The sequence below is a fragment of the Prinia subflava genome, chromosome 18 (assembly GCF_021018805.1).
Source record: "Prinia subflava isolate CZ2003 ecotype Zambia chromosome 18, Cam_Psub_1.2, whole genome shotgun sequence".
Lineage (NCBI taxonomy): Eukaryota > Metazoa > Chordata > Aves > Passeriformes > Cisticolidae > Prinia > Prinia subflava.
The window spans coordinates 6883131-7027309 of record NC_086264.1 but is presented as its reverse complement, the minus strand read 5'-3'; the positions used below and the strand labels follow the sequence as shown (position 1 = coordinate 7027309).

Sequence of the window (144179 nt, the reverse complement as noted above, 5' to 3'; positions counted from 1 at the left end):
AGGAAGTAGGGAAGTAGCACACTTTCAACTCTAACCTTTACAAAGACAGTGTTTTCTTTCTTTCAAGTCAAGGGAACCCAATCTAGGTGTATAATTTCACTTTATTTTTTTTTTAAGTATCCATTTCTTTCAAAGAGGTTTGAGGGGGATTTTTTAGCTCTCTCTTCTTGGGAAGAGACCCATAATCAGGATATTTTAAAAAAACAAATGTTTTTACACAAGGTAAGGCTCTCAACAAAATCATCACCTTGCACTCTGAAATCCTATCATAATAGAATTTAGATTATAAAAATTGTTATCTGTGATTAATATGCTATGATGTAGATGCAAGAGTATCAATTTAAAATTTATAATGCAAGAGTATCAAAATAAAATTTATAAAAGGTGCATCATTCTTATTTTATCATTCTATTTTTTGTATTTGCTGGGTTTTTTTCCTGAAACTACAACAGTTCTCAGAAATTATAGATATTACCTAAAGAAACAAAAAAGATTTTACAACCTATTATCATAGGTACAAATTATTCCCAATTTGGATAAAGATAATGTGGATACATATAAATAAAACCTCAAATTTTGCTGACATGATATCTCATATATTTACAGACAATCTTTGTTTGCTTGCAGGAGCTTGTCCTGGTTTAGGGCAAATTTTGGGAGGAAACTTCTGAGGTGTCTTTCCTAGAAAGGAAATTCAAGTGGCCCCTCTCCCAGCCTGTTCAGGAGACAAAAACCTCCTTGGAGAAAAGTAGAAAAAAACCTTTTTATTTAACAAGCAAAGTATTCACAAGCATAAAAATGAACAATATTAAACAATAAAACGTCTCGCTGTTCTCATCCCCTTCGCTCTCGGAATCAGTCTTAAAGGCGCTGAACTTAATATCCAGCATAAACAGAACAGACAATTGGGGATACAAGCATCATAAAGTCACCCAAGGACAAAAATGTTAATCTTTGGGTTGTTACCTGCGGCCAAAATAAATTTCATTTTCCCTTATTTTACTTTGAAAGCATGCATAAATGCAAGAAAACCCACCATTTTTTTCAAAAGATGGAATGATTGTGCTCTGTTTTGATTTGTTTTACAGTGTGGAGACCTGTCACATTCATGGTTTCTTCTGTGAGAGGCTGGCAGACCATTTATTTCCATCTGTATTTTTATTTTTTAAGATAACTTTCTTTATGCAGCTAGCAAGTATAATAGTATTTCTAACAGTATTTCATTTTAGAGGGTTGCTTGTACTTACAGTTAGTCTTTGCAGCATGAAACAATATAATATAACCATATAATCTTTACATATATATTGAACAACTTGAGAATTTTTTTTAAAACTCACACTGTTATTGCAGACTTTTTATTTGCCTTAATAACAGTAATAGGTGTGTACACAACATGCTTTCCTGATAAAGGAAGGGGTGCTGCTCCAGAATTTTGTCTTCTTTTTTTTCATCATTTATAATTAAATGAAATACTTCGGTGGAGCTCAGTCTATAATCATAAGGTATGTTTAACCTAAGGGTTACTCATACTTGAGGCTCAGCAAACTGTGAGATCGCAGGATTTACACACAGGGTATAGTGAAAACCAGTTCGGGTAAAGGAGACAAAAATCTGATCTTCATAAACCTGTAACAAAAGTTCTTTGAGCCTTTTGAGTCCTCAGGATTTAATCAGATCCACGGACACTCAGTCACTGAAGCCCTTGTTGGTGCAGCCCACAACTGAACAGTCATCCTGAGAATATGTCTGTTTCTGCCCCTCCATAAATGTAAATTTACTTTAGACAGGGCCCAAGTAACCCACTCATTCATCCCTGGCTACAGTCAGACAAAAATTCACGTGCTGAGCCAACCAGCCATGTGGTACTTTTTGTTACAGGTCCGCTCTACAAATATTTCTCTCCCTGTCCAGAAGAGGGACAAGACAAGGTGATGAAACTGTCAATATAAATCTCAGGATTACAGTCAGGAAACATATCTTTATTATTAAAAATCCTCTAGAAAGCCCTCTAAACTGTTAGCATCCCATGGTCTCTAAACCACATTATTGTTGTTCATTTTTTAAAACTGCCACTTGAAAATCTGGGTTACCTTGCAATTTCTGGCTGATCTCCTGCCTTTCTCAAATAAACAGAAGAAACTGAGTGTGTGACCTAGAAGAGAAAGGAATTCTTGCATCTCCAGCCCCCAGGCTAGGAGAGACTGTGCTTCTCTTAACATGAGCATTCACTTTTCTTGCAAAAGTTTCTGTAATTTGCTTATCTCTATAAAGAAGTAGCAAAATAATACCAAAGGATAGTTCTGCAATAAAAATAAATACATAATAAAGTAAGTATAAGTAAGTAAAAATAAGTAAGTAAAAATAAGTAAGTAAAAATAAGTAAGTAAAAATAAGTAAGAGGTTTTTTCACGTGTATCTAAAGACAAAGACAAAAAAATTGAGTGTTCAAAACCAGCTTCAGAAAAGACAACGCAGCATTGGTTTATCCATATCAAAAGGAAAATGTCCTTGACCTGACAGCACCCTGTTTTTAGAATTCATGCAATCTTTTTTATCTTCTTATATCATGCCTTAACTTTTATTGACAAAGTGTTCACCCCCTAGAAATTACATCTTGTATCACCTAGCAATGATTCCTTTAAAAAAATAAGTGATCCTACCAGATGTAGAAGAAATCTATTCTGCCCTTTGAATATCAACAAAAGCCCAGCATTATGTACAAATTTGAGAGAGGAAAATATACAGGGTCCTTGAAAAAAGAAAAAAAGCAGAAAAAGCCCATTAATCATCAACATATGAGTAATAAACATTGCTATATAGTCTCAAAAAATGATGATTCCCAAATTATGTCTATACAGGATGAAGCTCTCCTAAATGCATGCAAAACCTCTAATCTAATGAGCAAAAGGTTTTAAATAATAAAATCAATCAGACATCTTATGTCTTCTCTAAAATGAATTTTATTCATTAAAAAGAAAACCCCATGAATATCATCAATCCAAAATCCTCCTTTGTACTTGTTAAAGTCTTAGAAAATAAGAGGTTTTTCTCTGGGAAATGGGAGTATTTCTGCATGGCCTGTTTGTGTTTCAGTACCTCTTACCACCACTGTAAGCAGCACCTTTAATCTCCCGCAGAAGTAACCTTATCATCCCACTGGCATTCCTAGGAATAAAAAGAATATCACAGCACGAGTTTGTTAATCACTTTCCAGGCAAACAAAAGCCCATTTTCCTGTCTTTGTATTCTGTTGAAGTTTGTCAATGTCAAGTCAAGCCTCTAAGGCAACACATCTTCAATTAGAGATGTAAAATCCAGTTTGCATGCAATTTAAATCCTGCAAACTGGCAATCCTCTCATAGAAATCACAATTATTTCCATTCTTATGTATCAGTATTTCTGATCTACCATCATTTTTCTCTTACATGAAGTGATGCTTAATTTCCAACACTGAGCATTTTTGACAGGGGTTTCTGATTTGCCGTTCAGTTACCACGTTACACTCAGGCTTACACTGACAGATGTTTAAGCTAGAGGAACAAATTATGTTCTTCTCTGCCATACCTCAGAGATTCTCACTCCACCCTCATCAAGAACAGTTAGTCTTTTCCCATCCTCTCCACTAAAACAATATAGAACAGGTTTAAAAACAATTTAAGTTTGAAGCCTTCCTCATGCTGAACACCAAGACAAAACGTGGCCATGTAACCGTGGCTGGAGTTATATCTCTAAAACCATCAGAATCCCACAAGAGACACTGAATTTCTATTTAAATAGGTGTGGTTGTGTGCATGTGAGGCCAGATCTTCAGCTGATTAAATCAATATATTCCCTTTGCTTTCAGGGAAATTGTGATTTAGACCCCAAAGCAGCTCAGCACTGCAATCCCACTGAAGTCAGCGGGTCTGTAAGAGAATTTCAACAGCAGAATTCTATTGCTAATAACACTGGATTCCTGGATCACACACTTACTGTGATCAAGGATATGAAACTTTTCTTTTAGTTTTCTGAAACAGAGCTCAGACACACACCCAGCTCTAAATAAAAGAGGAAATGTCACAATTCAAGAAAACCTGACACCTGTTAATGTTCTTTAAAGCAGAAATGTTCTATATCGCAAAAATGATAGAATTCTCCTGTGTTCTGATGAGTACTCATTCAAAATTAGTGCTCTATTCATTAAAGCATCTCTTGGCTTTTTTTCCCCCCTTTTTTGGTGGCAGAAAATCAGGACTTCTTTTCATTTTAAAAAATATGGCCAAAACAGTCAAAAAAGGTAGAATTTTGAAATTTACTGTATCTTTGTTTTCAGTTCTTAGAATCTTTAATTTCCCTTTTTCACTATTTGCACTACTGAATTTATTTTAATTTGATTGATTTTATTCACCCTTTTATAAGGCCTCTTTTAAAAAAATCCTTCTAATTTCTCACTCTTCTTTCCTGCAAAATTCTGTCATACTTGAATCTCCAGAAGACATGGAAGAGTGTAAAATTCGCTAGAGGACATTGAAAAAGCAGAGCTCTTCTTGGGAGATAACTCTGCAAGGAAAATTTTCAGAACCTGATATACGTCCTTGTGCAGGGGGTAGAAAAATAAAGAAGCAGAGATGAGCTGGGGAGATATGGGAGGACAGGTATTGTGGTAATATTTGTCCTTTTTTTCTAACGACTATTTAAATTGGCAATAAAATAGGAATTCTAGAAATGCATGTGTTAAGGTCTCTTTTCCTTGCAGTACTAACTCCTAAGTGGTCTCCCTGTCTTTAGCTTGACCATCCTTTTTTAGCTTTGTCATCCTTTTTTTTATTTTTCTTCCTGCCCTGCTGAGGAAGTGAAGTGAGGGAGAGGCTGGGTGGGTATTTGCCCTTCGCCAAGGTTTCCTCACCCCTCTGCATTGCACTAGATCACACAGAGGGGACAAGGAGCTCACAACTGCATTGAAAATGTTCAAAAATCCTGAAAAATAGCCCTGAGTCTGCAGTTCTTTGTATCCAAGAAAAGACACGGGGCTGTGCAGAGCCCTCTTGATTTCAACATACCTGCTTGCTGTAACTTTATTTACTATTACAATACCATACCTTTATTTACTATTAGATATTTATCTGTTGTTAGAGCTTTATTATTTTTAGATGTTTATTATTGTTAGTTGCTTACTATTGTTAGATACTAATCTATTATTGAATAAGTATTATTAGTAGATATTTAGAATAGAGACTCAACAAGGAAAAGTCCTTGTCAAGACTCTAAAGGGGGGAAATGATGCCTTAAGTCTTAATTTTCATGTTTTCCAGATTCTGTGCTGCCTAGGGGTGTAGTTCTGAGCCTTATATTAAATGTCAGTCAGCTCTTCACAGAGTAGGGAGACAAAACAAATCCATTTCCCTCTGGTCACCAAGGACAAGGGTTACAAGTTTTCAGGCCCAAAAGCATAAATGGTGGGCTGAAGAGAGAAACAAGAAGGATGGGACTTCACAACCCACAGCTGTAATTGGACAATTAAACCACAATATACAAATGGACCAAAACTTATCAAAGTGTGAGACCTCATCACCTGTTGTCCATTTTGTGACCAGTTTGGGTCCACCTTGGGTGTAGTCCTGGCCAGGCTCTTGTCCTGCCCAAGGTGTACCTTAAAGGCCTTTTAATAAATATCTACTTTATTCTCTAGCTCTGTCCAGTCTCTGTTCCAGGTCAGCCTTCCCAAGGCATCAAAGGAGGGATATTTAAGTCAAAAACCCCGTGCTTCTATACACAGAAAACCTGGCTGGAGCCAGGAGGCTCCACCTGCCTCAAAACACTTGTGGGATCAGGACCATAAAATCTGCAAAATAAACTGAAGCCAATATTTCTGTCAAAGTCATAGGAACCAAAACAAAACAAAAAATACACTCTTCACAATTAGCCCACAACCACTTAGCTATATGGTCATCAAAACACTAGATAGAAAACTTGTTGCCAATATAGTCAAGAGCTCTCTTAATTTCATGCACTGTGACTTCAACAATTTATTCATGTCTCATTTTATTTTGCTAAAATTGGCCTCATTTAAAAGAAGGGAAACCACATTTCATGCTCTTCAGTTTCATTAGAGAGATACAAATCCCTTACCAAAAGAAGACTCCTCTGAATTAAACCGTTGTAGCAGAAGAAAATATTGAAATTTTGAATCTGAAAGGTCTCTGACACAATCTATATTCACTTGCACATCATTCTTTATGGTATTATAAAAAAAACTGAAGAAAAAACCTCCTCCCTTAAAAAGTTGTTTTTAAACACATGATGGAGGATGTAACACTCAGCAAAGAGAAACACAAATGAACTAACTACTGCCTAAGATTTTTTTAAGTTTGTCAAGAGAGAAGGCCGTTGATCTCTTCTTCAACAGTGTGGAAATACAATATTGCACCCCCTAAAACTAACTTGTATCTGCTTGACAAGGAAGGTATGGTTAACTCTCTTGCTTAATGCTCATTCCATAGAGAATGGGATATAAACCCTATATGAATTCCATAAGATAAATCCAACATCATTCAATATGTGGCTCACAGTGAACTCAATTTTATGAGTAAATAATGAACTGCTCCAAATTCCAATAGTATTTTATATTCTCTTGACCACAGGACACAAATACATCAAGAGTTTTTTTCACACAGGTTAAAAAAACATCTCTTGGGCTGGCTTGAACAAAAAATGAAGCTCATTTTTTATTTAAATCTTACTTTATAGCAGATGAGGGTCTTCAGTTCCCCTTTACATTCAGTCTCATTACAGAAAAGAACAGTCTACTGGCACTTGCATCATGTCACGATGACAAAATATTTCCATGAAACTCCCCATTGAAATTTCCTCCCTTCACTTTTTCAGGTTTGTCTGAAAAACAACAAGGGGGGAAAAAGTCTCCCCTTTCTGTCTTTTACATCAAGAAAAAGAACTACCAGAAACCTCCTCCATAAACACTTTCCATAACATGTTCAGTCCTTGATGTTCTCTACCTCAATCCTCAAAGGTGCACTGCTTCAGCCTCCTGTAGGTACAGCTTCCTGAAGAACGACCCTTCAGGCTCCTTCTTCATGGCAAAAAGAAAAAGAAAAGATGTAAGCTCTGTGTGCTTTCTTGGTCCCTACTGACCTTACCACAGTAGCCCAATATCCACCAAAACACACAGACAATAATTTCCCATAATCCATGGGTAACCTTTTCCAACAATTATATTTATAAGAGGCCAGAGAGACTAGGGAGCATATTCCAAGGAACACGAATGCTGTTTCTTTCATAGTCTGAATAAAAATGGAAGACATTTTTTCCAACTATAGGAGCACATTAATTAGTGAGCCTTGTCAAGCTCAAAAAGCCCCCTCTATCAAATTAAGAGAAATGAAATATTAATTTTGTTATTTAAAACTCATTTTCCATACAGCCCACTGTAAATACTGAAATATAAGAAATATCCCGTGAGCACACATTCATAGCTCAGGTCTATTTCCTTGTTTCCAGGGATCGAGGAGACAAGGAGTGCAAACACTACTTACTGACTTTTTGCAGGTTTTTTTTTTATCATAAATCACTCCTTTACATCTACATGATTGTTTGGATTTCAGAATAAAATGCACATTTTCTGAAAGATTCTGATCTGAGGGGGTCACAAGAAGGGCTGTGCAGAGTCATAAAATGGTAATGGCCATAAACCATCCTGGGTTTTGTGCTTCTGTTGAGGTGGATTGCCTGAAGCACATCATGGCATCAGCTTGTAAAGAAAGATTTCATCTTTTAATTCTTGCTATACATCAATACCAATAATTTAAAAGCTTGTAGTTTATCTATGTCTCCTTGCTTACTCTATGTAAAACAGTGGATTTCACCTTTTATATGCTGGGTGGGAGAGTGAGTTCCCTAAAACATTTCACACTGGGAAACTGTGGGCTAACACACCTTGCCAATTTTGCCTGAAGCTGTTTCTGTCGACAATAGAGAAAAGGAGCTATCATTTATTTCAATGGATGCTGGCTCAGATGGAAAGACATTATGCACAAAGCTTTAGGGACTGTTTTTGATCACCCAGGGCTTGTTTTGTTTTGTTTTTTTATTGTTGCTCATCTCTGCGTTTCCTGATTTTGCTGAAGTAAAGAACAGCTGTTCTCACAAGCTTACCAATTCAAAGCTCCGAATACAGAAGTTGTATCCAAATTTCCATTTTCTTTATTAGTGCAGGATGGATGCTGTCTCATTCAAAGGAGAACAAAAGTAAGTTCATAAAAGGGAGGAAGGGGAGTCAGTCTCACAATTCTCCTAACTGTGGGGGTGAGTATATCCCTGTATGTGTATCTGCAGAGACACTGCTGGAATTTCTTGCTCCCCAGTAGAACACATACTGTGGTAAAATGGTTCACACATGGGAGGCTGCTCCCAGAATTGTTCTAGGCTCATTACAGTGACAACCCTGAGGCCACCTCAGCAAAGCTGGAGTTCTTCCAGGACAATAAGACAAATGTGATCTCTTCACAATGCGTGTCCCTTGCACTGTGTTCTGTTACATTTGCAGATCAGTTGTAGACACAGTACGACTGACCTGAATGTGCTCAGTGAACCTGCCCTGGTTCAGCAGTCCAAAAATATCCTGCTGTCTGCCCCAAATAAACCTTTTGCAAGATAAGTAAATAGGACAAGAGAAACATGAAATCGAGTAAGACATACCACAGAAGCACTTAGATTACATGTGCTATAAAACCTGCCCAGAAATTTGGTCAAGTGTCTGCTACGTGCAGACACGTTGCCAAAACAGCCCTACAGTTCCACAGACACAGTCAGTACCTACCTGCCAACTTTCAACAGCATGTCTGTCCAGGGAAAACACTGCACCCAGGCAGCAGGATGCATATTGGCCAGGAAAACATTTCTCTTTGAACTGGACTGTGCACAGCAAACCAATGTGCAGCCCCTGTGCTCTCTAGCTAGCTCAGGCATCAACAAAATAGCAACCAGTGCCATGACAAAACTTGACATGTATTTCAAGTGGGATGGAGTTTGTGACTGTAGGAAGAAGAGATCCCCATGTGATCCTGCCTTGGTAAACTGAAGGAAACACGTTTGGCACTGTGCCTGTGGCTCCAGAGCAGAGCTGCTGAGCTGTGAGAACAAAAGGATCAAACTTGCTGGCTGCAGGTAGTGAGGGCAGGCAGTGCACTACACACTCCAACTCGTTGCTGGGGAGGGGTTTGCCCCTCTGACACACCAGAAAACAAGGGAGCACGACTTCTATGTCCAGCACTTTGTATTACTTCTCCTGCTGTCTCAGACACTGAAATGAACACAGCTGACAATTAGCAGGTAAGTCGCTACCTACATGCAAGTCAAGTGCAACACAGTGTATTTTCCCACACAAGTTAAAGACCCATTCAGAATCCCAAATAATAATTTATCACAAAAGAATTTGCTCATTATGTGCTTTGCCTGGCCCTCATGGTCTTGCAAAGCCCTCTGAATAGTCAGGTCTGAAATAATCTCCTGCTGCCTGTAACACTAGTCTTTTTTCTTTTCATGTAACTGCAAACAGAAACTCCTTATTCACAAAGGAAAAGGTTATTAAACTCAGCAGAGTTATTCTAAAAAAGATAGAAATGAACTTTGACTGCAATCTTAAGCATGAGTCTTGCCTGGAAAGCTGTTTGACACACAGAAGGAAAGCAGAGAGCACAGATTCAAGGCTGGCCATTTTCACACGTAGTTACCATTAAGCTGACAAGGGAATAATCTGCTACCTCACTTTGTTATGAATGGTCCTTAAAATCTGGGGTCACTGTTACTTTTATAGAGGGATCCTTTAAGCTGCATGCTCTCTTGACATGAACTTCCCTTTTCTGAACATGGCATACATCTCAAAATGATTTAGATGTTTGTGGCTTACACTACTCAGTTGCATCATTTATGCCAGAGTGACTCGGATGAGCAACATGAAGACAGATAAACCTAAGCAGCTGGAGTCCTGTCTGATTAAATCTTTAAATCCATAGTGGTTCACCTGTAAAACAGCATCACAGTCATGACATGAAAACTAAGCTGGTGGTTAGCCAATGAAAGTGCACCACAGACCTCCAAAGGCCAAGTTTTAACTCACCTGCTTGTTTTAAACAGGATGATGAATGACAGTGGGAAAGGCACTCAGTCTCCCTTCCTTTAATGCCTTTCTTTGTTTAATAGCTGGACTGCCCAGCTACAATATTTCTTTTACACACAGCTTTACAAAGCTTACTAACTCCACTCCAGACCTGGAGTATTAAAGCTATTCTCTCTGCTAACCTTTGCCTGGTGCACAAATTGCCACAACAACCTCGCAGCTACTGTGATGGAGGTACAGTGCCTTGAAAAAACATGGTCTGGAGCTGGTCAGAATGATTATTAGAACCAGTCACACTTGATAGTAATAAAAGAGATAAGCTGTATTTAACTATCTTGCTGGTAACCATCAAGAAATCAAATGAGCTAATTACTATTTCTTTTCTTTCCCCACTGATCTGCAATCCCTGGATGAATGTTGTGTAAACCAGAAAAATTTTTGTGGCCATCCTTTAGTAATTGACCTTTAGCTCTCCCCATTTCATTTGCCCTAAGTGTTAATTGACTTTGAAAAAGCAGTATATTATCCTTTTAGAAAAGAAAGTCTGATTTGTGCCCGCCAACATCTCACAGCATCAAAGCCCTGTTAAATCATAGAGCAATACAGCTGAAAATGAGTCTCCAGAAGAAATGGAAAGAGGGTGGGGGAAGGAAGTAGAATCATTATTGAAAGAGCTCCACTGCCATCTAGAGAGAATCTGCACCAGACAATTTTCTTAAAGAGAGGTTGTTAGTCAAAATATTTCCATTCTTATGTTGGGGGAGGTAGGAGCTCCACTCAGATTCACTGTATCTATTAAATTTTTACCCAATTTCTAGTAATCTGCAAAAAAAAATAACATATCTTCAAATATAAACTACCACTAATTCTGTGGAAAACATGGGAGAAAGCTTTAAAGGTTCACCTACAAGCTCCCCTGAAATGATGTACTGTATCTGCACAGTTTTGTTTCAAAGAAGCTTTTTGAAGAGGTGTCTTTGTAGAAAGGTGCTTCATTCCTAAACAATTTACATTTTAAAGGACATGTTAAGTCTTTGGCAGCTGCATTTATGATATTACTTGTTAGTAAGAAAGAAAGAATGTGCTATACAGGGTAAGACTTTTTTACTCCCTCAAGTATGTAAAATTTTATTTTCTTCATTTTTTATATGAGATCAGGAGGCACCCACAGAACACTTTACTAGTAAGAGTCTACTTTAATGTGACTGATTTAATTTTCTGTGTCTCTGATCAAAAAGCCACAGAACTCCATTTAGTGTATGAGACAGGTCAGCTGCTATTAAAAACAGAAGTGTCCCTCCCTGGGAGCAGCTAATCCAATTACAATCTCAAAGCAGCTGACACAACCTGGCTAAGTGCATCTGGAACAAAAGGAATCATTTGAAGGTACAGCGGGCAACAAATGCAACTGTGTCATTAATGAACCTCCAAATGGAGAGTTCATTACTGCTGTGTCACAGAAACACTCGAGAGTGACTCGTGGTGCCCTTGGTCTCCATCACTCATGGAATTACCTTCTGATTAAAGAGCAGTGTGGGACTTTAAACAGCAATCATCTCTCTACTGACTCTGAAAATTTCAAAACCAAGACCTGTTTGAGAACTGCTGGTCTCTGCTGGTCTGCCACTGTTAAAAAGGCAGCCAGGATGTTTCTCATATTACAGCTTAGTTTGTGTTTGCTTCCTTTGTGAAATTCCATTGGACTGAAATACGTTAAGATACACAATGTAGTAAATCAGTTTGTGGTTATTTCCTTTAGCTAGCTGGTTAGGTGCTCTGTGCAAGGTATTTGCCCACTTTGGCAGCAATAGTGACTTAATAGTGCATAGAAAATTATAATGGTAACTAAACTTTGGTTATATGTTAAACATGATGCCTTATGCAATTATGAGAGGAAATATCTAAATTATTTTTAATCTTATTTTCTGGTTAAATATGGCACCTAAAAACTGGTTTATTGGGGAAATTATATTCATGTTCACTGAAATACACTGACTACACTTAGGATTGCTAAGCCAAGAACTGCGTTCAGTGAGGTGGCTGTCAGTCTTCTTGCTCCTATCGATGCTGACACTGATGATTCCTGGATGGAAGAACACAGTAGTTGTGAGTGAAGGATTTATGAAGAGAGGGAATCCAACATTTCAATTGAATATTAGGAAACAGAGGACAGCATACTGAATCAGATGCCTGACTGGATGGTTCTCCCAGTCCAAATCTGATGCAAAATGCAGGAGGCATTTCTGCCAGTGAGTACAGCCAAGAGGTTTGTCCTGAGGAAAAACCCAAATGCCCCTTTAAAAAACAATTTTTCTTTTTGGCTGACAAACACAATTAAGCTGTGCAGTTCAGGGAGAGAACAGTAGCCATAAGAACAGTAACTGTGAAAGTGCAAACACACAAGGCTAGACTGGGCTTTTTGCTGTTGCTCCATTTCTTACCTTGTCCAGAGACCTTGAAGAGAGTCCTGAAATAATAACAAAGAATAACAGCTCACCCTATAGCAATAATTCATTAAAACTAAATTGAATAAACATCAAAAACAAGATGGTTTCAGACAGAGAACTGCATCTAGTGAAGCATAAATTCAGGGTTTCTTCACTTTCTTCTTTCATTAGAGGCAAATAAATTCAGCCCATAATGTTTGCAACAGGAAAACCAGCACCTCATCCAGTATATTTTACACTAGAAGTTATTTTAGGGATTATTTCCAATAGACAGGCTTGTTTCTATCAGACAAAAAGTACATCACCTTGTTATAGATGGGAAGAGAACATCCATATTGTGAAAATTAAAAGATAGCATCTCTTCTGTGTCTAGAATTTATTATAGAGTTCAAAGGGCATTGTAGAAATTCTGTTTGATTTGTACTTGTAACTGGATATAATAGGATAGGCTTCATGTAGATATGGATCTCTCAGCCTTTTCTGAAGGCTGTCTTAAAATATTATATTTCAAGGGACATAAATAGAACTCCCTTACGGTGTGACTGTAATCAGTTTATGTCAAATCTTGATGCTTCCTTCTCCTGGCTTCCAGACTTTCTCTTCTTTACTGAAACTCTTTATTTCTAAGGGTTGAATCTGCCCCACTATGATATATATTTTATTTGTTTGTTTATTTATTTATTTTCTTTGTCAAAGGACTGGTACAATAAGACCAAGCACCCTCCTTAAAGGTAACTGTCATGTCAGGGTCCAGTCCTTGCTGAAAATGAAATTCCTAGAACATGCTCATTCATGCTATATGTTTTTATTCATTTTAACAAAAAGAAAGGTATACACAAATCCTTCTCCTGCTTTCACAAGCTCTTTACTCACAGATTCATTGACTGAGAATTCTTATTTGAGCTGGAGCTTGAATTAAGCAGCGTTCTTATTAAATGCCAGATAAAACATGATTGTTGCAACATAATATTTTATGATTTTTAAGACGTTTATTTTTGTACTGATTTTAAATAATTGTCTGGGTCTGCTCTGGAGAAAGCAGAAGCAGCAGTTTGATGTTGTTCACCTAAGTTTCTTCAGTGATCAATGCAAGGACTAACCACAAGTCTGGAACTTACTCGAAGTTAAAAGTTGCTACTCTCACACAAATGTCAGGAGCCTGCCTTCTTAATACAGAGTACCTTGAGCTTGATCTTGACAGAATATCATCATGGAGGCATGTAACCATGAGAATTGATATTAAAATCCAACAGTCATACTCAGGAATAGCCAATATCATTATATATATAGATATAGATATGTGCTATACAGGGAACAGGTACACTCTTCTGTTCTTTACAAGTAAACTCTAGGGATAACCTCTCTAAATTTCTCTGTTTTTTAAAGAGCTGCCACAACCTTTCGTTCAGCATTTTGGAGACCTGACTCTAAGCAGCATCCAGCTTCTCATGATTGCTGCAAATTATTGCCCTACATTCACTTTATTATGTGAGACATAAGAGATGTGCTTGGGAGCATAAAAAGCAGCGAGCACACGAGAGGCAGAATGTACTTATTGACTACAGGCAGACCCAAGTGGAGGAAGCTGACTTGTGGAGTATTGTAATATTAGTATTGATTTTGTTTACTTTATCAACATGAAAGGGGAAAATGCAGCGAAGCCATGAAATGTGCTGATCACACGGAATGGGCGAGTCAACAAAGACACAACAGGGAAGCAATAAAATTCTCATGGATTTGGCTAAACTAAAATCACGGGCAGATAAGTGGCTTATGAAATTCAGTTTGAAAAAAGGGTAAGATACTGAATCTATGGATAAAATAAGAGGAAAAGGGAACTCTATTTTCAATGGACAGGGAAGTGACTACTGAAAAGCTCTGCTTTTTAACATTTCAATGGAGAGAACTGTATGCAGTAAACTCAAGTTTCTCTAAAAAAAAAGCTGCCTTCCTGCCCACACTTCTTTTTCAGCAGTTGCTGCTGTATGTAAGACACTAGCCAGAAGAGAGGACTAAAAAGAATATGTGAATTTCTTCAACTTTTGCCCAATGGGGTCTTTTTCACATTAAAAAAAGGAAGGAAGAAAAAATATTTAAGAACATAAAAATTAAAGGAGATTATGCTAATACCACACTAGATTAGGTACTATAAAAGCGATATTCATAATACATGTATCACTGTGATTACAAAAGTGAAACAGAGTTGGGAAAGTAGGATGCAAAGAAGACAACAAGGGGATGTATATTGGTTAATACCAAATACTTACTCAGGCAGTCTGAGGAACAGGGCACATGTTTGGAACGCACAAAGGAGATTAACCACATCACTCTTACTGGCTTTACAAGAAGAACAAATCCTGAGATATTGTTGGGAATCCTGTAAACACACTCTTAAGAGGAAAAGGGAAAAATAAAAATCCAAACCCTGACATCTGAGACAGGATTTACTAAGGAATGCAAAATCCCAGAGCTGTCAGGATTATATCAGCAACTTTTGTACTACTGAGAGCTTCCAAGCACTTTGACCCCAAACTTTCTGTGCCATGCCAGTAACAGTGAGAACCTGTTATTTTTGAATATTTTACCATCATCAGTAGCACAGTTAAAGCTGTCACGAGACTGATTTCTGATTAACTTTCCATTGTAGCCTGTCTGCCTCTCCAGTTTTCCCCTCCTTCATCTAATTCAGAAAGGTTAAAAAGGAAAAAGACCTTCCAGAATTCACTGAGAAAAAAAGAACTAACATTTCTCTGGCTGTCAAACCAATAGCAGCAGAGTTCCCACAGAATGCAGCAATACTTGAACACATTTCCTCTCTGATACTGAAACAGGCACCAGAGAAGATCACATCCTGAAAACTCAACAGTGCAACTAAACTGGCTTTCAATAGAAATCAAAAAATTATTAACAAATAAAAGACCCCAGTAAAGTACCAAACATGGAAATATTTGGGGAAGAAAGAGCTAATGAAGGCTTTGCTCTGCTCTTCAGTTATTTTGGGGAAAAGCAGAGCATTTTGCTCTCCAATGACTTCTAGATCACATGCACACAATTTTAATGCAAAGGCAGGTTCTGTTTTTACTTCAAAGAATCTAAAGCTTGTTTGGAGTAAAAAAACTCCATGAGAACTTTCTATTTAGTGGCTAGATATTACTATCTAGTAGTAATAAACCATTACTATTAATGGTTTGTTGTGGGTTTCTTTGGTTTCTATAACAGTCGAACTGATTGCCTTTGTAATGTCTTCAGCATCACCTGACAGAAAGAACCAGTGAAACTTGGCCAAAAAGGCTGCTCCATTTTTTTTACACATCCAGAAGATCTTGGCAGTGCATACACATGGAGTATTGCAAGTTTCTTTAAAATTTTGTGGATAATAAGACTACTGCTAGAGGCTGAATACTAATTGCCTGAAATCAAAGTAAAATAAAAAGCAACTCTCATCACTGGTAATTTGACAGCTGGTCATTTCCTCAAACCTGAAAAAGAATCCTTGGGCCGAGAGAGCTTTTAGAAACATTAAAAAAAAGCACATTCCTGTAGGAGGCAACACAGCAGCAGGGCTTTGAGGATGGCACTTGGTCTTTATTTAATAGACTGGCAGCTCTAGAAGAGAAATCCAGCACATGAGCAAACATGCCTGCAGCTAATGAGTGAGTGCAGCTCAGAAGGGCTACAGATCCCACATCAAACTCTGACCTAAAGCTAACACTCAGTTTAGAATCCAATTGAGGGGGGCAGGGTAATAATATGTAAATAATTCAAAAGAATCTTAATTGGTATTTCTTTTGTGTGGCAAGAGGCCATTATCATTATGGGTGGTCACCTGTTTTTTAATCACCTTTTTTGTTATAGTTGTGCATGATATCAACTGCCCAGACCTGACATGCTACAACAATCCAGAGACTGATTCTCCAACAGCACTTGCAGCCACACAAATAGTACAAATATTTCCTCCAGTTACACCAGTAAAGGCATCTCACCAGTGAGAATATGTTGCACAATGCCTTAAATCTGAGATAAAATATTTTCTAATATTTTAACTTATTTTGCACTCTGAGATCCATTTGATTTCCAAACCACTAACTGCAGGGTTAGATATAATATAATTCAGGGGCAGTTGATCTTACTGCTTTTTCAGATTAAGATGCTTTCACAGCAACAGTGAAGGAATGGTACAGCAGAGTACATCCATGCACATTCTCACCCACCCCAACATTAAATAGAGAATTTACTGCTGTTATGAAGCCTACTCTCTAAGCATCAGTCTGTGGATATATTGTAACCTGTCAGGGTCTTTTTAAAGCCCATATTTAGCTTTTTCTTAACCTTTCAGAAAGCACAGAAGTGGTAGTTTATTGTCAACTAACGTTACAATCTTAAAGCAGCTCAGGGAGAGCTAAAGCCATAAAAGCAGCCAAACCTGGACCTTGATTCTATCAGTTCATCAGGTAAGTCTATTCACTGGTCTCTGGTATTGACCATCTGGTTTCAGAAGCAGCACTTCTGTGTAAATAAAATTTCACTCAGAGTGTATAACTAATACACATCACCAGCTTTGCCTCCAGTCTGAAGTCACGTCTGGACAGAATGGGAAGTGGTATTCGAAAAATATTTCAGAGATGAATATATTCTTCCCCCAAATGCAATTGTATGTGTTAATATACTAACTCACCCACAGTGATTGAAGTATGCTGGAGGGTTCTACAGACAATTTACAAACTGCCCCAATCCTGCTCAAGGAGCCCGTGAGTCCATGGGTAACTCAACCCATGAGTGTCTCCAGCCCACCTGCCTGAAGTTGTGCGTGTGCCCAGCTTGTAAGAGTTGGGCCTCACCAACAAATCCCATTCCTTGTGCTTCTGTGATTGAGCACGGAACTGTTTCATCCTCAGACATCCACACACGGCAGCCACTCAGGCGAGAGAGTGCCTGACCCTGTGATACTACAGGGAGAGCTGCAGGTAGGGTGATTAAAATTACTCAGACGGAATGAGTTTTAAAATATGAAGCTTATAAATTATGTAGCTTTGCCAGTGCCATGGGGACGGGCTACACAGCAACTTTCATCCACTTGCTCCCGGTTTCACACAGACATGGTTGGAAGGTAAAAGTTGGAATCTTGGCATCAGGCAGAGGAGAAAGCAGGGGGGTGGAGTTCCTGCCAGCACCTTGATAACGAGGGCACAGAGGAACCGAAACTGTGGGAATTATCAAGCTAAAAGCATTTATTTTAGCTACAGTATTCATCGCATTAAAATTCAAAGGCTAATTTCGTCATCTGACTGCCGGTAGATGAGCAGCAAAGTGCGGGACTGCCATCTACTGGCATCACTCGTATCCCAGCCGTGAGGAAACAGCAGGGAAATAAATGTATTTTTGGTACTTCTGCAGGACCTGGCTCTTGGCGGACCTGCCCGTACCACGCCAAAAAACCCGCGCTGGGCTGCACCACCAAGGCACGTTCTGCCCACGATATTAAAATACCAAAAACCAAGAAGTACAAAGAGCCTGATCCTTCCTGGCAGTGCTGCAAACAGCAGGCACAAGCTGCAGTTCTGACAGAACACCAAAAGCGGCTGCAAACTGCAGACCAATGCCTGCTGCATCTGCAAAACTCGGGGCAGTTCTACCACAGGCAGCCAGCACACAAACCCAGCAGAAGAAAAATGTATTAAACAGCCTGAAGAGTTTTTCTCTCAGGAAAACCAGCACCTTTTAATATATACTCTGTGTATTCTTATGACATGCATCTCTACATAAGTTACTGAAGCCTTCAACTCACTATTTTCTTCTGAAATTATGAATAAATTAAAGGCATGATAACTTAAAGATACTATAAATTCACTGGATATTTTGGCCCCAAAAAATTTCATGCCAAGAAAATCAAGTGCATACATTTTCTTCTGGTATTCCCTAGGTCTTCTCTTAACTATAAAATCATTTGTGGCTAAAATTGGGCTGTCCCACTGTTCTATTAATTCCTCATCCTCATTACATACTAAAACATCCATTCAGCATTTTTTTTCCTCTACTAATGTAACAAAGTCATCTGCCCAATGAAATTTACTGCTTGCTTTTTTTTCCCTGTGTATAGAAGAAATTGTTGTGCATTTTGTATTAGGTCTTTATTACCTAGTAATGATGGCTTGCTAATTAAATTTGGGTTTAATGGCATAGTTAAATTCTAATTTATGTTTTGGAGCTTTGTTTAATTCATTTAGTTAAAATGTAATCACTTTCTCACTATTATCTGATATTACATAGGAGTTAAAAAAGAATATCAACTCCTCATATTCAGCTGATTTTCCTTTATTAAATCTTGTTAATTGTTGCATTTCCCTGAGAAACTTTTTTAACCACTCTAAGCTGATTTGAGGGGAGGAGGCAGGAGGACAAGCTGTGTAATTTCGTTGGATTCAGCTCCTTGAGCAGAGTGCTTCCTGCAGCTCGCTGGGATCCCACTGCACAAATTGCCTGTACACACAGCATCCTTAGAGGTGTGACTCACAACTGACTGACTGATATTTTTTTGTAACAGCTATCCATGAAAACAGACTAATAAAAAACCAGAACAGTTCTTTACCCTTTCCTTTTTGGGCTGTAAAAACTGCCCTCAGGTGAGTCTGTTTCTAGCAACTTCCACAGGAGCCACTTTGGGACTGAAATGAGACTTTGGGAGTGATTGCAGCTCCAGGTCTGCCTCAGAGTGATGCTCCCTCCTAAATTCTCACCAGAGCGTGTTCTGCCCTTAAATCTTTGCTTTGTGATGACAGCTTTTCACAGGCAGGAGGGGAAAAGGAAAGTACTCATCCCATGCATTGTGTAAGACACAGTCAAACTACAAGGACTCTGGAGAAAGCTGAGTTCTACACAAGATTTCATCCAGTAATTCATGTAGTCCTACAGCATATCTTGAGAAAGACATTTTATTGGGTTACCCAGAAAAACCCTGAGGCAAAAAAAAACACCCTTTTGAAAGTTATACACTAAATATCTGGTAAAAAATGGATCCTACACTTCCAACATTTGAATTTTGAGTCAGCAAGGTTGTCTGTAGCGTGGTCACACCAACTTTTACTCTTTGGTCTCTTCAGAAAGATGGCTCATTTTTTTTGCAACCCACTTATTAAATACATGTAAGCCAAATGAAAACACACACAGATATTTAAAATACTACTACCACAAAATGAGAACTATTGCAAATAAATAATCCTGCTCCACTACAAAAAGAGTCAAAACTTTTTTGATTTCCAAATTTTGATATCGTTTCATTTCAGCTTCAATGTCTTCATTTTTAGAAGCGACCCTGGAGAATCCATCAAAGTGGATTAACCCTCTGCAATCTGCCGCTCTCAGAAGTCAATAAAAGCTCTTTCTGGAGGCATGAGATATAAGAAAAGGCCCTGAAATTAATTACAGGCCTATATCCAGTCCAAGGACAGCTGCAACATGTGCACTGTTTGCTGATGTTACAAGGACAGCTTCTGTGGTTTAGGACTCATAAGTGTAAATTCAGTTTTGTACGATACTAAAAAAAAGCCAAATTATAAGTTTTGTCACAGACATGCAGTACAGAGGACTTAAGGTGTTTTTAGCCTACTCTTGAGTTATTATTAAAGCTGTTAACATGGAAAGAATTTGCATTTTTTTAAAACTGCATGTCATTCATCTCTAAAATTATCCAAATCCCTGTCTCAGTGACTGCCTTTAACAATACTATGAATAGATGAAAGCTTATCAATGATCCTTTGGTAGCATCATTTCAAAAGTTAAAATTCTCACAGGAGCAGGAAAATAGGATGTAATTCTGTGAATATATTTTCAGTATAAGATTAAAATACCTTTTCCTAATATATTTTTATTTTTTTTAATTTAATTTTAAAATGAAGTAAATTATATATATTTCATTTTATATTTCAATATACACCAAATGCATTTTTAAGATGTAGCAGGCAACATTAATTTGTTTAGTTTTGACACTCTAAATTTACTTCTAATAGGCACTGTCATTTTCCAGTTGCACACTATGCAGAGAGATGCAGCACCACAAACTCTTCATTTACCTTTGTGATAGATGCCAAGGTGACTTGGAATTAAATAAGCTCAAATTTCTTCTGGTGCATGAAGGAGAGTTAAACCCAGAACCACAACTGAAGTCCTTAAATGAAAATTTTAGAAAAGGGGAAAATACTTTCAGTGTTTTAAATACATAGATTTATCTTAGGTTTTCTAATAAGAATTTCTTCCCTCCCAAATTCTCATGGTTCAGTTTTGTTCCTGGAAGCAGCACAGTGTTAAGGTCTTGTGCTGCTGCATCCAAACAGAAATGCCATTATTTTAATCTTAGTCCCATCTACTCTGTAGCTGAAGTGGTTTTCTTATTCTGGACTTCAACCTATGCCTTTTAAATATGAATGGTTTGCTCAAAAATGTTGAAACTAAATCTAAAAATGTGGATTTTTTAAAATAAGATCTTCCAGACTACTGCAGTGATGTGGGCTGAAATTATCATACCATTAATGTCTGAATACCTTCATTTTCTCAGCTCTTCCTGTAAATCACTCCTTTTGAGAGAAGAGATATATTGTCATGCAATAAATGTGTACTACATATAATAAATGTGTACTACACACAATAAATGTGTATTACTTTTGCACTACAAAGGCTGGATTTACGAGAAAACTTGATTAAAAGGAACAAATAACTTTTCTAGACTTCAGAAGAGCATGTTTCAATATCACATATTATGGCTGGTATCCTGGATTCTACACTTTTTGTACTTCAGAAGGGAAATTTACAGGGGGATTTCTCCATTGGGCACTGTTGGAACTCAGCCTTTACACATTCCCCAACCTCATGCAGGTACTCAGTGCACTGCAGCATGGACTTCTCCAGCCAGGGAGTATGTCTGGCAAAATAAGAAGCTCTGTCAGGGCAGAATATGGGGGGGAAAAAAAGGACCATAAAAGAGAGTTTCTTCTGATTCCTTTTTTTTCTTTTTTTTTAATGGCAGGTGTTCACAATGCTTATGGAACTGAAAAGCCACTGTAAATCCTGGAGAGAGAGATTAAAAGGCAGGTGAAGCAGTCAGGGGCACAGACAAAGATACCAAATCCATTTCAGCTCCACATGCATGGCATGGAAACAGATAAGGGCTTATATGGCAGGTATGTTCACACACTGAAAATTTAGGGGTTTATAAATTAACTGCGATTTGAAGCCAGAACAATCAGACATACCAACGTAACAAAATCCAGAAAACTGAATCCAAGTAAGCAAACAGAAAAATAAAAGTAATAAGACCAGATTAAGAAGAATTAAACGGGAAAGTAACTCTTAAATGTAATTCAGAGTCGTTACAAAGATGTCCTTTTCTACAGTCACCTGTTCTTTTGAGCAATGAGGGAAAGCAAAATGCTGCATTTTCCGTTAAAAATGTTCACAAAGCTGATTACAAATTAATATCAGAAGCTCCAGTTTCCATTCATGGACAAGAATGTGATTATTTTAATTTGTGGTGTTCATGTGTTATTGGCTGCCCTACCAATATATCACATCTTTCACATCTTGCAGAAATCCTACAGAATCAGACCTAGAACTAAGCACTTATGGGAAGGGAGGTCATTTCCACCACAAGCTGAGTCTACAAGGCACAAAAAAATACATGGTAGAGGAAACACAATATGTGAATCAGAAGCAGAAAAAAGAATAATTTATACTGAAATCAGTTCCAGGCTCTACTTGCAATTTTTTTTTCAGCTACAAGGGACACGTACCTTGGCTTCTGTCAAAGAGTCATAAATAGCACATGTGTTATCTCAAGCGAAAAAACACACAAACATGACAGCAGCAAATGACATCACCAAATCCAATGCAAGGCTGGTCACTTCATCATTTTCAGGCTGGCCTAGAAAAAGAATCAGAATTTTAAGAACCAAATCTTCCTCAAGTCCCTCTCTCTCATTTTCCTCCAAAATCAAAACCCAGGGGAAATCTGCTCCTGTTCTAAGTTCTTTGACAACACCAAACATTATTATATGAAATTATTATATGGTTTTAAGTAATGTTGAGGATAGTTTCTAAGCCTCTGCATATAATATAATAACACATAACAAGTCACTGCCTTTTTTATTCATTCTATGCTCTGTTATAGAAACTAAAACTTTTTCCACACACACGAGCTCAAAACAAATGCAATCAGACACTCAAGGATTTTTCAAAAACTGAATTACCATAGTAAAAAATAAGGAATTATTTTGAAAATGGATGGTACTGCTCTTCTAAATCACATTAACAACTAATAAGTGTCAAGGCCCTGCTATAACTTGGTACCAAAAGAGCGTTATATACAATTTCCTTTGACTAATGGATATTTTACGCTAAAGGATAACTTCTAATTCTGCTGCAAGAAGTATATACTTGCCATGCACTGCAGATATTAGGAGGATTGGTTAAGATGTATGAATGGAAACCATCCAGGGGAAAAAACCTCATTTAAACTTAAGTGAATCCACACTGGACATTGGAAGAAAAACTGTGAAGTTCCAGGAATAACCAGTAGAACTCAGAGCTAAAGGAAAATAAATTTTCACTATTATCAGAAATTTTGGGTCTCAGTAAGAGATAGTATTTACAGGGACATGTCAATTCAATCTATCACTACATAAAACAAATCCTAGGAGGGAGTCAGGGAGAATTTTGTCAGAATAGCATCCTAGTTTGTTAAACACAGTATGGCATGACCCCATTCCTATGTAGCCCAGTAAAAACAGATTCTAGTAGCAGTGGGAGGTATATTGAGTATGAGATTTCCAGTCTTTCTATGACACTCAATATAAAAAAAAATTGGCATTTGATACACTCTAAAAGGGCAAAGCCCATCTTCTTTATTTCCACGCTCCCCCAGCCTCTGCAGTTTTCAAGTCTTACAAACAATATCTAAAAAGACAGTACTTCCCTTGTGAAATATGGGAAACACAGAAGCTTTTTCTTCACCCCAAGCACGGTCAATGGGATTCAACAGGACAAGTCCTGAAAACATGGCTTTGAATAAAACATTACAAGTGAATAAGGGTGCAGAGGCTGTGTCTATTAAAAGTATAGAGCTAGGGACCTGCCATCCCAGTAGCACCCAGGATAAAATGTGCCTCTGCACCATCCCTTTTGCATTCGCTGTTCCTCATATTTCCATCCCCTATTCCTCCTTAGGAATTTCCTCCCTCATTGTTTGGAATTTAAACATTATTTCTGGGCATGCCTGCTTTTACCTGCAGCTTGTTGTGGTGCTGTCCTTGTAGGGCTCCAAGTTCTGCAGGAGGGAATTTTGAGTACTTTGCCCTGCACAGTGGCAAGAGGCAGATGTGGTCAGGGTCAGGGAGCTGGGCCAAGTCTGGGCTGCTCTTCCTGAGACTAGGAGTGCCAGGAGCTCTGAAAGAGAAGCACAAATTTTATTTAAAAAAAAAAAAAATACACCAGGCTTTCAAAGTGGCAAAAGGCTCCCCCTGTATTAGGATGGACAGACACGGGGTGGGCTGTAAATCCTTTCCCAGCCTTAGCTCTGCCCTCAGCCCCATGGTCAGGCCAAAAAAGGCAGGAAATCTCTGGTGACTCTGATTCCAGTCATCCCTCTGAGCCCTCAGGGAAAACACCTTTCTTTGCATCTCTTCATCCCAGGCTGCCCACCAGCCTCCGCATATAAACCCTCAACATTTTATCCTCTTTCAGTAACTTGTATTCTGCTTCATATTTATCAATAATCAATCCCTCAAGGAAGGAACTTTACCATTTTTCCTCCTTTGTCTATAAGGGACAACACGATTGCTGGTGTTACAAAAACAATAGTAATGTCCTGATTGCATTCGCTTGCCACTATTTGCCTAAAATAGAATCAGCCCCTCAAAAAAATGTTATTTTTTGAGGATGGAAGGAACAGAGTGAGTTTTAACCGTATTTGATATTGGCCTGCATCACTCATAAAATCATTTCAGAAAACCCTGGATTCAATCTGGGCTACAGCAATGCTCCCACAGTTGAAGTTTCTCTTGCATAATTCAAAATTTCCTGGGTATAAGATTTACAGATATAAAGTTTCTTCATGCATATATACTACAGCAATCACTGCTGCCTCAGTGTCTGTTTTTCCACTTTCCTTTTTTTCCTCACTCAGGCCTGGATAGGTGAAAGAGACCACATTATTGTAATTTTCATCAAAGATGCAAAAATATTCTACAGAGCTAAAATTCCTCTTCTGTCTGCTGAGTTCCACATTTGCTAATGACTGATACAGGAGCAGGGGCTGTTCCAAAGCCACGGGAAGCACCGAGTTTGCCATATGACAATAATGCAAAGGCCATAATGCAAAGCTGCTAATGAGAGGGGAAGATGGGAAATTAAACACCTGTAATTAATTTCCTTCTCAGAACATCCTCTGGTGACATCTGCACAAACCTCCCTGAGTCAGAAATCCATTTGTGATGTTTTGCACTTGGTCCAAAAGCCAGTTTTGCTCTGCAGAATGACACCAGCAGCAGCGATTAAATGAAGATGGAATGCAAGGTCTTGCTGAGCATCCTCTGCTGGGGGTCAGCCCAGCCACTGGATTTGGGAACTTCAGGGAGCTTTTGCATTTTTTTTTTTCTTCTTTTCCTTGCCAATTTGTAAATTGTTCTGTTTGACTTGCTTCCCCTTTCCTTAAGACTGACGCTATCTGTATCAAAATAATAATAATATATTCATTTATTCATTTCTGAATGCTTCTAGAGCCATATCCCAGAATGTCAAATAATGTTGTAATAGAGATGAGGACAAAACAGAGGGTGCTTGACATCTAATACAGTAAAAGCTGCCAGCCTGAAATAAGTGAAGTACCATGCATGTATTTTTCAAGTATCTAATGTAACTGCATAACAGAGAATTAGAATTAGGTGTTTTTCTGTCTCTCTTATCTATACACATTTACAGAGGAGGAATGCAGTTTTGAACATTCATTTCTTCTGCAGCTATTATCCTGCAGAGATTTTCCAGAAGTGGAACTAAGCACAAGTGACCAGGTAGGACCAATTAACCAGACCCATTCATGGAAAAACACTGAAATTACACTTTCAGGGTACACCTAATTTGGCACCCAGGTTAAAATGCAGACTAATTTAATAACTAAAAATCAAAATCAACAACATCTTTGAAATCTTTATTTATACAACTATGGGTGGAAAACAGCAACAAGCCTGATGTATTTTCCTGCAGCACAAATCACTGGAAGAACAAATCCCCAGTTGGATGACAAAAGAAATTAAACTGACAGACTAACCAAAAGAGGTTTCAACAATCTGCTCAGCCACCTCATTAGATGTATTTCACTGTCACAAGGAGGTTTTCTAATAGAAGTGTTCAGCAACATTGGTAGCTTATATTAAGTGGTCACAGCAACCTTCCTTGATCTTCTGCCTTCTCATTTTTCTAATACAACCTAACATATAATTTCCCTGTTTTACTGAAACTGAGTTCAATAAGATCGTTTTTTCAACATTTTTTTCCCCATGATAATCCCTAAGCCTTTTTCTTGATCAGTGTGCTGGATGATTGTTCCACTTAGCAGGTATTCCCCAGATTATTTCATTTCTTCTACTTTTAATAAGCTTACATTTCTGTAGATTGAACTCTGTCTGCTGCTGGCCCAGTCTCAAGAGAAACATTTCCTTCTAATATTGATTGCACTATGCATTATTTGTTTTGCCTTTAATCCTGGCACATGGAATCCTGGAGGTTTTCTTTTCAATATTCTATTTCAAGTCAGATTAAGTGATGTCAAGAGAACTGGCTCATCCAGTTCAGAGAAGAAATATATGCTTTTGGAAAAAAATCTTTGCTTCTATATGAATTTAAATGTCCCTCAGTAACTAAAAAAAAAAGTAGTTCATGTTTCATATAATGTAAGAGCTATAAATTACATATTGCCATAAATAACCTGCATGATTATAACACCAACAGTCAGAAAAGCATTACCTTGAATCCAGCTCTCACTTAGGAAGGGAGGAAGGTGGTTTAGACAGACCTGCTGAGGTCCTTTCCCATCTGTGTTCTGACATGCCAAAGCCTTGGAGACACATGCACTTACATATGCCAGCAGCCCTCCAAAAGAAAAATGCAAAAAGATCCTGGAGGTGACTGGTACCTGAGACATTTTTATGTCTGAAATCTAGAAGACTTATTTTTCATTCACATAACTTGCTAAAGACACTGTAAGCACTTGAAAACTCTATGAATTCCAAAGGTTTGTAGAACACATCTGTAATTGTGGTGGTGCATCACAGGTACCTTGCAGTGACTCTGTGTGCACACAGATGTGCATTTGCTATGGCAAACATGGGAGAAATGCTGCTCTCTTAGATGTTTAAGTTCTTGAGAGATCTAAGGAAGTTAGGCCTGTAAGTAAGTTAAATTTAAGTTATATATATATTTGAGCTAAACGCTGTTAAATGCTGTTCCTTTACTAAATTGTTAAGTTACAACTCGAGTACTGTTGAGTGCTGTTAAGCTGCTGTCAGGCCATACTCCTTTTTATCCTTGCCCTTTCCCTCCTTTTGTCTCATGCACCTAAACACACACACACAGACAGTTTTCTGTTTATTTCTGCTTGGATTGACTGACTGGGTTTTATTTCTTGCTCTTTGCCTTGGCGTGCCTTAACCCTCCAGCAAGCAGCAGAGTGAGCACTGCCAACGAGCTTTCTCGTGCTGTCGCTTAATCTTAAATCCCTTTTTTTTGCTCAGACCCTTGCCAGTCATCCTTTAAGCAAACTCAAGCACTCCTCAACAATTATATTTAAGGAAAATTTGTTAATTTAAACAGAGCAGTTTGCTTTCAAAACCAAGCTTCTTAACACACTCACAATAGTGAGTGACACAGCTCCATCTGGGTGGTTAGGTTTCAAATGCATCTACATATGTGGCCTAATAGAACATTCTATTGAAAATCACAGCCTCCTTTGCCACTCATATTTCAGCAATATTTCCTGATATGATGAAGCAGTAGCTCACCTAATTTCTGAAGGGCTTTGTTTAGATCAGTGACAGCACTGATTATGTGCAAAATTATCAGTTATCTGGCATTATTATCAACATATTTATATATTCATGCATATTTACAGAAAACTCCCTCTCCCTGGCTGTTCTACTTGTTTCCACAGAATGAGTATGTTTACTTGAACACTGCCTTTTGAAAAACATCAGAGGAATCAGCTCTATGCAGAATCGTTGTGACTAAGCCCTGTGAAAGCTACAGAGGGGTTTATGCTCCAGCAGCCACCTTAGCAGGGCTTGAATTATGAACAGCTCTGCCCTCGTGGCAACAAAGGAGCTGGCACAGAGGCATGCCAGTCTCCCACTGCTCCCCCTCAGCCCTCAGCCCCACTGGCGTGGTTTTCCAGGAAAGGAGGGCAAGTGAGGGCAGGCAGTGCTGTTCCAAAAGCAGCTTTAGTTGTCCATTAACTTCCTGCCAAAAAATCTGCAGGGTCAACAGGGAATTTTGTTAGGAAGGCACAATGCTTGGTGCTTGGGGTTTAAGCTTTATTGCAGTGTGAGCTTTGTTAAACATTTAGAATACCTTAAGAAATACACTAAGCACAGAAAAGAGATCTCTCCACTGAATATTCCTCTCACTCCTTTAATAATGGACCAAGTCTGTGTAACTTTACTTTCCTCCTCAAGAAACTCCCTATCTTTCTATTTCCACATTATTATCTGCTTCAGTTGTGAAATTTTATTTCATCATTGCTCTCATTCTGGTACCAGCTCTCTACAAACTGAGTTCTATTAGAGAAATTAAGGGATTCTTTCCCTTTCAGTGACCTGTACATCAGTTTATACTCATAAATGTATAAATAAAAGAAGCAATGTCCTTGTTACAGTCTGAGACTCTAAGAAGCCAATTCCTTCAAGGAACGTGCACTGTCTCAGCTGCAAGGTCCATAATGGCTTCCTGGAAATGCTTCAGGGTACAGTCTTTACTGGAATGGTGTGGAGCCTTTACTAGATTAACTGAAAAATTAAGTCTCAAATTAAAGCTACTTTGCAAACTCTGCCAGCATCTTCATCAAGCTCTGGGAAACCCTGTGCATTTCCAGGGATTCTCATGGTACATTTAGAGAGAAGATATCACTCTGAGCAAATCCTGCAGTGTTGAGGTTGAGATTAATCACACTCAAGCAAGGTATCAAAGGCAGGTGTGCAGTAACCATAAGCTCCCTCTGTAATCCTTAGGGGTCACTGGCAGAAAGCAATTCAGGTTTTCAAAGGGATGAATGACTTTTGGAGTGTGCTCACCTCCTCTGAGTGACTACAGAGAGATGCTGACCAAACAACATTCTCATGTTGGGCATATCAGCACAGCACTGAAATTTAGGTAGCAGGAAGATCCAAGCTCTTCCTGAATATTAAATACTGCTCCACTAGATAAAAATAACATGGGTACAATACATTTTTCTCTCAGCATCAAACATATCAGGGGATCTAATATGAGAACCTTATCCAGCTGACACCATTTGTATGGTGTCAATTATGAACTGTACAACAGCCAACAATTGTTTATCCTAACCTCATCTGGAGCTCCCGTTCCCTTTGCAGAGCTCATCATAACAGTTCTACATTTGCTATATTATACAATTGTTCCTAACTTCATTTAAATACCTGAATATAAAGGCCCAGCAGTGAAAAGGCCCCTTAAGTTTCCCTTAAAACCTTTGGCTGTAGCACTTGCACAGAAAAGGAGGAATCACTTTGCGCAAGTGTTTATTCAGGTACCTGCTGAACAAGATCAAATGCAGTTAATTGTAATAAAATCATGACCATCATTATTGCCACTTGATGTTCATAGTGAAGGGGGCTCATTAGGAAGAAAAAGTGGTGGTGTGGCCACACCCTTGTAAGGAAACAGAAGGATTATTGTAAATCAACCAAGATTCATTAGCAAAACAGCAGCATCAGTGACTCAGAGCTGCTCCACCAGACTGCAGGCTGGTTTATGTGATCCCGTTTTAAAATCCCTTTCTTTAAAACTTCAACTAAACTTCCAACACTACAAGGTTTAAACTGCTTACTGTAACACAAAATCACCTTCCTCCATGCATAATTGAAACATTCAATAAATGAGGCAAGTAATGGAAAACTGGGTGCTATATACAACAGTAAATATTTGACTGCTTCTTCAAAAGCAAATTGCAGCATTTCAATATTTACTTGCACTCAGCACTGCTGATGGTTTCCCTGCTGCGCAGTAAAAGAGAAAAATTATAAGTGCATTCATAATCACTTGACCTTCCTTCTAAAAAATTATATTTGCCAAAATATTCTCTGTATTCCCATTGTTTGTGAAATAGAAAATGTAAATTGCAAACACATTTGCAAGTGCCACAGGTTTGAAACAGCGTCTCCAAGTTTGATTTTCCTATCTTCCTCCTGCCCTAGAGCCAACAGCAATTTCTCACTGTGACAAGACAGATCTGGCCTACTCAGAGTGTAGCAGCAGGAGCTATCACCAGCACTTGCTGGGCATCCATCTCACATAGACACAGCTCCCAGCACCCTCATGCTGCAGTGGCAATCCTAAGAGTAACACGGGCTCTCTAACTCCTACCAACATCCCCTTGTTTCTTACTTCCACTGCTGTAAAATCCATGGAAGACTGATAACAGGGATCTTATCTCTTCAACTCTTGATAGCAAACCATCACCATACACACAGTGATAAGGAGACTGCAAAGTATCATTCCATTTTTATCATTGAAAATATCTGGAAGAAATCTCATCTAAAATGAAAAGGATAGCCTGCCTGGCCAAACCTTTACTCAGAATTAAATATCTTTTTTAACAAATAGCAAGTGACACAAAAATTCACCTTATTTTCTGCTCCCCACCTGTCAGGCATGCAACTGGTACCAAATTATAAATCTCATCTTCATCTCCACCAGGGAAACAACTGAACTAGGCAATGTACTCCTCCTAGGATGGGTAGTATGATATAGTTTATTTTCTTGTAAAGTTTCAATCTGACCCTTGTTCGGAAATACTTACTCCATAAATGAGGGGCTAAATCCTTGGTTATGGCTGAAAGCATCTCTTTGGCATTATCTGCATTTTTCCACATCAAACACTGAGTTTTTCATGGTACAAAGAGAAAAGAGAGGGCTGTTTTTTCTCACTTTGACTGCCAGAAGTTAGACCAAGTGGCTAAGAAAGACCTCCAGGCTGTTCTTGGAGCCAGCACTGAGAACCATCCATGTCCAGAGGGCACTTCATCCCATTCCACAACACAGAATTGCAGTTACCTCTGTTCCTCACTGAATAAATGAAATAGATGCTTTTTGTCAGGTAACTAAAGATGAGGAAGTCATCTCAGAGTGTCCAAAGCAAACCACATCAATAAAAGCAAATCTCAACCTGCATTTGTGGAATGGTGGCTACAGCAAAACAGTAATTCCTGGCCTAATTGTACATCAACAGCTAGAGTATTTTAGAGAAAAATAGAAAATGTTAAGTATAACTATGCTACAGATATTTATGTTCTGCTAAAGATAAAATGCTATACAAACATAACAGTATTTTTTCTCTACTATCAGAACACTCTTTCACAAGCTTTATGAAGGAAAATGTGTTCTTCTTCAAAAACTTGGCTGAAACCCTTGGCTGAAAAGCATTAGCTCATCATTTACCTGAGAGACTGGGTTTTATGGACGACTATAAAAGAAAAAAAATTTTGTCAAGCCTAATTTTATATTTTCTACCTTTGTCAGCTTGCGTGAGTAACTTCCATCCCCTTTTGCATGGCTTTTAATTGATGAAAAATAATGAACAAAGGAGGCTCTAACGGGAGAAGTCCAATATGACAAAATAATTAAATTACTAAGCATCCAGAAATCTCTTGCTTTCCAGATCTATGAGTTAAATATATGGCAATTCAATTTCCTTAAACACTTGACAGGGCCTATTTTGTATGAGATTTCCTTGCTAACAGGCTTTCAGTCACATTAAGTGCTCACAAAGTGCACAGAAGCCGTATTTTACTGCACAGCCCTAATTGAGCTGTCTGGGCTAAAGTAGCTGAATGTTACAGAAATGTTTATTATACAAATCCATTTACTCTCAAACTAGGAAAGGACATCCCTGTACATCTGAGTGCAGTTTATCCTAGAAAAAAGAAAGCAAAAGGTCTTTTATCACTCTCTCAGATCAGTGAATTATGCTTATGGACTTCTTTTACAACTCAAAATCTGATTTCGCTCCAAGCTGCAAAAGAGCAAAGTCTCAAATGCCTCTCAGTTATTTTTCAATTACATTTAATATCTCTTTCTCAACAAGAAGTATAGCTTAGTTAATTGCAGCATTCCATAGCTACCTCAGCAGCACCCTATGAATGGAGAAATGATTTATTTTTGTTTTCAGTAAACATCTTCTTGTCTATTTTTGCTGTTTTCCTATAACTTCTTAGGATTTATTTTTCCAATTCTTTTGAGCATCTAACTATCCAATTCAAGTTAAATGTTTAGACACGCAGAAGTTACACAGAAAACAAGAAGTAAAAAATCCTAAAGCCTGCATGTGAAACACAACTGTGGCTGAAATGTCACATATTTACAGAGTCCCCATCTATCTATCCCACAGGTTTTCCTCGTGGCAGCAAAGGAGGTAGATGATGGAAATCAACTTCTCTTACACAGGAGATTAAAATCCTGCTCTGTTACAAAGCAGGGATGTGTTGCAGGACCCAACTCAAGGGGTAAAAGCTGTAGCAAAGATATTTTAGATGTAAGAACCTTAAACACAAACTTGATCTGTTTTCCTCATTTCCAAATATGTCTGTAATTTCTAATAAGATAAAAAACAGGGCTAAAAAAAAAAAAAAAAAAAAAAAAAAAAAAAAAAAAAAAACACCTCACAAGACATGAAAATTATATTTTGGTTTAAACCCAGCTTTTGCCTCAATCTGGTCCTACTTAGGCAACCCAAGGTACTTCAACCTGAAAAGACAAAAGGGCAAAGAACACTAATGAAAAGCAGAGTCTGAGAACTGTTCATTTATAACCACAAGGCTCCAAAATAAAGTAATCTGAAAAATATATTTTTAGCAGGCCTCCTTCCTGACACACCAACAGTGGAATTACAAGCATGGATATTAGACCACAAGGTGGGAAGGAGCTTGCACACAGGACCATAAAGCAGTCTCCGCTCTCCTCTCAAATCTTCTTTCCCACCTCTGTTTTTCTAACTAACTAATTTTATTTTATTTAGTTTATTTTTCTCAAATGTCCTCTGATTACAGTTCAGTATCTACACCAGAGCTGCACCTTGGCTGACGAATTTTTCCCCCTATGTCCATGCTTGGCAAGCATTTAACAGCAATTAAAATTGTCTTTAGTCTATTCAGAGGGTGCACAGATAATCAAGAGGGGGTGACTTTGATTGATAGTCACTGTCATGGAAACTGGAGGATGAAATTTTTTGAGTGAATTTAATTTCCTCGAAGGAAAGCTGGGTAGATAATACGTTCCAAACTATCACTGAGACATATTTTTGCCACATGCCATGTTGTTTAAAAAGATGGTACAAAGACCAGTGATTGGCACAATGAAAGTGATTTGCTGCAGCCATCTGAATTCCTTGTGCATCTCATTTGCTCTGGAGCACATCATCTGCTCAATATTCCTTGACTCTCCTTAGTGGCACGACATATCAACAGAATGAGCAGTAAAACTACAGTGAAGCATCCTTCATGGCCGAGAAATTAAGAGAGGAACTGAATAAATAAATAAAAAAAATAATGATGAGATATATCAGCAAGGAGTAGTGTCACAGGGTCCTCTCAGTATGCAGATGTACGTGAAACAGAATAACTTCATGGGCTGCATCTCAAATTCTAGAGTGGACATCATAGAGGTAATTCTGACACATGCTGGAGCCAGCAAAAGTTTCAAAAGGGAGAAAACACAAAAGCTGTCTTGCTCAAGTATTAGGAGGTGTGAGTTAACTCAGTGGATTTGAAAGCATTGGAAGCTGAAATCTACCAATAAGTAAACCTTTAAACAAATGGGGGGAAAAAAACCCTGAATACAAGAATAGCCTCTAGTAACAAAGAGAAATCCTGCACAAAAAATTCTAGTTTGTTGAACATATTTCTCAGTTCTGCTTCTTAATAATGTTAAACAGCATGACTTTACATCTGAGACTAATTTGGTAATTTTCTTCTTCCTTCTTTTTCAAGGCTGGACAGGAAATACCTTTTAATCTTCAGTAAAATATTGCCTGGGATTAATGTGAATCTTACTTCCAAGTGGGTTTAGCAAAAGTGATATGAACCACTTAATATAAAAGCTCTAGGTGATCCTAAACTTCATGTAAGCTACAAGGTAATTATAAATATCACTTTTAAGAACTTCAGGACAGGTCTCCCTGAGATGAACAATTTAGTTGAAATACATATTTCAGGAAAAATTGTGGTGTTGGTTTGGTTTTTTAAACACAGATTAACAGTTAATTATGAAGAAACATAGCATAATCAAGATGTGTTCCATGAAATAGAGTGTGGTGATATATATCAAAACCTCTACTCAGTGTTTCTTTTGCTAACTTTAATATATTCTTGCTTTAAGGTTATTGCTTTAATAAAGTACCTTCTGCCATTTTATGTTACAGTGGCTTTAGCTTCTATACTGTGTAGTAAGTAATTCTGATTAAGATCTTGTGTCTGTTCACTTGCCATAATAAGTAATTCATCTTTTATAAATATATCTTCTGACTTGCCATCACTAAAACTTGAGGGACAAAGCTGAAAACTTTGGATGTGTTCAGATGGACACTGGAACACTGCACTGCAGGGGATGGGCTCTGCTTTCAGGCTTCCCTCCCAATTTCCACAGAAGCTCCAGCACAGATGCCACAGTGGCAGGGCACACCCCTGTCCCTGTCACACACCCTGTGCTGGCTCCACTCTCACTGCTTCCATGCAGTTTTGATTCCAGCACTCTCATCACTGAAATGAAAGAGGGAAGCAAGGCCTCAAACCTTGTTTTTTTCATGTTAGGCAGATGCATTTCTCCTTCCCTCCTCCCAGAAAGCACTCAGTACAAAGCTATAGTATGCTTACTGTTTCACAGAGACCAAACATCAAATTTCTCCTGAATGTGACATCTTCTGATCACAGAAGCTGGAATTTAGACACACAGGTGAAGTGGGAACTGAGAAGTTGCTCCATCTCTGCCTATGTTGTGTCTGTGAATAAATGGTTCTATGCTGCCAGGCCTTTTACTCAAAAAGCAAAACAAAGTCGGCTGTACATTTGGAAATTTGGAAAAAATTACACTATTTTCTTTACCAAAAAAAAAAAAAAAAAAACCCACCCTAAACCTTTAGACAGATCTAAAATGAACTTTCCTGCTTTGGGCTGCTACCCTGTAGAACATTCTGGCCGTGGCTTTTATCAATTCCACAAAACAGTATTTTGACAAACAAGTTTAACATTGAAACCAACAGCTGCAATTTGGCAGCCACAGGTTTTCTGCCTTTCATTTTAATAATGTTTCTGCCCAGCACTCACAGTTCTTGTTATTCCAGCTGCAGCAGCCATAACTCATGTCTCTGGGGCGTTATTGTGTGTATGCTTTGGAGTAAAGAGACCTCGTAGGATGTCTAATATGATGTCCTTTGCAATCCATTATTAGAGTATGAATCACCTTGCCAGTTAATCACACCATTATGAATGCTGAAGGCATAAAAAACCAGGAGGGATTGAAATACCTATATTTCCAGATTAAGGAAAGCTCTTGGAAAAAAAAATGCAGGCAGACTAATGAATATAGGTTTTGAACAGTGCCAGACTGGCACACAAAACTGAAAAAATTTAATCAAAAGGGCTTTTTGTCTTAGTTGCTTGTAATGATACTGGAAAAGAAAGGGAAAAATACACAAACTTCCATCTTCTGCTAAAAATGGGTATGCTGAAGTGGGAATTCAGTGCACTTGGAGTAAACCCAATATAATTTTAAAAAGAACAGATAAATACCCTCTATTTACCTGCACTGTCATTTGAAGCTAGAAGAGGCTGATGCAGTTAGTCAAAGTCATCAGCAGCACTGCAGAGCAACATTAATCTCTCACTTGTTTATGCATTAGTGCTCTCCATTCCTCCCTTGCACGTACTTTGCTGCCACCTCCAGGATACACTGGATTTTAGCCTAGAAGTTTAAAAAAGCCTGCCACCAACCAAAAGTTATTTTGCTCTGAGGTGCAATATTTCAAACTCTAACCATGGGTTCGGTTTCATTTTAAAAGGAAACCCCTAAAACACTGTTTGCAGCCACCATTCACAGGCACGGGTGTCAGGATAGCTTACAGATGCTTCTTCCTTAGAAAAGTAAAATGGTGCTTTAAAATAACAGCCTGTTTAGCATCATGCTAAATTACAGAGGAAATCCTCTAAAAAGAAATTTATTGCATACACTCATTCCAGAGTCTTTTGTGATTATTATTGGCCCTGATTCCAGAACAAGAAAAAGTAAACAGCCAGTTCTTAGCTGGAAGTATTTTATAAAGTTGGGATTTTTTTTCTGTGTTAGGCCATTCAAGGAATACTCCTACACCCTCAGAAGCAGGCAATAATTGCAATTTTAAGAAGGTTCAAAATCCTCTACAATGAGAAGGTACTAACCCTACCTTTCTCCTCTTTTATTAATGAGAGGATCAGGTTCAAGTGGATGGAGTATCAGGCATCATTAAGAAATTCATTCCTCCAAAAGCCCTAATGAGGTGTCACAGTGCAGAGCTGTACACAATGGACTATGGAAAATTTGTCCTAAAATTAAGACTAACATGAGACAAGAGGAAATACTTTTAAGACACTATACAATTAGTAATATCTGCTTTGTATAAGCAATGTAAAAAGATTCAGAAGCTGCTTAGGCTAACAATACAGACTGATTCCAGAAATAATATCTACTTTATCTTTTGGTATCTTCAAAAACATAAGACTTTGAAATAATCATTTACTGTCCTGAAGGAAAGTTTACCAAAGTGATTAATTAATTTTGTTCAAAAATAAAATTCAGTGAAAGCTAGGTCATACCCTACTAGGGCTTTCATTATTAAGAGCGTTTCCATATCAGAAGTATAGGGTGAATTCCACTGTCTAACATCTATATGCCAGGTTTTTCTGTGCCTGATTAAAGGCAGAGAGGGGAAAATGAACATCCCACACACCTTGGCAGAAATGGGCTGATTGGGCATCGCCACATTCCTCCTCTGCAGAGGAGATCAGCACAGGTAACTTTACACCACAGAAGCTACAAAACAAGGTTAGTGACATTAAAGCAGGGTCTGGAATTCATTAGACTTTTGCAGGATTTACCTTACTAGCACAAACCACGTTTTGCCTGGCTTTTGCCAAAGCACGTGGAGATGTCGAGCTGCAATGCAAACACAAATTTCTTTCCATGGTGTAGCTCAAGTTCTTTGCCAAGCATCATTAAAAATTATGTATTTGGGGTAAGCTGTCTCCATTTTTACTGTATTCTTACATTTATTAAATAAAGACTTCTGTTGCTTAAGATGAAGCATGTGTTCACTGGGTTCTTTTAAAATTGCTTTGCAATAATCCTGCCAGAAAAAGTATTTAATATGACTTCCATCGATTTCCTGTACCAATCATCACAAATTTATCAGAGCCATAAAAATGCATAGAATAGGTTCTCACTGGGTTTACAACAATGCTGAACTACACTTACCTTTTGGAAGTCAAAGAGCTCAATTACTTTTCCTCTATTTTAGACAGAATTCATTTGCTTTCCAATGCTACCAGAATTTGAAGTAGTTATGAATTTGTACACAGTAAATGTAATATTCCTTTATGGTTGAGGAGAGTAGTGTGAGAGGAAGAAAAGATAAAAAGTGGAATATTTGTATATAACCTGATGAAATTTGACCCTCCATTGAGAAAATAGTCCATTCTATGTCAATATTACAGAACTACTACAGAAATTATAACAAATTAAAAGAACTGTACTCATAGTAAGGACTCAACTGCCTGGAAAATCAATCCACAGTAGCCTATATTGAAATACTGCTCTGGGACCTTGGACTAACAGGATCATTTCCTGAAAATCCCTTTAAAAAGACTGGCACTTTGAAGATACTAAAATTTAGCATGTATTAGTTTTATTCAAAAAGGAAAACCTGTGCTAATTCACAGCATATCAGCACCTCATCAACACGGCACACTGGGAAAAGGGTGTGTCTGCTAAAAGAAGTTCAAGACATGAAATAATAAGGATTTTTGGGAGGGTTTTCCTCTGGCTTTTTTTCTTCTGTTTGCCTTTTACATGACCTGTAAATGTAAGAATTTACACTGAAAAAACCCCTGTATATCAAGAAAAGGTAGAACGTAGAACAAAAACAGTAAATAAGCTGAGACTTCCCAAGAAAAGACAATTTTCTGTTATTCACATCAACTACTTTTGCGTATATAGAATAGAAATACAAGCCTCATGTAGCCTGTTGAGTTTTAAAACAGGTGTCTAAAACACACTATTAAATCCATTGCTGTTACAACACTTTATCTTTTTTTTTCACAGCAGCAAGCTGGATCACTTTTTTCCTCCCTACTGTAGAGCTGCTGTGGTTTCCCAGTTCAACACAATCCCAATTAGACGTTCATCACAGACACACTCCTGTTGTCAATGCTCCTCACCAGAAGCCATCAGTGTGACCTGCACACTCTCACTGACAGGCCATGCAGCAGCCACACACTGTTTATTTGTTAGCTTCACTGATTCCTTGTGCTTCCACCTGTACTCCAGGAGGGAGAGGATGTTTCAGAGCCCTCACAACACAGATGCAATGAGCTGCTCAAAGCAGGCAGCAGGAGATGAGTGTCCATGGCTGGAAGAGCAAAAGGCAATTTCATCCTCTAAGGATAGCAAGATGCTCTTGCCATCCTGATTAAAGGGTAACAGGCTTTCTGGAATATATGGCCCTCACAGACTTTATACACTCCATTACCAGGTAATCTGGGTCTAACATTAGTCTAAATTTAGGCTTCAGGCTCTGCCAGTGTCTGTGTGAAAGGCAAGAGAGCAACTTGCTCGTGTTAGCCTGAGAAATCTAAAGGAGAAATTCAAACAAACCTTGGGAAGTGAGAAACCACCCGCAAGTGATGTTTTTTCCAACATGTTTACTGGAAAGAAATGTTTACAAAAGGGTGTAAACACTGAATAACCAATCATGTTCTTTGTACCAAGCCACTCTATAAAAGTAGAATTTAGAAGAATAAAGTTGGCTCTCATCTTTACCATCATAGAGAGTCATGTTGTTATTTCTGTGCCATCCAAAAACCATAACAACAATGTAGTATCACCAGTGTCCTCTTGTTCAGGTAAGCCTTGTCTCACTGGGCAAAATACAAAAACTCAACCTTTTTTTCAAGGTTTACACTGCTGTTGTGATGGGACTGCTAATTACACTGCTCATGCAGATAGGAGAAAGAGTTCCAGTCTCCTGTGTGGAGAATTAATCCCAGTTTCTGACACATTTAAACCTTGTCCTCATCACCTGAGGTCGAGTGGAAACAGTATTTTGCGTTGTGCTAAAAGGAGGAGTTAATCCTTCCTTAGCTTTGTTTTATAGATGATGTTCATGAGAGTACAGCAACTCCAAAAACCCAAGGGGGTATAATTTATAATTTCACACCATTGCAGTAAGAGGTGGTCAGAGTCTCTAAATTCTCTGAACACAGGCATAAATTTCATGGTGTCAAAGAACATGGGAAAAAAATCCAGATCAAGATAAGTCACAAAGGAAAAAATTAAATTAGTGACCACTGTGGGAATAGTGTGACTCCTATTTCAGGCTAAATCTCACTGAAATGAGAGTCCCAAGACAGTCCTATTTTAACTAATTTAGCATAAAACACCACTCAATACAATGGTGGCAATATCTAGTCTCAACTGTCTCCTGCAATTTACTTTTAATCTGTAACGTTCCCCACCTTCTGTGCAATTTCACGGCAGAAAAAATAATAGTTATAAGGGCTCCTTTAAAATAGCATTTTCAGTTACAGACAATTAGTTGTAAAGACACTGAGGTACCTTAGTGCTTCTATTGAAATGTAAATATTTGTGGTTTTAACAGCTTACTATTCAAAGCAAGACATGCAATTCATTTGCCACACTTCCTTTATTCAGAACACTTTGAATAGTATTTGCAGTAGAACACTTGGAATAATATTTACAGTCAACATTTTAGTTTTTTCAAGTAATTTTTTCCATTAGTTCAAAATTCATTGTCTTTCAAATGTTCTTATCATTACTGCTACTAAATAATACAGCATCTTTTTCAGAAATTATAACAATTGCAGGAAAAGGAAAAAATATTTCAATCTCAAAAGCACGCTGTAAACAATAAATTGGTCAATTCATAACTGCTGTGCCTGAAATAATTGTAATAATTTCCTTGCTATATTTTTGTCTCAAGACCTTTATCAGTAACAGGTTCTTCCCATTTGCCACCCCTTACTCATGCCCACCCTACCCAGTAGGAGTTAGAAAGGCCAGCAGAGCAAAAGTTAAATTTTAAGTGTCATTACCCACTTCTCCCAACTCATCCAGCAGATGCAATAGACACAAGAGACAGCAGGAACAGGCAGCTGAGAGAAAAAATCCCCCAGGAGAGTGCACTGAAGATCCCTCACTCCCTGAAATTCTGCCCCCCAGCAACCATGGATGTCAATGCTGAATATTCCACTCAGATCACACTGTTTGAGAAAGCAGTTTTTGTAGAACCTGTACTTTAGCTGAGAGAAAATGATGCAGTATTCTATTGTTTACAATGACAAGTGATTTATAGGTATGCTTTTCATTCCCCAGAACTTGTTTAGGTGTTACACTTCTCCTCAACTGAGTTTCTAATTCTGTGCAATTGTTTGAACACTAGTGCTAGATACCCTTTTTTGTTAGTGTTATAATAGAACAGTCCATTTTCTTCCCAGTATGTGCTTCCTTAGGAATATTTTCACAGCTGCTCTCCATGTTTTGAATTTCATTTTTCATAGTAGATGTTGTGCTTGTGTCTTGTTCCCTCAAGATTACAAACAATCAAATGAGGCTGGAATATTTCTCTATCAATATTTTGAAGTTTAGCATATAAAACAGACCAGAACATTTCAGATGGCCTCTAGGACACTATAGCTGAATATAAGTAAACAAGTCTAGAGATTCAAGATTATTCCAACATATTTCCCAGTCATTTTTAAAACTATCAACAGTTTTTCAAAAGTTCTTAGCATTTTTCATCCCATGGTAGTCCAGAAATTCTAAGGATTTGCACAGAAATAATTGGTAATGCTGCAAATGTTTTGCATCCAGGTATTGTTAATGCACTGGGCAAGCTGCACTGCCTGGAATAGCTCTGTTCTCACAGATACTGGAAAGGCATTTTTATTACCTTAACAACAATTAAATAATAATCTGATGTGTAATTTAAACAATCTCAATTTATTACAAAAGAGAATTCAAGAACTGAATGGCTTTAATGGGAAGGGAGAGGAAAGGGAAGTTAAAACGTTCCCCAAAATTCCCAGGTTTCATAGTTACTCCTTATGCCTCTGCCTAATAATTCTTTTCTGATCTTTTCCTTATTAAAACTACAGACTTTGGACAACCCGTTTTTCAGTCCAGAGTGCTACATACCAGCCATTCAAGCCAGATTGCTCCCAGAAACAGGAACGGGCAGTAAACAGCATTCTGGTTTCAAAGTTGCTGATTATTATTCAAAGATAAGAAGATGCTAAATAACACCAAAAAGTTAAATAACCATCCAGCACAACTCCCTTTTCATGGAAAAAAAAAAAAAAACAAAAAAACAAAAAAACAAAAAAAACACCCAGGTAATTTCTGGAAAGCTTCTAAATGCAAGTTTTGGTATTCCAGAATATTTCAGCTCCTAAGGGCTGCTATTAAAGGAAACTGAAGTTTCATATTTAAGTAAGCTTTCAAATTTCTGAAACATGCATCAACCTATAAAAAAGTGAAGCTTTCAAAGCTCCAGTTCACCACAAATACCAAAACATTGTGCAGTTGTGAGAAGCATGTTCTCCACTAAGTAAAAATCCCATTTTCCTTTTTCTTTTGTTTGGTGATTCCATATGAGCTCTGTTTTACTGCCCTTCAAGAAGGAGTTGGTGTCACAAGCCCTGAGCCTTAGCTGACTGCAGCTGCAGGAATCTATTTCCCCTTATAAAACCCAAATAAAGCCTGTGGAACATTTTAACACAGCTTCTGACCAAATTTTTCCTTGGCCTGGATAATTCTCACGTTTGCATCTGTGAAGAACAAGTTCTAAGTGCTGAGTTCATAACATCATATTCTCCATTCACTCAGCTTAATTTAAGACTGTTAATCCTGTCCTCTTGCTGGATGTGGGAATGTGTACATCCACAAACATATAACCTAACTGGAGAGAGTAAATACCTCAGAAGAGTCTTGTTTTCTTTTTCTAATGTATTCTGCCTTTAATTTCAAATTAAAGGGATATTCATAGAATGACAAATTTTCATAGAAGCAGCAAGACCAAAATTTGTTGATGGTATGGTCATAGCCATGTATGAATGGGTTTTCAGCCCAGAAATTAGTCATGGGGGCATCTACACTTTAAAACAACGCAGCAAATGAATTTTGGGTAATTGTTCTCACAAGTTTCACAAAACCACATTGTTTCAAACTTAGTGGGAAGGTAATAAGATCTCCCTTCTGTTCTAATTTAACAGAAGGGAAAGAGATGAAATTACGAGATGCATGATGATATCCAAAGTCTCCCTAAGGAAACACAAGTTATTTTGTTGCTGGGGCCACAGCAGCATGCCAAACAGCATCTGTGAACTTGGATACCCTTCTTAAAATTGCAGCAGTGCACTTAATGAGCCATACTTCAGAGGTGCATAAAATTAGTCCTGAGGTAGACTGCAGACCTAATAAATCTTTCATTAGAACTTTCAGGTATCACTTTTCCCAATGTCATAATGAAACTAAGACTGGGGGATCACCCACTGATTTCAAGGAAGAGTCCTGCTCCATTCCAGTGACTCTGCTGTTTGAGAGATGCTACCAAAGGCTTAGCTTGACAACAGCCTGTTCAAGCATTGATACAGAATCACTGATTCCCCCTCCGCAGCCAGGGATTCAATGTGTTCCTCAGGAACCCACAGGAACTAGCACTAGACATGTTTGCCAGGAATTTTCAAGGGTATTACGTTAGCATTTTTCACAAGCACTAAATTCAGTGAAATGCAACGGGGTTTACTAAAAGAATTGGCAATTATGAAATTAGCAATGTAGGATCTGAGAGTCCAGATCCTATCTAAGCAGCAACAAAGAGTTTAACTAAAATCTAGTTCAGTGTGAACTTGCAAACAAAGTTTATTGATAATAGAACAAGCCCAAGACCACTCAAGACTGCTTCCACCTGCTGTCTCATTGACCTTTTTCACCAGTATAGGAATAATTGGTAGGTAGCAGAAACCTGCCAAGGAACTATGGAGCTGGTGTAGGAGTTTAAGATGTACAACCATATCTTATTTTCTCACTTGAGAATGACCAACCAGGAATCAAAGTTCCATAATTTTGAGTCATTACAAAGACATTACCTTGCATCATCATTATTCACTGTGACTTGACAAATATGGTGAACTGCTAAGAATAATGGCATCTATTTTCTTCTAATTTTTTCTGGGGAAGATGGAAGGAATGCACATCCCTGCTAAAGGGCACATGTCATATAAAGGTATAAGCTCCACATGAAAACTCAGAAAAAGACAAATCATTTCAAAGTGAGCATTTTGGAAGACTTTAAAGGCCTTATTTTAGTATCTTCTATGCCACTCAGGTTCAAGTAATTTAATAAATTCAACAGCTTAAAGCTTAAATCATTGAAGTAAGGACACATAGTAGGAAAAGACACATTAAAAGTAAAAGCAGCCATAGTCAGATGTTAAAAAATAGAGAAATTGCAATGAGCCCTATGCTTAGGAGAGAGTATTGTGCAGTTAATGTAAGTAATGAACCTTTCATGTGAAATGATGTAGTGTCACAACTCATTTGCATCCCACTTAAAGTGTAATTAAGTTTCCCTGACAGCATGGCTTATGGCTGAAAGAACAGACCTGGCTGCTAAATTAATCCAGAATCCCTCTAGTTAAATAACACTCTGCAAAGAAAACTTAACACACTTCCACTTAAAGTTGCTGAACTTACATTTAAAGTGGCACTATATAGAATTGCAGAGAATGTTTTCAAAGACTTCAGGATACCCTGAGTCACACAGCTGACTCAAAAACAGCCATCCTGAACCCACACCAAGGCCTGGCCCAAACCACAGTGCACAACACAACACAGTAACGTGTCTAAATCTTACCATTTTGGGGTTTTCTTGGAAGTGACCTACAACATGGCAGGAACTCCATCACCAGGACAGGGTTCTCAAATGCAGCAAAAGATCAAAAACACAGTGAAAAGGTGCCACTAACCTAACTACAGCAAAACAGATGACCAGCAGTTGGGTCATTACCTGTAATGATACCAATGTCTGATTTTTTGATAGAGTAACATCCAGCAATAATGAGCTTGACATTAAACAGGTTTTTTGGTTCTAATTGAAAGAAGCCTGACTATTAACCACTCTTTTCAGCCACCTACAAAAATCATTCCCTAAAACCAAGTTACTAAAAACATGATAGAAGTGAGTGGCTTGTGGTCTGGAGAGTCTCAGAGGGAGCACTTGCTATTCGTAAACCACAACAGGGAGTAATATTTTATGGTTTATGAATCAGTTTATTCTTTACCGATTTTCACCCTAAAGGTTCTATTTAGAGCAAAGAAAGTTGAAACACTCCAGAATATATAATCCTGTAAAATCCATGTGGATCTCAGAAAAGTTAGCTTATTACCATGAACCATAAGTCCAAAATAAACACTGTCATCCTATTTTCCATTATATTCCTACCTGCATGTTACAAACAGTGAGGAATCTGTGCAGTCTCTCCATGGTTCTGAAAATCTCATTAGAGAGAATTCCATTTCGGCCACTGCAAATAATCCAATTTTAGCAGCACCGCAAGATCACTCCCAAGAGCCACCCTGGAACACACTGCATGAAAATCTGCAAAGTCAAAATCTATTGGAAAGGAACAGGTACACCGTGGTTATAATTAAACTGTAGCTGTTGCAAAGGTCTGAGTCCTTTCCTACAAGGGGAGAAGATGTAGCAGCTTTTTTCATTACTGAAAAAACCAAAAATCCAGTTTGGCAAATGATCTGATGTTCTGGAAAATGCTTTTACTCCAAAGTTGAAGAAAGGGTAAGCTGGCAGCAGTTACTTTATACATAAAGAAATGTTCAAAATAGACACAAAAATCATGGGTTTAGGGACAGTAGTAACATAATACGAACAATCTCATCTCTGAATATGAGAGATCAAGCTATAGCTTCTTAATACTAGTACCATCACTACTTAGAAGATTGGGAAAAATAATTTCAAATATTTTCCATTAAGAGAATGCTTCAGGAAAGCTCTGTGCCCAAGAAGGGAAGTTTAAAGCCCCACTTATCTCTCCACAGTCTGGATTTATAACAATCAGTGCAAAACACAAGAAGTATTCAAGTGCAGCCCCTTAGAACTTGAACATTTGCCTGACTGTCAATTTTCAGCATGAGACAACACAATTTAACAAGCTGGACCAGTCATTTATTTTCATGTAGTTTCAGTCATTACCTGACAATAGGAACTGATCTCTCTACATCCACAATAAGAAGGCAGTTGGGTCCCAGATCTCTCCAAGATTCCATTTTTGATGAAACATTTTCAAATACACCAAATGGTAACTGATGATGAAAATAAGGAACAGGAAAATGCTCTGCTATGGAAATGCTGAGTTCCACTAACAATTTCCATTAAAAAATTAAATTCTCTTAGATGTGATGAAACCAGAATTCAGTCTCTGGCTTTCATATGAAGCCACTTAGAAGTCTACCACAGTACTCCAAGCCTCATATGTATCTTGTCAAATATTGCTGTGTATTGGACACACATTTCAGGGCAGCAAAATTCAATTTTGCTTTAAATGCAATGAGGTTCCAAGCTAGTGTGGCAAGTAATTATAAGGAGCTTATTAGCAATAACCAAACCAGTATTGTAGAACAACAACTGTATATTAATAATGTGTAACAATACAAATGTAAATGCTATTATATTCCCACCCATCTGGTAGCTACATATCAAAATACTAATTTTTTAAACAACATAAATATGTTTGTTTGACTGGGACTGAGTAGGAGATGGTAAAGTTAACCAGACCACCTAAGGTCCTTCAGGCAGCCAGAAAATTCTGAGGAACTACAGAATCACCAAGTCTAAAATGAAGGAAAAGCTCCCACAGTAGTTTTTTCTCTAACAGCATTCTGCTCACCTTCTGAAATCAGTGCCACTGCACCCTATAAATCAGCCCTGGACCTCTGAAGTCAGTGTAAGGAATACAGTGATATATATACTCTGCCAGCTCTTTGTATATACCTTCTGTATTTCCTCTAAAACATTCATTCCTTGTGATTGTATACAAATAATCAACTTGCAAAGGATGCTCTGTATTCTTATTAGATTAAATGAGATGCAGATGACAAATGTTGCAGATGACATTCCATTCTGAATTTAACCTGAAACACATTCAAGTCAAAAGGAAAAAAAACTTACATTGGCCTTAAAGCTCAATCTTGCTTTACTGACAAAAAGAAACTATTTCTACTCCAAATGAGGTCCTTGAATCAATTTAATCTCTATTTTAAGTATTGGATAAGATGGTTATATATACTTCCACAAATATTAAATAGTGTAGAATTCATTCTTCTTAGGTGGCAAATGCTTTCAACAAACAAATAAAAATATAATCACAGTAAAATGGGTTGTGAGGGATCTTAACACATTCCAACACCTCCGTCACAGACAGGTTGCTCAAAGCCCAACCCCACACAGCCTTGAACATTTCCAGGGCTGGGGCACCCAGAACTTGCCTGGGTAACCTATTCCAGTGCCCCACCACTTCTCAGTGAAAAATTTCTTCCTTCCATTTAATCTAAATCTGCCCTGTCTAAATATAAACTGAGAAGTGCAGCCCTTCTATCAAAGCACTAAGTGGTACCATCAGCTTTTCCATTTTTAATTTCCATTTGGACTTTTCAAAGTGAAAACCACTGATTTTTCAATCAAACACTGATGCAAAGGTATAAATTAGTATCTAAACTATTTCTTACAAAATAGTGTGTATGGACATTCTGGGTCAAGATAGCCATGTCTAAACCACTACCACCCTGAAAAAGAACTGCTTTTAAATGTTTAATTCACTCTTACTGTGGACACTGCTGATAAAGGACACTACAGCTCTCCCAAAGTCTCACTAAAATCAAAGGGCAATTATGAAGTTGCCCAGCCATGTTCTCTAACCACAGACAAATATAAAACATTAAGATAAATCAGGAAAATGACTCTCTTATTTATCCTCGCTTACTGCATGGTTAGGTGTTACAATACCTGCCACAACCTAAGTGCAACCCATTAGGCAGAAAGTGGTGGATGACAAAGAACATTTGTGCTTATGACAGCAGTGGGCTTCACTTTTATTCACTTCCTGTGCTTGCACAGACACAAAATGCAGCAGACACACATAAAAGCATCTCCACATAAATCCAGGGTCAAAGGATACAAAAAGCCCCTTTGGACGAGATCAAGTACTGTCTTGGAAAAGACATTTATTACTCTAAAAACATCAACTTAAGTGTGCAGTTAACTGAAAAGTCTGAGCCACTGAAACAACACGTTTGTATTCTGCACGCTGTGCCACAGTGAGGTTGGACTTCTGACAATAGAGGAAAATCAGCTCTGGATTTCATAGAGCTTAAGTGTAAACTTGAACATAAAGAGATACTCACAGAACAGTTTTCTGGTTTACTGGATAACCCTGAGTCAATTTACAAGGGTAAAGATGTATCCTGTTATTACTTGAAGAGCATCATTTCAGTGCTTAATTTTAGCACAGGAAAAAAAAAAATCAAATGAAATTTACAGGTTTTACAAACCAGAAGGAAATAAAGATCACAGGGGGAAGATGGTGAAAAGAACAACGACCAGTTGGAAAACCTCTCTGCACATGACAAACTAGGAAACACATTAAAAGAAGAAATATTGGAGAAATTAATTTTACCACTATGGTTCTCATCCATTTTTACATAATTTAAAAATCCACAATTATGAGAATATTAGATTCCACTTCTTATTAATCACAAGATGATACAGATGATGCCCAGCAAGTCTCAGAATTTGGCCCAAACTTGATTCAGTCTAAATGCTTGTAGACTTTAAATCCAATTAATATGCAAATCATTCTAGCAAAGTAACTCTACCAGAGTTTCTTGGAAACAGCAGAATTGATTTAATGAAGCCAGAATGGACATTTGAAATTACAATCTCATCATCTATGAGAGATTTCCTCCCTTGCCCCTTGCAAAATTTGGTTTGACTTTTGTGGTCTCAGTTTTCAAATTCAACTCGACTCCAAAGGGCTGTGCTGTACAGGGGGCTCGCTGCAGCTGAGGGTCTGACATGGCCAGTCACAGGTATCAGCATTCCAGATTGGCTAACAGGTGGCATCACTTGTTTTCCAAAATTAGTGCTCTTCCAGTGTGCAATGGCTGTGAACACCCAGCCTCTCAGATCCACACATCACTTGAGACTCTGCCAACCTTTCACCAGCAGGTATGAAAACAGCCTTCAATACCAGTGCTAATGGAGCTTCAGCCAATGTAAAAACCTTCAGACTGTGTCTGCCTCAGAAAAGCTGCTAAGGTAGCAAATGCAAGCACGTAGAGTGTACTGAAAGGTGACAGCAGGCACAAAGTTATTAAAGCAAAGAAAGTTATTCTTAAAAAAAGATCTCAAGGTACTCCAGTTGTCTCCATTTGTGTGAAGCTGGTGATGGAAACCCAGCAAAATCAGACTGTGACAGCAATTACAAACTCTTCTAACAAGACCTGAGATTCTTAGGTGATTTCTATGCAGTAGAAGGGCTCGGGGAACATGGAACACAAATCCAGTGGAAACCAGGCTTCACAAAACAGCTTTTAATTAGGATGGTCTAATTAGATGCTGAAGAGACACAATCATCCACAATTAATTCTACTCTTGATATGGCTTAGGGAACATCAGAGCTAAGTCAGAAAAGACAGGCAGTTTAACACTTTACTATTCAAACCTTAATCTTCAAAGAGGCAATGGAAAAACATTTCTTACTTTTCCTCATTCAATAAAGCATCTCCCGCTACTGAAAACTGAAAAACTCATCTTGCATAATACCTGCATTTTAAACAATCCAGTCTTTATGACCATAATTAGATTCATTACATCTCCTGAACAACTAGGCAATTAGTAGTTCTAATAAACTAGCCATTAACTTGTACTTAGAAATGACTGATTTTAATAGCAGTATATTTAATAGTTTAAAGGAATCATCACATTTGTCAATTAGCACTATCAATTTTTAATTAAATTATCTTTCCACAGGTAGAGAAAAAAAACCCCCACAGATGTTTCATTACGTTTATGGAGCAGAGAATTCTTCTGACTAAAATGCAATTTTTAAGGGTGTACTGGCTAAACCAGCATTTTGAGGTGTAAATGTTGATATGCAAGCTACAGACAGAAAAAAAGTTGCACAGAGCTTCAGACAAAGATCTTCTCTGAGGAGGTTTTAGTGGTCTTGCTAATCAGGAAAAATTAATTTCATCGGAAAAAAAACCAGACATTGTTGAAAACTACAGAGGACTTTGAGAATTGTAGAGGGAGAAGGTGTTAATAACCAAAGAGGTTATTTACTCAGCATTACAGTGAACACAAAGCAGTCAGTCAGTGCATGTGACACAGAATCTGCAATAGCCCTCACTTTAACAGATAAATTGCACATCTTACAAGCAAGGCCATCAGGATTTGAAGCACTTCAGGCATTGGAGACTCAGGAGGATGAAAGTAAAGACTTGGCACTCTGAAGCTAACACATGCACAATGTGATTAGTCTTTCCTGTATCATTTACTAAACCTGCTAATTAATCTGTAGGGCCTCACACAGACATCAAATACACAGACTAACTGATATGGAAAGCAGTCCATTTACTTCTCCATTATACCTAAACAGGTGCAGAAATAAAAAGGAAAAAAAAAATCCACTTCTCATTAGATCAGACATTCTTTTTCAATACTGAATGTTAAATCTCAGTAAGTCTTGGCACTTCAGAGGTGCACCATGTGGAAATAGACCCAGGTCTGAAGGATATTTCAGTACATAAAAAAAAATTCTCTTTGTCTATAACTACTCACTTTGTGACTTGAAAAATTCCCCTGTGAGCTCAAAAAGACATGTCAAGCCAAAAGCACTGGCAAGATAAAGATGTCTCCTTTTAGGCAGCAGCCTGCACTTAAAATCCAAAACCATCTTTCATGCTAAGGACTTTGCTAATGACCACCTCATCAATAATATCTGAACAGATAAAATATAGTCCCCACTTCCTACTCAAAGAACAACATTACAATAACCTGACAGAGCTTGATATATGAGATCCCTTCAAGGAAGACTTGACTCTCTTCTTCTGTACACAGATTTTATCAACTATTTTAAAACACAAAGATAGTCAGACCTATTTAAGAATACAAGGAAGTAAGAGTGACATCAGTTTGAAGAGTGATTTGTGGTATATGCTGGTAGCACCTCACCTGTTGTCTTCAGGACAAAAGAGGCTGCAGAGGTGACTGAAGGGATCCATCCAAGAATATAAAGGAGCATAGGAAGGCATTGTTCCATCAACTACTCAAGAGTTCAGAGGTGATCACGTACATCTCTTGGAGTGTTCAAAAAATGTGTGAGTGTGGCACCTGGGGACACGGGTTAGGTTAACAGCTGGACTCAGGTCTTTGCCAGCCTTAACAACTCAATGATTTATGCTGCACTCTTACTTCACCTTATAGAGAGCATAAAGAGAATCAATTGCTACCAGCAAGACTTGTGGAGATTTCTCATTCCCTCTACATTTATGGTCTGCACTTAGCCCACAACAGCAAAGTTTGAGCTTCCCAGTTTCCTGAATTCTGGCAGCTTTCTTCTTCCACTTCTCACTACCTTTGCTCAGCAAGAGATTTTTGAGAACATCAGCAAGGAGCTCTGCTTTGCCCCTAGCTATTAACACAGTTCCAGTATAGCTTGTAAGTAATGAGAAACCACTGCAGGGAAGTACAAAAAAATTCCTTCAATTGGGTTTCCAGCTACAAGAATAGCTGCAGTGTTTCCAGCCAACAATCCATCCAGAACAGTGATCTGTTTACATAGGTAGATGCCTAAAAAAGAGTAAGAAATGGAAGGATATGCTTATCTTATCACATTCCCAAACTCAAATTATTTTATGCTGAGAGGATTTCTTTACTTGATTTTATATACTTTAAACCCATCATTTCATCTTTCTTCCAAGCACCTTTCCCAGTCAGTCTCCCACTGAGTCCACAGGACCTTCTCAAGCCCACAGTGGCAAAAGAGTATAAAGGGAAATGTCAGCTTTCACTGTCCCAAGCACAGCTGAAGACAGTCCCAGCTTTAACAGCAGTGCTCAAAATCAAAGGGTGTTCCCCATCACACAACCTGTCCCTGCCAGGCAGCAGGAACAGTCAAACCCTGGCAATTCTACCTGCCAGCAGTGGATTTCCACTCCCAGCAGGATCTGCAGGGAATTCACCTCTCAAGCTGTGCTTTTCTGAAGCTTCTGAAAAGCTGTTCCACAGAAATTACAAAAGACTCCTGACAACAGGGACCTCTCACCGAGTCTCGACATTTCATCCTAGAAGCCGTAAGAATTTAAGGATCTACAAGACCACAGTTTTGTCTTCTGACATCATGAACTATCCTTCCTCTGAAACCACTAAATATTTTGCCAAAATTAAAAAGATTTAAAGCAGATAACTGGCATAAGAGGTTACAGCCCGCCCTGTTAACATTTAGGAAAGTAATATGCAATTTTAAAACAAGAACCAGTTCTTTAAAGTGCCAGACACAATTAAATATAAATACCATGGCTTGTATAGGCTATAAAGCACTGAGAAAGTACCAGTTTCCAAACTGCTTCATTTGCTGAAGGAAGCAAACTCAGCAGTAAGAAGTGAACCAATTACATTGCCTAGAATTAGAGATGAATAATGACAGCTACTACTGGCACCAAGATACAAATTTCATTGCCTGCAGAGACTGAGTTCAAGAGAACGAACTCATGAAATTAAATAAAATGAAAGACAAGATTAAATTGGCAACAAATGTACTCTACAGAGGGAATTTCTGTATTTTAAAAAGGTTACATCTGAAAACTCCTTTTCTTTTTCTACCACAAGAATTTGTTCCATATTCCAAAAAAGCCACTGGACTAGCCTGGCTGGGTTGGTCTTAAAACAGCAGTGAGGACATGGTAGTTTATAATTTTACTTCAGAAATGTTTACTTCAGCTATTTTCACACTATTTAGTCAGTTCTGGTCTATCACATTTAAAAATACATTTGTATTTGCAAATACACTACATAACTGGCAGAGAATATTTACACACATACTTTGTGATAGTCTACAGCATAATGCCTGAAAATGAAACAGGAACATATTTGGGTATGTTTGTAGCCAGTGCAGATACAAACACTCCTGATCCACCACTGGAAACCTCCCACAGACCCCTGCAGCCAAGGGCGGGTCTGGATTTGTTTCATTTTTTTCTTTTACTTGTTTAGAAACAGAATAATGAAAACAAGCAGTGCCGAGCTTGGATAGACCTGAACTCCCCTGACAACCCTTGTTCTGACAGACAGACAAGGAGATGGCAAAAGGCATAACTGCAATTTGTTTATGCTAAGTGCTGTATTGATCTCACTGAGGCTGTCTGTATGTTGTATATCTTTATGCAACCTGTGCAAAGAAATCAGCCTTAAAGCACTTCCCTGTACTTCTGCTGAAGCACTGCTCAGAGACACTGCAGCAAACTAAAGCACTCACTGAAAACAAAAAGAATCATCAACTAAGTAAATGCAGGTTAACTATCAAATTTCAGCAGCATTATTCTAAATGTACCATAATTAAATGCAATGAATTCTACTTTAGAGATTGCCCTGGTACCAGGAAAGAATACCTTTAAATTTTATGTGCAGCAAATGATGCACTGTGCCATTCACATTTCAAAAGGATTTTCACATGGTCAGAATTTAAAACACAACACATTCTGTGCTGTGCCTCTGAGGCACAAAACAGCCTGGAAAAAAAAAAAAACCTGCAAGCAACATAGTACTTAAAATCACATTGAGCAGTAACTTATCATGGTGCTGGGCAGTACAAATATTAACTCACTCAGGTATCCAGTAACTGGAACAGATAATGCAGTAGCTCTATCAGCCATAGCAGTCAAAATGTATATAATCCTGAATTAAATTAGAGCTTCCTAGCTCTAACATCTGACCTGGCATATCAGAAAAAAATATTTTAAAGTATACAAAGACATGAGCAAAATTTTACTCCTGTTGAGAGCTTTGGCATCCAAAAAAACCTCAGTGTGCAGGATCATTACACAAAATACCAGATGTTACCTGATAGCCTAAGTTGCTCCAGCTTTGCATTTAAGGTACAAATCACTTCTATCAGTAGCACACATTACCATTCAAGTTTTCTTTACATAATTTTTTTTTTTTTGTATTGAAGAAAAAGTTTTCTGTCCCCTCTTAAGCCACACTTTTCACACTGTTTCACCAAGCTTCACTGCAGGTTGTTTGAACCACTGAAGCCTCACCCTTGGGGAAGGGGTGCACCACCTCTCACAAATCAGGCTGTATTAAAAGAAATAAATTCCCTCAGAATTCAAAATGGCCTTTTTGGAAAGTTTGCCAGAGACTAAATCCAAAGAATCCAGAATAACATTTAAATCATTTGAACATCACAAAAATACTTTTATACTGCAGATTGACTGACACCTTGTGGAATTTATCTTCTTTTGATTTTATCTCAAAAATTGGTTTTGAAAACCGCCCTGCAGGAAAGCAAACACAGAACTGTAGCTACACAGCATGACAAGTGTTTCTTACGACAAAGATGTCTCAGATAAACCAAAATAAGCCAACATCAGCTTGACTGAAATATCCTTTTTCTAAAATCAAGGATACAGCAAGAAGGAATGGATCTGGTTAAGGATAACTAGGCTGGCAGCACCAAGGCACAGTTTGACAACCTTCTCCTCCCACCTAGTGGCAAGAAGCACAAAGAACAAGGTCTTGGGGAGTGCAAACATGAAGATGTTTTCAAACACCAACTCTAAAGAGATTCACTGATATCATAGGGAGGACTGAGCCATGTACAATTCTGGTTCTCATGTTTAAGGTCACAAGTAGTGAACACACTATCACTATCATGCAGAACAAAGCTTGTTTTGTCATTTTGCTCCTGTCATCAAGAAAAGGTGACAGCTCAGGAAAGGCTACAGCTGCCCTCAGTACTTACAGTTCAAACAGACACTTAAAGCTCAGAAATACACAAACCAAACCATGGCAGCATGGAGTAGCAGGGGCCTTGAATAAAGCCTGTATGACAATTTCCATTTCCTGAAGCACCTAGCATTGCATTTCGTACTGCAAAGACAATGGTTTTACTTTAAATTACTTATTTAGGGAAAGTAATCTATTTCCCTCCAAGTTCATCATTTACATTAAGTCAAATCTGAAGCAGTCAGTTTGAAGGAGGAACGAACATGAGATGAATAAAAAAATTTTATTTACTGTCCTTTACATACAAAATATCATTCCTCATATGAAAGCAACCTTTGTGAAAAAAAGCAGCAAACCCATTTTGAATCTTTTCACACAATTTTTTGACAAACTTTTCAAAACAAAGTCTAAAAGTTTTGCAAAATGCCATTTAGGTTTTGACTAAAATTTTCAAAGCAACTTTGAGACATCAATGTCTAGACAATACTTTAATCAACATTTATTGAATTATTCAAGATTTCAGACTGATGTCGCACTTTAGAAAACTGTATATGGATAGAAGGTAGAAAAGAAGCCAAACAACTGAATGTACAATACTTACAATTTTCAACAGATGGCACTTTACAGCAAGGAACCTATATTGTCTAATTGGAACAGAGCAAAAGCAATGGGATGGCTGAATGGACATGCCAAAGTCTGCCACAGAAAAAGCCTAATATCTTCAAATCTGAAAGCACAGTTCTATCAAACTGGAAGTACAAAGAGGGAATCTAAAGAAAAACTGTGAACTAACATTCTAGCTCAGATATTAACCACACTGAGATGTCCTTCACAAAGGTGGGATATTCCCACTTTCTTTGCTTCTCAGGCAGAACTTACAGTTAGAGTTGAGCTGAAAGATGGCAAAGGAAATAGGACCATTGGAATGTGTTTATTACTGCACACTAGCAAGGATCTGGTTAGTGGGCAAGCTCCACATTTCCTAAACTAATTTATATAAGATTGAACCAGCAGCCACAATCAAGCAGCAACTGCTATGCCAGACAAAAAAGAGGAACGTATAACTTGTAAATCTTGTGAGGGTTTACAGATAAGATGTTGCCACCTAAGAGTATTCACTCTTGTTGTTGAAATGACTCATGCCCATACATAGAAAATATATACCTAGAGTAACTCCAGCCCTCTGTGGGATGAAAAAAAAAAATCTCAGACATCTGAGATTAATTCTTAAAGTGATGTGACAAGTCTTAGAAAAAAACCCCTTTTGAATGCACACAATTATACCAAAAGATTTTATTAAGCATGATTTGTCCCAGAAACTTCATCTGAAATACATAAAACCTTTTCTAAATCTACCCTCTGCACTTAAACATCATTACACACTCCACACAGACATCTGGGAGACAGAGTAAATTTCCCCTTCAGAATTAAGCAAGGGAAACGGGAAAATGCTGTAAAAATTGTTACACCTCTTGCAGGGCAAGTACTGAACCTCCAAAATCCATGATAGCTACAATTCTTCTCTGTTCCTGAACGAGGCACCCTTCCTCCTGATTGTAAGGAAAACATCTAGGCACATAAGGATCTCACTCAGCAGTGAACAAACAAACAAGCAGCAGTGAAAATACAGCAGAAATGCAGCAACTATCAGAAACCAGAAAATCTCAATCCAGGTATTGGCCTTGTCAGACTTCAGAGCTCTCACCAAAACACAGCTGCAATTTTAGCAATTTTCCCTCCTTCACTGGTAGCAGCAGATTGATCTCTTGCACAGATGAAAAACTCCACACCCAGATGGATTGAAGCACAAGCCATTCATCATTTAGAATCAACAGATCCACGTGCTTTCAGTGGATTTTCAGACAGATCCACGATTTCGGTGTCAAGGAAAGCCTGGTATCTACAACCTCTGCTCAGAACGAGGAAGTTGTTTCCATACAGCTTCAGCCAACTCCAACATGATAAAATTTATGCCTCAATGCATTCCCTTAGTGAGAGATTTCCACAGATCTGATTCAGGCTGCTTCCAGTCTTCTCCCATTAGTTCTTTCAGGTTCAAGTCTTGAAAAAATTCCAAACGATGGCTGCAAACAAAAGAGAAATAAACAAAGTCTTAACTTTTGCAGTTAACTGTATGAGCAAAGATAAACTGAAAGTAATGAAAGCAGCAAGGAAAAGTCTCTTCATATAATTTCATCTGCTACCAACACTGAAAAAGACAAGAGGATCTTTTGAAAGGGGTACTGTATAAAGAATTCCTTCTTGAAACATATTACAGCCATTCTCCAGTTTAATACAGAGAAATAAAAATATTCATTCGTCATAGAACACTGACAATGTGGTTTTTTCAGCAACAGCTCAGAATTTTTTTAAATACACAGTTGCAGAAGCTCAACTTTTCATAAATAAAGGGTAACTTATCTAAAATTTACCCTACCTCACCATCACTGCATGCCGTGTGACAAGTTTTATAAGAACTACATTGTGTCTTCTAGAGCTGGTTCATTTATACAAAATGCCCAGGAGTAACAGGTTTTATCAGACCATCTCAGCCACACCGCCAAAGAAAATAAACAGGCCCAAAGCACAATTTCAAAACCCAAATTCTCTGGTTTTCCTGTTGATACTGAGTATCTTTTAATTATATTTTTTTGGTTTAGTCTGCCTTTTCAATTTTTTCCATTGCATGGAACCATCTGTAGAGGTAAAAGCTAAAAGCTTTTGGAAGAGATTTACTAGAAACATACCTGGTGAAATTATCACTAAAGGGCACTTCAGGAAGAGCTGAAGTGAAGAAAGAAAAGTTGAACAACCTACCCCTGATTTAGATGAGGGAGGTGATAAAATCAGATACCAGTGGTACTGAATGCATCATTTTCTATGCACCTAACCTGGAAACCAGGCACTAACTACAGTGCCACAGTGCTTTTATACAAAGCACAGCACCAGTGGACCCAGAGCTAAGTGCTGTAATAAAAATACTGGGGGCACTCAATCCAAAAACCAGAGCAGCTTTTTTAAGTATTCCAACAATAGTGCAACCACATCACAGAAGAGCTCATATCAGGCTTACAAATCTGGTCCCTGTCCCTCCTGCAGTTCGTGTGGAGGCACAGGATAAAGCGCTTCATATTTTCTCTCTTCTCCCGAACCATGGATTGCAAAGGCATTGAACTTGTCAGTGCATGGTGGAAAATAACTCCAAGGAAGAAGAGCTTTACCCTCCCACTTGGTTTTCATTCTGGTCACCTCAAACTCCAAAGGAAGTTCCTCCTGTTAAAGGAAGGGGGAAAAAAGTATTGGCCATCTTCTGATCAGAAAGTAAGTAAATGAAAATCATTATGAATGTACTTGACCACTTACTTTCCATACTTTTCTTCTGCCAGAAAGCAGCAGCAGTAAGTACTGCCCGTGGCTGTGAAAGAATCAGAGCACAGTTTTCCTATGTATCAAGTTATTTGTGCATTTTACTGCCACAAATACACACATTCCCCATACTGAAACAATTTCAGTGTCTGGTCTCCCTCATCAATGTATCTCACAAGCATTAGAACTTCAAGTGTAAATTAAAATTTAGGACTTTTTCAGGGCAGTACTTACGGACAAAGCTCAACTTCTAAATACTGCTCAGTTCTGTCACTCAGAAAGAAAGCTTCTACAACTGCAAAAAACCAAACAAAACAAACAAAACCCTCAAGCTGTCAGTACTTTATACTGACTATTTTGTAATACCCTGAAATCTTCATAGGCCATTAAAAGAACTCAATTTTCAGGGGTTTTGGCCTGTGCCATGCTAGAGCCTGACTCACTACTAACATGCACACAGTAATTATAACCCAACTACTCAAAATGTTGTGCCACAATTCCAGCTCTTAATTAAAATTAAGAGCTCAGGAGCTCTTAATTCTAATTGCTACGATCACAATGGGCTTTATAAAGTACTGTACTAACTTTATTAGCTTTACCAATTCCAGCTTTGAAAACACTCACCTTAATGCAGCAGGAAAATGAGGAAAAAGAGGATCATAGATTCAGAGCAGGGCACACACCCCATAACTGAAACTGTTAAATTTCAGAAATAGTAAGAAAGCATTTAGCTTTTAAATGGTGTTCTCCTGTAGATGGATATTTTAGACAGGAGATTACTGTTCCAGGTGTACTTGAAAGCCACATATTACGTTTGAATCATGTTTCAGGAACACAAAGTAGAACTTCAATGGCGTTTTGTTGCACCAGCCCTCTTGTTAGAGGGTAGAAATGAGCCCAGACACAGACTCCTTGTTTATCACAGCATGAAAAGGGCCCTGGTTTATTCCTCTTTACAGCTCAGCCATCCTGACTCCAACCATTCCCTGACTCTGCCTGCAGCAAGCTCCTGCTGGAGGTTTCCCCTGCAGCCTCTGACTGCTGCTTATTTCCTGCTGAACTCTGACTGCAGGGATTGGTTTGCAGACCCTGACTGCAGCTTTTACCCAGCCAGACTGTGACTGCAGGGATTGGTTTGCAGACCCTGACTGCAGCTTTTACCCAGCCAGACTGTGACTGCAGGGATTGGTTTGCAGACCCTGACTGCAGCTTTTACCCAGCCAGACTGTGGCTGCAGGGATTGGTGTGCAGGCTGTGACTGCAGCTTTTACCCAGCCAGACTGTGGCTGCAGGGATTGGTTTGCAGACTGTGACTGCAGGTTCCAGCAACAGGCTCTGACTGCACACCCAGATTGACCTCACAGCAGTGATTCTCACTCCTGCTTTGCCCAGCCCTTCTGGATCATCCCTTCAGGTTCTCCTTCTTCCAGCTCCTCCCTCTGCCCAGCCAACCCACCCCTTTTATCACATTTACCTTCATTAGTCACAGCTGTGACCCATTAGGGCAACTCCTCTTTGGTAATTAGTACAACTTAGACTCATCAGTCAGGTCACCTGTAATCCTTCCTTCTACACCTACAGTGTTTCTTACATAAAATTACAACAGAGTTTCTCACAGCAGTGACATGATTAGAAAACTTTAGTTAGAATTGTGATATGACTGATACCTTTATTTATTTTTACTTAAGCATATTTATTATAATAACATCACAGGGGTGCTAATTTTGTTTTAGTAGAGCTTGAATCAGAATAGTTCAATAATCAGCAAGTAAAGAACTCCTAGAAATACTAAATTCTTGCATTACTCAAAGCAATGGGTAAAAGTGACAGTATGGACAGGAAAGGAAATATCCAGCACTACTCTATTTCCCCCATTCCATTTGGGTACAATTTTGAACTGCATTTGATGAGGTGTAATTTCTGTGTTTCCTATTCCTATTCCTCAAAGGAATTTTGGAAAAACTATTAAAACACTTCACTTCTTAAAGCAAAACAGAATCTATCTTTAGGATTTTGCTTCTTTTTCCCCAAGGGCACTTAAATATATATATGCCACAAAATTATTTTGATATTCAAACATGTACTTGTGAACTCTGACAGTTCACAAGTTATATCAGGAATACAAAAAATTAAGTTTGAGTGCATATACTATGGACAGGATCAGGAATTCAGCTTCATAATTACTGAAATCAACCCAGACCACTGAACTCCAGTTTGGTTTAAAAAAAATAACAAACCAAACCATCACAGACTCTTAAAAAAAGACCAGGTTTATTATCAAATACAGAGGAACACCAGTGTCACCAGAAATCAGATATATTTGCAGGAGAAGAGTTACACTTACCCTCATAGTCCCACAGTCCACCGAAAGGTTTCCCTGGCTCTCCGGGTGGTGCCGGAGGGGCATTAAAGAAAGGAGCACGGACTTCCATCAGCAGCCCCGCATGATCCGGCCTCAGCACAATCGTGACCGGCTCGTGGCTCACAGGCAAACCATCCCACGTGTGTTTAATTCTAAACTCCATCTTCTGATACTCCACAAATGAAAAAGGAAACTTCCGTCAAAGAAGATATCAGATTCCAGCTCTGCACGACGCTATTTGGTTGCCTAGGAAAAAAAACCATACACTTTGGTATAAAGTCAATTATTAAATCATGTTTTTAGACATCAGAACTGAAACAAGTTAGCTTTGTAGAAAAACCTAAATAAACAGTTACATAAATGCTGTTTCTCATAGTTTTTGTACCCGCAGGTTTACAAATGACTCTGAAGTCTTACCAAGCTTAAATCTTTTTAAACATACATCTAAATAAATACCTTCCAATACCACCAGAAATATTTATCAAGAGAACAGATAAACAAAACAGTCAACACTACATGAACTTAGAGGATTTGGTAACATCAGAAAAAACTGAGGAGAAATCCTCTAATGTTTGAGGCACAAGAAAATGAAGCAAGCAGCCAAAGCTTTCATTTGCAGTCACTGCAAATGAGCCTTTCCTTAAACACCTCCAGAGACGGTGACTCCACCAACTCCCCGAGCAGCTCGTTCCAAAGTCTAATCACTATTCCTATAAAGAAATTACTCCTAGAGTCCGGCCTGACCCTGCCCTGATGTGTCCTCTCCTCCTGCCGCTGGTTCCCCGGCAGGAGCGGCCGATCCCCGCCTGGCCACAGCCTCCCGGAGGGCTCCGCACCGCTCCCCGCTCTGCTACTCCGGCCGCAAACTCATTGTTCTTTTCCTGAAGGGAAGTTTAAACGCCTCAGCGCCGATCTTTAACCCATAAGCCCCTCAAGGAAAGTTTAACGAGGAATTTCCTACGAGGGGCTCCTTCTCCGTCTCAGCGCCGGGCCATGTCCGCTCCCCACGTGACGGGGGCGGCGCTGGCGGCCGGGCCCGGCGCTGAGGGCGGGCGGGAGCGGCCGGGCCCGCCCCGGCTCTCGGCGGTTCTGGGGGTCCCAGTCGGGGCCCTGGAGGCAGCCGTGGCTCCGCTGGCATCGGGGCTGCGTCCTTCCCGAGCGGCGGTGCGGGCACCGGGCTGAGGGGAGGGAGCGGAGGGCCGGCTCTCCCCGCTCTCCCGCCCCAGGGCAGCGGCGGGTGAGGGCAGCGCGTCCCGCCCGGCGCCTGCGAGCTCCCGCCGCCTCCCTCCGCCTGCCTTTATCCCTGCAGCGGCCGGACAGGCGGCTTTGCCCCGGGGCTTCGCGGAGTTTGCTCGGGGGAAGCGGGGACCAAGGCACGGCCGGGTGAGTGTTGGTGCTGAGGGTTTATATTCGGTGGCAGTGAGGGTTTGTGTTCCGTAGCTTTCCCAGTGCTCGCCGCAGTGAGCAACAGCGTGGGCAGTACTTTCAGTTAGCTAAACAGCGGCAATTAAAAGCTGCTAAACACGGTAATGGCCAGACGCGTTTTTGTGTGAATGCCTCTCTAGTTATGAAACCACGGCGTTTCCTGTGCTTTGCTTACACTTGAAAGTTCTCTTGCCAGCTATTAATGAAATTTGCTTTGTGGAGTAAAATCGGTGGTTTTAATTACGCGTTACTTGATGGGTTTAATATCACTTAATATGACAATCAGAGTACATCTCAATTACTCACCAACAAAATAACTGGTCAAAAAAAAATTGCTTCTGCTGAGTTTGTAATCGTGCGAGTTGGAGATGGGGTAGGTGCGTTGTCCCAAGGACTGTCACTGTCCCTGATTAATTAGGGGACAGTGTTAATTAGTGCAGGAGAACCCGGCAGCGCAGCAGCAGGGCCGGGTCCCGGTGCGTGCGGTGTGTGCAGCTGAGCATCGCTCACACCTCGGGATTCCGCTGGGTACCGAGTTCCGTGTGGTGGCCTTGGGTGGCCGGAGGTGGAGGAACAACTTTAGATTGCAAGGATTTCAGTAGCAGAAAAGCCTCTGTCTGAGATAACACAGCCATTCGGGTTCAAAAATCTGTATCTTTCTTGAGCTTTCCAAGAGTATTTATTATGCTGTGATGTGAGCAGATTATGTTCTTTCAAATACTGGAATGTTGCCTTTCCATATGTACTTTTTTTGGCTGTAGCTTACTTTATAAGTCTTTAGAATCTAAGTAGAACCCAGACTAAATTCACTGTGAAATGATGAACTGTCTTTACTATCAAAGAGTTTAATCCCTTTTAAAAAAATATATTTATACATTTTTCACAGGTGCTAAAAGCCAGATTTGAAGTTGGCTTCCATGCCAGCTGAGCCCTAAGTTGTTATAGGCCTACTCTGAGCTTGCTACATGGGGTGATGTTTCTCTGCTTCAGGAACGTGAAATCGAAGTTCTAAAACACTGAATGTGTGTAATACATCTGAAAAGGGATTCTCTAAGCAGTATTGTATTTAATGTTGTGTTTGTTATGTTAAATATGTAGCTGTAAAGCAGGTTGAGTTTTACCTGTATTCTTTTTGAAGTATTAGTAGCCAGACCTACAAATAACAATCTTCCATTCCGCTCCATACTTTTGTGATACATGCTGAACCTTTCTCAGAATCTGTTTAACACTTTGCTGTGGAAAGTGAGCTTCTGTAAGTGATATTTAAAATCTGTCCCTTTTTGAACCCTTGGCATCTCACATTTACATCCTTTGGCTTGTAAGGGCAGCACCTTTCCCCTTCTTGTTTTTTGGCATTCCTTTACTGTTACCTCCTTTCTATCCCCATTATCTTTTTCCTATATCCTCCTTTGGAAGTTAAGAACTAGTAAAAGAACCATAGGATGTACATCAAAAAAAAAAAACAAAAAAACAACCACAACAACAACAAAAAACCCAGCAAGAAGTTGTTTAAATTAAAATATAGCCATTGCATTCCCAACTTATTTTTTCTTCTGTTACCCATTCCAGTCACAAAAGTGTTATTCAGGTTCTTACAAAACAAAAGTATTTCTTGAAGAAAACAGAATATGAAAGGAATGGAATTCATCATTACTATTATTTTATTATTACATTATATATTACATTATTATAATTATTTTTATAATTGCTGTAGGTTTTTTCAAGTCCTGGGGTTTTTTAAACAATTATGCTAAACAGAAGAATTTTAGAAGCTTTTTTTTTTTCTCCTCAAAGCATTATATTGTTAAATGTATTTCTTACTGCCAGTCCTGTTTATGTAGATAGAGGCCTGTGGTATAGCCATGATTCTCAAACGTGGTGTTTTTCAGATCAGAGGCTGAAAATGGCACTTGGACACTATGAAACCAGTGAGGTTCTGAGAAATGCTGCTGAGCAGGTATGTGAACTCAGGGATGGCAATAGTAAGAATCTTTTTGTGATAAACAACTTTCCAAACATGGAGCACAGCTCACTTCAGTGTTCTCTGGCCTTGTTTTGAGTCCATCATACAATGCAGCAACAACAGAAAAAACCTGTATTAAAAGTGAATTATGGTATTTTTGGTGCATTTCTAAATGTTTTGTCTTTGAAAAAACACTTGATTTGTAATTTAGTACACGTTTTGGTACACTTTTACACACTTTCCTTTCCTAAGAGATTGCCTCATGCTGAGGTAACTTTTTGTGCTGGGTACCATAAGCCTGTCTGAAAGCTTGTGCAGAATCTCAGGCTTCAGCACTTTCCTGATGCTGAGATGCATGGAAATGAACCAAGCACTTACACAAAGTTCAGAAGAACACGATTGTTCTTTTGAGTTGATTTTCTCTCAGATGTAATTATGCTTTAGATCAGAGCATGTCAGGGGAAAAAAAATCATTATTTTTTCATATTGGGCCAGCACTGAAGGATTTTTGAACATAAATCTGAAAGTGATTCTGTGGCATATTGTGTACAGATTACAGTACAGAGTGTTTTGTGTTTCACAGGAAGGTTTAAAACTACATACATTAATGTGCAATTACTAATGAGTAAATTATTATTCCATTACAGGAACATACCCTTGGTGGTGATGGCACATCAGGATCCAGGATGATGGACCAAAGGTAACTGATTCCAAGTGATAAATGGGAATACTGCAGTGTGTTTGAAAGAAATTGTCATTTGCTCACAGGAGTGTGAATATCCAGGTGAACTGGGTCTTGTGTACACGTGTCTGTAGAGGTGTTACTGTAAAGGTTGTTTTTAGGTGGTATTGTGTTTACTCAGTTAATTAAATTACTGACTTTGCTTCCACAAGCTGTAAAATAAAGGATGAGAGATGAATGAAGGAATTCTCTAGTCTAAGTTTTGAGAGAACAAACAGAAGTTCTGGTAAGACTGTGCTGATCTAGGTAACTGCTGTCTGTTGAGATTGGGGGATGTTTTTGAAAATGTTTTTTTGACACTCTTCGACTAACAGTTGTCTGTCAGTAAATGGTTTCATGATCACTGTAATTTCCTCTGACAAAAATAATCTTGCTTTTCTTGTTGGCTTTTAATACCAAATTTTCAGGGAATTGCTATCAGTTATGAAAAAAATAGGAGGGAAGAAGTACAGAAGTACAACTACAGTGTTCTGCCTTGTCTTATAGGCCACTCCACTATTGTATGTGAAAGCAGCATTGAAGTCTGTTTTAGTATTTGGGATTCTGTGTGAATTGAAGAAATATTATTACTGTATTAATGGTCATTTGTTTTGTCTGTTATATAACAGTTAATGATCATTAATGATCATTAATGATCTTGCTGTTAATGATCATTATTTAAAAGCAGTGATTAAATTTATTCATTTGATTCTGGGGAATGTCAAGCTTGGAATTCAAGTGACTGTTCTGTTCTGGCCTCCACATTAAGAAGTCTTTAAAACTAGTTAATTAACAGAGCATTTCAGCATTTACAAAACTCATTCTGAGCATCTTTTTCAACTTCTTAGCGTGTCAGCTCTAGTCACAGAGTATGGTAAACGCGTGGAGGAGATGAAGGAACAGCTGCAGCTTTATCAGGTATGGGCATTCCCAAAGTTCAGACTGGATATCCATTTATGCTGTGAATGTGCAGGGCCCCAGTTTTTGTCTTGCTTCCCAAAGCTGCTGGGCTGCAGGCTGCCTCAGGGGGTGAATGGGGAGCTTTCTGTGAAAAGGCTGGGACAGTGTCCAAACTGCAACAGTGTCATCCTGGGGGTTGAGGTGGAAGGGAACCCTCTTCCTTTCAGCCACCCCAAATTAAACTTTAATGCTTCATGGCACAACTGAAAACGAAGTGAGGTTAAAACTTGTGGCACAGAAAGCAATTTTTGTTTGTGATCTTCATGCAGAAGTTACATAATGGTTTTGGTTTAATGCACTTAATTTGTTTGATCTGTCCGTTGTAAAGATTTTGCAAATACTCTTCAAGCTTGATGAATTTCAGAAGGCAACAGGAGCACTAGGGCTTCCTTGCACCAGTAAACAAAACAGTCAGTTTGATTCATATAACTGGAGTTTCTCCTCAGTTCATTCCTAAACTTTCAAATGCTTACAGCATAAAAGATGAGTTATCCACTCTACCTCTAAAAGAACTTGAGTTAATTAAAAATCAATCTGTAAGAGCCATAAGAATTTCAAAAGGTTAAGTTTAATGTCCGTAATAACTTCCAAATGCTGAGGTGGAACAGGACTTGGCAGCTGTTAAATTCAAGTGGCATCCTGTGACTTGCCTTAAAAAAGCAATTGGCTTTCATTGACTGTGTTGTGCTGAATTAAATTGTCCATCTTTTACCTTGTCAGTGAGAAATACAGCATGACAGTGTCACCAGAGCTTGTGTGACTTAAATGAGCTCTTACTCTTGCATGTCTTTGTGTCAGGCACAAATGGGGGAGATGATGCTGAAATTGGAAGAAGTCACCAAGGAAAATGAAAGGTAAATAATAAAAAACAACTTCCATGGTGCCAGTACTGTTTCTCATGATTTCTAAACATTAAAAAGCTTCTTTTTTCTAGGACCTTGAAATCTTTGAAATCTTTCACTAAGAAAATTCAGGATCCTAATGTTAGAGTTTTTAAGTGCTGAATACAGATTACAGCAGCAACTATAGGAGATTTATGTCACTAAAAGAACTAGAAGTGGAACTATTTCAAGCTGGCCATTTTGTTTATAGAACATAACTTAAATTGAAATTTGACTTGCAAGGAAGTAGTATGTATAGGTGGAAGGTACAGTATATTTCAGTTGTTAAAAAATCCCTTTTAAAGAGATACCTTGCTGAACTTAGTTCTTTGAATTTCAGGCTGCATGCAGAGTTGAAAGAGCCTCTTGAGGAGCAGCTGGAGGCTCTTCCTTTCGTGCATCTGGACACTGATATTCCTGCAGATGAAGGCATAGTGAGAACCCTTCAGGAACAGCTACGGCTGGAAAAGCAAGTGTGTGAGATTAAACAATCCTATTGTTTTATTTCTCTTGTTGTGCCTTGGCAGATTAGGGGAGGCTGTTTTATTTCTTGATTCAGAAATCATTTGATTGGAGTTCCTTCAGGCTGTTTTGAGCCTCTCTTGAACTTGAAGACTTGAAGAAGAAACTACTTTCCTAGATTGATAAAATAATTTTTAATATTAATTTATGTCAGTAATTTTACCTAGTTGACTTGATCCATATTCAATTCCATAGATTTCATGATCAACAACTCCATGAAATAGTTTGTTGATTTCAAGCTTTTCATCGTAACTTGTCATTTTAATCGAAACTATTGCAATGTGAAATGAGGAAGGAATGTGGGATATAGAAAACAGTATTTAAATCTGAAAATACAGGCCAATTTTGTTCAGTTTATTAGAGTATATCAGTTGTTGTGTATGATTAAGTTGAATTTGACAGCTGAATTTTGGTATTTGAATAGTATTTATACTGTAGGCCTATCTTAAAGACCTGTAAAAGTTTGAGCTCTTAAAAAAAAGGAAAAAAACTGGAAGTGGAATTTGAACTTCCAAGCATCTGTTTTTCTGCACTTGAATTTAAATTTAAAAAATTTGTGCAGAGAAAAGTATAGGTAATGGCATTTCTTCAAAATAGAAGTTAAGACTTGTCTTTTTAGGCAATGATAAATGAAGACAAATGTGCTATAATAGAATATTGTTCTGTAAATTAGGAAAAAGACCAAGCAGTTGAGCGCTGGCAGACGCTGTCATGGGAGCACGATCGACTTCAGCAGAAGTACCAGGAGCACCTGACCAAAACACACATCCTCATGGCTGAAAGGAAAAAGCAGAATGTAATTTTCATTTATTTTTGTTCTGTTTTTTTTTCATATACAGATGTATGTACACAAAATATGACTGTGCATATAAATAATCCCGTGTTTGAATTGCATGGTTGGAAATCTTCAGGAAAGTAAAACATCTGAAAAAGCTGCTTAAGAATTGTGAATTCTGAAAGTCTTTCTGTTCTCCTGTATTTGAATAGCTGGAACAGTAGTCACCATTTCCTGCTGTTATTCAGTAGAGAAGTAAACAGGTGAAAAATCAAGTTCTGTGTCTTTGTCTAGGCTGGCTTGCATTTAGCAGCCTGTTTCTCTTCTGCTGAGTCTGGGGAAGGCCTTTCAGGAAATTCTTACAAAAGCTGTTCTGCTCTGATGAGCTATGTAAAGATGCTCAGTGTGTGAAGAACTAATAGAAACATGAGGCATTTATGTACCTTGCTACATGTATTTCTAAGAGAGAACCTACAAATTATTTTAATATTTCCTCTCTGTTTTCAAACACACTTGATTTATGGGCACAGCTACAGCTCACCTCAGCAATGATTTTTTGCTGATTTCTGGTTTTTTGTGGTGTTAAGTTCACCTTGGTGATGGGATCTTTTTTGAGAAACAGGATAAGTGTCTGTGCAGTTGTTGTACTCTGTCACGTTTCATAATTATTTCAAGAAATAGTTAAAAGGACTCTTATCTTTGTGTAGTTCCAGCTTTCTGCTCCTGTTTCTTCTATTAGATTATTTCTTGTGTTGTGTTGTCAGTTACTAATAACATACACAGTAGATTATAGAGAGTCATTGGTAGCTTTTGGAGGGTTTAGGGCTTCCAGATTCCATTTTCTATTAGTAACTAATTTTTTGGTGCATTTTAATGCCACTGTGACAAGAACAAGACTGAACAGCCTTTTATTCTTAAATGCTACTGATCTCCCAGAGAAAACAGCTTTGCAGTTAAATAAACTTTTATCTTAGGTTTAGGTTCAATGAAGGAGTAGCAAACAGCTGTCAAAGGTAAACAGAAATAGGTAAGATCAAACAGAATTAGAATTGGCAGAAGGGAAGGAGGAGAGGGGATACCAGAAGGACTGGCTGGAGTAGTAAGGGAGTGGCAGGAAATGTTTTCTAGAATGTCCTTGGCCTTGAGACTGTTGGGTAGCACAATCAGAAGATACTTCAACTCAGGGACTTCAGTCTTCTCTCTGCTCTAAAGGCACCTGGCATGCTGCAGATGGGTTTTCTGCGTTTTGCTAGTTCTCCTACAATGATAGAGTTCACATTCAGAGACTCAAGAACTTAACTGAGCTTTTTTTTTTAAGGACACAAGACATCCTGTATGGCAAAGAACAAAGTAAAATGTCCCTAGCAGGCGTTTTAAATTAAGAGATACATGTCTGCTACTTTGCTTAGCAAAAATGCTTGTAGTAGCATCACAGTCTGTGTGGGTCTTTCAAAGGACTGTTCATGTGGACTTTCATGTTTTGATAGTAAATGCATGGGAGTTTGACACCCTGGGAAAATGAGATAAATTCTTCAGTAGTAAATCTAATTTTATGGGTACGAGGTCAACAGCTAAAAACAGTCTAGCTGAAATCTGTGAAGACACATTGAATTTCCTGCTGCATGTATAGGGGTTTTTTTAAATGTTTTCAGTTGACTGTGTATCTTTCTAATTATCCACTTTCTGACTATACTGATTATGAGCAACTGTGAATTCTCTTTTTAGGATCAACTGACCAGCTTTCAGCAGCTGACTCGCCAACTGCACACGGCCAAGGAGAAAATTGAGTTGGTGAGTAAAACCTTCTGAACAGTGAACTAGTAATTTATTAATTTTCCTACTAGACCTTCAAAGTACAAAACCAAAGCAAAAACACCTTCACACAGACCTGTGTCACTCAAATTTGCAAATTTCTCAAGCAGCCAAGAAGCAGTGATGGCTTTATTCCTGAGCTGAAAACACCAGGTCAAGGTGGTTGAGAGGTCAGCTTTTAATTTTATGTGAGATTTTTCTTTTAAACTTAAGAGGTAAGCTTACACTCAGAATTACAGTACGTGGCTGGTGTACTTCACACATTCAAAAATGTCTTCACAAAGGAAACATTTTTTTAAATGATGCCCTCTTGCACATGCTAGCTCTGGCAAGTTTTTATCCATTGCTGTTTTGGTACTGCTGCTTTCAGTGTCTTTGTCACTTTTATGCACATTTTTCTGAGTTCTAATAACCTTCTAGTGCTTTATCCACATCATTGCACTGTGAGACTTCTTAGTTAATAAGCTGTAGCTAGGCCTTCCAAAACTGACAAACAGTTTCAGTAGAAACTGTCAAGTAGTTTTTTTGTTGAAAAATTGAGGTGAAAGAGGGGGTGAAGTTTTTGACTGAGCAGCTTTGGTTTTGATTCCTGTATGATTTTTTTGAGCGTTTGTTTTGAATACTGGCAGTGCAAAAAGACTCCTAACGTACTCTAACAGTCTGCTTTTGTTTTTCTCACTGAAATCTTTTTTCCTCACAACAGAGAAAAGAATTAAGACAATATTTAAGATAAAGATAATCCATTTGTTTGCATTATCCAAAAAACATTTGGCACCATCTGTTACCAAAGGCATAAAGATGTCATGGGATAAAGCATCAAGTCCTTTTTTGAGCTAGCAAACTAACAATTAGGAAGTGAGGAGACATGTAAATGAGTCAAGTTTTTATTGTGGTAAAACAGCTGTGTTTCCTTGGTGTGCTCAGGTTGGAATTTTCATTATATTTATTCATTCTCTGGAAATGAAATTCAGTATTGAGGCAAGAGTGTTCACTGCTGATGGTAAAATATTTAGGGTAGTGAAAACTGAAGTAAACTGCAGAAATTGGCAGAAAGATCTTATTGATTATCTGAGTTCATTTCATCTGACATTTCATTGATATTAATGAAACCAAAATAAGAAATGTGGGCAGTCTGGGGTTTTTACTTTGGGTACTCTGTGATGGTCTTGAAATGAACTATTAGCACTCAGAAGAGATATTTTAGAAGTAGGAAATGCCTGAAAACAGTTCTTAGCAGCAGTCAAAAAAGCAAGAAGAACATGAGGAATTAACAGGAAAGAAGGGAGAAAAGGAGAATGTGCATTTTGAACACTGCCTGCCATTGTGGTCATCTTTAGGATCTCAGTGTGAGACATGTGTAACATGTATAACATCTTCAATACTAGAATGAACATGTTGCAAATACCTTTTTATTTCACAGACCAATCAGCAGTTTCTGAAAACTGTGACAGAACAAGATGTGGAACTAGACAAGCTACGAAAACAGCTGAGGTATAAACCAGGCAAATTAAATAAAATAAATAATATCTTTTCCCTAGCTTTTCCAAACCTGCTGCTGTGTCATGGGCCTTGCTTGTACTGCAGGCTAATTTCATCCTCATTGTTACAGTGCTTTCACTGTCTCTGAAGTTTGTTAGACATCATTAGTGTTATGGTAACATATTTCCAGTTAGTGTTGTTTGGTTCAGCTTTTCCCTGAAATATTTAACATTTGACCTTTGATTGAAAAGAAAAAAATTATCAATATCACCTCACAATTGATTCTGAAGATAGGCTTTCATTAGAATACAGCTTGCTCAAAAGCCAGTTACTCATTACAGTTCTGAAATTTGAATATTCAAGCAAGCTTCCAAGTTTTAATGTTTTTAATAAAATTTATTTGTCCCCTTATCACTATGGTTTAGAGCTCTAAACGATAGGTTTTGTGGAAGTTAAAGGTAAAAGAAGTGTTAATTACATTCCTGAAGTATATCATGGAAAAGGAGAAATAACATCTGTGACACAATTTCATGATTATTTGTGTTTACAGCTGAAGTCTATTCAATACCAGTTTACTGTGTCTGTTCTCTCTTTTAAGAAGTGATGGTTGATGTGAAATTAAAATTTTATGTTGTTCAAGAGTGGATTTATGAACTGAGAGTAAAACAAGATTCAGTCATTATCCATCTCTAATTACAGACACTGATTATGCTCACCTTCGTCTCAGATCAGTTCTTGGACCCCTAAAAAGTGTTTTACTGCCAGAGTTAATGGCAGCAGCCCTATCTAGCCCTAAAAAGTGCTGCAGTGTTTCTCCAAGGAGTCTGGAATATTTCCACCACTTTTTTCTATAACATGAAAATGCAGTCTGTGTGGATTATATAGCATGTGGTGCAGACAATTCTAATCCTTTGGGATATTTTTAATAGTTTTGCATGATTTATGGTAATAGAGTACTAAGTCAGGAATGCAAAAGTAGATTTAAGAAAAAACGACTTGTGTGTTAGAGAATTGAGAATTTAATGGAGAATTTAAATTAGGTTTGTATGGCCTGGATAAAACACACAAATGAAAAAACTTAGCTTAGCTAGGGCATGGATCTGCATTTCAGAATCTCAGAGCTCTTAAACAGAGATAACTTGCCAAGATTAGGTTAAAGATATATTTCACACAATAAAAGCTGTATCTTTAGAATCAGTTTGTTGCCTGTAAAATACAGATCTCTGAATTCAATCTGAATCTCAGCTTGGTTGTTAAAATGCATTTTTGATACTTAAGATGTTGATTTTTTTATGACCTTTTTATGTTTTTCTTATTTTCCCTTCTTATGCTGCCTTCTGAATTTTTTATTTTGTTTTACAACACTTCTAAAATATTTTGCCAGAGGCAATTTAATGTCCTCCTGAATTTACAATAGTTCTTGTAGGAGAAAGATGCAATGTTTGAGATAGACTAAGGTCAAAGTTTTAGACCCACACTGAAGACCATGTCTTTAGCAATAATGTTTTATTATTAAAGAAATTGTAACCAGATTAACTTTTCCAATTAATTAGAAAATATAGGCTGAAATAAAGAATTTGCTGTAAAATTGCTTGGATTATGTATATTTTGCTTAAGATTTTCATGTAGGCACAGTATGCTCAACTTTTATGCCCTTAATTCAGTATTTCTAGAAGAAATTTTTGGTTGAAATCGATTATTATTAGAAGTATGAAATATTTTCCAGCTTCTTTCACGACTATTGTTGCTACAGTTTGCATGAGCTAATCCAATACATGTTTACTCTCTTTTGACTTTATGACTGAGTCAGTCATTGGTTTTTAAATTTAGCCTAGTATGCAGCTTGAATAATTGGGTTACACCCCAGGTGAAGGCTCTCTGTGTCTTTCTGGTCCCAAGTCAGAGGAGTGGGAGGGTTGCTTTTTTCAACAGAATTTTCTACTGAGGATGAAGAGCCACTAGTCATTAACATGATTCACTAACTGTTTCTTTTTTTTCCTCTTTTCCTTCAGCCCTCTAAAAGTATTCAGATTACAAAGCACATCAGCTAAATTCTTTGGAAGTGTATAATGACTGTTTTAATTCCTAGTCCTATTGATTCAAAAAGTGAAATCTAATTCTGCAAAAGATTTCTGTGATGTATCTGTGGCTAATTATACCTAAGTTATTGAATCACTTGAAGTTTTTGATTGCCTAGTCCTCCTCCTTTAATCAATGCATACACCTTCCTCATAATCTGTGAGGTAATTTCAACAGGACTTTTGGAATTTGATATTCCTCTCTCTGTGAGGAATAGTGAGAAGGAGAAGGGGGGAACCTCTTCTGCCCTGTAAGAAAAGTATTGTGAAATTTTTCTGCTCTTCACAGCTATTGTGACAAAGTTTTATTTGAGCCATTTTTTCCTCTCTGTAATAACTGGTGTTTTTTATATACAGGCAAGCCAAAATAGATGGGCAGGTAGCAAATGCCAAGCTTGAAGAAATGATGGCATTGAAAGAGAAGCTTCATAGCCAATTGGAGAGAAAGGTATTCTAGAAAAAGGAATCATTTCTGTAGCACCTGAATGGACATTCATTTTCTGAATGCTGATGTTAAATTAACTGCAAGTTGTTATCTGACTTGTTTTATGTGAGTATATATTTGTTTTGTTCAGGGAAGCTCAGATCAGGTCTGGATAATGCTTTCAATTCTTTCCAGGAAGAAGACAGGATATCTGCCCAGGAGAGAGAAACAGCCTCTGACAAACGCTTGCAGCAAATGCAGTCTAGTCTGAAACAGTTAGAAATAAGGTAAAGAGAGCTCCCTGTGTGTTACCTACAGGATACATGCAAAAATCATACCCTGGCTCTACAAAGATACTGGGGTTGTCTGCCTTTGTATGTTTTGTAGCAAATATGCTAGAAAGTAAGAAAGAGATGTTTTTGACAATCCCTCTGAGACTCTCTTGTCCTTTCTCATGCCTGCCAATAGTGACAATCATAGTTAGACAATAAGAATTCCTGAGCTGTTGTGAAATTACCAGTGGCTTTCTTTCTCTAAAACTGTAGCTGCAACTTCATTGCCCACATCCAATTATTCCGTTTCCTCCACAGAGAAAATTTTATTTCTTTGGGGGCTGTTCTGTTCTGGTTTAATATAGAACATTTTCAATGATGTATCCCAGGATATCCCTGGGATTCTTCTAAGGATCTTCTGAGATTAGAGATCCAAGTTAACTCCTACAATTCTGTTTCTTTCTAAGACTTGATTGATCATCAAACTCAAAATACTCTGTCCAAAACCAAGCAGAGAGCAATGCAATTTGGGCAATTTATGAATAGATACTTACTAATAGCTCAGTTTGAATGGATCACTGTCTTAATTACTCATCACATTGTTAAATTTCTGCTGTCTTGTAGATTGTGTGTGACTGTTCAAGATGCTGAACGGCTGAGAACAGAAAAAGTAGCCCTGGAGGAACAGATCAGAGAGCTTCAGGTCAAGTCTGCCAGTCTAGAAAGTGAGAAGTACGATGCTGTTGCAAAAGTGCAAGACTGCATACAGCTCTTGGAAGAAGCTAACCTTTTAAAAAGTCAGGTAAGTCACTGGATGAAGGCATTTCCTAGAAATCAGGATATTTAGGATACCCGAGCTAGCTGCTTTCGTGTCTGTTGTGCTGAACTTAGTCATGCATAGAGAGCAAACTGGGATGTGACCACACAACCACACATCACTCAGACTTGTCATGCAGTGTAAACTCCAAAGCACATGTTGAGTGCCTGGATAAAAGTCATCCAAGTGATAACACCATATCTAAACATGGATTTCCAAAGTTTTTAATGAGAGTTCAGAGTTTCTTACCAAATACTGGTGTCAGAAAAAAAAAGGAAGGTTCTGTCACAAATTTATCACTGTTAAAGACAAGACATAGGAAACAAGGAAAGTGCAGAGTCATCAGCAAAGAAATCTAGACATGTGGAGAGGTCTTAAAAGAAACTTTTATCTACAATGTGTGATTAAACTATCATAGAATAAGGTTTGTGCCAAAAATATTGATATGAAAACGTGGCTGAAGGAGCCAAAACAAAGCAAACAATTCCTAATTTACTGCTCTGGCTTAAACATCCTGAATTTTTCAAACTGGGAAGAAAATTCAATGAACAGAAGAAAAAAATAAAAAATGTTCTATTAATGAACAGAATAAGAAAATGCACATTAATATATACATCTGTTGACACTTTATATTTTGAATTGTTTTCTCCCTGCTCTGTAGGAGATTAAGGCGGAAATTTTGCTCTGGGTTCCTGTGCATTCTTCTGTATAATTCCATGCTCAGCCAAAATCTCCAAGTCCCATCAGAAAAAGGCACCTACTGACACCAACTCTTTGTGTGGTTCTGATTTACAAGAAGTGCATTTAGTGCAACATGTTTTCAGTGTCAGTGTTACTGAGTCTCAGTGCCAGCTACCCCAAAGTAAAAAGGAAAAGGAGGTGTCTTTTGAGCAGTGGGGTTTTGTCTTGGTGCTCTTAGTATCCCACTGAAATATCAGTCATATATTTCATTTTGTTATTTCTCTTCTAGGCACTCTTTGGGGAGAAACAAAAGGAAGAAGAGATCAAAAAACTGCAGGAGGAAATGTCTCAACTTGCAGAGAATACTGCTGCAAGAATTAGAAAGGAAGTAAGTTACGATGTTTAGAAAGAATGGGAAGAGTTTTGGCTTTCCTCAGAGTGAAAAGCTGCTGCTGGTGCATGGTCATTGCCAGCAGTTTTCTCACAAGAGTTTGGATAATATAAGGAATCCAGATTTATATTTGGATAATAAGTGGCAAGGCAGCATGCTGACAGCACCATCCTCTTCAGCATTTATTGTCTGGACATGTGTTCCAAACAAGAACCAAAACTGTTGGTGTCTCTGCAGACACTGGCATGGAGAAGGCTGCCCTATGAAGGTGTGAATGACACTTGTGGTGTCTTCATTTGTGCTTTTTTTCTCCTAAACACCCTCAGATAGTGTGGATTGATAATAACTGTTCTTCTGACATTTATGTCATAATATAAGTTGTCAGTTATTGCAGACCCAGATATTTTCATGCTTTATATACATGCACCAGCTATAGACTACATATATATGTGTGTGTGTGTGTCAAAAAGCAAGATGGAAAAATAGTTTTTGGGACTGATTTTGCTGTTTTGTTTTTGTCCCAGGTAGACACTGCAAAGAAGCAATGTAACCTGCAGGTTTCTCGGCTAACAGAAGAAGTTTCAGCTCTGCAGATGGTATGGAGTTGGTGGATAAGAATATTTTCAGTAGCAAAGCATTTGAGACTTCTAGGTTTTGCTGATGGAATACTTGCACTAGAATTTAGTATTTTAGGTCAATCAACATGTGATTAATGAGTAGTTGTGTAGTATAGCACATTGCATCCTGCATGTCTCCAGAGATGAGGTCACAGGCATTGTGACAGTGAGATCTGTGCTCTAGAAAATATCTCCCATGTGATGGCACTTGTTAAGTATCCCTGTTCCTTTAAGAGATACACTAAATTCAGCCTTCCATGCTTATCTGGAGTTGTGTGTGTCGAAAGGAAAGCTGATATGAAAGCTGATAAGGTATCCTAGGGAAAAGTCTGTGGATCACAGACATCATAGTTCTGAATGAACCAGGAACTTGTAATAAATTATGCAGGTGACCATAAGAATTCCATGCTGATGCACCTATTTCTGCTTTAAATTTATTTTTAAAAGGTTTCACTTTATGTGTCTTGGTCTGTATATTGAATGATCCTATAGAGTAAATAACGAGCAGGTAAATAGAATCAAATGTATCCATGGCAGCAGCAAGAACTACATTTACTCTGGGCGGGGTTTGACTTCAGCACTTCTTGAATTTTATTTTGATTTATTAAATCTTATTTAAAAATGGCTTTTATAAAAAGGAATGTGGAGAAAAACAGAGTCAAATTGAACGAGCCATTAGAGAAAAAAGAGCAGTGGAAGAAGAACTTGAAAAGGTAAGGCAATTGTATGTATTTTTAAATCACATTTAAGATCTCTTTACAGAAGAAAAAATACATAGATTTTCCCCAATTTTCATGTATTTCTCCCTTAATTTCTTATTTTATTTTTGAGTAGATTTTCTTAATTGTAAATTTTCATTTATTTACTTTAAGGTTGTTTGCATTCTTTTTTTTTTAAATCCAGAAGGTCTTTTAAAGCTGCAGCACCAAACTGAAAAATACAGTTCTTTGAAAAGTGTAAAAAGTAAAAGAGATGTTTAACATAATCCAAAAGAATGCTGGTACATATTCCAATTAAGATCAATAGAAAAAAATAAATGTCTGATCAGATCTTTGGAAAGTTTTCTTTTTCAAGTGGCAACATCAATGTTAGAAGTTCAGTTTTATTTTAAATCTTGGGAAAATAGGATGCAATGAGGAGTACACTCCCATAAAAGTTTACTCTTCAGATTTACAGGGAATCCAGAGAGCATGAATCTGACAGCAGAAAGTTTGAGCAGCTGCATCAGAAGTATTTACTTGCAGAAGCTGCCAAAGATGACCTTCAGCGGAGCCTGCAGATGACACAAAATAAACTGAAACAGCTGGAAATGAAGTAAGTGATGTTAGAGAAGTTTACAGAAGTGAGAAAACAATGGAAATTACTTCAGACTATTGAAACTGCTCAGTGTGTGTTAGGGCTTTGTCAGATCTTTTTATTCAGCAGCAGACATGGTATCAAGATACCATAATTCTGAAACTGAGATTGATTTTATCAGTTCCATCATCGTGATAAATTTCTTTGCTGATTTGTGCATAGCTCCCAGTCTGTATCTGCTGTTCTCTGGTTCAGGAATTGTTCAGTTCTTCACTGCAGCCAGACTTTCCTTCTCTTTCAGCTCTGAGGAAGACAAATCCCGTTGCCAGGAAGTTATCTGTAAATTGCAAAGCACTCTGGATTCAGAAAGAGAAAAGAGTGCCTTTGTCAGTGAACAAAGACTAAAACTTCAGCAGGAGAATGAACAATTGCAAAACGAAATGGACGGTTTGAGAAAACTGGCAGTAGAGGCTCAACAAAAAGCTAAAATAAAGGTATGGATTTTTTGGGGTTTTGGGTTTTATTTTGTAATGTAAGACTAATATTTGCTTAGTAAGGCAGCAGTTCTAAGAAAAAAGCATTAAATGTTTAAACTAAGTTTGAGAGTTTCAGTGATTCATCCTGGTTGCTGCTTAAAAGTAATTTTATCATTGCATTGTGTGTCCTCAGAATCCATGGGGTAACACAATCTTTGCTAATTAAATTGTATTTTAATGTGTATTAAATTCTCCTTGATAAGAAGAACTCAAATGTTCTTTGCTTTAAATAAGATGAATAGATTAAATAATACTGCAATATCCAATCTTCATTTGTTTATTGTCTCTAATGTGTCAGAAATCTTCTGCCCAGAGTCTTCCTTTGCCTGTGTGTCCATAATGTTGTCAGGACAGTGTGTAACTAATAAATAATTTAATAGTGTGGCTGTCAAGTGTTGGCTCTTATTTTCTGGACAGAGGAAATTCTTCTCTATGCTTAGCTGGTTATTAGCTGAGAGCTGGTTTGTTCTTTTTGCACACGTTCCATGAAATGCCCCTGAGCAGGCTGCAGGTGGGATAAGGAATGAGTAGGAACCTCAGCAGACTCATGGTACCTGTGGCTTCTGGGGGGAGGAGCAGCTTTCATCATTGATGTGCTTTCTGAGCATATAAAGCTGCTGGAACTTTTCCCTCTGCAGAGCAAAGATGCCAAAAAAAGGGATCTAAGGACCTGGAGCAATGAAAGACAACCTCAATAAGCAGTTTTACAAGGTGTGAATGGGGACCAGCTCAAATCTGGCTTTTACTTTGCTCTGCAAGATAAAGAAAGCTGTCAAATTGAACAGGGACTCTTGTCCAACTCCAGAACCCTTCCTTAAACAAAGGATCAGAATCTTGTAACAGAGAGGTAGTGGATATGAAGCACAGAAAGCATGTACTAAATCTTTGTCTGTCTCATTTTTAATCAGACAGGCTCATAGTCACAGATAAGATTCACTGCTTGATTTCATTTCCCTCTGATGTACAAAGGCCTGCAGATGCAGTTATGAAACTCCTAACACATTTAGCTAGATGAAAAAGAATGAACTTGTTTCTGTGGAGGAAGCACAAGGGAGAAGAATAAAGATTACTTACAAAAATAAGCATACACAGCTCATTATCCTTTATTGTCAGTTGTCCTATTTGCTTAAATTGGCTTTGGGAACACGGATCTCTGAGTATATAATTAGAAGTTTAATTATTGTATCTTACACGATTTCAGCAAATGTTTATAAATTTAACTCTGGCATTATAAAACAAACAGAAAAAAGGTAAAGAGTGAGAGATTTGATTGTAGTGGATTTTTTTAGATAAGCACAATGGAACACGAGCATGCAGTGAAGGAACGTGGGTACGAAGCTCGGCTCAGGGAGATGGAGGACACCAGCCACAGATCCACTGCTGAGCTCAGGCGTCTCCTGGCAGCTCAGCAAAAAGCAACAAACCGCTGGAAAGAAGAAACAAAAACCCTCACTGACACTGCAGAAGCCAGGATCAGCAAGCTGAAGTAAGTGCAGTTTTGTTCCCCTTCTGCAAAGTGTTTCAGATCCTGTTGGGTGTGTGGCACTAGACCTGTGGTGGAAAAACATCAAGGGCAAACTGTCCAGACTGAAAGATGTGCTTGCAGCAAAACAAAGAATGATCTAAACACAACCTGGGATGCTCTCTGGGAAGTTAGCACTGAAGTAAAACTTCCACTGTTTCATTATCTTGTTGGTAATGTGTGAGGTTCTGTCATGACAAAGAGTAAATGGAATATATTACTTTTGGTTTTCTCTTTCAAGATACAGCACACTCAATTTAGACAATTTTAACTTTGGGTTATGAGAACTTCTATACCTTTTCAGAAAAGCCATAACATCAGTTGTGGAGTGAGTCTCCAGACTTCTAAAATAAACTGCAAAAACCTCTTGGAATGTACATCTAATGTTCTCTTCTGAGCAGTTACTGTTACAAATTAAGATAAAAATGGGTTTGGAGATTCTTTTAAGAAAAAATATGGTATAAACTTTACTTTTCTCTTAAGTCATCCATATTTCTAGGCTGATACTTGTCTTTTGCAGTGCAGAATATAAGAATATTTTCAGTTTTGCAAGTTTCTTCTATGCTTTATGTCATTTCTAGGCTCAGGAAATGCTCTCAGCTCAGGTAGACTATTAATTTGAGATTAAATTAGCCTGGTATTTTTATAGAACTGCAGAGAAGTTTTTGTCCTCGAGATCTCCTCTTCTTCAAAATTGGTTGAAAATTGGAGGAGTTTGACACACTGGTCTGCAATAACTGCTAAACCAGGAAGCCTGATTTCATAGGTCTGATTTCTTTTAAATTAAAGTAGTTAGAAAGGAATATTCGAGAACAAAAATTCAGGTTATGTAGCTTGATAAATTTGAAGCAACCCTTTAATCACTTCAAGTGCTGCACTCGTGTTCTTTGCTCAGACTGATTTCAGAAGTTGCTTTACTATCATGTAAACATGGAAACAAATCTTTTCCCTCTAGAACTGGGAACCTGTGAACTCTACCTTTCATTTCCTTTGGGGTACTCTTGGGGTTTTTTCATGTTTTATTGTTAATGCAATGCTTTACATATTCTCAGCTTCAATCATATTTCCAGTATCCCATGCAATTTCTGTAGTTACAGTTTCTGAAGCACATTGGCTGTCAGAATTCCAGTGGTGTGAGTGGAATTAGAACCCAGCTCTCTAAACCAGGAAAATCTACCCTGCCACTACTGTTAACCTGGATATCCATCTTTGCAGTGAACTGTGCTCATCTCTACCCTCCCTGAGTAAACAGTTACAGAAGGGTTTTTACCTTATTGCTTCAGATACAGGCTGGCTTTATTTTCCCTTAACACATACTGTATTTTGCAAAGATTATTATTAACCAGTTCTTTCAAAAAGGGAGAAGTCTCTTTGAGAAGACATCAATATTGAGCATGTGTGTGAGACTGGAGCTGTGCTGATTCACTGACAGTTTCAGTGGTGTAGCTTCACTGGATGTAATTAGCAGCCTCTTACTGATACTTTTTTAGCTTCTTTTGTAAATGGAGTATCTGGAGAAGAAAATTATTTTGCAATCTTTCATGCTAAGGTAAATTTTAGCTCCAAAACTTGTAGTTTATTTTCTGTAAATCAAAATGCAAAAACTCACAGCTGAACATCTAGGTTCATCACTAGATCCTGGATGTGGTTCAGCAAGTTCCAGTTAAAAAGGAAGAATTGCAGACTTCCAAAATAATTAAAGTTGTCTGTGAAGCAGCTGTTTTCCCTCTAAAACCTTTACTGTTCAGTGTTAAAACGTTGTCACAGCAGATCAAAAGATTTAGACCTTATTTATCTGCAGCAAAATGCTGACATAGAAAATTCAAGGAAGTCTGCTTTGTGAACCTGGATGAAAAATGGGTAGTAAATTTTGAAAATGTCCCTATTTATGTGACTTCAGGAGATATTTTGGTGCAAGACTGAAAGCTAAGTCAGTTACTTTATGATATGGTTTTGTGTGTTATGCTTTTTCATACTGCAAAAGCTGGAAATAGAAGTCTTCATCAGGCATTTTCTGTACCTGGCAAGGAAGCTGGCAGTAGAAACAGGAAGGTTGTCATTTAGCCTGGCATCAGGAATTTGGTATTAAATCTGTGCAGTGATGCTCTGATATCATGGTGACAAGTGGTCTAACTGAACCTTATCAATATTACCTGGAAATTTTAAAGCCAGCTTCTTTTTCACCTTATATGCATTGACAGACACTCAGCAATGTAGTGCAGAATGCAGTTGGTATCAAAATTAGCTCCAAAATTTACATTGCAGTAGTTATTCAGCACAAAGGTCCTTGCTTATATTATAAATTAATAATTACCATATTTCTTTTCATCTAGCACAATTACATTTTGAGTGCAAGTACAGAGCAGCAAATCACTTCTTACTGGGTTGGGAACTAAAATCAAGTTGCTGATTATTTAAAAAGCAGAATAATTTTGCAGCAAATGCAATTATCAGGGAAACTTCAGTAAGAACACAAAATAACAGACTGATACTGGTAATAGAATAATTAATCTATTGTTAATTAAATGCTCTGTTTGGAAGGTCTCTTGAGGCTAATGCAGGAAATGTTCTCACCAAGCCTCGTGGTGGGGTCTGAGAGAAAGGAGGATCCATGTAAATACATGAGCAAATGCAGAGGATGTGTTGGTGACACATAGCAGAATTTAATTTTTTAACAAAAATACAGTTTTTAACAAGAATCATTACTCTTGCAGCATGCTAATGTGTTTTATAGCTGAGTGGTTTTCTAGGAAATTATAAACTTCCTAACCAAGTCCTGTCCATGTGTAGGGGGAAGCATTTTAGATTGCATTTCAGCAGGAGGCTGCTGTAAGTGCAGCTCCTGTAAACACTGACTCAGTGTCCCATTTGTTAGTGTAGGTGTTTCCCATTCCTTTGCCTGAAAGTCACGATGGTTTTCCAGTTCTGTCCTCATTGCTTTCATTTTCCATGCGAAGGTGTCTGAAACATTTTGCCTTCTTTATTAAACTCAGCAGCAGCAGCTGCTAACTTTTCCACATTCTGTGCTGCTTATTTGTCATGTTCTAACTGTGCAGGGTTTTGTTGGTGAGGTGAAATCCATGTGCAAGAAGGAAGCATTAAATAATTCTAAGGAATGAAGCAACATCAGTGAATGTTAGGGGAATTTTGATCTGAAAAATAATTAAGAAGTAAATTTTGCAACCTGTAATGGTAGAGCATGTAATGTAAATAACATAAGAATCTCATAGATCAGGGAAAAACTTGCAGATAGAAGTGTTGATAAGTAAATTGATACTTCCAGGCTTCATTGAAAATTATTCTGTGCTTTTCTAGACCTTTGGATCTCATTCAAGTTAAACATGTAACTGTTGCTGATAGAACTGAACTTGGAATTCAAAACCAATGCTGAAACAGGAGGCAGAAAACCTGCAGGCTAAATTACACCATTTTCTTCATACAAATCTATTACAGTCTTCATTTTTAAGAAAAGCTTTCTTCCCTCTGAGCACCTTAAGATGCTGCATGCATCTTAAGGAGGATTTATGGGTAACAGACCTCATCTTCACCTTGCAGAAGGGCAAGGAGCCAGTTTTGCTTCAGTGCCCTGGTGCCAGTCAGCCCTGAAGGTGACTGGGGAGGTCAGTGCTCCCTGTGACACGGGCCATCATTCCAAATCCAGACTCTGCTCTTGGGAGCATGGCTAACAACTCACTGCCAGTTTTATTCCCTTTATTCCCACAGTGTCTGCGCTGGCAGAGGCAGAAACCAAACTGCTGTGACCCCTGATTGTGTCCATTTTAAATGTACTTCGAGGTCTAATGATATGTACTGAAGTGAACTTAGACAGCAAATGTTTGCATTATAAAATAGTAGTAAAATCATATCAAGTGAGTGATCACTGTAAAAAAAAAAGTCATCTTTTATATTCTTTACAGGGGTTTAATTGGAAAACAGAAGTATAGAAATTTTATAAAACTGTTGAACATTTCAAAATGTAATTTCTTTCATAACACAATAAAAAGCTTTTAAGTCTTGGTGAATAATTTAAGTATTTCATTTTCATTAGTTTAACTGATACTTGAGTTACTAATTGTTTCCTTCCCCCTCCTCCTGCATATGTGGAATGTTGTCCAAGTAATCTAAATAACCGAATCAGACTTAATGTTGAAAAAGCTCCTTTGATGTCCAGTGTCACTTCTCCACAAATGGGTGTAGAACTCGGTAAGAACTAGAAGCAATCCATGTTGCTGTTGTTGCTGATCTACAGGGAGTAGAGCTTCCATTGTGAAACTTTAGGCTCTCATTTGAATGTCCCAAAAATTTAAGGTGATCTGCCTTTGAAAGCCATGGTAAAAAAAATCAGTATCACGTGCTTGCAGCTTTTTACTTTTCTTGCCTTCATTTGAAGGAATTTACTTTTGAAAGAAGGGAGAAAAGCATGGGCAGGTTTTTAGAGGCTCTTGCTTTCAGTGAAGCACTGTAATCCAGAATGTAATCCATGGTTCCTCTGGCCACAAGTGGGGGAAGAGACTGGCTGAGACTGCTCTTGTTACCTTCAGCATCAGTGTAAAGCTCTGGAATTCTCCAGACTTCAGCTGGGGAGAATAAATGACAGCACACAGAAAGTGGAATCAGCAATGCCAAAGGAATGCTTGGGGAATTTGTGAATTGGAAGGAGATAAACTTCAGTAACAACAGAACAGAGGGTAGAAGGGTTGAGAGAGACAGCTCTGAAAGCAGAATTCAGGCAAAACCAGGGTAACTCAATCTGCCAGCATCTGCTCAACTAAAATGGAGTGACAGACTGTATGCAAGTTTTAAAAATAAGGGCAGATGATTCATTTGTTCTGTGAAGCCCACCTTTACAGGTCTGTAGATAAATGCACAAATACAAAAGATGGTTAATCCTATCTCATTGGCATATCAGTATTTTTGGTTGATTTTTATGTCCTTGTCTTGAGAATGCTGAGTTGGGGTAAATAGAGGCTTTTGCAGGTAAGCAGATAAACCCTTGCCAGACTCTGCACCAGTGGCCAGCACCAAGAGCTCATTTGTGTTGAATGTGATTCTGGTTGGAGCAGGGAACAGAATAAGATTCATGTGGGTAAACAAAGTTTTATATTGACACAAATGACTGAATCATCACACAATGCCCTTCAGTGGAACAGATCTGGACAAGTGCAGACAGGGAAAAAGTTGATCCCCTAACTTGAAAACCTGACAGGAAATTGCCAGTTCTCACAGCTTTGCCATGGATATTGCTTTGGCCTGTCAGACACATGGATGATTGCTCTCTTTAGGTACAGTTTAGCTTGAATAGGGGTAGAAATAGGTGTACACAGGTCTGTTCTACAAAACAGGAAACAATTTATAAACATTGGCCTAAAAAATAAGGGAGGATAAGTTTGCTTCCATGAAACATTGGATTTGAGGAGCTTTAAAATCTGAACTCCTTAATTACAAAAGTAATAAAATTCAGGAACAATACACAGTGTGAACAAGCTAATAAATTAATAATCCTATTCATCTGCCATTGTTGTCTAGCAGCAAGATATAACTTTTAGGAGATGGGGAAAATAAAGCACACTTGTAGCATAAACCCATTTATTTGAGTAACTATACAGAATGCCTTAATTTCCTTAATAGGCACTTGCATTATAATTGTCAGTACTTAACGAAAGGGAATCCTTGCTGTATTTTTTTTATATTTAAAGACTTTGCTTAGCTTAAGCCATCTGACTGCAGCTATTTTGGGTGTCTTTGTTCCAGTTTTTGCCTCTGACACATTTCTTTGTCATAGTTAGAGTGCCTGACTCATCAGTAGGCATGTGTGGGGTTTGGAGTTCTTAGTTTTTATCTTTTCTGTGATTGAAAAGAATCTGCCTCTGAGGAATGACCTTTTTTGGTGGCAAAATATGAAGTGTTGGCCATGAATGCTTTCTCCTTTTTCCTGCATCCTGTACAGTACATGGAATGAATTGCGTGGCATCTCAAGATGAAGAAGTTGCCTCTTTCTCTGAAATATTATTCTTGGCTGTACTTGTGTAATGTTTGGCAGCCATAGCTGCTTATTTTAAGATGTTCATTAAAGAAAAAAAATTAACAGGATGAGAGACAGCTGCAGGTACTGGCAGTACACAAAATTCATAATTACTAAGAGTAACTGAAGCATATTATAGTATAATTCAACCAAAAAAACAGCTGGCACATGCTATATTTGTCATGAGAGCTCTGCAGAAAGTACTTGCTGCAGCTGGTGGATTTATCACCCGTCTGCTGAAATGCTGGAAGCTCACCTTTTGTTTCCTACTCACTTAGCAAAGACAATGTGCAGTGGGGCTGATGTAATTATCCAGCAGTTGGGGTTATTGCTCAGTTCTAATATTGAGATCTCCTGAGTTGTGTTTGGGGGAGGGTTAACACTCAGAATGAATCAACTGTCTAGCTCAATAGCCATCACATTTCCTTATGCTTACAAGGTTAAACTGTTTCCTTTTAAATATGTGTTCAGTGTGATCTCATTATAAAAATAATTCCTTGATCACAGCTGTGTATGAGCCCATAAACTCTGTTTATGGTCTGTGCTGCTAAGCATGCTAATTCCACACCTCAGCACAGGCACGGGAGCCAGGCTCCTCTCAGTAACTCAGAATTTTTAGGGCACCTAAAAATTGGTCTCCTATATTGAAAAGGCCTCATTTGATGCTTAATACTAATTACAGAAGACAATTTACAGAAAGAGTGTTACATACTAACCTGCTGTCTTGATCCTGCAGTCCTAATCCATCTTTAATTTTTACTTTATATAAAAGTGATAACAAGTACAATCTCTATGAGATTTTAACCGTTTAACATCATTGAAATATCTGCCTGTGTACTTTCATCTCTATAAAAATTCAGAGTTGTTATGATATCTCCCTGGGACTGGTGAAGGAGGTGAAGAAGGTGGGTTGAGAACAGGTGAGTGGAAACTCCTCACCAGATGTAGCGGTGCCCTGATGTTACAGATGCAGCCTTGTATTTCAAGTGCCATATATCAGTTTCCAAACTTTTGAAGTACTAAGTTTAAAAGTTTATAAAATTAGATGAAAATCTGAGGTTAAAGTATCTCCTACCTTACCTCCCTTCCCTGAAAAATGAAGGCTTTAGCTTCCCCTCAGTGCATGCAGTTTCAGCAACAGGTGAAGGTTCATTTAAGGTGAGGTGCTAGACACTGGTCAGAGGTTAGAGCAGCTCACTTAGGTTTGCATCTTTTCCTGGCTAAAATTATTGGAGTTGTGTCTTCAGTCATCCCTCTTCTTGTGATGACAGGAGGCAAGAACTGCTTCCTTTAGGCCCTTGCTCACAGATTGTCTGTCATAACCAGATTTCTTTTTGTCTTCAATACTGTGTAAATTGAGGATCACTAAAACTCATTCAGTATAAAAGTAAAAAGACTGCTTTGAAGTAGGTGGTATTTTCCTTTTCCTCACAAAGTGTCACACTGTTGTCTGTCTCACAAGTATAGAATGATTTATTTTTAGGTACTTCAAAGCACCTTTAAAAACACCTACGTTGAGGTCTGGTTATGGAACACTAATTAGAACGTTAATCTCAATATTGAACTTACTGTGCAAAATGCAGCTTATATTTATTGCACACTGGATAGACTGCCTCCAAAGTAAGATTCAATAAACAGGAAAAAACCCCTGTAAAATGTCAAGTGCTCTTGACAAAGTCTTGCTGATTCCAACAAATACATCTTGTTCCTCTGCCATTACAGTTTTGAATGCACAGCATGAGGAAGTGCTGTGTGGTGCTTTTGAAATCGGTGTTTTAAGAGTAACCCTGTAATTAAAACCCACCATAAGCCCCCACAATTCACAGAACTATCTATGGAATTACCTTCCAATAACTGAAGTACTACTGTTTGCTAATCAGCATCTTTTCTTCTGATTCCCAGAAGTGAGCTGCGTCGACAAAAACTCCGTAGCCAGGAGCTCATTTCCCAGCTGGAAACAGCAAATGAGAAGGCAGCTGAGGTAAGAGAATGAGTGATGTGACAGCTACATTCAGTTACAACCTGATGTGCATACACTAAGATCTTAGCACAAACCTATTTAGGTGAGTTATATTGCTGGTTTAGAGAAAATTAAGGATTTTTGACAGGGATAGTCAGTAACAATTGGGAACCCTCACAGTTTCTTGCTGACTGACATGTTCCAATGGCAGGAAGACAAATGAACTTTACTCTCAAATTACAAAAGTGGAAGGAGAAATCATCTTTCTATCTTTCTAAGTGACTAATCTAGCAATTCTGGACAAATTTCAGGAAATGTTTCTGAACTTTCTTCTGCCTGTGAATCCCTGCAAGCCTCGAAAACGAGCAGGCACTGGAATTACAGATAATGTGGCAGATACAGAGACACCGAATTCTCCACATGCTGTGTGGATGCAATATTTGCATTCTGTGCCCATATATGCATATAGCTAAAAGCATTATCCATTGAAGATTAAGGGCAGGGTTGTTTTGGAATGTGCATTGTTCAATAATTAATGGCCACTTTAGGAAAGGGCTTTCCTGCCAGCCTTATAAATCTAAGATAACAGCCAGTTCTATCCAGGATAAATCCTTCTGTCTTGTTCTTTTTTTCTAGTGCTGTGTTATTTAGAGGAGAAAAATGATGCAGGGACAGATTTCTGTGTGTTAAGAAAGGCTTTTTACAGACCCTTTGAAGGGAACAGAGGAGATCTGTAGCAGGTTTATCATCCCATTTTTCTTACCTACTGTATTCCTCTTTCTTCTGAGCATAGCTAAAACATTTATGTTGTGAGGTTGCGTGGATTAAATAACCTGAATTAAAATGTCAGCCTTTATGCATTTTGCTTCAAGATGGTGAAATGAGTAAAACTTCCCTGCAGATTGATTGGAAAAGTCAGATGATGTCACATGACAGCTGGAAATTCTCCATGATGCATCAGCTGTTTGTCCTCAGACTGTAACTGTAAGGGGAAAACAGTTCCACTTCTGACACTGGTCTTGTGTTAAGCTGGTTTTTGGTACAGGATGAGTGGATTCAGCAGAGAAGAGTGTGGCAGTGTGGTGACAGGCTGTGTTCCCACAGGATGAGATGCAGATGACGGAATATCGGGAATACATCGACAGGCTCCAGAGGCGGCTGAGCCAGGCGGAGCAGAGAGCAGCCACAGCCTCCCAGCAGGTACCCAGCTCATAGGAACTGTTACCCAAGCACATGGCACGGGCCAAAGTACTCACTGGACATCATTCCTGAGGCAGAGGTGATGGTTGTGGGCTTTATTACCACCACGATTTTAACAAGCTTGGATTTTGGACATGTCACCTTCTGACAGGATGTTTATTTGACAGCTTAGGTTTGTTTGTGGAAACCAGTTTGATAGGAATTAAACCTGCACGGTTCAAAATGTGTCAATGAAGGTGTCCAGGCATTTCCAGCTTTAGAAAAGGCAAGGCAGCAAAGACAAAACCCAGCCCTTCAATCACTGTAGCTCCTGTTTGCACAGCACAGGGCTTTTGGAGTGCACCCATGCAGTTACCACTGGCTGTGTGTAACAGCTGCAGCAGCTCCTGCAATGGGAAAAATTGTGCAGACACAGTAGGAAATGCTTGTTTCCTTCCAGGCCATTGGAGAGGTAAAGGAGAGAGAGTGTATCCCCCTCAGTGTTCAATTTTTCCATCATGTTTAAGCTGTACAACTTGAAGCAAATCCCTTGGGGGTTTATACGCTGAGTTCATTTTTTTGCCAAGGAAGTTCATTACTCAAGTTGGCCTCCTATTAAGTAAAGATGCTCTTTCTGCCTCCTGCTTTTTTTACAGTGATTTAGGAAAACCATTTGCAAATTGCAGCTTGTTAATGTGGCTGACCCCATGTGAGCTGCAGAGAGGAAATGTTTGGCTGACCTAAATTGCTCAGTTAGGACAAATGGCATTTTTTTTCCCAGCAGCAGTGAATAAATGGGCATAGCTGCCAAGCTGTCATAACATAAGCTGTGGTTCCTGGCTCTAAATGCTCTCTGTCATGACAAGGTCTATTCAGCTGCTGAAGATTTGCTCTGAAAGAGGAATTTTTTTTTTTTTAGCCTGCTGTTTGTTATATGGATTTGTTTAGCTCTAATGCTTCTGAGATGCTGTCTTCCCATAAAAACCCCAACATGCTTATGTCACATTTCAAGGGAATAAACTCCTGGCCTTGATGCCCATCGAGGAAGAGGTCTTGCAATTCCTGAAAACATTGGTAATTAGCTGTTCCTCACCAGGCTCTCTCTGAAAGATAACAAGGAGATTTGATGTTGTGCAGCCCAAATGCAGCCCAGATCTTGTTGCCAGGCTTCAGAGCTGCCTTGCCCTGGTGGCAGAGGTTACTGCAAAGGCCTGTCCCTGCTCTGGAGTGACTTCAGAACTGCTGTGCCAAGCCCCTTCCTTTTTCTCTCCACCCCAAAAAAACACATACTGCACTGTCCCTGCTAAAGGTCTCCAGTGGTGCTGCAAGGATGTCCCCTCTTCTGAATCTGGGTATTTACTCTCTCCTAGGCCCCAGCAGGCTGAATGTTGACGTGTGAATTCCATCAGATTCTGAGGGATGATTCTCTCTATCCCTAATCTGAGGGCTGATTTCTGACGTGTGTGTTCTCACTACATTATCCACCTTCATTGTAAAATTGTATCAAATATGGACTAGAGCTGGACTAGGAGGGAGCTTAGAAATTACACGTTTATTGTGGTCTGTTCAGTGACTGTAAACCTTAACTTATTCTGAAATAGTAGTGATGATTCACTAAGACACATGAAAAATAGAGGATAATGTTTGCACAAGTTTAAAACATTTATCCTGTAGGTGTCTTTTAAAGTGTATTCCTGCTACCTATCATCTTGCATTCTCTGGGATCTGAAATAAGACAAAAGCAGTAGTCATCTACAGAGTACATTGTAAATTCTGCTGTTAATCCCAAATTCACACTGCCTGTGCCTGTTCCCTCTCCTTCATGACACATTCAGTATGGAAGTTCTACTGTTACTTTGATCCTACAAAGAATTATTAAGAAGCTATCATCTGCTTGTGTTTCATTGCAGCTTACCCTGATAACTACACAGAATAAAAAAGCTGTTTCCCTGAAGGATCTGGAAAACATTTAAACGTGTTTTTATCACTCACCATGTTGGCAGCTAGGAGCGTTGCTGGAGAAACTTCATATTGGAGCACTACAGTCAAAAGCACAGCAAGGCTGGTAAAACTTCAGACAAATTCTGGGTTTTTTCTGGTAAGAAAGGGAATGGATGAAGGTCCTGTCTCTGTATGCACAATAAAGATTGGAAGAAGACTGCAAACTGTTGTCTTTCACGTCCTTTAATGTAGCAAATGAAAAAATCTGACACAGTGCTGTGACCCATTCAGGGTTTTTTGGTCTAAAATGCACCAGCTCCAACTGTGACGAGATTGTGTGCAGGGAGTAGGTGACATTTGTAGTGAAATTCATCTTGGCTTTGCTCATGTGCAGTCCATATTTTTTTCTTTGGAGTGCAGGTAACTTGGGAACAATCTGAAGATCCTTTATGAGTTATAATTAGACTCATTACATCATGAATGTCAAAGAGTTGTCCTTTTGATGGTCAGTGAGCTGCATGATGCCTCCACTGCCTTCCAGTGTAAAGAATTCAGTTCACTTTGGTGTGATGCCCCTAAGGTACAGGTAATAATGGAAATGCTGCTGTGGCTACTCAGCTCATTTCTAAGCTCTGTAAGCTTCCTGCAGTTGTGCTTTTTCTTCCTAATATACTATTAATTTCATAATGCTTTTACAATTCCTTGCTCTTCTATTGATCTGCCCCCTTGGTTTGGACATATCTGGGAACTTCCATTCTCTTACTTCAATTAGCACAAAGGGAAGGTCACCCAGCCCTTATGCCTTTTGAAACAGTGGGTTTCAATTCTGCAGATGCCAGGATGTGGGAATGCTCAGGTAATATCCCCAACTATCATTCTACAATTACAGCCAAACTCCATTTTCTGTTTTAGCATGTATTACAAGCATTTGATAGATGTTTAATTTGATTTTGAAGGGCTCACATCTTGGCCTTAACTGACATAACTGCTTGTCCTTCCACTTCAATGTGAGGAGTGTAATTCTGGTTTCTAACCTCATTCAGCTGCTGGTAGTGCTTGCCCAGTGCTTGATGGAAATGTCTCACCTGGATTAATAAACCTGTGTGTCCATGGCAGTGGATCTTCCTCGTGTTTGTGTTTTAGAGGATGGAGCTGGGCTGATCACCCTGTGGAAGCCAGACTTTGTGCTGCCTCCTGGAATCTTGGCTGTTCAGGTAGAGCCTGCAAGATGGATACACCCTCAGAAACAATTCCTGCAGGGAACGCCACTCGTTCCTACAGTGGCTGCTTTTTCTTTTTGATAGATGCCTGCATCCACTGCAATCTCTTAATCTCAGTTTTGGTTAAAAGATGTCGAGGATCCTCCAAAACAACACGGATACATTTCTCAGAAGCTCCAAGCGTCTGTTTGGGTGAGATTTTCATCAATCAGCAGTGTGATACAGAGGCAGGCAGGTAGCAGGCCCCTTGTTCCATTTGCATAGTGCACAGCTGAGATGCTGACAGGCCACCTGGAAGATTTTGTGTGAGCCATTAATCCCCTTCACTCCTCGAAGGCAGCCTCTGGCTGTGAAGTGAAACCTGGCTGAAGGGGCAGGCAGTTCTCAGGGTCTGTGTTTGTTCCTGGAGGCACAGAAGGGCACCTGCACACTCCCTGATAATGATGGGTCTGTGATTTCCCCTCGGGGTGCAGCTCCTGCCTGGGGCTGTTTGCCAGAACAGGAGCTGCAGGGATGACACCAGCACCTCACGGTGAAGGGAAGGGCCACGAGAGCAATTCCAGCAGCTGGCACAGGACAGGAAAAGGTTTCTGTCCTGGTCCATGTCGTGGCACCACACACAGGAACGTGGGCACATAGAGCTCATCATACATCCACAGCTCCTTTCATTTCCCTGGGTGTCCAGAGGAGCCTGCTCCCACATTGCTCCCACAGTGGGAGATCTGGTTTTTCCAAGATGGATTGCTCACTGTGTCCTTTCACAACCTTGCCTTGCGTGTTCTTGCTTGGCTCCAAGTCCATTCTGTATTCCTGCATCCGGAGTTCAGAGGAATCCTCATCTCCTGGAAATCCTGCTATAGAAGCAAAGCTTCTCCCAGTGCTGCTTGACCCCAGCCAGCTCAGAATGTGAATGAACTTTCAGCCTGATTATCCCAAAGATCCACGGGTTCAGACCTCACATTCCTTTTCCATGGAACACATATGGAGATCATGGACTTTGCAAGGACACCCTCTGTCTACAAATACAAACATTTTGAGATAAGCAGCATCTCTTGGAGGATGTCAAGGGGAAAACCACAACAAAACATCACAGTGTGCTGTTGATGGGATGGGCACAGCTGTCAGTAACAAGCAGTCCTAAAAAAAACCTTAAAAATTCACAAAACCTCACAGCTGCAGTGTGCACAGTGATACCTGTACCAATCCATGAAAGCTGTTCAGATCATTGCACTGAAGGGTTTTTGTAAGAACCCAAATACAGATATGGGAAGGTCTAAATCACTGCTGGCAAGGATACTGCAAAAATGTACAGCATTTATTCACATACAGACAAAAGGCACAATTCTACAGAATATTTTAACAAAAAATACAGCTGTTTCAACTAGGTCTTTAGAAATACTTCAAAAAAGGGAGAAAATAAATACAGGATTGGGCCATGTAATATAAAATAGTCATCTCTACATATACTTTTTTATTTCTGTTTCTCTTCATGCACCTTTTTTTTAATTAATTTCAGCTGAATGGACACCAATGCTAGGCACATAGTGAAAAACCTGTACAAGTTTTACAAATGTCATCACAATTGTCTCAAACTTCTGCAATCAAGATTTGTACACAACATGAACCCTTCATTTAGATCTGTGTGAGTTTATAACCTAACAAATGGCATTCCAGGCATCTCTACAGACGTTCAGCTAGCCTACAGTTGGACAGAACACACAGACCATATCAAAGATCTCTTGGTCAGTCAGCACAAGGAAAGGTCACGCTTGGAAACAGAAATCCAGCAAATCCAGCAATCCAGTAAAACACAGGGGTGGGTTTGTCACTGCAGTACCTGCACCACCTCCTGCTGAGGGCTAAGCACAGGGACAGAGCTGACCTCCAGAGCTGGTCGTACCGCAGCCTTTTTGGTTTGGGGTCAGCTCCACTGGAAACCTCCCAGAGCTTTTTGCCCTCAGTGCCAGGGGACAAAGCAGCCAAGGCAAAGTTCACTCTGCACAATGTTAGTGTTCATAATAGTGCAAATTAACAAAGTACCTCTGTCCAAGGGGTGCGAGGTTAAAGGTTTCCTCAGAATCCAAATTTAGGGTATTCCATCTATGGCTTGACAATTCCTGTGCAGTCATGAGCTTCTTTCTTGGGGAAAATACCAGTGCCTGTCTGGAGAATGGAGCTGGATGTTGAGTAGAACTTAGTGGCTTTTACCTTTTGTCTGTCTGCTCTTTATACTTTGAACACATCCCCGGAGTGACTGTGTAACCTCAGTCACCAGTGCCCTGCCTGACTTTCACCTCTCTAAGTCATCTAACTACTCTGACTTCTTGGCACCAGCAACAGGATTTTGAAAGTATCTCACATAAAATTCCCCCTCCTCAAAAGGTTAAGACTTCTGAGTTTTAAAACAGGGATGCATTCTGGTGAAATATTTAATTGATAATATTAACTTGCATAGCAAGATAGGGTGTTAAGCCTTTTTTATTTTCTGATTGAATCCTCAGTCCTGTGGCAGAGGAGTTGTGTGTTGCCAGTGCTCCCTCCTCAGGAGGCAAGGGTCAGACATTCCAAGGTGAGTGGATGCTATAACAGCAGGCTGGGAGTGGGAAAGGGGAGGAGCAGGTTCCTTATGCCTGTCTCTGTGAACACACTGCTGCTGCTAAAACTTCCTCACCAGTACACACCTCTCCAACATCTATGAAAAATTCCAAACTCTACAGGCTCCTAACGCTCCACTGCGATGTGTGTGCCCTACTCAGTACAAAACAGTATCCTCACAACCTGGTCAGATTATTGCTCACAGCTTACTCATTATTGCCACTTGCAATTATTATTAAAAAAGTACACAATCAGAATACGAGTTCCCTTTTCCATCAAATCTAGTCCACAATAGAACAAAATTGTTTTTTCTTTGCTTGACTGTAAAGAGCTAATCACAATGTATTGCCTTTGCATTTTATCCTATTTAAAAATATATATTCGTGTCCATTTAAAGCAACCTTTTAGTGTCATAAGCCTGACTCTCCCAGTACATATCATTAGTGCATCTGTGGTGGCCTTTGGAAATCCTCCTGCCTAGTGCCATAGCAAACTTCTGTCTGCCATTGTCATCACACTCCTGAAGGCAGTGCCTGACTAAAGGTGACAGGTTATTCCCTGGAGGGCTGGAACCCCCAGACCTGCCCCCTGCTCAGAACTGAGCCCTTTGGGGACATCCTTTGTGTCAGTCCCCTCTTTCAAGCCCTGCCCTCTCCCTTCCTCCTCCCCCAGTGCAACGTCGTGCCTGTGCCTGGTCATCATCTACCTGTAAACTCTGGAGCATCGGAGGGGTTTGAGCTGCCACCTGTGCTCAACCTGAACACAACAGAACACATTCTGCAAAGAGAGGAGAGAGAGCGTTTGCAATGGCATTTACCAGTGCAGTGCAGCATGGTCTAACAACCATCTTCCATTCAATACACACGAGTTAAATTAAGAGCTTGTGCTTTTCCAGAAGTCAGGGGAAGGGAGTAAAATTTTCAGTGCCTTTTAGCTAGAAGGGATGAATGCAGCCTGATTCCTCCTACCCACCCTAGCCCCTTTTAGAAGATTTTTGTGAGTTGTGTGCATCCCAACTCCTGTTTTAGTAGCAAAGTACTTTTCAGCTTACTCAGGAAAGTTGCAAATAAGGGAGACTCAAACCTCCCACAGAAATGGGGAGGGTGAGGGGGTGTGGATCGGGCAGAGGAAAAAAAACCAAAATCAAAGAGCTTAAAACAGCTTTAAGTGCATGTAAACATATTTATACAACTCAGAAAAAACGGGCTTTCAGTTTGTCAGTCTGTAGCTCTAAGAACGCTCCTCTCTCACACACTGAGGCAGGTGGAGTTGGCTTGCAGGCAGTGACTCCAAGGCCCTGTCCCCGTGTCCGGTCAGGTGGCCAGGATGCTTCTCCGAATAATGTCCGTCCTCCTGCCGATGCTGCTGCTGGGGCTGAGCCTCTGCTGCCTGCACTTCTCCTCGGCCCCCTCGCTCTCCGAGTCGCTCATCTCGGCGTCGGGGACGTAGCCGTCGTTCTCGCTGTCGGCCTTTAACTTGCTCCTCGTCCGCTCCTTGGCCGGGACTCTGCCCACGCCCAGGTAGGGGTAGCCGGAGCTCTGGCGGCAGGCCTCCTCCAGGCTCTCCCCCTGCTGCTGCCTCTCCCCCTTCTTTGGAATTCGGAATCCGCCCCAGTTTTTCCCTGGGCTGGTGGGCGTGGTAGGCACTTTAACTACAGTCTGATTGGAGTTGGCTCTGACGAGACCCCCGTTACATTTAGGCACTATATCCCTCCGAGTGCCGGGCGCTGACCTACCACCCGAGTGGTTCACAGCCCTTTTGTTTTCCAGTTGCCTCTGAGAGAGTTCTGTGGGTCTCAGCAGTTTGTGGTTGTGTTTAGAAGTCTTTTCCTTCAGCTCTGCCTTGGCCGCCTCGCACTGCAGGCGATTGTCTCTTCTTTTCCTGTGCTCTGGGATAACGACGCCGTTCTTCTGCTGCGCCGGTGCGATCCGCGCCTCGGCGAAGGTCTTGTCAAAATTCAAAAAGCTGCCTGGAGCCCCTTCCCTCGGGCTGGGCTGCCCCAGCAGGGGTTTGCTGTCGTTGCCAGGCCTGTCTCTTACCCTGTCTCTCTTGTGCGGTTTTTTCAGGGAGTGGGCCAGAGATGTGCCCATCTGCTTCCTGAAGAAGGCAGAATGCCACTTCAGGTCCTCGATCTTGGGGGCGTTGGGGCCCAGGGACGGGCTGTTGAACAACACCGTGCTTTCCATGGACGAGAACGAGGAAGGCACACCTGCAGGGAAGCACACCAAGTTCAAGTCAAGCAGTTCCACAGCTGCGGAAATACCGGTTTGCAGTGTACCTGTTTTAACTCTGCCCCTTGTGCCTGACATGTTCACATCAGGAATGGGTATTTGGCTGCCTGTCCTGCACTTTTAGGTCACGGCTCTGTGGCTGTGTCATGGTTTCACAATATCCTGCTGGCGTGGTTTTATTTTCCTGTAGCTGCACCTAATTATACTTGTAGCAAACACAACTCCTGGCACTACTCTGTCCACTAAGACAAAGACACTCCTCAGAGACAAGAGGCAAAAAGCAACCAGCAAGTGAATCTCACTGATGCCATCTAAAATATGGCTGATTAGTTACTCAATAGTTAAAGGATAATCTGGCCACTGCAGTGATTTTGAAGGTATCCATCTTTCTGAGGAATGAAATGAGAACAAATGTTTGTCCTTCACAGCCTGTAAGCACACCCTGCCCCTGTGCTCTAACGTGAGGAAGGGAACACTGAGGCGTACCTGAAACTCTTTCTTGTTCCAGCTGCTTTGTGTAGCTGTTAAATATCTGCTCCTGAACTTTGCAAACAGATCTCTTGATCTTTTCTCTCCGCGTCACCATGTAAGTGAGGTTCCGCACCTGGAAGACAGCAAGGGGATGGGTTTTACAGGAATTGTATTCCCAGGATATTGCCCTGCCTGTGTTTGAATTAATTCAGCTGGAGCACTATACACCACTGAAACAAGTTAGCAGCGTATTTAAATTTAACTACCTTAAACAAAATTTAGAGAACAGTCTATTTAACTGGCAAATTAGCTGTTGAATTGACAGGAAATTTAATTGACAGATTATTCCATCAGATTTGAAGATCCACAGCACAGAAGTAACTTCTACAAACACCTGAGTCACACACACACGAAATCTAGGGAAAAGCTGGAAATCCTTGAATGTACCCCGTATTAAATACTCCCCAGATGAAGGAATCACTGAGAAGTACAGATGGATGATTCCAAGGCTCCTCTCTCTGTACAGGGTGGTGCCCTGTGAATTACAACCTTGTGGCCTGATCCGGAGAAATGTAACAAGTGTGTTTGTTTTTGCAAAAGTTTCTTTTTTAAAACCCAAATTATCTTGAATGTACAATCAGTGGGAACAGAGTAGTAAAACGTTAAAAATGTTACTAAAATCATGTATCCTGTTTTGACATCCCATTTAGAAATGGAAAGGATACACACAGAATAATTTAAGATCCAGGAACCAGTTACAAACTCTAATTATTTAGCTGATCAAAGAGAAGATGACAAGAAAGCTTGAGCACGTGGAGAAGGAACAAAAGATCCCAGGTAACAGCCAGGATCTGGGCCATCTGAACAGCAACAGAAGGGCCATGGGAGGGAGTTGAAACTAGGAGAAAAATCAAAAGAAAAACTACAACAATTCATTATAAGAGTAATTAGGCACCAGGATCCTTTACAAAGGATGCAGTACATCCATGAGAACCTGCTGTCCTGATTTAAAGGTAAGACATTATTATGAAAGAAAGGCTCTGGTGCACCTACAGGTTACTGAGGCAGGGCCTCCTGAGCCAGCTTTCGTCCATGGCCTACATGAGCCACGTGCCATAGGGGCACAAAAAACTAATTTCAGTGTTCTTTCTGGCTCTAAGAGCTCTTACATTAACCCAAAAAGAAAGGAATTGAGGATCAGATGTACTTATTGAAACACCAAACTGATCCAACCAAATCAAACATTCAAAACCTAAATGAATCAAACATCATTTACCTCCCAAACCTCCACACACAGTCAGGAAAACATCATCTTACTCTGGTATGTGATCTGCTGCAAACCAAGGTAAGTTTCACCATCCTTTTCACTGGATGAAAGGAGCATGGAAAAAGCTCTTAAATGCTGAAAAGCCTTCAGCTGGGGGCTGCAGTACAGTGCACAGCCATTGGAGTTAATCAGTAAAAAAGCACAAGCAAAAACACGACAGTCCAGTTGCAGGTGATTGAACGCTACACGCCAAGACCTGCTGGCCCTGTGACTGACCTCGCTGTGCAAAGGGCAATTGCTGTGCTCCAGAGAAATTTACTGTGAACGGCCTTGCCTGACAGCACAGCTCTGAGCTGAGCTGCAGCTCGGGGGAGCAGCTTGGGAACCGCGCTTTGGCCAGCGCAGGCAGTGCCGGGGCTTACCCGCTCCAGGTCCTGCCGCAGGTGCGTGAAGAGCTGCAGCCTCCTGAACAGAACATCCTGCTCCCGTTTAGCCAGATTGTCCTCCTCATCCTTCTTTGGGGTAATCAAAGGCTTATTGAAGTTGGATTTCCTCTTCAGCTTCCAGTACTGGTAAAGGAATTCCACCGGCTCCTCTGGCAGCCGCAGCACTTTGGCCACTTCCAAAGACTCAACGAAGGTGTAGAACTCGTCCTCCAGCTGCTGGAGCTTTTGCTTGCGGAGGCTGACCCTGTGGGCCTCCTCCTGGTTTTGATCCATGCTGTGGAAAGGGTCCATGTGGGCAGGAAGAGAGGTGTCCTGAATGCCATTCCTGTTCTCCTGACCTGGGCTCTCACTCAAAGCCTCAGCATCGGCTTTCTTGGTGGAGCTGTGCTTGGGGCAGTAGGACTTGAACTTCACCTCGTCGTTCTCGGCCAGGATGGTCTTCATCTCCAAGCCGCGGTCGAACGCGCAGGTGACGTGAAAGGCTGTCCTGCAGTTTTTCACTGAACACTAGAGAAAACAGATTACAATTAACCAATTAAATACAAAGTTAAGAAGCCACACTGCCTAAAACTATTGGAGGTGTCGGGGCTGCTTTGGAAAAAGAACCCTGTCACTGTGCTCTGCTTCTACGCTGCAGTATTTCCTTGCTCTCTTTAATTAGGGTTATGACTTAGTCCTTTCAGGCCAGGCAAGGATGAAGTGGCCCAGAGGGACAGGAGTGTTTAACCCCCCTCCAGCCCCAGCATGCTGCTCCATGCACAAAAAGCCACAAGAGGAATACTCCTACTGACACCAGAGCCTCTTGTGTACAGCACAGTTACCCAGAGTAAGGTGTTCCCCTTTGGACTGTGCCAGCACAATGGGGGAAAAAACATCGTGGTGGCTCCAGGCCAGTCTGAGACTTTTGATTAAATCTTTCCCAGCACCTGGACCCATGCTATCCAAAAGGATTCAACCAAAGGGAATTCTTCCCCCCGTTATCCCAATTTTATAAATTCAAATATTAAATCACTGTCAACCATTACTTCACTGACTACAGCCTTTACTTCACCTTGGAGAGAAGGAGAACAGGAAATTCAAATGTTGTCGTTTTTCTTTCTACTCCGTGAACCAACCCAGCAATCATGGAGTGATGGGCACTGGTTCAGCTGATTTAGCACTTCATTTCCATTATATCTAATTTCCTTTGGCAAAATGATATCATACATACCACCAGCTGAAAGGTTTAAATACATATAAATAAGTATATATACACAAACACACAGACATATGTGTTTGGACCCACTCACACCTCTGGTGAACAGGATTTAAAGTGGAAATGAGCATTAGTGCTCCTAACTAGGAAACAGAACTATGCTTACCCCAAGCCACCGACCCTGAAAGAGCAACACCGTGCACTGGGATGTTTGTACAGTGCTTTGTAAAGAAGCCAAATCTCTCTCTCCTCTGGGTTTTCCTGCTCAGGCTGACTCAGCAGCCAGATGGCTTATAAAGGTATGGCAGGGTTTAAACTGCACAGGTTTCAAATGAGCAAGTCTTTAATAAAAGCAACATATAAAAGGAATTTAAAAATACCAAGGCATCTTTTGCCCTTTCCTCTCCTGCTAACAAACAGGCCAGGAGCATCCCAACTGGAACACTGGGCAATACAGAGAAGTGCTTTAGCCATAATTAGCTCTTACTGCAGCTCAAGTTTTATTGGGAGAGGAGGGGAAAGCCTGTCTCACCAGGAGGAAATCTGCTGAACCCAGGGGAATACACAGTCTTGTTTTTCCCAGCTTACTGCAGCTGCTCCCTGACCAGCCTGACACACACTTCCAGCTGCCCCTTTTCCTAATTGTTGTGCACATATCGGAAGGTGGCCTGGAGAACAGACACAACCAGCTTCAGCTACATAACAGCAGCCAAGAGGAAGGGGATGGCTCTGCAAGAAGGGATTATAGTTGCAAATTTATATGCTGTGGACAGATTTATTTTCTCTAGTTAGCAGTTACTATTTCATACATTCCTCACATGGAACTGGACTGTGATAGGTTTCACTGGAACTAGTGCTGCACTGCTGCTTTACAGCTCTTCCTGGCAGCCTCAATCAAATAAATCTCCTCTCCTTGGGTCAGAGGAGAAAAGGGAAATGGATATAAACTAATTTCAAAGAAGTGTAGGACTTGAGTAATTTTTGTGTCTTAATGCTGCTCTGACCACCGTGGATCCTGTAACACCAGGCTAGCCCCAGAAGAAAGCTCTACTTCAGCCTCCTTATGAACTGTAGTATCATCCCTCTGTGTCCCAGGGAGCTTTCTGAGGATTGTTTGGCTGCTGGAAGTGCTCTGAGGATGAGGAGCACCATCACAACCCTAAGCTACATCTTACTGTCTTCTTCTCCACAAGCACAACACTGCCCCAAATGGGTCACCTGTCTTTACACTCCCTCATCATTTACTCTCAAGTAAGGGAGATCAAAGTCTTGTCTGCTGTCCCAGCATCTCCTCTTTCAAAAATCTGAGATTTGGTAATGTTTTCTCAGTCTTTCTAGATTTTAATTTTTTTTCTTAAAAGGATTATTTAACATTTCTGAGGGGTTTTCCAATGCAAAGGATCTACAGGTGCCTTACAGCTAACAACCCAGTATAAACATGCACGTGAAACAAACTGCCCAGTCTGCAATGCTCTGGTGCAGATCAGCTGTCAGTAGTAACAACCAGTAACACGTTTTCCTATCTACTGAAAACTGACAAAAGAAAACACGTGGATATTTGTGTGGTTCAATTACCTGTATAGAGGCTCCAACTTTTTCATTACAAAGGCTGCACACCAGTGCCCACCTGCTGCTGGGAATGTGGGAAACTTTTGTGATGGGCTCCATTTTCTCAGGACTTCCGATGCTCACCTAAGAGGAAAAACGGTAAAAAACTGGAGTGACTATGACACTGTTAATTGAAGAGAGAAACGATTTTATTAAAGAAGTCAAATTCTTTGTGTGTACACACAACTTAGTTTGTCCCAAATTTCTCAATTTATATAAGGAGATACAATTATTTAAAAAAAAAAAAAAAAAAATCAGTTCTTGACTCTGTGACCAAACAAACCAGTTTGAAGGTGAAGCTCACCAGTTTAAGATTATTCTACAGGATGAACGCTTTGACTCTGAGAACCCACAGGAATTCTGTCAGATTCAAACTTTCCTGATTCACCTTTAATGTTCTGTTTACAAAGTGAAATGGTACCTGGTGTCCTTGTTAAATGAGCTTTGCCAGCAGCAAAGGCCTCATTTTCCAAGGCCTAATTCTGATTGACAAAGGGGATTTAATTTGTTTCTTTGCAGATGAAGCATCATCTCTGCCAGACTTTTAACATAACCAAGAAGCCTTTACACTTCATTCCTAAGTCAAACAGCGCTTTAAGGAGGTTTTTCCTCTCCCGGAATGCCAGGACCAGCACCCACCTCTGGAATCCAGAGAGCACAGCTGACGTGCACCCACTTGGTGCCGCTCCGGGTGGGCTTCATGGCGCCGCCCTTCTTGGGGCACAGGAGGCACTTGGGCTGCACGCCCAGCGCGCACGTCCGGCACAGCCAGCTGCCCTCGGGCACCTTCAGGATCCCGTAGCACGCCTGCGTCCCCACAGAGCGGGGCAAAGAGAGCACAGAAAACACCAACTGGTTTCTTAGCTGGTAACACACTGCTGTCTTGGGTTATGCAACAAAAAAAAAATGTGTATTCTATGTCATCTGTAGAAAGCAGTTGGGGGATGGTTTCTTTTTCCTTTATCTCTTGTAACTCCAGGGGGAGGAGGGTGGATGCCTTCTGATCACAGCCCAGCTGTTAAACCAGGTGGGGCAGTGTTTGTGATCTCTGTCACCACTGCCCACCCTTGGGGATATCTTCTGTTCATGGGCCATTGAGGCTCACCAGTGCCATCACACATTCCATCATCCATTGGGAGATGCTGCACCCAGTGGGGAGGAGCCAACCATTCCTACCCAGATAAAAATGGGGACACAGGGACCCCAGGGATCCTCTTTTCCACTGGATTCCCAGAGGAAGACCGGACTCATCTCAGCACCACTGAACCTGTCTGCAGGATCATCTCTACTCCAACAGAACCACATCTGTCACTGCAGGAGGATTTATTTGGACTGCTTCCAACACCCTGCCCAACAGGGTGTCAGGTCATATTTCTGACTCTGTCAGGGTTTTCTAAGACTTTTGTTTGTTTGTTTGCTTGGGTTTTTTTATTACTGCATTTGCATTTTTAATATTCCTAGTAAAGAACTGTTATTCCTATTCCCATATTTTTACCTAAAGCTCCTAATTGCAAAATTGTAATAATTTGGAAGGAGGGAGTTTTACATTCTCCATTCCAAGGGAAACTCCAGTTTTCCCTGACAGATATCTGTCTTTCCAAACCAAGACAACGGCCTCTCACAACTCTCCAAGTTGTTTTTACTCAGAGGGAAAAGTGCAGGATGGCAACTAATTAAGAGCACGTTTTGGAGAAGATTGTGTCTTTATGGAGCCCTCTATCCCAATCAATATCAGCTTTAACGCACTTAAGTTGCAGGTTTGATATGATCAGAGAAACCCAACAGGTCTGAAAATACCAACTTTATTCTGTAGGACAGTCACTTGTTCTTACAGCTGTCACAGGCCTAGTCCTTTATCATTAGTACAAAAGCAGTTAAGTAACATATGCCAGAAAATGTGTTTCCTGCTCACCAGACAAGTTTTTCCAAACACTAAGTAACAACAGAAACTTGTTAAAGCTGAGAAGGAAGGACAGGCTGATGGGAAAGCACCTGCCAGAGCAAGAAGCATCCATGGAAACAGATAGGCTAAAATTGTATCTCTTATGTTAAGGAAACTTCTGAACTACAGTGGAGAGGTGACGCACAGCAGCGCTTCCCCAGCACAGCTCAGCAGGTTCTCTGTCAAATTACCTGGAATAAACCACCCATGCCCCTACTGAGTGCCCTCTTGGAAAAGTTCCTGTTACCACCCAAGCCCCTGCTGCTGCCATACCTGGTGCACACAGATATTGCATTTGTCACAGAAGACCATTTCATTGCCATCCTCTCCATCTGGAGACTGACAGACGTCACACACAACGTCCTCGTCGTACTCGATCCCCAGCCCTTCCTCCGTCTCGATGGCGTGGTTCATGTTATCGTAGCAGCGCTGCTCAAACTCCTCCATCACCCTTTCCATGGTGTACTCGTCCAGCTCCAGCATCCCTGGAACACAGGAGTTGTTCATGGAGTTAAAGAAAAGAGTGATAACCATCACACACACAGCTCCACCTTCTTTCTGAACAGCTGAGTAGGCACAGCCAATCCCCACATAGACACATTTCATTCCTAGGCAATCATGCCTGCTCCAGCATAAAACAGGGAAACTGCAAAAAAAGGGCAAAGTTATCTTATAACTGTAATAAACTAACAAAAGTGGAGTGTCCAAATCTTTCAAATTCTAAGAAAAACTTTCCAAGACCGATTCTGGCTTCCTGATCTTGTTCTCATTTTTTCTTCTGAGACAGCACCATCTATGGCTTTTGCTCCAATTTTGCCACTCAGATGTTGACTCTTTGATTAAAGATTTGAAAGTATTTCGAACCAGAAGTGATGGAGCAGCGGGAGAAAACCAGTGACAAAATCTGATACTTGGAGTGAATCTGCAGTTTCTAACAACAGTTGTTGGTTTATCACAAGTTCCAATCCAACAAGATTCAATCCCAATTGAGGTCTCCATCAGACCCTGCTACAAAAATCAATTATTTTGTTTTAAAAAAGGAAAAACATAGCTGTAATAAATGCAACATCAAAGCTGGGACAATGACTAAATGAAATCTAATCTGAAATTTGCTCTTTTCCAACAGCATCTATCAGAAAATTACTCATGACACACAGCTACAGACCCATTATGTTGTGGTATTTTATAATTTAGACTTGTTTTGAAATAGAAAGGCCTCCATTTTAAGGTAACTCCCCCAGTTTATATCCTAGGCAGGACCTCCTATTATGTGGAATATCCCTTTGGTCAGTTTGAGTCACCTGTCCTGACTATGCTCCCTCCCAGTTTCTTTTGCTCACCTCCTCACAAGGAAAAAAGAGCCCTTGACTTGGGATAACCACAGACCCCAAAATATCAGTGACTTATCAACACCATTCTCATTGCAAATCCAAAACACAGCACTTGTAACAGGTACTGAGAAGAAATGAGCTCTATCCTCGCTGCAACCAGGCCAGACAGAGAGGAGACGGCAACCTCAGGATGGGTGTTTTAACAAGAACACTCTCAGCTCTCCCTGTGAAAAACTGAGCCAAAAGTTTCCACAAAACAAAGAATACAAGACTTCTCTAGCTCCTCCAGATCAGAAGACAAACACTCCACAGAAGTACTCCCAGCTTCCCTTACTGACAGGTAAATCCTTACAGCAGGGATCAATGCATCCCATGCTACCCAAACTGAGCAGCTGAAAAGCAGCAAGAGGGAACATCCAAAATCCTGCTGATGAAAGGATTTTGCCCTGCAACCCAGAACTGCTGCACCAGCAAAGCAGATGATGGCAGGTTTTACACCAGCTTGTAGCTGAATTCTGTCTGCTCTCACTTTGTAAGTGACCCTTAGAGATGTGACTGACTGCCTGTGCGTTTGCAAGGGTTACAGAAAGGGAAGCAGGGGCTGCAGCTCCTGCTCTGATGTTTACAGTCATTCTTCTACAGAACCACTGTATGTTCTCAGTACCTGGAGCAGTCCTACAGGGATCAAAGAAAACACAGGGAATTCATGGCTGCAGGGACACCATAAGGAAGCGCTCCAGGCGCAGATCAGGGAGTAGCTCACTTTTCAAATGTCCATTTGTCTGCAGTGTGCAGTGTCTGACCAAGAACCCATGTACGTGTTCCAAGACCCCCAACACGCTGCCTGGTACTGACAGGAGCATTTCCTTCCCTCTGCATACAGCAAAACTGAGTGGGTAACAATTTAGAGCAAACAAACCACAAGAAACTACACCAAAACATAAGATCCAACAAATTCTAGCTGTTCACTGTGCCATGTGCAGCACATACTTTTAAATGGAATGGGGCTCCCTGCAAAGGTACAAATCTGTCCCCCTTGTGCTGCTCACACCCCACTGTAGGAGACCTCATCTGGCTTTGGCAAAAGACAGACAGATTGGATAGAAGGATATCAAACAAACAATAAAAATTGCCTTTTTCCCTCAAGGAAAGCCAAGGGAACTTGCTGCTGCTGTTCTTCTGAAGATAACCTGAACTCTGGAATCGTAAATTGAAATCTTCGAAGCCCAACACTAAACCTGAGCAGGGCTGATGTGAGATCTGGAAAAAAGGCCTGGATAAGAGACCAGGCCAAGACATCATCTGTTTCTTTCATGTGCCAGTTTAGAAAGGAAAAACAGAGTTATAAATGGTCATTTTATGGTTTACCAGTTCTTCAGCCATGCCACCTATGGGCTACAGCCAGGTAAAACATGTTTGACTGAACTGCAACACAAAGGAGGGAACTGCCACAGTGCCAAAACACAACCCAAAAATGTTCACCAATAGGTCCAAGCCTCTTCCATCTGGCACTGTGTTTTCCCTCAGCCAAACAATGTGGTGGAAGTTCTGTGCTGACTTACATCCTATTCAGTTCCACTGAAACCCTCTCCTGAAGCACTCAAGAAAACATTTCAGTTCACCCCTCTCTCCTGTCCTTTCTCACACACAACCCATTCTGCAGAAAAGCTCCCCTTGGGACAGCTCTTCCTCCTGCTTTGGAACTACAGCACACAGTCACAGTGAGACTCGGGAGCTCCCTCCAATAAATCAGTGTAGGAATTCCTTACTGTCCCATTCCCTGCGCCACTCAGCTGACACAGATTCTCTAAACCTGCCAAACAATTTGTCCTGCCTTCTCTGCACTGAACACTGTGAGCTAAAATGATGACACAGATTTGTGATTAAGAGAAAAAGAAATAAATAGGACTACCTGAGTGGCCTCTCTGATGTTCCCTTGGAGAACCAAGATGGCAAACTGGGAACTTTGTGAGATGGAAAGCAGCAGAGAAAGAAAACCAAAACACGTGGCCAGGTTCTGACCAGGTCTAAGCAGATACAACACAGGAGTTATGAAGGCATCTATCTTAGGGCTTAATCCCATCAGATCTGCTTTCCCATGCCTACCCCAACTCCTACCATTACTATCTCCTCATACCTCTACTATCTCTCCCCACGGCTGCCCTCCCTGAAATTATTCTTCAGATTTCCAGCTTTAAAAAGAAAACAAAAAATTAAAAAGGCCCCAAATCACTGGTTGCTCACCCATTTCTTTGAACTCCTCGTTGGCGAGCTGCAGCCAGGCCACGTCCACGTCGTTGAGGTCGTAGCGGCACACGCTGTCGGCCAGCGTGCGGATGTCCACGTAGCCCAGCTCCGGCGGCTCCGCGCCCGACGACACGATGAACTTCCTGGGGCGCGTGAAGGTGACGGCCTTTGTCTCGCACACAACCCTGAAATAGAGAGCCAGGCAGGCCTGAGGAGGGCTGGGCTGCCGAGAGGCTCAGCTCTAGAGAACTCCTTTAAATGCTTTAAGTGAGAGCGACCACCAGCTGCAGCCAGATAACCACCCCAGCAGTGACCCAGCACCACTGAGATGGGAAAGCAGCTCCATGCACTGCCATAACTGACTGGTGGTACTGTAAGAACTGAACTGGAGTTGTCTAGAAATCCAATTCACTGCCAGAATGCCAAATAAAATTAATATTAGAGGACAGAGCTGTGATTACTCCTACCTGAAATTCACACTTGTTTAAAGCCAAAGCAGGGACGCTGTATTTACACAGCGGCTGCCATATATACACATGTTAAACTCTGGTTTAAGACTTTTTTTCAATCAATCTGTTTAACTAAAATACTGACCACAAGAACATTCCAGGAAAAAAGGAGTATTTCTGGCTGTCTCAGTAGAGGACTTTGCCCTTTCTCTTAGTTAACAGCACACATTGAAATCGAGCTTGGATGAAACCCACTTCACAACACAACCCTGGTACCTCCAGGAGCAACAGGCCAAACGCCTGCCTCCTGCACTACCACTGGAGATGATTTTTGGGGGTGCTAGTGCTACAAGGGAGGAGACTGCAACACTCTGTGTTGCCACAACTCTCTGCTGGGAACAGTCTAAACTCCACAAGAAGCAGCACAGCCTCCACACCCCACTCTGTTCTGCCTCCATGTGAGGTCCAATTTTTAACTCCTAGCAGAAATCCTGCTCTGCCAGTGCTGTATTTGCACAAACAGATCTCTGTAAATCCTTTACCTATTTCAGTCTTGCACATCCCTAAAGCTCCCCCTCTTCTAGCTTATTTCAGACACTGAGAAACAGTGAGCAAGAGCCAAATGCTGAATTTGGGGCTTCTGAGGTGCTGTGAAAAATAGAAATGTGAGTGACCTTGCCAGCCTAACTGCACTGCCCAAACTGTTCCTGGTCATACTGCACAGTGTTCAAATGTTGCAGACTACTGCATCTTCACAGAGAACGTACTTTAAACTGGCCACTGCTCTCCAAATCTTCTTTATCATAAATTCCTTACAGAGCACCTCTCTGTGGAAATCGTAACCTCTGGGCAGCACCCTGCCACAGCAGTGGCACAGAAGAAACAAGCACAGTGACTCTCACCTCAGAACAACTCCCTTTACTGGCTTTATTTCTGTGCTAGAAAGACATAAAAAAAAAGGCAACCCTTACTGCATACTGAAAGCTGAATTGTCCATCTTGAGCACATGTTTACAGTGAATCTCACACAGCCTCGCTCCTTTCTCCTGCCCCTCTGCCCACTCACTACCAGACCACACCTTTTATTCACTGTTCTGTTCCTTACTAGCACCAGCTCCCTGTACAGCTTTTGCTTCTATCCTACACCATCTCTGATCTGTCTGTTGCTTATTCCATGTGCAGAACACCCCCAGTTCCCTCCCAAAGTCAGGCACAGAGCAGTTCCTGCACTCCAGCAGCACCAGGGCAGGGCTCTCTGAGAGGGAGGGAGCAAAGAGGACAATAAGCAGGCATCCATGGGCCCTCTGACCAGCTCAGCAGCAGGATTACACAAGATAGCTCAGCAGAAAAAAAGGAGTGGTGCCTGCTGTGCCAATACCTATAACTGTGAGGCCTTCTTTCCTTGTCTTTTACCATCTTAAATTTGGAGCCACATCTCTATTGGCCTTTGGCAGAGAACAGCTCTCTCCTAAGTGAGCACCTGGCCCTGCTATAGCCACCAAAGCACCTCCCTGACAGACACAGGGCAGTGACCTCTGGGAGGTTTTTCCTCTGCTCAGCTCCACAGGTGTCCTGGCCTCCCACAGCCTTGGGAGATGCTTAAGAGAGGAATCAGTGAGGAGCAGGCAGTGTGAGGGCACATGTACCATGTGTGTGCCTCTGCAGGGACTGGGACAGGTCAGTGTGGCACAGGGAAAGGCTCTGTTCCCATGGCCCAAACTGCAGAGCAGAGAGCAAAATGCCAGGCTGTCCTTGGAGCTCTGGGTCCAGTCCTTTAGAAGGAGGAAGGACAGGGTGTACCTGATGTGCAGGTTAACTCCTCCTTGCACAGACCCAGTGGGGCACTCTGCAGGCTGCTGCACAGAACAAAAACAACACTAACAAACTCTCCTGCGGCCCCCTTAATCCAAGGCTAAAGCTCACAGATACAGACCTAAAAAGAAGCAGCCAGTGTTCCATCATCACTTTTTTTTTTGCCATGTATCAAGGACTGAGCTGCTGTGGTCACACCAAGGTCATTTGGTTACCCCTTATGGGCCAGCCTAGACTGACTCAAAGAGATCTAGAATGATCAAATGGCAAAAATCCTTGCTCTTATTTTCTCCACTCCCTAGTAAGCATAAAATGGGCAGCAGCACAACCCTGCCCTTAGAACCACAGTGTTTAATTTGAAACAGGAAATAATATCTAAGTGTAACAAACACGGCAAGGAAAATAAGGAGTTTTTGGATAAGAGCTAGAAAATCTCACATTATTTAGTTACATGAACATCTGGACGGTTCTTGAAACAGTTGAAAGGTTGTACAATCAATTTCTTAGTTAATAAAAGAAATCACAAAAAAAAAAAAGAAGAAAAGAAACAAAACAAAATGCTGTGTTTTCTCTAGCTCTTAAGCCTGGTTTGTCCAACTGGTCCTTGAAAAGAACCTATGGCTTGGAAATAAGCACAGGGAACAGCAGACAAGGGCTTTTCCAGCAATGCTAAGTGAGCTCAAGTCTGGCTTAAAAATAGAAGCTATTTTCAAGGTTCTGTCATCACACTCCACGCTAGTTTATTGCCAAAAACAGTTCTCTGACATTTGTATTTCACATGGGCAGAACAGGCCTGACTCTTGACCTCTCTGACCATTCCAAAAGGTGAGGCAGGTTGCTCTTCATCTCTGAGAATCAAGACCTTCCTAGGTGGGCATTGTGCAATAAAGCTCAGGAAGGCAAGGCAATGTAGGCATAAGCTGCTAGCACCAATGTGAGTGTATTTGTTCACATTCCTCCAAACTATACCTGGCTACTGGTTCTGGGATGGTCCCTGGGCTAACTGGCACCTGAACTCCCTTTTCCCACTCCTGCCTCCAGGGATCTGCCAGCACATAGTATTCATCAGGGTTCAGCTGGAAGGAGTCATGTAACTTCATGGCAGTGATCAGGTCCGTTCTGAACACCTGCAAAGAGAGTGACCAAGAGAGAAAAATAGAGACACTGACATTTGATATTGACACTCTACGATTCACAGCTTCAGGGTAACCATGGAGCACGGAGTGGAACAAGGTCACTGTACCACCAGTGCACTCACCCACTGCTGAACTGGAGGGAAAGGGGTGGCTGAAGGCACAAATACTGCCAGGATGGTTTCACCTAACTGCACTACAGGTCCTGGCGCTCCTCCTGCACTGCAGACTTGTTCTAAAAGGTGTTACCCACCTTTACCTCCATATTGGCTGCAATAAAAACTGCAGGAGCTCCCAGATGTAAAACAGCAGCACAAGGAAGATTTAATTTTGCTCCCAGGCTTTTCGAGGGGTTTTTTTGATTTTGTTTTCTTTTTTTTAAATTATTGGAGCTCTGACTCATACCAAGAAATTTACATTCTAGAAATGTAAGACATTCTAGAAATTCCCTGTGGTAGAAACTAAGGTGTGACTCCACCATGACCAGCCGCAAGAGGAAATTCTGAGGAGATGACTCTTTGTGCAAGTACTTACAAAAATAACCCAAAAGATTGAAAAAAATAAGACCCAAACTGGAATTCTGGTGGCAGCTCCCCATTCAGCACATGTATTTATTCAATCACCTCTGTGTCACAGTTGTAATTTTCCTTTGCCTTTGCAAAGGCATCCAGCTTTAAAGCCAGCGGGACGTTTAGCAATCTGTGAGCTAGCAGGCATGAACAAGCAGCCATGCTGTCTTCAACAAGGCACAGAATGAAATAAAAAGGGATTCTCTCCTGTGGCAGGCCTGCTGTGGCACTGCTGTGGCAGCCTCAGCCTGCTGGCCTTGCAGAAAGCCGGGTGCTGCTATCACAGGCATCCCAGCTACAAGCCTGCACTTGCTGACACGAGTTCCAGCCCTTCCCAGCCTGCTCCCCACAAAGGGCAAGGCCCTCCTCACCTCCACAACACTGATTTCTAACTACTCCGTGCCTCATTCAAAGGAAAGGGTTAAAAAGCAACCAGGTGACAGAAAATAAGCACCACTAGGACAAGATGGTGACAGGTAGAGCTCCCTGCAGACATCTCAGTCCGTGGTGGTCAGAACCAACACCCACAGAGCTGCACCCCCGCTGCAGCTACAGCAGAAAAGACTGGATTTTCAGGGCAGTGCTCCCAGGCTCCTTAGGAGGCTGCTAAGGGGCAAAGTGACCCATCCTGCCAGCCCCAAACCAAGGGTCAGGCTGTCACCTCAGCCCCAGCTGCATGGGGCTGGGGCACAACCAGCTGTACACAGAGAGCTGTGTACACTCGGGCAGCCACTTCTGTTATCCACTGCTCAAACACCTGAAATATCCAGGATTTTTGTGAAGTTTTTTAGTGTATCTGATGGCTCATTACACTCCTGAGAATATTTTCCAATGTGATTTGCCATGCCACACTGTGCATCTCGAAACCTCTCCTCCTCCCAACACATACATACTGTCCCACTTCTGTCTTTATATGTTTCTGTTTCTACTCTGGTTTTGTCATTAAAATAGCATAAAATCATGACATTTTTCTTAACACTTGTCTTGACATGTTCAGAAAAACCGCCAGCATTAAAAAGTAAAGAAAAAGATTGCCATATGAAGAACAGGGTGAATGCTGGTAATTAAATATAATGAAATGTTTAAAACAATTCAATTACAAGTTCTGTGAGGCTTCAATCAAGAAATGAAAAGTAAGCCACAAAGTAAATGGGCTCACAAAACAAACAAGCTGGCTAGGGCATTCTGCACTTCTAAATGATTTGACTTAAAGCAATCAAAAGTCAAATTAAAAGAAGACTAAAAATATAAAATGGGACACAGACCTCACTCAATCTCAGAGCCAAAATAACTCAGGCTCTTGGATAAACTTGTCACAAAACTCTCTCAGAAGCAAAGCTAATGCAGCACCTGACAGCCAAGAAACTCCTTCCCAGGCCAGTGGCCCCGTGACACCATTCTTTCTGCTCTAGCTGCTGATGCAATCAGAGTGCCTGAAGGAAAGCAGAGCTCACAGAAGTGCTGGCTCTCAGAAGCAATGAACACTTCAAAGCTGAAGGGTGAAAGCCTGGCCACGCTGCAGTCAGTGGGAATTCTGCCACCAGCTCCAGTGAGCCCAGGGTTTCACCCGGGGAGCTCCCGAGTGTCGCTTCCCTGCCAGCTGCGAGCAGGGACAGGGGGGAAGGCTGTGAGCAGAGCTGAAGGAAGCACAAAAGAAGTTCATCCAGCCTGAGAAAACATCAGAACAGCACAAACTGCAAAGATTCTGACAGCACAAGCAAGGTAAGGGAGAGAAGAAAACAGAAGCACACAAAAAAACCGACAGCAAGACTTCTAATTATCTCAGATAATTTCTTGATAGCCTTTCACGAGGTCATTCTCAAAAGCAGGTATAAGGGGCTACTTCTAAAGGATGCACAAAAGGCAACTAAAGAAAACAAGAATAAATTCACCAGAGATCTCCACATTCACAAAAAAAAAAAAGAAAAGGTTCTTAAATAGCCAACAATCAAAGGAGTTGGGAAACTACCAATATTAGGCATAGTTCATACTGAACAATGAATGGGATTCCCCTTGTGAAAACTCTTCTCTGAGACTCAAGTACACTGTCATTAGGAAGATTAATAAAGCAGTTTTTCCTCAACACCACTCACTAATGTGTAAGGAATACATGTACTGGGCAAGTACAATAAATGAGAAATTCCACCTCCCAGAGCTAATCCTTTCTTTGCAGCTTCTATGAAGTCTGCAGTGTAGTATTTTGCCTGAAGACAGGAAGATTCAGCAAGAACATTTCCAAAGAAATGGATCACATTTTATGTGTTACTAACAGCTGATCCAACCTGGAAAGTTCAAAGATTTTTATCTCCCCTGATAGTATTTCTTCAAAGCACTAGACGAGACAGAACTGTCAGGAAGCAGATTTCTAGTTTGACAAGCACTTTAGCAAAGATCACACACACCAAGCCCCAGTACAAACTATGAAATAAATGCACCTAATGTAAATTTCCACTGTTCACAAATCAAGCTGCAAATAAAGCCTGATGCCTAAAATAGCACGAGGAGACTCTGCAGCTATGCTGAATGGGTGTCAGACTACAACAAAATTCACAGATAGAAACTGGTGGTGGCAGTAGCTGTGCCAACAGCTGAACTCTCTAATCTTCAGGGGAGGGGGGAGAGGGAGGGGAGGTATGTACCAGCCAAAATGTAGAAAGAAAAAAAAATCAGAAAAAAAATCCATTACCAGAAAACAGGTTTGCATGTATTGTGTGTACAGGTGCTTTGACAGCTGTAACAAAATGCAAGTCAAATTCCAGAAATACCTCAGAAGGTTTCCGGTCTTCATCTCTGGAACACGAAGTCCTGCGACGCTGAGATCTGGAATGCTGGGACCAGGTGGACAGACCTAGGACAAAGAAATGATAATTTGCAGGCTTCTGTGACAAACCTCCAGGAAACTCTTTCAAAATGAACCAGCAAATAAAAGTTCAATTTCTGTGATCACTCTCCTGGGTCTGTTTTGGTTCTCATTTCCTAACTGAGGTGTGCCTGTACTGGCTGCACTGCACTTACCTGCCTTCCAGCCAGCACTCCAAAAAAGCCACTTCATAACATCTTTCCCCCTGAGCATCAATAAATGACTTCCTGCAGATTAATAACTGACCAGGAGCTCTGCCAATAGCCTGGGATGTACTCTTTGAAGTTAATGTCCTAGATACCTACACTGTTTACCTGATTTCTGCTGGCATAAGCCTCTGCAAAATGAAGCAAGCTGCCACATACCCACAGCAGAGCCCACAGAACAAGCTGTTGTTTCTTCTCTCAGTGTGGTTGTATGATTTCTGCCTGCATAATTACTCACTACATTCCAAACAAATTATACCTTTTTGCCTTGAAACCGTTTGACAGAGTCTCTGTCAGCTTTCAGAAATATTGTAACAGGAGGAAAGGAAAAAGAGAAAGAATCTGCGCTCCTTTGACAAGATAGTGCTTTGACACCAGAATATATTATACCTCTGCAAATCAACTGATTTCAACACAGTAAGATTTACAGGTACAGCAGGTATTTTCCACTGCCAACTACACAGCAGTAAGGAAAAAAAAAGCCAATAAATCTTTCTGGGTTGCAGAGATGAAGGATTTGTTCTAGGCCCATCTCATAGGGAAGCTAAGACCTGTGTCATTAACTCAGAACTTGCAAATGTGGACATTAATTGTAGACAAACTGAAGCAAACTGATGCAAAGGCCTTCCCAAACTGCTCATTCCTTCACTGTCTGTGCACAAACATGGTAGGAGTAAAAAGGGTAAGGCTGCAGTCTGTGAGAGCAGCACTGCCTCACACCAGCCCACAGAAACCTCTCAAGGATCAGAAAGCCCTGCTCAAAAACATAGGATGGGATAAGATCTCTATTAAAAATAAAAAAAAAATAATAATTTTAGAAGTGAAGTAACTGTCCAAGTCTTCCATTGGAAAGATATGACTGAATTCATTATGTTTTAGTTATCTGTTTGTCTTCTCTTTTCATTTAGTGATACATTAAGGAATCTCCCCCAATAAAACCTCTCTGGAACACAGCAACGAATAACAGATATTACACAGAATATGCATAATGGTCAAAATTGAAGCAATGTTCCCAGCAAATAGCTAAAAATCTTATCTCCTGAGGTAAGAGTACAGAGAGTATAATTTTAAGAAAATGGTAGTGTTTTAACACAAAAGATGGTGAAGTTATCAGCCCTCTTCCTTTGTTCTGTGAAGGGAAAAAAAAGAAGAAAAAGGAAGAAAAATAGTGACTGACTGCCATTTATTAATCTGTGAGAAAAGCCAGACTCCCAAGATCATTTATCTATCATTCCATTTAAATGTTCCCTTGAAAACTGAAGAAGAAACAAAAGCAGGAGCATGAACTTCTTGGGAGGATCCTATCAGACCATCCCCAAACTCCACTTAAGGTCAGAAGGGAATAAGTAAAATCTCTCACAAAAACAGTGAGATACACAGCTAAAATGCACGACAAAAATCCAGATTTATTTCCTGTAATGCAGCAATGTAAATGTTAACATTTTAACACTCAGAGAGATGTGATTTCTTTAATCAACAGCCTCCCTAGAAGTCACAGACCACATACATACCCACACAGATTAGTATTCAGCTCTCATGGGTTCTGATATTTTCCATTGGCAAGACATTAATATCTGACCAACTATCTGCCACTGAGGTGTTCAGCGAGTTAAAGTGCTGCACCAGCAAGTCAGCACCTGCAAATACCCAATTCATTTGTGGATCTGAGTGGTTCTGTACACTGCTGGACCTGGGAGAGAGAGCCTGCACACAAGAGAAAGAACTAAGGACAACAAGGTGTATGGGCAAGGTGTGTTTGATTCAAGTTCTGTGAGAGATGAGCTTGTGAGTCTGGAGGCTTCCAAGTAAGACAAGCATCTGACAAAATTAATGTAGTGGCAGTGTGATGTATTTCTGGGTCTTTACCAGTGTCCTTTATTTCAGCTCTGATGACAATTTATCATACAGTGAATTAAAAAAGAGTATGGGCAGCTTTTTCCAGGTCCCTCTCATGCCACAAAGAAGCTACAAAGGTGAGGAGTAAGACAATCCCTGCCATATCTCACCCATCTCCATTTCTTCACTGTGTCATCTTACACATCAGAACAAGTGTCTTAAATGCACACTCATATGTCCATGTACACAAGGGTTTGCTCACTGGATTAATTAACTGTTCCACGTTTCACAAAAGGCTAACTCTTATCATCCAAGTACAGGAGCTTCACTTTTTATGATTTTTTAAGTAGCATGTGAAAGCACACGACGTAAAATTTCCATGTGTAAGAGACAAGTCAAACACAGCCAGCCTTCCTCAGGATCTATTCCAGTGAGTGTTTTTTTCCATGCCAACTACCTCGCTACACTGAACAAGGAAAGAAAGTTTCTCAGGTAGCTCTGTAATAGCCACTTCCCAGCACACAAAAACAGAGAAGGCACAGTGGAAACACTGTTACTGAAGAGGCTGAAGAGGATTTTTCTGAGCAGTGTAAACTCCATAATACCAGGAGAAAAGGCTAGAATTCCTCATGGGACTGAGGTTTTACTACACACTGCAGCTAAGAGATGACCTTTGGCAAGGGCTTCACGTCAATAGGGAAAACATTTACTCACTGAATAAACAAGCCAGACTGTAAGCCTTGAATTCATAGATTCAAACCAGCGCCACTGCTTAGACAAGAAAGTAAGAAATTGAAGGAGCCAGCCAAATGACAGCAAACTATCCTGCCCATAACAGAATTGAATCTAACTACTTTTGAAATCCCAAATGAGAGTTTCAACTCTGCTTCCATCAAAGCTAGTGGCAAAATGTCACTGTCCCCACCAGTGCCAAGCCTAAGTCACTGCATTTCCCAAACTGCTCTCATTAGTAAGCCATCCACCCACTCTGCCTACACCAATAAAAGTGCAGGAGGAAAATTAAGGATGTTATTTGTCTATTAAGCAGCCTTTCCATATTTTCATACCTAATCCAGAAAAGGGACCTCACTGAAAGCAGAAATTCACAGCCCATTACACCTACTTCAGTGGTTAATGATCTGATTTGTACATCTGAGTGTGCATGAAGAAAGAACCATCCCTGGATTATACAGAAGGCAGAGTCTACTCTGGTCAAAACAAAACAAAGGATTCAAAACAGCTCTTCTGTATGAACCTAGTTCAGTTATTTCAGAAAGATTCCAGGCACTTCACCAAAATCATCCTCTTTCATTAAGTATCAAAAATCATTTGTGTTCATCAAGTTTTCTGAGTACTAGCCCTAGTCCCACACTGGATGAGGATCACCAAGACTAGAAAAACAACTAAAGATCAAGACAAGAGTTAAACTCGGTTATGGTAAAATAAAATTAAAATTTTAAAAAAATCATACAGCAAGTCTGAATCACTGGGATTTGGAAGATATAAAAGTTCTGTAAGGTACCATTATAAACCTCATGGGAAGAATGAGTTTCACAGCAGATGGAAAAACAGTGAGATGTTAAGAGAGCCCATGCTACCATAAGCCATGTGAGAAACAGTAAATATGAAAAATACACAACTCCAAGGCATGAAGCCAAATAAACACATCCAAAACATGCATTTCCATCATGGTTACAGAGATAAAAGGTATCTTATTAAATGTCACATGATCCCAGCAAGTCTAGGATGAACACAGGAGCTTACTGTGCATCATCACTGGGAGAGAGACCAAGACCACTTGGATTCTTTTACAGTTTGGATTCTTTCAGATGACCAAGGTGTTGTGTGTTTTAAAAGGATTTCATCACTGAGAACAATGGGAGAGGGATCATACTCCTATTGCATGCTCTTAGTTTTCCTTTGGCATTCATCTACTTAAGGACAACAAGCAAAAAGAGATCCCAAACCACGAAAAAGGTGTAATCCTCAGCAAGAGAGGCAGAGCTTTAACACACCACTGGTGCTGCAAAGGACTTCCCAGACTCAAATAGGGATTTTTTTTCCTGTTCCCAAGGCTGCTATGAACACTTCACACTGTAAATACAGTGTTCTTATAATACTGCCACAGGGTGTATGTAACACACACGCCTCCTGATAATAGAAGAAAGCAATCAAGGAGTGTGCATTCTTTTTCCCCACTTGTGAAGAACACATGCTTCCCAAAAGGAAAAACTTAATCAATTTTAACTGCATCATTTTATTAAATGATCTGTCAAGAATACATTTTCATTCCAAAAAAAAAAATCCAATCAAACAGAAAATTGCTTGGAATCAATAAAACAATTCAAATCCTCAGGGAACTCTACTCCACAACTAATACACTGCTCAGCACGAGTAGAGAAGTCTGAGCTATTAGGTATCCTGCACAAGGCTGCTGTAAAGCCACCTGTAAGGCACCCAGCTGTGTCCTGGAGAGCTGCCTGTGAGCACTGCAAAGCCTCAGATCACTGCAGGCACTGCTCCCACCACAAACCCACTGCTGCTACAGCAGGCAGCACAACAGAGCACAGCAGCCCTGCCACAGACCCACGGCTGGTGTCACTTCTGCTGAGCACCAGCCTTTCCTCGTGCCTGTGCTGCTCTGCAGCTCGCTTCGAGCCCAGCCAGGCGCCCCTGTCACAAAGATCTGCAGCCTGAGGGGAAAACAGAGGGGCTCGGTCTCCCCACTGAGCCTGGCCCACAGCTCCGTACAGCGGGGGCTCCACGCTGCCTGGAAATACCTCCGTGCTTGGACTCCAATTCCAGCACAAAGCAAACAGAACCAAACTACTCTGTGGGCAGTTTCCATTCTGTCAGCTACAGAAAGAGCTGGCTGGACAGAAGTCTTCAGGCCTTATCGGAGGGAAAGCAGCATGCAAGCAAACACAACCTAAGACACCATTTCACACAGCCAAATTTCCTTCCTCACTTTTCTGTTGCTGGAGGGTTTGCCCATCTATCTTCCTTATCTTTACAGCATATTATCATTCAATAATCTCATTCAAGATCAAAACAGAAGAAGCAATAGCCTTTTATCTCTTGTCTACAGCAATGCTACTTGAAATGTACTATCAGTTGATGACTCCCCAGTTGCAGCTGCTGAACAATGCGTTGATCCATATGATCTCTACTTTACAGCACCACAGCACAATTGCTCAGTCTCTGACACACAGAAAGAACCATCCCTGCAGCTCCCCACCACAAGTTCCAGCCTGTCATCCCTTTCCTCAGCAGCACGTATTTGAGTTTTATCATCTCACAGAACACACACATAGCCACGCACAGGCACACGTCACTCTTGTAACAGTCGGGAATTCCTAGACCTCATCTTGTTTTTCAGCACAAGACCCAAGGGCCACTCGAGCTCCCCAGACCAATTCCCATGGTAGCCATGTTTTACTATAACAGCAGACAGTTTTAACTCAAGTTTATTTCAGGTTATCAAAGTCAGTTTGAGCACCTCCCATTCACAGGCTGATAACATGATGTTGTCAAGGTCTTGAAAGTCCAGTGGATTTAAGTGTATTCAGTCTAGCAGTCTTGTAAAGAGAAATGAATGTGCCTCTCCCAAAATGAATCATGGTATCACAGAATGTGCTGAGTTAGAAGGAACCCATCAGGATTATGGACTCTAACTCCTGGCCCTGCACAGGACCAGCCCAGGAGTCACATCATGAGCCTGAGAGCATTGTCCAAACACTTTGTGAGCTCTGTTGGGCTTGGTGCTGTGAGCACTGCCCTGGGGAGCCTGTTTAGTGCCCAGCCACCCTCTGGGGAAAGAACCTTTTCCTGATACCCAGCCTAACCCTCCCTGGTTCACTTCATGCCATTTCCTTGAGTCCTACCCCAGTCATGAGAGTGAAGAGATCTGCACCTGCCCCTTCACTTCCCCTCACAAGGATGTTGAAGACCACAACATCTCCCCTCAGTCTCCTCCAGGCTGAACAGACCAAGTGACCTCAGCCATTCCTCATATGGCTTCCCCTCAGGGCCCTTCACCATCCTTGTGGCCCTTTTTTGGATGGCTTCTAATGGCCTAATGTCTTTTTTATATTGTGGCACTCCAAAGCTGCCCCCAGCACTGGAGGTGAGGCCACCCCAGCTCAGAGCAGAGGGGACAATCCCCTCCTTGCCCAGCTGGCCATGCTGTGCCTGGTGCCCCCAGGACAGGGTTGGCCCTCCTGGCTGCCCAGGCTGTTCATGGGGAGCAGGAGCTCCAGGTCCCTTTGCACAGCGCTGCTCTCCAGCCTCTCATTCTCAGCCTGTCCCTATAGCCAGGGCTGGCCCATCCCAGGTGCAGAATCCTGCACTTGTCCTCACTCACCTTCATATGCTTGGTGATTGCTCAGCCCTCTAATCTGCTGAGGTCTCTGCAGGGCCTCTTTGCCCTCAAGGGAGTTGACAGCACCTCCCAAAAAAGTGTCCTCGGCAAGTGTCCTCAGCATCCCTTGTTCTGTGTCCAGGTCATTTAGGAAGATGTTGAAGAGCACAGGGTGAGGATGGAGCCTGCAGAACCTGGACACAGCTGATGTCACCCCATTCCCTATAATCCTTTGTGCCTGACCCATGAGGCAGTTGCTCACCCATCATGTAACACAATGTCCAGCTGTGTGCTGGACATCTTGTCCAGAAGGATCTTATGAAAGAGAGTAACCAAAGCTTTGCTCAAGTCTAAAAAGATTGCATCTACTGGCTTTCCTTGATTAACTAGGTAGGTCACCCTGTTGTAGAAGGATTCAACACGCAGGACTTTCCCCTCATGAAGCTGTGTTGGCTATGACCAGTGCTGGTTGTGTTATCCTACAGCTGTTTTTCAATACCTCCCCAAATAAACTTTTCCATGATTTTACCAGGCACTGGCTACACTGGGTAGTTTCTGGGGTCCTCCTTGCACTTCTTGAAAATTGTGACAATGTTTGCCAGCTTCCAGTCAGCTGGGATGTCTCAGGATTCCTGAAACTGTTCAAAAATCACCAAGAGATGTTTTGCAATGACATCTGCCAGCACCTTGAGGTTTCTGGGATGAATCCCATCAGGCTGTATAATTTGTAGGGATCCAGCTACAGCAACAGATCCTGCACGAGTTCAGGGTTAACTGGGAGCTGATGATTCTCACTGTCATGATCTTCCAGCTCAGGGCATTGAGACCCCCTTGGTCCATCATCAGTGCTGAAGACAGGGGCAAAGAATGCACTGAACACCTCTGCCTTGTCCATGTCCCTGTTTGTGAGGTGACCATCCTCATCCTGTAACAGGCTGATGCTATTTCAGTTCTGCCTTCTGCCATTAATGTATTTAATAAAACTCTTTTTCTTGTCTCCCACATTTCTGGCCACGTTCAACTCCAAGTCAGCTTTGGCCATGTGAATTTCTCCCTGCAGTGGCAAGCAGCATCTCTGTGTTCTTCCCATGTCACCTGACCTTACCTGTCCTGGGAATGCACCTTCCCTTTTTGCCTTACATCCAAGAGCACATCCCTGTTCAGCCCAGCCCACATTCTGGCTCGCCTCTTCACTTGCAACTTTTAGGAACTGCCTGCTCCTGTGCCCTTAGGATGTGGTGTTTAAAAAGTGACAAGCACTGATGGACCCCAGCACCTCCAAAAAAGTTTTCTCAGGGGACTTTACTTACTAGTTCCCTGAGCAGCTTTGTGGTCTGCTCTCCTCATGTCCAGAGCTGCACTTTTCCTGGCACTTTTAGTCCTGTCAAATCTTTTTTCCTGTCAAATGATGGTGGTCATTATGGGAAGTGCCTTCCTCAGATCCAAAATCAGCCAAGATAAGCTTTTCAAATCACTCCTCTAGACTGCTCCAGCAACTTCACCACAAGCCACTCTAAAATGAACCTTCAGGTAAGATGTTCATTCTTACCATCTGCCATCACTCACCAACCCTTTTTCAAAGGCACAGAGTGACCACTACACTGCTTTGCCCAAACTCTGAGCTCTGTAACTACGTTCTGTTGTTCAGTCACCATCCCTTCCTTCCAGCCAGTTCAAATGAAAAACTAAAAAATGCTCCTCCCTTCCTTTCCACAAAGCTCTGCACATGCAATCACCGCATTTCAGGCCAGCAATTCTACAGTAAATGACACACACCCCCAAGGTTATGTACTCGGTAACCTTTGTGAAGGCACCCTGGGATCCATCTCAAACACTCCAGGAACCCACTGGGATTCAAAGCCCTTTCTAAATCCAAGATCCCCGACGTTCAGTCAGCGCAATGGATATTGGCAAAATTCGTTTAACTTTAAAATAACATTTGTTTAGCAATGATAGAATAAGGGTCTGCCTAAATTACAGAACTGTATTCCATAATCCATAGGTATTAAATCTTTCATTTCTCAGAACTCACGTGAAACTCTGTAAATCTTGGAAGTATTTTTCATCTGCTGGTGTCTTCGGTTCTTCTCTCGGACACTCTGCATGCAGGAGTATGATAAATTGATAATCCCTCCAAGAATAAATGAAAAAAGCATCATGGGAGCAAGTAAAGTCTGAATAAAATCATGCTTTGAATACTTGCTCATGGAAAACAGCGCACAAACTCTGTTTGACACCAAGGAGTGCCTGGATTTCACACACCTTCCCTTATACAGATGCCCATGAGTTTCAGACCTTTCTCAAAAACAAGCTGTCCACATGTCAAACCAATTTATGCAAAAAGGAATGCCTTGAAGCTATAAATGGGAACTCCTCCACCGCACAACTGGATCTCACCAGGAAACAGCATAAGGAATATTCAGCACAGACCACCTTTGCAGATTTACCAACCAATGAGGCTAAAAAGCCAGGTGTGTCCAACACTGAGCAGGAAAGCTCAAACAGCACCAGTATTTAACATTTCATTAGAGTGAGACTCTGAACCATCAAGAGAAGGTTTAGCAATAGAAGAGCAGGCTGAAATGCAGTGAAAAAATTTGGTTAAAAACTATCAAAACCCAAGCCAGCCACCAGAAAACCGGGGTGTAATGGATCTGAGGTAAACATTACTGTGTTCCTCTCCCCAGGCTTTGAAGAATGCAGCACGTACATCCCAGGCTTCTATGATGGGCCTGGCTAACAGGAATGCCCATTATAGTTGCTGTACTGCACTACCTGGAAGGCCACAGAAACAAACAAGCTCTGCCAGATGACCAAGGAAAAAAGCTTTCAGAAGCAAACACTCTTAAGCACTTCCTCAAGCCTCTCTCAGCACCATTCCTCTGTATTTAGACAAAGGTTCAAAATCCAGAGCAATGCCTGCAGTCATTTCTCATTCAATTATATTTCACGGATAAGAGGTTCAAAAGTGACCTCTAATTTCAGGAAATGAAATCCCTGAGAACACACTCAGCTATCCAGGGACTAACTGCAGAACTGCCAGGCAAAACTGGCACTGACACCTCTTGCCCAGTGCTTCAAATGTGCTGTTTTGGCTTTGTGTTGAAATGAGGATTTGGAATTTTGATTCTAAGGGGACACAGCCTAACAATTTCAAGTAGTTAGGTTGAAGTACATGCAATAAATACTTGTGGGAGCTTAGCTTTAGGAAAAGAATCAAGTCTGAGGGCAAAGAAGAAGTGATGAGGAAAGCAAGGGTGCTGACTTTAAGCTGCAAGGCTTTAAAATACTGCAAAAAACACACAACCACCCACACTAAAATATCTTACATGAGTCAGTAAATACATGTATATACTCTAGGACTGCAGCCAGGTTGTCAAGCTTTCTTCTCTGCTGTATTTTGCCCCTAAATGAAAGGCATTCTCCCTTCTTTCATCTCACAAAATGAGAGCACCTTTTTCTCCCTCTGAAGAACTACTGTGTCTCCAGAATAATTTATTTTTAGCACTTGGGTATGAGCTTTGTTTCCTTGTGACTACCAAGGAAACTGATTCAGTTCAGTGATCCAATGGAAAACAACGTTTTCCTTTTTTTAATAAATTCCATTATTAATGGCACCATTACTATTACATTCCAAATATTCAAGTTCCTGAGCTCAAGAGAATAAAATGTAGATTTTTTAAAAAGTATTTTCTGGGTTGCACACACCTACATGCTAGAGCCTAGCCCAAAAACAACCACCATCATTCAGGCCACCCCTAACACATTTACTCAGTGACCCTCATGATGAACCTGAGATGCTGATCACAGCCTAGGGATGCATGGTATGCAAACTGAGCTGCACAACTGCAGCAGCTGGAGGCACAATCCCCATCCTGTAGGGTGCAGGAGAGCAAGGCTGAGCCCTAAGCTCAAGGACCACAGAGCTCATAATGATGCAACAAGTCCACTGGAGGGTCAGGAGGCACCACTGACTGGAAGGGAAGCAGGTGTTTGCCAACAGAATTCCAACTAGGTGTTGATTCAAATTTCAACTTTTCAGTTAGAAGATGTCTGTTTGAAACCCCCAGAATAGTCAAATGTAATTGTTGTCAGCCTCTGGAAATTCTGAGAAGGAAAAATAGCTAGTGGAAAACTTGGAGCCTTCAATACAGACCACAAAAACTCAATAGAAAATTTTATATTTTTGGGGGGAAACTTGCTTACCCTTCTAAGACTACTGTAAGTACAGTGGATCAGAGATACTACTGGCAAAGTAAGAATACAGAAACAAACATAATGAAGAGTCATCAGTAATTCTACTAAAGGCAAGAGAGAGCCTGTGAAGGTGAAACCTGTAAGGGGACACCCTTGACATTCAAACGTAGTTGCAAGGAACCACTGGTATCTCCTGTAACAGGAAAAGGGGAAAGGACTCAGGCTAAGTCAGTCATTCTTTTTAGGGAAGTCTGAATGACAAAAAGCCTTGCAAGTGCTGACCCCACATTAAACATTACCTGGGCTTCTGATTAATAACCCTTGATCCTTCTGAACATGTATATATTAATAGAATGAATATGCAGGAACCTGTATCTGAATTCACTCAGTAAGAAGAGGCAGAAAAAAAAACATAATCAAGAAAAAAACAAGTGTAATGCAAAAGAAGACGTATATATATTTCATATAACAGTTGAAAACAGTTTTAAAATTTCACTACCTTTGCCATGCAATTTATTCAGCAAAGTTATTTGCAATAACCAGGCATTAATATAGACAGATCATAAAAGGCCAAAAGGTTTCCTTTTCTTTCCCAAACTCATTCTCTTATATCATGACCTATGAAACAGATTTTGTGGAAAATATAATTGAGTTGATAACTCTATTCCAAATAGTCATACATTAAATGACATTACAAACAAGCACTGTAATCAGCAACAGGTCAGTCAATTGTATCTATTTCAGAACTTCAATTCCAAGATTAACTGCTTCATACTGTATTTGGTAAAAGCTGTTACACAAGGCACATGAAGAGATCAAAGGCTTAAAAAAACAGCTAAGAGAGTGAAAGTAAAGACTATTATTAATATGAAAAGCTATTTTATAAAGTTGCTAGGGAATGAAAAAAGGGTGAAGCTAAACTCTAAGGGAAGACACCATGTTTGCTGCTACTGATCTTACAAATAAAAACACACCTTTGTTTCTGGGCAGTACACATCACCTTTAAGGAAGTACACTGACTTCAGTTTCAGTAACCTCAACTAAACTTCTTACCAATAAAAACATGTCTGATTTGTTTAGGGTTTTTTTCTTCCAAAATCCCCCAGCTGCAGGTAGTTCTCCAAACCTCTGCCAAATTCCTCACCTCTAACAGATTTTGCTCAATCCTTATTTGGATTAACTCCTAATCAGCCTGCTAGTTCTTACCTCCTCTAATCCCCTCACCTTTACTACTTGATTTCAGCAACACTCTGCCTAGGGTTGTTTCAAGAGGCAGATTTGGCCATACCTGAGCAGATGCCCTGCAGCACAGACACACCTCAGAAATGCATGCAGGTGAAGCAGTCACCTACGGGGGGCCACAGGGAGAAGTTCTCAGGGTGAGCCTTTCAAAAGCACCTAGGAAACCACTCCAACCACCTTCAGACTGAAATTTTGCAAAAAACCCTCAGGTTTGAAGATGTGCACCCAGATAGATCAAATCAAAAGCACAAAAACTTCTCTGACAACTGGCTATGGTGCAGTATTGTCAAGTGCAATCTATTTGCTCATTTGAGCAAATAAGACACCTCGGCACATTCCCCAAACTGGGAATTTGTCTCACCCCCCCTGCCTCCACCCCTTCCTTTTTCTGTTTAAAGGAAAGATTATGATTCTGCTAAAATGAAAGATTATCAGTCACTGGAATCCAAACACAAGACATAGAGAGATACCACAATGTGTGCTAGTTACATCAGTACAGAAACAATTAAAAACCTCAAATATGTTCTGTATCCAAATTAGTGATTTGCTAAATTCATATTCTTGTAAGCAATTCCTCAAAGAAAGTCCTCAAATGCAGTGAGGAACAACTCTTATGCTCTGTTAATCTTTTCTGCTAAAGCTTGAAGCACTGTACTTTTCGACTGCTTAAGAAGGTATGAGAAGACTGAAGCAAATTTAAAATCCTTATGCAAACTTCTATGGGCGATGTCAGATGACTCCGTGCTCACTCTGCCCTTGTAATGACAAAATACGCTGCTTGCCAAGATTTCAAAGATGACCACTGACTTTTTGCTCTTGTTTTACCTTATTCACTGAAACTACAAGTCAGTTCAACAGGGGGGATCCTGCTGTCCACCTGTGCTCAGATTGATCCTTACACCACATTCCTGCCAGTTCAACCAATGTGCACAACGCCTGTGGCCCATGAAACACCGCATTAGAACGCGTTTTCCAACCCATAACCTCCTGCACTCTACAACAAAAGAGCACTTACTGCCATTGTCGTCAGAGTCCTCACTGCTGCTAGGAAGCCGCTGTCGTTTCATGATCTCCCCGGGAAACAGCAGGCAGCCTGGGAAGCAATGAGACAGCACTTAACCCCAGGTAATAACACACACTCATCAACTTGGGCTGCTGATGGCATGCCAGCATTCACAGCACACAAAGGAAAACAAACAACTCCAACAGCAGCTGAAATATGAACAGTGAACCTCTGGAGGATGCTTAATTATCTGTTATCATGGGAACAGGTGAACACACTGGAGAGTGGCAATGACAACCCCACCAATGCCTCCCCCCACCAAAAACTGTTGTGTCCTGAGAGGTGTTAAAATCACTGAACATCCCAAGCCAATGTGCTTAACTTCCCCTGCCTGTTCTGACACTAGATTTGCAATACAATAACGTTTTACTGCTTGTGTAAATATTTACTTTGGCTAATATATTTTTGAAGCTATTTTATTCCTGTTTAAAGTGCCAGATTTACGAAATCGGAGATTAAAGCCATCCACTTACACGTGAAAAATGAAACATCAGCAGTAGCAAGCCCAGTTTTCCCAGATAAACTAAACATGCATCATCTGTACCCTGGAAAGCACCACCCTCTAAATGAGAGAGTTACTTCCTCCTGCAGGCACATTTCTAGCACCATGCCTAACACTAACTGTTCTTTGGGAGTAAGATTATTCACATGATTATTCAGAGGTTCCTCCAGACTGCCAGATTTCTGCCAATACCAAATTCATGGACACATGGGCCTGTGATAAAAAGGCCAAAAATTCCAAATCTTTTTAACTGCTATTCTCAGGGTGCTGACATTTTCACATGTATTCCCCATGGAGCAAAACCAAATTCAGAAAAAAACTAAGGAAACTGTAAATAGCTAATCAGCATTTATAAGTAAAAAAGCTATTAAAAAGTGCAAGTTGAAGAGCAGAGAAAAACATGACAAGACAAGTCCAGAAAGGCATATCCACCATAAGTTAAACTGAAAAGGACTCTAGATGCACATCAATATCCCTGAATCTTCTCTTACCACATATCAATCGTGGTATCAACAAGGTCTGGGCACTCTGCTAGCAGCAAACCCCTCACACCTACCTCTGTACACAGATTTGGAGATCAGAGGCCAAAATACTCTTTTGCTTCCAGCTGAGTGTAGAAAACCTAACCTTATTTCCATTTGAGTTTGGACTGCCTTGAAACCTCTCAACCAGACTCTTTCCACTGATCCTTGGTGTAAGAATTGACTGCCTCAACTTTGTTCACTGAGAACATGGCTCATTGTAAGAAATTCAATAATGCCTTCAACTTTTATAAGACTGATTCCCAAAATAAGAAAACCCAAAAGGCCTAAGCCTGACACTATTTACAATAGAACACAAAAATATCTGCTCTTCCAGAAGTGATTCATATAAAAAGAAATCAGCATTTTTGAGGGAATTCATTTTGTCACTGCTAGGAAGTCACAAGCAGCCGAACCCGAGACTTTATTTCACACTTCCAGAGAATTTAATACAGTTCTAAAAGCATGAGCATTGCAGGGTTGCCTCCTTTTTCATATTGCATGTGTAAACAGAGCTGGGGGGAAGCCTCCCTCCCACAGATTGATTTTTAAAAGTGGGATTTAATACACCTGTCATTGAAACACATAGCACTTTTGAACTTCAAACATGCTCACTAAAGAGAATCTGAATGGTTCACCTCACCAAGACCTTCTGTCACCTTTTCATAGAGTAAAATTTAACATACAGTGTCTGATGCCAGAGAATAAAGAATCATCAATGGCAGCCTCTAACAGGGCCAGAAGAATCCTCTCCAAAAATTGCTTTGAAGCAGGCCAGAACTTTGTGTGTATGGGAGACAGAAATGCTGCCAGAGGATGAACACACAGACCAGCCAGGACCATCAAAACCCACTGAACACAGATCTGGTATAAATGCAGGAGATCCAGAGCCAAGATCCTATACACTCACTTGGAAAGACAGAAAGCCAATATTCAGATCCAAAACACACTAAGACAGAACTGAAAAATCAATTAGTTATTACAAAGCCAAAACTAGGGGGATGAATATTTATCTGTAAGGTACTTTTTCTAGCAGTTCACACAGTAATAACAGCAATGTAGAAGAAGATATTCACTTAGCAAAAATCTCCCATAAACAAAGTAAAGAAAATCCAGAAGAAAATACAGGAAAATTGTCCTATCTCAGAGGTGTAATTTGTATATTCCTGGTTAAAATCCTCACTTCCTGGTTTATTTCCCCCATGATCTGAAAAGATAATACACTGTAATACAAAACAACAGAGTTTATGTTCACTAAGACACACCTGTGAACTTGCAACAAACAAGAAAATTTGGAATTCTGCTCCTTCGCATCTTTCTGGACAAGTGCATTTTGAGTTGATCTTCTCCTAACACACCTTCTGCAAATTCAAAAAAATAAGGAAAGAGAGGGAACCTTCTTCCTGCTACCATGTGCCTTTAAAAATAAACAGAGTATCTTTTTGGTTGCTGTTTAAAGGAAAGAGTGTAATCACACCTCCCAGTTAAGCACTCTCCAGAGCTTTTCAGGAAATAAACCAGAACAGAAGCCACTTTCCTGAGTACAGAGTATTAGATAAGGCAGCTAATTTCCTTGTCCACTCGAGTCAGGCATCTGAAGTTGGCCACACTGAAAAGACTGTTTTGTCAACAGTACCATTAAAAGAAATATCCCATTTGATGAAGCTCCTGTGAGATTGTTTTATAGATACATGCAGAGACAAACAAACAAAAAAAAAGTTAAAACTCAGAGATCTCATTTTCCTATCTTTGAACCTAACCTGAGTTTACAGGGAGCTAAATCACAGACGAGAAAACAGCTTTTGGCTTCTTAGAGCAAGACTCAAACCCCATAAGATTAACCCCCTCGAACTTTTGTCATTAGAACAGCTTTTTCCAATCTCTAAAATAATTTTAAACTGCTTCCACCAGCTGTTCATACCCACAGCTCAGAACACATGTTCTAGAGATAACACTGGAACAGCTAATAAGACTTACAACAACACAGAGAGAAATGCTTCTGGTTTTAAGGGTATCACAGTGCCTCTGCATCAAAGGCTACTGGCTTCTGTCAGGGGTGGGTGCCTCAAAGTCACACAAGAAACATGTTAAAAAGTGCACATTAAAACTAAACATGGGATAGGGATAATGATGGTTAGATGCAGACTGATGATGCAAGTTTTTTCCCCTCTTCCAGCAGGCACACACTACGATCACTATGCCTGTACGCGAAGAGAATTCACATGTAAGCATAAAAACAGTGCAACATTTGAGGCCAGCTTTAACACCAGGAGTAAAAGCTATGCACCCCAGCCTGCAACACTTGCAGGGCAGGAAGAGACACCCGGATGACTGAGCTCAATTCCCAATGGGTGCAATCACATAATTGCTGTCCAGCCCAGGAGCTTCCACAAAGCACCCACTGCACCCACACACGGCACAGGGTGACCTCCCAAAGGCCCCCACAGAACAAACAGTGCTCTGAAGCAAGGACACGGTCAGGCAAGCAGTGCTTGTGAGTCAACCCTGGGTCTTCTATCAAACTGCTTCCCCAAATTCTTACACCAGCCCCAAAAGGGCATTTGCCCAACACAGTTCACCTGAAGGGAAAGCCCAGCACTGCAAAGGCTGCCGCAGTCCAAAGCCCTAAGCTGACACAGGCTGCACCACCAAGCCACGCTCTCCATCAGTTTCCAGTGACTCCTGTGAATTCTTAGTAACTCAGCAACTTTTGTGTGCAAACTTTCAGTTTCATTTCCTCCAAAGTCCTTTTTTCTTGTTAAAACCATTCTTTCAGAAATCAGTCAGCATGCTGACCCTGTTTTCCCCTGAGCACTCCAGTCTAACATTTACCCAGGCACTGGGGAGGAACCAGACTGGGCTCAGAGTGATGCCAGCCTTCAGCCAAACACAGCCACAGAGAAACAGCCACAACTCTGCTGGCAATGCTCCTCCAATTCCACGGGCAGCAAGGCACCCAAGAGCACTGCAATGGCAGCACCACGATAAATGGCACAAACGGGACAGAGACCAAGACACTTTAATCCCCAGTCACCCTCAGATGAGCTGGCCACACCAGGGCAGCACTGGTGAGGTCAAGCACAGCTTGCAACACACCCTACTGTGCTGCTCCAGAGGCTGAAGGTGCTGCCCTGTTTTACAGAAACAAGTTAGCAGCTGCTTTTCCAGCCTTTTCAATCGTGCTTACTCTGGAAGTTTAGCTCTGGGTTTTACTCACTGATTAGATACAAACTTTAAACATAAGAATGCAACTCTGGACTCTGATGGTGCATTTGCTCAAATTGTTTTTGAAGCCAAAATTACATCACCTGAAACTGGCTTCTGTATTTTGGAGGGAGCAGTAAGCCTTTTTCAAAATACCTGTAGATGCTGTGCAAATGAAATGACTAGACAATAATCCAATATACCCAATGTCAGGCCACAAAACAGCACTTGAATTTACAGATCCTTGTGGAGCTGAGCAACAAACATCTAAATCTACACAAATAACTAGATGCAGGTAGGCATACAGACTTTGCTGTCCACTGCCCAGTATTTGATGACAGATGCAGTGCAATGGGTTAGACTCAGCAACCTGACACAGTAAAGCAAATTCACTATTTTCAGCAGTGTGCATTATCATGCTACTCCATCCTTACCTCTCCAAGAGATAAATTACCAACAAAACCCAAAGACCCCACTGGACAGTGATGTCAAGACCCTTCCTTTTTTCTCCCACACTGGAGTCGCAGGAGTTGCACTGATAAGAGTGTAAAAAATGCCAAGAGCAGAAATCCAGACATTACTCCATGAAACTGGGACATCAGCATGCACACACACACACCCCTGTGCCACATACCATGTGCACAGTTAAGAACCCCACACAGCTCCTCACTCAGTTTGACCTCAAGTAGAGAAGCAGTCAAAGAGAAAGATGTAAAGTGTGCCAGTCCTTGTTATGCAAATAGCTAAACAGAACCAGATTGTAAAAAAAAATTATACATGGAAAAATGTACATCCTCAGGTCAAAGGTTTTCAACAGCACAAATCTTACTGAAGTATTTTCAAGGGCTGCATAAACCCCTGGGTAAAAGAGTGTATAATTCAAACTCTGACAGACAATTAACTGTAACCATGTTAACGGGTGTCACTATAACAAACTGCACTGAACAGCTGCAGAGACAGAATGGGAAGAAAGCAGAGTTATGACAGATGTACACCCTGAAGACAAACTGAAAAACTGGCTTTTCCTGAAAGTAACCCACTAACTGCAATGAAACGAAGACCTAATTATCTCTAGTACACAAGAAATTGCTTCAGAACACCTATTGTACAAATGGAAGTGAAGAGTGACACAGCTTAATAAAATGGATAGAAGATGGAGACAGTTGGCTTCTACTACTGGGCTCTTTTTAAATAGCTTATTTATAACACCACTCCTTCTTCACTGCCACCTGACATCACAAGAAGCTTTTTTGCTTCTACCCTGGAACTAAAACAAAAAGAAGGAAGTATATCACAAACAAGCTGTATTACTAAAATCCACCTAAAACTTTAAAATGCCATAGAAGCTTTCACAGCCACATTTTACAGTCACAAGGATACAAGAAGAGTTCTGAAATGAAATATTACAGTACTATGGAGCACTGTCCACAGTACAAAGAGCCACAGACCTTACATCTGGAGAAAAAAAAAAATCCTCCAATTCTCACAAAATAGAGAATTACTTGGCCAAACAAGGCCAACGGTGTTCTCCACAGGGAATATCTCTCCCGAATTCAGAACACTTATCCAAAATTTCACAAGACAAGAGAGAAGTACAATTTGGCCATATCAACCCAACACTTCTCAGGAACCCAGGTGCTCATTTATGCACCTGTGCAAGCCAGCTCATAATGTTAACTTAATACCTGAGCAAATTATTCCCAAACTGTGGGAGTGAGTGAAGCTGACCATCCAAAATCTCGAGCAATGCATAAACTGGGCTCCAGGAATTAATGCAAGCCAACTGCACCCACTGCAGTTCATCTCTTCCACCTCTGAAGTGGTGCCAGCTTGGTCATCTCCAGCTGAAAACAGGAGCAGGAAGCAGCAGTACCAACCACATGGAGAGAACACTTGAGGAAAGACTGGAAGTTGGTTTTTTTACTAGGTTCTGTGAAGTGGGAATGAAACCAGAGAAGCTGGAAGGGAAATCTGCAGCTGTGAGAGGAAAGGGGAGTTTATTATTATTATTTTATTTTAAACATATGTATTAAACATAGCTCAAAAGCAGGGAGCAAGTGGTATCTGAAGCCAGAGGGAAAATCCTGCCACTAAAATATACAATCCTTGCTGTTTCAACAATATCCCACTAAGTGTGAGAAACCTCTAGAAATAGAATCATAACAAGCATATTTTGGCATAACTTTCCTGAAGGTTTTGGGTTTGCAAGTGTGGGCAGCTTCTGACTTAGTTAAAAGACAGCACCTGCTTAAAAAGGAAATTATTCCAAATAACAGCTGAATCTTTCTCTAAAAAATGGGGCTGGCATAAAAGCATCTTCAGCCTTTGACATTAAAACGTCAACAAAAATGTGTCGCTAAATCCTCCTGGAATTTCTAATACTCCCTCACAGCTCCATGAGCCCGCTCAGACCGGGTCAACCACGGCCTGTTTTACTGGAGGGGGCGGACAGATCTCAGGATGCCCCTGCTCTCACCTGCGGGTGAACCTAATGAACCTCCTCAGAATACGGCAGGAGCTGAGGAGCCGGGGAGAGCCGGCAGGAGAAGCCTGCGGGCGGCAGGCGCTGCAGGCAGGTGCGCTCAGCCCCGGGGCCCCGCCGCGCCCACGGCCGCGGGAGCGGAGCCGCCCGCCCGCAGGTGCGAGCCGAGCTGCGGGAGTCACTTCCAAAGCGGCACTCACACCGACCGCCGGCTCCAGCCCAGCCGGTGCCGCTCACAGCGACTCTCCTCATCCTCATCCTCATCCTCATCCTCATCCTCATCCTCATCCTCATCCTCATCCTCCCGCAGCGATCCCATCTCGCCCCCGCCCCGGAGCCGCCAGGGCACGGCCGGCTGAGGTGCCGGAGCAGCCTCCCGGCCCGGGCTACACCTCCCCCGCGGGGCTGGCACCTTCCCGGCCGGCTGCCACGAGAAGCAGCCCGGCTCGCCCCCTCCTTCTCCTCCCTCCCGGCTCCCGCTCCTCCCCGCCGCCGGGCGCACCAATCCGCTCGGCCACGGCTGCAAATCAAACTTGGTGCCCCCGGCTCGGCCGCCTCTCCCTCGCAGCCCTGTCACTGCCCAAAAGGGCCGCGGCACCTTCCCCGCCCGCCCCCGCGGCCGCGCTGCCACCGAGGGGGTGGACGGGACGGCGGATCGAGCGGCGGCTCGGAGACGAGCTCATTTTCTGTGTCCGTCTCTCCTCCCACTCCCAGACAGTTCTGGAAACTGTGTTATCACCTCTTGTCACAGGAAACCAACCAGCAGGCGGTGCAAACAAACAAACACCCTTTGCCTCCACCCTTCCCAAATTCATCCTATCGGGAACGAACGGGCGGGCGCGAACGGGAAGGGAAAAGCAAATTTAAAAAAAAAATCCACAAATAAAACCAAAACAGCAAAACATTACCCCCCCTCCCCCCAAAAAAAAAGAAAAAAAACCCCAAAAAAACCCAAACACCCCCAAAATTCTCCTGGGAGCAGGCGACTACGCGAGCCCAGGGCCGGGCAGGGTGGCTTTGTCTAACAGGAACAAGTGGAATGATGGCTGGAGCCGCACTCACCTCCCCGGGGAGAGCGGCCCGTTACACAGAAATGCCGCAGCCGCGCTCCGTCCCGCTCGCCAGACACCGGGGCGAGAGCCAAATCGCCGAGCTGCCCTGGCCGCCGCCCGAGCAACTTGGGGCGTTCGCCGCCGCTCCCCCTGCGCTGTTAGGTTCGCGCCCCAACCCCGCCGGCCGCCTTTCCGCTCCCTCGCCCGCAAACTCCGGCCCGGCCACGCGGGTCCGACCCTCGGCCTGCGCCGGCCAGAGCAGCGGGAGGGCGCCGGGCCCCCCCGCGTCCTGCCCAAGTTCGCTGCGCGCCCCCCGCCCCGCTCCCGCTTCGCCTCCCGCCGCCGGGGCGGGGGCCGGGCGCGGCGGGGTCGCCGTGCACCTGCCGGCCGCTGCCCCGCTGCCGCCCCGCGCACATTTCCCCGCCTTTTCCCACTCTCAAACACGTGCACTTCGGGGCTCGGGCAAGTTGCTCTCCAGCAGGAGACACCGCGCACCGGCCTGGGGGGACAGGGCCGGCTCTGACAGCCCGGAGCTCCGCGCCTCCAGCGGAGCACACACCGGCGCCCATCAAGCGGGCGGCTGACCGGCTGCGGCTCTCCCGGTCCGGAAGGCAACTTCTCTTTAATTTCATCGATGAGCAGTTTTTATGCTTTCCAAGCATTCTTTTTCCCCCCACAAGCCCTGAGTGCGACTGGGGGGGGTAAAGGGGGGGGACACAAAGCTGCTCCTGCACACCGACCACCTCCTCTCCCACGCACACCGCTCCTCGCCCGCGGCGAGTGGCGACGGGTCTCGTGGGCATCTGGGTATCACGGTGACACAAGGTGGCCATGACTCTCCCCCACCCCCTTCCTACACATCACTATCCGAGCAGGACTCGCGCTCTGCCATTGCCATCTGGCTACCAAGTTGCTCCAACGCTTCCTACTTTCCGCGGCGGGCGATACCCGGCGCTGCCCCCGCGGCGCAGCCTGCAGCTCCGCCCGGGGCGCAGGGCCGGCGGCACGGCTCGGCACGGCTCGGCTCGGCTCGGCGCAGAACGGCACGGCACGGAACACCGGCGGCTCACTTGGCCGCCGCACCTGGGGAGCTGCGCGGTCCCCGCTTGCCCGCGGCGGAACAAAAAGGGAGCCGGCACCGGCCGGTGGCGCCGGGCGGCAGCGCTGCCTCCCCTCCCGCCTCCGCCCGCCGCAGCCCCGCACAAGTTGCTTGTGGGATAGCGGAGCCGCAACTCGGCCGCCTCCCCTCGCCCCGTTCCGAGCGGCGCGGCTCTTGGCGCCATGTTAATGACGTACTATCTTATTTCCACTAGGCAGCGACCTTCGGCACGAAACTGCTCTCCCGCCGCCTCCGGAGCGACAAAAAAACCCCATCAAATATGGCTGTGCTGGCGGCCCCGCGGCTGGCGCTGCGGCGGGCACGGTTACCTGCTGGCGGCGGCGCGGCGGCGGCGAGGGCGGGCGGCGCGGCCGGGCTCCCCCTGCGCGGAGGGCTCGGGGCCGCCGCATGAGTTCGGCGCGGCGCCGGGCAGCGGGCACGGAGAGCGGCTGGCTGCGCCACACACACACACACACACACTCTCGCACACACAGATTCCCTCTGACTGACGTTTGTACTTGTTATGGAGGAAGGACTCCGTGAATCAAACTCGTTTCTGGGTCACTGCTGCCACAGGGGGGAGCTGCTTTAATCCCCTGCCAAAACTGGAAGGCGAGGGAAGGGGGGAAGAAATAATAATAATAACGCAGCGCCGGGGTGGGGAGGCGGCGGCGCGGCCCCGGGGGAGCCGCCGTTAACTCTTGGCGGGCCCGGCCGCACGGCGCGGGGCTCCCGCCGGCCCCGGCCGCCGGAGCCCCCGGGGAGCGCGGCCGCCCGCCTCCCGCCGCCTCCCGCCCGTGCTGCGGCGGGCTGCAAAATGCGGATGGGAGGCAACGCCGTGCGGCTGGCAGCTGGGAAATGATACGTGTCTGCGCCCGCATCCCGCCCGCGGCACTGCTGGCCTTACCCTGCAACCATTAACGCTTCTCTCCGAAAGATTTAAGGCGATTTCGCAAGCAGGGATTCTAGCGCTGCACTGGCTCCCCGTGCAGAACGCATGAGTCACTATTTGTCAAGCAGAGAAACTGAGGGGACCGAGAGTTAAACGCTGTGGCCACATGCGTAGCGCATAATTGCCGGGGCAAGAATAAAACTGCACGCTCCCTATTCTCAGCCCCCAGCGTTATCCCTCCGGCTCGTTAACTTTGATACTTCTCAAAGACTAGAAAGAGCCAACACGGTCTGCGGTTCAGTTCACATCTCTCTAGCAGGAGAGGAAATTATCTTAAATTGCCACCAAATGACACACTAAACTTCCCATTACCTAAAAAGCGTGTTTGAATGCAGATTTCCTTATTTTTCCACATAAATCGCTTTACCTCACGCCATACACCTGTGCTCCCTGAGTGAAAAACTCCCCCTTTTGAGCAGAATTCCTGAGCAGATACAGTCTGAGGTAATAAACACCACAGAGAAGATTCACCATAAGCTCAGAGACAGAATTAAGGCGATCTGTGTAAAGTAATCCCCATAGTATGCAAATACAAATTAATGCAGCCTCCACAGCAATATCAGTCTGCCAAAGAATCGCACCTTAGTTCAGCAGAGGAATTGGGTCGTTACTCATCCGTGCAAACCGAGTCATTTATCCTGCCGTCTCACCCACCCACCCAGCCAATAATGAAACAGTAACATACATGGAACCCGCACATCCTAAAAAGTTGTACTTTGCTACAAAAACATCCTCCCCCCGGAGATATTCTTTCGCTGTGAAAATCAGACAGTCGTGGTTTTATTCACAGAACACCCTGAAGCACCTTCACATTTTTAGAGCCTAAGACTTTGATTCCCTTGTTTTCTACTACATGAAAATACAAAAAGGCATGCATTCCCTGCTTTTTTCCTGCGCTTGCCTTGGCATCCAGACCTGTAAAGATACCTGTTGGCATAGCTTTCTGTACATCAGCAGCCTAATTAGGAACATCCATGATCATCTACACAACACACCCCATCACAGTGCCTGATAATTATTATAAACTTACTGACACACCCCTGTCACCTTGCCCCTGAACTTCCAGGAGTGTTAATTTTCAATACTGATTAGAGACTTAGTTGTTCTGTGTTTCCTAGACAGCATATACCTGTTGCTGTGCCATGATATGAACCACAGAACAGAAGGGGTCAGAGTTTTTTCCCCTCAGTGGTCTGCAGGCCCCTCAGGAGCTCAGGGACTACTTCTCATGAGTTCATACAAAGTAATCACAGTTAGCAGAACTACTGTGATTACTGCATTTATTATACAGAGGTATGCACTTCTGCTGGGTTAATATGGCGATTTTCCTTTTAAATAATTAAATAATATTGTCCATTGTAAGACTGAAGAATCACCAGAAATGCTATTTGTTCCACTTTCCTGAATTCTTTCCAAGAAGTTCAGAACAAGCTTCTGAGAAGAGCTTAAATGTGAATGGGCTCTAATTTCTCCAGAGGAATGACAGAAACTTTCCTGTCTCAGGCTCCTTGGATTTGTGGCAGTATTTTTGTTTTCCTGTAATTAGTTTTCCTTTGCCTATATGGCCAAGTTTATATTACACCTTGTATTTTAGGAAACATTTCTCTTGGAAGCCATGTGAGGCCATACATTTAAGATAACATGATTGTTTTCACATTTAAGATAACATGAATGTTTTCATGGTACCATGAATGGGCTATGTTTTTAAAAAGTACCATCTATCTCCATTACTGTAAAAACTCCCCAGATGTGAGTCCTCTGTGCTCCACGAGCAGCTAGCCCAGTCTTTACAAGAAGGTAACACAACGGGAACAAAGATGCTATTTTGTCTCTGAGTACAGTGTACCCACAGAGACTCCTCTGGAATAAAACACTTCTATGTTTTAAAAGGAAATATTAAAAAAAAAAAAAATCAAAGGGCTAGGAACTGGAAGAATAATTCTGGAAGTGATTGGAAAACAAAAAGGAAAGGTTACTGCTTCAGCAGTACAGGTATGAAGTTGTACACCAGTATGGCCATGGTCAAACAAGAGAGAGTAGCCTGTTACCTGCTCTAAATATCAAGGTGATGAGGCAAATTCTGCTGTAAGTAGAGTCACTACAAGTTTTGACACCAGCCTTTGTCTCTAATAGGTATTTACCCTCTCAGCCAAGCAGGCACTTTGGTATAATAACTAATGTCATAAGGCTCAGTCCCTCTCTCACTTGTCTTTCATCAGTGTTATCATTTATTCCAGGAACACTCAGAGAATATGTATCAGGCTTAGAGTTAGGCTTTGTGCTAGCACATAGAACTTCTGCTCCCATCTCCAAGTTGTTTCATCAGATATACTCATACATTAAACTGTAAGTTTTTTATTGTTTGATTAGTTTCTTAATGTCTCCCTCTTGGATTGGTAATTTTTTTAGCAGATGCACAAATCCAAGGAAAGATTATGTGGCCTTTCAGCACTTTTTCCACCCTTCTGTGGAAATCTGTAGCAGTGGCTAATAAAATATCTTCCTTCCTTTTTTTATTTTGATAATACTCCTTTTACAATTGAAATCTTTTCCACTAGTTCATGCACTCATCACACATGAAGATGGAGCTAACAAAACTGAGTTTCTCTTCACTGTTAAATTTAGCCCAAGAGTGTCACTTAAAACTCAAAACTGTTCTTTTGCTCTTTTGGCTCCAGCTTTCAGGAACTGCCGTGTTCTCTTTTTTATTTTGGAGATTAGAAACTTGAGGAGAAGAACAGTACAGATCCAAATCCGCACTGTCAACACTAGATTGTACTTAAAGAGTGGGATTTTCCAGAGAGCTTTCCTATCTCCTGTGAGAGGTATTTTATAGAGCAGAGCTGTAAGACACATGCACACTTGGGCCAATTCCTTTTGAGGTCCATTTTGTCTCTTGCTGGTCTAATCACACAAGCAAGGGAAAAAAAAAGATTTTGACTCATGCATATGTAAATCCATACCACTTACAAGTTGCATAAGTGCAATATTTTTAACTCCTGCAGAAATAAAACTTACCCAACACAGCTCCTGTATGGGCCATAGAGGAACACAGTTGTCACAGTTTTGTCCAACCCAAATACATCATTTATGGCAATGTGGTCCTGACCACAAAACTACACATAGAACTCCTCACTAATTGGTGCTCTGGCTTTTTTATCCTTCTCATTATCTACAGCTACCAAAATTTGCTGTGTCTGGATTAGGCAGGTCAAAAAGGCTAAGCTCAGGTAGTAAATTATTGCCTTTGACTCTGAAGCTGAGGTTTACAGCTACCAGGGTTGCTTGTGAGAGTAATTTGTTTATTCATAGGGCATACACCAAAGATGTGATTTCTCCTGTGCTCCCAACCCTCATTCTCCTGGTTTATTGTTCCTTTGGCTTATTGAGATGAAGTCATGAGAGTTCACTAACTGGGTGTACGGGCCAGGACCCGAGGAAGGAGAAGCTGTGCCAGTGAAGAATGAGGATGGAAAGGGATGAAAATCAATCCTCAGAGCTGAATTGTATATTTAGCAAGCTTTCAGACAAGGCCTGTGCAGACAGACCAGTGTACTCTTTTTAATGACAAAACTTGAGAAGTAGAGATTATAACACTAATTTTATCTGTGGGTAGACAGGGGCATGCAAAGGTTATATCACTCACACAAGTCACATGTTAAGTCAGCATTAAAACCAAGAATAGAAACCTGAAGTAATGCTCTCAGTCCAAGGTTTCTAATGATTAAACCATATCCTCTCCTTTGGCCTGGTCTGCAGCACAGAACACAGTACAAAGTATACTTCCATGACATTTTGCACATCAATATCTTAAATGTTTTTGCAAGTCAGACACAATCATTGCATGGGTATGCAACTGCTGACACTGTGCATTCATCTGAAAAGGAAGCAGGGACACATATGCCCAATAGGCAAAATTAAGTATATTCAAAAATCTAAAAGTATAGGTGCTGGAATCACGTGTTTCCAAATTATTGTAATTGAAAAGCACAAGCTGACAGGAAACCAGTAAAACAAGAAACTCAATGGAGCAACAGGAAACAGACTTGCAGGTCTGCAAGTTAAGCTGGATGAGGATGATGCATCACCTTTAAGGGAAATAACACAATTTTGTACATGATGAGAGAAGTAATTAGCAGCTGAGGTAATGCCCTAAGGATTATGAAAACCTCAGGCAAGTGAGAGTTTAGCAGCAACAGATCAAATCTCAGCTGAAGTATCTACACGTGCCTATCTGGCAGCTCATCAAGCAACATTACAACAGCTAATCTAAATGAACTTCAACATTAAATTGTGTTTGTGCAGGCAGAAATCACATAGTGAAAGAAAGGTGCTGTGACAAGACTTGTGGAAGAGTTCAAAAGAATCTGATTGCAGATTTTCTGATTGCAGAGTGCAACCTGATAACTGGTTGCTAGAAGTGGAGTACAGGTACCAATTTATCATGGAAGTACAAAAAAAAATCAAAATTATTTTTTTCAGTAACAACTTAGTGCCAAAATGACTTTGAAAAAAATTTGCAACTCTGGATCTTTAGGAATCAGGAAAATATTAACTCAAAAAGGGAAGTTCAGCTGTTCCAATTGCTCTGAGCAGTTTGTGATAGCATGTCTACAAAGAGCAGAAATCCTGGAGGTAATTTCCCACGTGGTCCTTTTGGGTTCCCTTTGGTACCTGATGGAGTCACCAGAGTCATTTCTATTTGTGGTATCTCCTGGACAGCTTCTTCCAAATGCAATGACTCACAGTTCATTGAATTTAAAGCTGTTTGCAGGCCATGAAACTGAGGTCTGCCACAAGGGCCAAGAAATCCTGCACCCTCCATGGCAAAAAGCAAACCTAGGACAATTAGCCATAAGGTACAATGAAGAAGAGACATTCTGTTTGTCCTCAACAGGGATAAATAAGCCCCTCTCCTCAGTTTCCATACTTGAAATCCCTTCTAGGAGATTTGGCAATCATGATTTCAACAAAGGGCAAATTTTCTCCTTAAATAGTCAGAGATCCACTGATTTCAGATGCAGCTGTCCTGAAACCTACTTCAGCTATTAGTAATTTAGCTCAGTAGTAGACAAAATAAAAGGGTGTAAAGAAGTGATCACTAGCAGATAAAGGAAATCCCAGTCAAATAGACAACTGTTGTTTATTTCAGCTATTTTGCTTTGCCAATTATATGTTTTAGAAATTAAGTCATTCAGTGTTTAACAAGTAGGAAAAATTATTGAGAAAAAGAAACTAAATATCTTTTTCATGTGGCAATATAGATTGCTGAGCTTTTCTACAAGTTCCACTGTGTAAATAAGCACAAAACCCAGTTTGGGATGTTTTAATCAACATCAATTTTATACAAGCTACCTCATGGACTTAGATTTCACTACTGTTTATGTTCAGAGGTTCGACAGTATCAAACAGGGCTCCCAACAAGAGGTTTGGAATATTCAGCACAAAAGAATGTTTACAGAACAGGAAAGCTGAGCCCTTATCTAACCCCTCTCCATCTCTCACCCCCACAAAGAGGGGGGAACTATTGGGATAAAGAGGGCAGTTCATGCCATATATCCATGGAGCACATAACCTTGCAGAAACTGGCCTGAGCTGTCATTAACACAGACCCAAACCAACACAGTTCTCACTGCTACACTCCCACTTTGCTAAGAGCTTATCAGAAACACACACCCAGGAAAAAATCCCCCAACATAAGAAAAGCTGCAGTACCCTTATCAGGGAGAGAGTTGTTATCTCTTTTGCAAATAAGGTACTGAGACATAATTGTAAAGAAATACAAATAAAAACTGTCCCTGGCAAAGCAAAGAGACTCGAATTCATGATTCAGCCCTAACACCTTACAGCAGACTAATCCTTCAGTGCTGTTTGAAACACGCACAGAACGAGGGGGAAGCCACCTTTAACACTGCATTTGCACATTGAATGTGTCTAACCCCAAATTTCTGCTCCAGACTCCAAGAGAGCAGTGAGGGTTACAGGAGGTGGCACAGTTTTTGAGCATGAGGATGTCCAGAGGCAGAACCCCAAACGGCTGCAGGGTAAATTTGCAGGGCTCAGGATGTAAACAGCTCTCGAGTAATTTCATACCATTTATACCAGTAATTCTGAGGTTACTTTTTTTTTAATGGCAAAGGAGTTTATTGCTAATTTAGAAGTTACAGCATCTTTGCTCAAAGCCAAGACCGCCACACGTATATTTAACTAAACAGACAAGGAAGAATGAAGAAAAATTGGAGATCAGATCATTATTCTGGTTTCTGTGAACTTTGCTTTACTAAGGAAAAAAAAAAAAAAAAAAAAAAAAAAAAAAAAAAAAAAAAAAAAAGGTCTGATCTGCAGGCAGATTTTGGCACAGAGTAAACACCCATGTTTGCTCCTCAAATTGCACAAGTCAGAAAATATTCTCTGTGTCTTTTATCCAGGATATGCTGTTAAACCATCTCACATTTATGTCTCTGACACAATCTGAGGCAGGTTACTTTCTTCATGTGGAAGAGTAAGAACTGGGGCAAGTAAGCGTGCCAACTGCCTGTAATCTGGTGTCCCCAAAGGGACATCCTATAGTGGGCACACAAGTCCTTCCATGAGTGCCAAAACCCCAGTGCCAGCCCACTCAGCTCCTCAGGAATCCACCCAGCCATAGCAGCATCTCTGCCTCAGCCAAAGCTAAAGGTGAGCCCACAGCGCTCAGATCTCTTCTGGGAAAGGGCCCAGCTCCTTAAGATAGAGTCTCAGGCCACAGCACCCAGAGTTTACGGAAGATCAGCTCAGGAGAGCTGAAGGAGGGCCAGCCCCAGGGCAGGCAGTGCCTGCAGAGTACAAAGTGTGCTGGCAGTGGCGTGGTGCTTTGGATCGATGGTGTGTGATAAAGCACATATTGACTGACGGGCTGCACAGGCCACAGGGACAGCAAAGGGAGTTTTCCTCTCCCAGCATGCTGACAGTGGAGCCGAGAGCCTCAATTTGTCTTTACTTTCCTTTACATGTTTACCTTCTGCAAGAGCTGCTCCCGTGGGTTCTTTGGGGTCTCTCTCTTTTTAAAGGAATTAATTAAGCGTCCTTCACGGCTTCCTTAATAAAATGTTGTGAGCACAGTGCACTCAGTAGTGCCTGACACAAGGTTTAGAGATCCTAGATCACTTGTGGGCAGGAATTTGACTTCAGTGAAGGAAACGAGGGATAGCAAAAAGGTCCCTCACCTTGGGCAAAGTAAAGAGAGCCCAAGATCACTGGTTGTGTGATCTGGCAGTTCAGGTGAAGGGAATGAATAAGTATTGAAAATACTGATCCCAGTGAGGGAGCCTCATTGACCAACTAAGCTGTTGTCCGTCAGAATACAATTAACATCAGCTGGTGAAATGTTTTAAATCCCCTAAAAGTTGCCAAAGATCCTCTAATATCCTGAATTCTATCTTTTTTTCCATGGAAAAAAAAATCAGTCCAGAAAATCAAGGTACAACATACACACAAAATCCTTTGCTACTCCATTCACACATGGTTTTTTTTCCCAAGTATCTCAAAGCCTGGGTGTCTCCAAGCCCAGCTAAGGAAAGAAGACACTGATATTTGTCTTACTTTAAAAACCATTTCCACGTACTTAGCGTTTGTAAGCAACCTTTAAAACCAAAAGCATGAGTTGCAAGTCTCCTTTCTTTGTGAATGGGTGTTTATGCCGCTAACTTTTGTGGAGCTAGGCTTTTCCCCAAGCCTGTGTTTTATAATTACAAAGAATTCTATATAGCCTTTGCCATTGGAACTGTGTGATATTTCTTAATAAACTGATGTATCTCACACAATACATTGTGCCCTGATTGAAAACCACCACTTCGACCTCAACATCCAGTGAGGAATTAGTTGACAAAGGGATTAAAAGCTGTATGTCATTTCCAACATAAGAATCAAATGAAATCCTAC

At 40.9% G+C, this 144179-nt stretch overlaps 3 protein-coding genes across 19 annotated transcripts; 1 reads left to right on the top strand and 2 right to left on the bottom strand.

The window, feature by feature from the left end:
* Window positions 1–54430: 54430 nt before the first annotated feature.
* On the bottom strand, window positions 54431–60900 carry C18H4orf33 (chromosome 18 C4orf33 homolog). Of its 3 annotated transcripts, none has more exons than XM_063415326.1 (6): window positions 60856–60900; window positions 59877–60140; window positions 57767–57827; window positions 57530–57581; window positions 57240–57439; window positions 54431–56250 (listed from the first exon to the last, which is right to left on the bottom strand). In XM_063415326.1, the coding sequence occupies exons 2-6, from the start codon at window positions 60055–60057 to the stop codon at window positions 56142–56144; spliced, it is 603 nt and encodes a 200-aa protein (XP_063271396.1). In that variant the 5' UTR covers window positions 60058–60140; window positions 60856–60900; the 3' UTR covers window positions 54431–56141. The 3 variants fall into 3 exon arrangements, with proteins under 3 accessions (XP_063271396.1, XP_063271395.1, XP_063271394.1); XM_063415325.1 differs by having other exon boundaries at window positions 60634–60884; XM_063415324.1 differs by having other exon boundaries at window positions 60639–60883.
* A 52-nt stretch (window positions 60901–60952) lies between these two features.
* On the top strand, window positions 60953–90392 carry SCLT1 (sodium channel and clathrin linker 1). Of its 2 annotated transcripts, none has more exons than XR_010082643.1 (21): window positions 60953–61277; window positions 63209–63276; window positions 63930–63982; window positions 64852–64921; window positions 65762–65817; window positions 66185–66317; window positions 67040–67162; window positions 68867–68932; window positions 70374–70444; window positions 72868–72958; window positions 73130–73221; window positions 73831–74008; window positions 74994–75092; window positions 75620–75691; window positions 76351–76425; window positions 76881–77026; window positions 77310–77502; window positions 78834–79030; window positions 86991–87069; window positions 88153–88327; window positions 90138–90392. XR_010082643.1 is itself a non-coding variant. In XM_063415323.1 (21 exons), the coding sequence occupies exons 2-21, from the start codon at window positions 63223–63225 to the stop codon at window positions 90198–90200; spliced, it is 2007 nt and encodes a 668-aa protein (XP_063271393.1). In that variant the 5' UTR covers window positions 60954–61277; window positions 63209–63222; the 3' UTR covers window positions 90201–90392. The 2 variants fall into 2 exon arrangements, 1 of the variants encoding a protein (XP_063271393.1); XM_063415323.1 differs by having other exon boundaries at window positions 60954–61277; window positions 88153–88248.
* A 2293-nt stretch (window positions 90393–92685) lies between these two features.
* On the bottom strand, window positions 92686–135886 carry JADE1 (jade family PHD finger 1). Of its 14 annotated transcripts, none has more exons than XM_063415308.1 (13): window positions 133659–134071; window positions 132360–132651; window positions 128736–128831; window positions 126400–126477; window positions 113449–113531; window positions 109951–110108; window positions 106719–106906; window positions 103417–103628; window positions 101841–102008; window positions 101169–101285; window positions 98375–98905; window positions 96701–96818; window positions 92686–96192 (listed from the first exon to the last, which is right to left on the bottom strand). In XM_063415308.1, the coding sequence occupies exons 2-13, from the start codon at window positions 132475–132477 to the stop codon at window positions 95297–95299; spliced, it is 2763 nt and encodes a 920-aa protein (XP_063271378.1). In that variant the 5' UTR covers window positions 132478–132651; window positions 133659–134071; the 3' UTR covers window positions 92686–95296. The 14 variants fall into 14 exon arrangements, with proteins under 14 accessions (XP_063271378.1, XP_063271379.1, XP_063271380.1 ...); XM_063415309.1 differs by lacking the exon at window positions 133659–134071 and adding an exon at window positions 133151–133642; XM_063415310.1 differs by lacking the exon at window positions 128736–128831 and having other exon boundaries at window positions 133659–134069.
* Between the last annotated feature and the right edge of the window lie 8293 nt (window positions 135887–144179).

Bases quoted from the DNA above. Each gene is read 5' to 3' on its own strand.
- C18H4orf33 (XM_063415326.1), bottom strand. From the start codon at position 60,057: ATGGAGTTTAGAATTAAACACACGTGGGATGGTTTGCCTGTGAGCCAC. The intron at 57,828-59,876 runs GTAAGTGTAACT...GGTTTTTTGCAG, and splicing joins TGGACTGTGGGACTATGAGG to TTGTAGAAGCTTTCTTTCTG. The intron at 57,440-57,529 runs GTAAGTGGTCAA...TTCCTTTAACAG, and splicing joins GCAGAAGAAAAGTATGGAAA to GAGGAACTTCCTTTGGAGTT.
- SCLT1 (XM_063415323.1), top strand. From the start codon at position 63,223: ATGGCACTTGGACACTATGAAACCAGTGAGGTTCTGAGAAATGCTGCT. The intron at 64,922-65,761 runs GTATGGGCATTC...TCTTTGTGTCAG, and splicing joins AACAGCTGCAGCTTTATCAG to GCACAAATGGGGGAGATGAT. The intron at 73,222-73,830 runs GTAAAGAGAGCT...GCTGTCTTGTAG, and splicing joins CTGAAACAGTTAGAAATAAG to ATTGTGTGTGACTGTTCAAG.
- JADE1 (XM_063415308.1), bottom strand. From the start codon at position 132,477: ATGAACTGCAGTGGGTGCAGTTGGCTTGCATTAATTCCTGGAGCCCAG. The intron at 128,832-132,359 runs GTATTAAGTTAA...TTGAATTTGCAG, and splicing joins TTTGGGAATAATTTGCTCAG to AAGGTGTGTTAGGAGAAGAT. The intron at 106,907-109,950 runs GTATAGTTTGGA...TCTCTATTTCAG, and splicing joins ATCCCAGAACCAGTAGCCAG to GGTTGTGTGCGAGACAAAGG.